The sequence below is a fragment of the Macaca mulatta genome, chromosome 3 (assembly GCF_049350105.2).
Source record: "Macaca mulatta isolate MMU2019108-1 chromosome 3, T2T-MMU8v2.0, whole genome shotgun sequence".
Lineage (NCBI taxonomy): Eukaryota > Metazoa > Chordata > Mammalia > Primates > Cercopithecidae > Macaca > Macaca mulatta.
In genome coordinates this window covers 166065497-166209675 of record NC_133408.1, presented here as the reverse complement: position 1 = coordinate 166209675, position 144179 = coordinate 166065497, and positions in this window count along the sequence as shown.

Here is a 144179-nt window from a genome sequence, read left to right as displayed (position 1 = left end):
TGTAAGTTAATGAAGATGAGGCACCCATGAAACTGGAGCAGAAAGTCATAGAAGAAGAATTACTGAGATAAAATACAAGGGGAGGATCTTTTAAAAAATCAACTAAATGATATCTCATTGTAGTTTTGATTTACATTTCTCTGTTGATTAATGGTATAAAAAAGTAGAAAGAATGAATAAGACCAAGTATTTGATAGCATAACAGAGTGACTATTGTCAATAATAACTTAATTGTACATTTAAAAATAACTTCAAGAGTGTAATTGGGAGGCTGAGGCAGGAGAATTGCTTGAACCTGGGAGGCAGAGGTTGCAGTGAGCCGAGATTGCACCATTGCACTCCAGCCTGGGCAACAGGGCGAGACTCTGTCTCAAAAAAAAAGGAATTGAATTCAAAAAATAAATGCTTGAGGGGATGGATACCCCATTCTCCATGATATGCTTAGTACACATTGCATGCTATATCAAAATACTTCATGCACTCCATAAATATATATACCTATACACCTACTGTGTATATATTTACCATATATTGTATTTTGTGCACCCACAAAAATCCAAACTAAAAAAAAAAATTAAAAATCAACAAAATAAGATGCAAAGGTGACATAAATGAGATAAAAAAGGGAATGATGAGAAAAAAGTGAAAAAGATCTAAAAAAACATGATGAAAAAATTGAAATCCTCATTGGCATGTATAAGCAACAGAGTTGATGTTATACAGAAATCAAAAATAGAACAAAGAAAATAATGAGGACAAGTTTTGTTTTGGAGGAAGGAGAATAGGAACCCAACTAAAAACAATACATTTTCTTGAGGAAGAGAACCAAAGATTCGGAATGAAAACAATGAAGTTATAATTAGAAAAAGCCTAATGTAAATCACAAAAAGAAAAATGGAGGCAGAAAGCCTGGGAAATAAACTGTAGTCATTTTTCTTCTGCTCTCCTGTCTCCTACTGGTGCCTCCCTTAGGTCGAATCCAGCTTGAAACCAGAGGACAAGAAAGCCATTTATGGTTCATATAAGCCGGGTCAGTTTACCAGGACCCAGGGCACTAGGAAAACAAAAACAAAAACAAAAACAAAAAAATCAAAAGGTAACTTCAGAAGCAAGGAAAAAAAAATCTGAATTATTGTGATGAAGAGAAAATCTTGCAAATAACATATTTAGGTAAATAAAATATTTAACCATAAGGATTGGAATATTGGTTTCATATGTACCTTAGAACTGCCTTTTTAAGAAGTTCTTTACTTGAAGATTAATGCGTGAGCTTCAGGCAATTCTTGAATTATAAAAGCCCATGTAAAATATTGTTACTATTTTGAATAGAATACTTGTTTTCTATGTAAAGGCCCTTTTACTGAATTCTTAAAGATGTTTAAAACCAAAAGAGTTCAGAAAGAGAGATCAGTCTAAATTTGTGATGAAAAGATTATGAGCAAAGAATTATATATTCTTTTCAGTTGCTTTTATGTAAGATAGAAATAGAGGACAATCCTGGCCATAAAGTATTTTAGAAATATATGGCTTCAGTGACCTTGGAAAAACTCACTTCAGCCAACAAAACAAAACCAAGATTAAAAGCACAAGCATAAGAATACCGTGAGATAGAAAGCAGGTAGAGAATATTGAAACTGATTAAACGTAAGGTTAAAATAATTTGTCCAATTATGGTTATAAAAATGGGACCATTAAAAATAAGTGTAAAATATGATGTAATTTAATAGCAATTATTTGTGTGCAAGTGACCAGTCTACTGTAAGAACACTACATTTGTGTTGGCAGAGGGAGAAAAATGGGGTGGTAGAAAGTAGGGGATAAAAATAAAGGGTTCTAATTTTATAGTCTTATGTAGAGAATAAGCAAAAGATGACTTATTATTGATTAACTTGAGAAGTATATAACGAATCATATTTTTGAGAAACTTAAAGGAAATCATTTGAATATTTCAGGTGCATGAATTACAAATCACTGTAGAATCGAAACATAGTTCATATAGTGAAAGAGAAAAAAATAGGTGAGAGAAATATAACCAACCACATAAGTTATGGAAACATCTGCATTAAAGTAACATGTCCCAAATTTTAAAAAATTCAACTATAGGCTGCTCTTAAGAAACACAATCTAGGAAAATTAGAGGTTGGAAATTAAAGAATACACAAAAATTAATTAGGAACCTACAAATCAAATGCATAGGCAATGACCTAATTTATGAAAAAATAGAATTCAAGGGAAAATGCATTTAAAAAAAAACAAAGAGTTTTATTTTACATTGAAAAGAGAAATAATTCATTTAATGAATTTTTGTGTGCTAAAAATCAAATTGTATAGCTCAAATATGAATACAGAAAATTTACAAAACAGAATTGTGGAAGAGAATAATTACTATGTTCTTAGCCTTTGAGAGATGTTAAATAAAAAAAGGATATAGAAATTGTAATGCTTTCCTAAAGTGGAAAAAGAGATATCAAGCATTTTCATAAAAATATAAAATTTTGCTGAATTATATTTATAGTAATAGGGACAGAGCTATATCATCTAAAACATAAGATGGAAAAACTGAATTTAAAGATATCATACGTGAATTTTCAAATTATATAGGGATCGGTGGACGGGAGGTGTAGGGAGGAAGGACTTGTAATTTGATTGTAAATTTTATCTGGAAGAATAATAAATATTGGATGTAAAAATAGAAATGTGTTATATATTATGTATTTCAAGTGTATTAACATTGGCATCATATTGAAGTGTTATAATCTTAAAAATTATATGGTTCTGGTGTTATAATCAGTAAAGAGATCAGCACTAACCCCGATATTTTTTTTTGTAATAATAATTATTTTATATATTTTTATTTTTGCAACAATAACTTTTTAAAATTATAAAATTAATGTCAATAACAGCAGTCAAATATCTGAAAAAATATGCATGTCGCTACCTTGAATAGAAATTTGCCTCATTTTCTATTCAATAATTTGTCATTTTTCTTAATGACTAAACGATTTCCCAATCTCCCTTGCAATTCGGCATCACAACGTGACGGTTGTGGCCAGTGGCATACAAGCTGAAATAATATGCTCAAATTTATTTTGAGTGTATATAAAGGGAACCGGCATGCCGTTCTCCTATTTTCCTCTTAATAACTGGCTGAAAAATAGATGTAATGACTGGAGCTGAATCTGCCAACTCTGGTCAAGAAGTGAAAGGGGATGGCAGAGAAAAAAAAGAAACAAACGGAAGAAACTTGGCATTGTAATGATTATGAACTCACCATCTTTCCTGTGTTTATCTCTCTAGTAACACATAAGAGACATAAACTGCTATCTTGGTCTTTGTTAAGTCACCATTTGTAGATTTTCTCTCACTGAAAGATACAGATACAGATACAGCTGTATTTGTTTACATAGATTTTTACTGTAATCAGAATGTGAGCCGAAGTTTTACACGATAATAGAAGGCATTGAAGTTTTAATACATTTTAAAATATTTTAGATATTTTTAATAATATAACAAATACTCAAGACCACCAGACTTTGAGAATAAAATATTTTAAATATTTTTGAATTTCTCGATACACTCCTTGCTGATGGTCTCCTTTTCCTCTTCCGTCTGATATAACCACAGTCTCCAAGGGAAATAACTATTCTACATTTGGTGTTCACCATTCCCGTATTCATCTTTCACTACAAAGGTTGACATATGTTATTTTACATTTTTAAAATGTCATATATAAGGTATCATGTTATAGGTATTTTTCTGCAGGTTGCTTTCTCTCTAATTACCATTATTTGTGAGATTAATTCATGATGATACATTTTCAGTGTGATACCGTACTCTATTAGAGACAGTATTGTAATTCATGTATCTATTTTCTCTTTGATGGTCATTTGAGTTTTTCCTCTTATTTTCCTATTAAAAATCAATGCTGCTAGAGCAATCTTATATGTCTTTTTGTGGACAGGTGACAGTTTCATTAGTATATATCTGGTGGTAGAATTTCCGTGTCATGGTGCATGTTCACATTTGCTAGTTTTTGCCAAATTGCATTGCAAAGTTAAAGATTCTACAAATGTGTATCAATACTGTGCATTGTTAAATTTTAAAACATGCTGATCTATTAAGTATAAAATGATATTTCTTTTTGCTTTGATTTGTGTTTAATTTTTAGTACAAGTATGGCTACGTGTTTTATGTGTTTTTAAGCTATTTAGGTGTTCACATCTGTGAGTTTCCTGTTGGCAACTTTGCTCAATTGTCTATTCAATTATTCATCATTTTCTTAATGAATTTTTGGATAGGAACGCAGTCTTTAAAAATATCTTTAGTTAATTTTAACTAACTGAATCTCCATAAGAAAAACTTTTACTTCTATATCAGTTATATTTATTGTTATATATATATATCTGTGTCCCCAAGTCGTAGTTTCAAGTATAAAACCTTGAGAAAGCGATGGACTTTTCTTATTTTGCCTCCGTATTCTGTCTTTCATAATTGGAACATCCACCAGCTGACAATCTGAAGGGGATAGTATTAATACAACAAGCAGAACTTTTTGCACTCCTTTTTATTTTTCTCTTGTGGCTGGTTGTAATGCAAGATTCACTACAGGCTCTTGTGGGATTGCTAACATAAAAATACAGGGAGATCTTAGCAGCAAGAACAGATCAATGAGGCATCCGCTGCTATTCCTGCCCTGTATTGGTGACCACATTCTAGCACTCTGCCTTAGCTCACTCCCCACTGGGTGCTCCTCTACAGGCCCCTGGGGTGTTCCTAGGCCACATGTATTATTCAGCAAATATTAGGGTTCACAGTCTCTGACTGTAAAAAAAAAAAAAAAATCAATCTACACCGATCTTCATTTTATATTCTGTAAAGAGACTTGGTTGTATCCTTTAAACATGTAGGTTTTGTATGATAATATTTAAATGATTCAAAATTCAAAAGGTGGCCGGGCGCGGTGGCTCAAGCCTGTAATCCCAGCACTTTGGGAGGCCGAGTCGGGCGGATCACAAGGTCAGGAGATCGAGACCATCCTGGCTAACACGGCGAAACCCCGTCTCTACTAAAAACACAAAAAATTAGCCGGGCGAGGTGGCGGCGCCTGTGGTCCCAGCTACTCGGGAGGCTGAGGCAGGAGAATGGCGGGAACCCGGGAGGCGGAGCTTGCAGTGAGCTGAGATCTGGCCACTGCACTCCAGCCTGGGCGACAGAGCAAGACTCCGTCTCAAAAAAAAAAAAAAAAAAAAAAAAATTCAAAAGGTACACAAAATGAAAAGGGAAAAAAGCAAAAGTCTCTCTTTCACTTCTAGGTCATCCCTCTTTCACTCGGACAGCCAACATTAACAATACCACATGTAAGTATATCTTTTATAGATGTATATGTATATAATATCATTTTAAAAGCATCATTACCATTCTATTCACATAGTTCTGTATTGTGGTAGACAGAATAATGGCCCCTGAAAACATCCATGCCTTGATGTCTAAAACCTGTGAATATGTCAATCTACATGGAAAGAGGGACTTCACAGATGTGAATAAAGTTCTTTAAATACTTAAAGGCAGAGAACACAGTGGTGATTAGAGAAAGGAGTGACTGAAGAAGGATAAGAGACTGGTGTGATGTCACTGGCTTTGAAGATGAAGAAAATGAGCCATGAGCCGAAGAATGCGGGTGTCCTCTAGAAGCTGGAAAAGGCAAGGAAGCAGATTCTCTCCTAGGTCTCCAGAAATAAATGCAACCCTGAAAACACTTGGAGTTACCCCGATGGGACATGTCTCAAACATCTGACTTACAGAACTGTAAGATAATCAATTTGTGTTATTTTTAAGCCTGTAAGTTTGTGTTCATTTGTTAGAGCAGGAACACTAGAAAACTGACTAATACATGCACCTTGCTGTCTTTAATTTTTTAAAAATAAAGTCATTCCATATCAGTATATAAGGGGCTTATTCAGGCTTTTAATTTTTTTTAATTTTTGCATCTGTATAGTAATTAATTATATCTGTAGTAAATATACACATACACCTGTGTAGTAAAATTGATACACATCTGTACAGTAAAATTTCATTTTATTATTAAACCACGGTCACATTTGCTATGGTCTGAATGTCTGCTGCCCCGGCCCACCCCTGGCAAATTACTGTGATGAAACTTAATCCCCAATGTGATGGTAATTGGAGGCAGGGCCTTTGGGAAGTGATTTATGAATGGGATTAGTGTCCTACCAAAGATTCTGGAGAGATCCTTGTGTTTTTGTTTTTGTTTTCTTGTAGGAAAAACAGTGTATTTTCTTGCCACATCTAGAACAGCTCAATACTCTTCTAATTCATCTCCTTCCATTTATTTGTCTTTTCAAATCTTCTGGACTAATATTTAAATCAAAGGAGAATCCTTGATTCTGGAGAGATCTTTTGTTGCAACCTCTTCCATTGGGTGAGGTTGCAGCAAAAAGACAACCGTCTATGAACCAGGAAGCAGGACCTCACCAGGTATTGAATCTTCCAGGGTTTTAATTCTGGACTTCCTAGCCTCCAGAATAGTACAAATATAAATGCCTGTTGTTGATAAGTTTATGGTATTCTCTTATAGAAGCCTGAATGGACTAAGGCACCACTTATCGAAGACTAGTGAAGTCTTTTCTCCTGCTATTTTAAATAGGAGTACAATGAATAGCCTTGCACAAGTAACAGTTTTAAAGCATATAATATTAAACATAGGTGAAATCTCAGAACTGGAACTAAGCATTCAATGGGAATGTGCACTTTGCATTTAAATTGATATTTTCAATAAAATGATAATTTTCAAATTAGACTTCATAGAGGTTGTTTCAATTTATATTCTGTGTCTGAAAGTGCTGTTTCTTCATGCCTTGGATTATGAAGTATTATATTGCATATTATCTTTGTGTACTTGATGGCAAATGAAAGGAATTCTACTTTGAACATATCTCTATTTACATGTTTTAAAAATTATTTGTGGCCAGGCGCGGTGGTTCACACCTGTAAACCCAGCACTTTGGGAGGCTGAGGATGGCAGATCATGAAGTCAGGAGATGGAGACCATCCTGGCTAACATGGTGAAATCCCGCCTCTACTAAAAATACAAAAATAAGCTGGGCGTGGTAGTCCCAGCTGCTCGGGAGGCTGAAGCAGGAAAATCACATGAACCAGGGAGATGGAGGTGGCAGTGAGCAGAGATCCTGCCACTGCATTCCAGCCTGGTGACAGAACAAGTCTCCGTCAAAAACAAAAAAAAAGTTATTTGTATTTCTTATTCTATGAATTTTCCTCCTTTTTTCTTCCTTTCTTTCTTCCAATGAGTTGTCCAAGTTTGTTTCTACTGGGTTGACAGACATTTCTCTTATTGATATATCAATGCTTTGTATCTCCTGGAGAAATAAAGTCCTTTCCTTTGGCTTTGCTTTTTGGAATCTGTGTGTGTGTGTGTGTATGTATGTATATATGTATATGTGTATATATATATCTGCATCAAATATATATATTCAAATATTTTTTCTCGACTTGAGAATTTTATTTCATTTTTAAAAAATCTTTCCCAATATAATGTTTTATACCACTATAGGTTATTTAGTATTTTTATGGTTTCAACATTTACATCTTTATCCCATTTTCTTCTGCTAAAGTGATGAAAAAACTTTACCTTTACTTTTTCCCAGAAGCCCACCTAGTTGTTCTAACATCATTTATTGACTCTCCATCTACTTAATAAGTTCATTTAAAATAATTTCCTTTAAAACCAAAGTTTTCTAATTGTTTAACAATGAACATATTGCATCTATCTAAACTATTTTAGCTTCAGTTTACATTAATTATATTAATATTTATTAAGCTCTTATAAAAGATAAAATATTTTCTGTATTTTACGAAATGATTGATAATCTAGTTTAATATAATTCAGTGGAAGATTCAGCAGACCCCAGCTGGACTGACTGTCCAGTATGCTGCCTTTTTGCCAGTGCCCACACCTGTCCTAACAAGCTTTTCTTTTGGGAAATCATTTGTCTTCCCCCAGTTCTAGTCATGGTCTGATTGTACTGATAATCATGGTATCTTCTCACCCCAGACACTGAGCTTAAAATATGATTTACCTAGGTCTTGTCTTGGAGAATAATTCATCCTCCTGGCAAGCCATATGTAAGTTTGTTACTGTTTGTGTGTGTGTTTATTTATTTAAGCTTTGCTAGAGGAAAAGAACTTTTTCCCACACTGGTCAAGATACAGAGAAAATGTGATAGTGGAAGCTGCCAGAGAGCCTTGTTTTTAGTTGGCTGAAAAATGTAGTCTGAGGGAAGAAAGTTGACTGATAGACAAAAAATGAGGCAAGTAAATGTCCTGGATAATTTTGAATCTGTAGTTTAAATAACTATGGTCCAGATTCTTGTTCTAACCAAACATTTTTTTTTTTTTTTTTTTTTTGTGATCGACATTAGTATCTTTCCAGATCTGAGTACACAGCTACCTTTTTATTGACTTAATTTTAATTAACTTGAATGATTAACATGTATAATTATGACTAAAGCAAGAACACTGTTTTGAATAGCACATTTTCTCCTAGAAATTGTATTTAAATATTAATAGTTTTATTATTAATAATAATGTACCTAGTCCATGTTCAGTGCTTTAATTTTAATATATCATGCATAATAACTATGTATATTTTGCTAGATCCCTAGTGTGAGGGATCTGGTTCCATTTTGAAGGTATATATTCTTTAGACTTTAGATTAGATAGAAATCTGGGAAAATCATGATCTAGTAAATAAAACAGTAAACTGACACCAAGTTACTTTCTAAATCCCAGTATTTAACATTCAGCTGCCAGGTGATTATGAGTATTTTATAAATTAAATAGAATAACACGTGAAGCACACAGTGCTTTTCTTGGTATGTGACAGGACATCAAAAATAATAATTATTTTACATCTTAAATGATAACAGTAGGCTTATTATCTTGATCTCAAAAAGTCCCAGTCATAGCCTACCATCTTTCAATGTCTCATCAAGTCTAAGTATTGTTTGCTTGGAATGGAACTGGGCAATAATGGGGAAATAAAACATTTTGTTGGATTTTTAATCAGTATTTCCCAGATATTCAACTAGGATACTACCGCCTGATACTACTAACACATGATACATCCCTGATATTACTGCCCTGGCTCAAGCTCTTGCCACATCTAGAACAGTACAGCTCAATACTCCTCTAATTCATCTCCTTGCATATATTTGCCTTTTCAAATCTTCTAGGTTAATATTTAAAACAAAACTATAAACAATTTACTACTTTTTGATGATTTCGAAATTCTAATAGTAAAAAGTACAATCTATTTAGTATAGTGTCAATGAAATGAAAAATCTCAAAATATTTTCTGTTATATTATATGCCTTACTTTGCCTATTACTTGTATCTTCAACTGGTGCCTGCTATAAATTGTATAGTGTTGTCAGGCATTAAGAACCTTTTAATGAATTATTAGGTCTTAGAATGTTCTCTATTATATATTTTTAAAGTTACTATAATAAACAGACATGATGAGAATTAAGAGTTCCTATTTCAGGTAAATTGAATACAATGGGAGTTGTCAGAAAAACATGAAGAATAATTGAGTTATTATAAAACCAAAGAGTTAGAAGATTTATAAATTAAACTCTCTGAAGCAGCTCTCCGACTGAACAGCTGATTTTTCTAAACTGTGAACTCCAAGGGTTAAACATTATGAGCATAAAGTAATCACAAGAATGTCTCACAAACAGGCTTAAGGCTAACAGCATCTTTAGTAAATATGCTGTTTTCAACTTCAGTAGCAAGTTGATACTCAAGTTGATACCCGATTCTTGCAATAGAAAACAGAAAACATTACCATGAACTCATAAAACATGTGAACTACTAGCATGAGTCTTATATTTAGGAATCACTTATTTATGAAATTAAACATTTCTATCCTTGGACATGTATTTAATTGTAAATTATAACTCTGAAGCAGTTTTGTCTCTATAAATTGTATTTGTTTTAGCTAACCAAAGAATTAAAATCGGAAAAACCCCCAAACAGTTGTAAACCTAGATCCCAGAAATTTGAGGCTCTATTAATACCTTAAATTAAATGTCCATAGACTCACTGTTATGGACTGAAATGTGGTCCATAACAAACTCATATGTTAAAGCCCTAACCTCTAATGTGACTCTATTTGGAGACAGGGCCTGTGAGGAGCTGATAAAAGTTAAATGAAGTCATAAGAATGGGGCCCTGATTTGATAGTAGCAGTTCCCTTCTAAGAAAATATACCAAAACACTTGTTCTCCCTATCATGTGAGGACACAGTGAGAAGGTGATGTTTACAAGCCAAGAAAATCCTTGCCAGAAACCAAATTGGCTTGCACCTTGATTTAGCCTCTAGAACTGTGAGAAAATAAATTTCCATTGTTTAAATCACCTATTCTTGAACTCTGTAGTAGAGGGAAGCGATCTTAAAGAAAATGCTGATATTGGAGTTATATATATAATAATATATCCCAGAGGTGTCCACTCCTTTATGTCCCTTCAATGGTTCTTTTACTACCTAATTTAGCCCTATTAAAGTATAGGTTCAAAAACTCCAAGCTGTTCTCTAGGTCTTATGAGTCTTCTTGCCCAGAACTGCTTTGACTAGGTGTTCAGAGACTGAGCTGTGGTCAGGAAATTATGTTGGCTCTTGTGATTGAATGACCTGGGAGTGAGGCTGATGTTACTCAGTGACCCATCCCCAGTCCATCTTCTAGCTCCTGGGCATTCACTCACATAGGACCCTAATAGTGCCCCCCATCCCACTCCACTGAATTCAGTTCTTCCTGGGGCTCCTGCCAGACTCTGAGCTTTCACAGGTACTGAACTCAAACATGAAACTCTGGGACCTAGTATCTTTCTTCTACATTTTGATTTTTTTCCCTCACTTAATTGGGGTTGATCATTCATCCACAAAACCTTGATCAATTATCATAAAGAGGCCTTAGCTCTTAGAACACAAACACAGAATCGTCCAGTTTTGAGGAGAAAGATTTGCCTTCCATCCTGGATGGCAGTGAGCACTATTTTGTTACTTCCTAATACATTTCTCACTTCCAGAAATGGACAGAAAAGTTTCTCTCTAAGTCACAAAAAAACAAAATGCAAGATGAATCATCAGCAATGCAAAAGATGGCTACACTTACTTGTTTGAAGGCCTTTTTCACTCACTAGAGTACCCCTCCCTAAAAACGAGGCTGATTAGTTAACTTTGCATTATAGGACCTAGTAGAAGTACAGAGAAAAGACTCTGTAAATGTTTGTTTAATGAATGAATAAATACATAAACAGCCCCTGGCTGGAATTGTTTTCTCCAGGAAAAACTACTAGAGACTACCCAGTCCCTTTTGCTTATCCTATTTTTTAATACCATTTCTTCATTATCAGCAGTCCAGTCCAAGAGATTTCCATTCCATGGATTTCCCTGTGAAGATTCAAGACCTTCTTCTGGCTAGTCCCTTCTCCATGGCTCAGGCATTGGCAGCTATCCAGGACCACGTTATTCAAGCCATCCAGGGCCACTTTAATTAACAGCCATGGTTTCAGGAAGGAAGTAGCAGACCAGTCAAGGTTAGCAGAATATGCCACCCCCAAATATGTCACTTTCCATACAGATTATTTTGAGCTAAAAGCACTAGAAAAACAGCAGATGTAAGGAAAACATTCTGACCTTTTTTTTTTTTTTTTTCTTAAAAGCAGGAAATGAAATTCTCGTGTGAAAGATGTCCTTTCTATACCAAAGGAAAGTAACATTTTTATCGTCAAGGACAAGAAGTTGAGACTGAGGGAATTCTTTACAAACAGACCCTGTTAAAAGAATTCTCATCTTTCTTTATCCTTTTCACATAGCCTACTTTCCCACAATTGCCTCTACCTTCTATGTAAACATTTAGGTTTTGCCACATCTTTGGGTCTTCATTTTCTTTCAAGGGCTCCCACGTCACATAAAAGTTGTATAAATTTGTATGGTGTTTTCCCGTTAATCTATGTTATATAAATTTAATTCTCAGGCCCAGAAAACTACCGGAAGGTAACGGACATACAGTTTTGCCTGCCCCATACTAACATTTCCTGATCTCCCAGGACTTTATCCAAGAAAAAAACCTAATATCTTTTTTTTTTTTTTTTTTGAAGAAAACATGAGTTTTCTAAATTATTTTGTGTGTTTTCTTTTGCTCTGCTCTGTTTATTCCCTTCCTGGATAGAGTAAATAAAACTTTGCCCCAACCCTTTGGTCCTGCCCACTCCTCAGTGGGAAGGGAAATGCGTTTCTTAATTAACACTCATTAGGCACTGAATAATGATAATACAAGTAGAACCCTAACCAAAGGTCCCACATGTATCCTATGTAAATATGCATGGCCTGGAGTGCTGCCTTCATCATCATTTGTGAATGGCAGCATTGGAGAGATGAAACTTGGATCACTCCCTTAGACCTGAGGATTGTAGCCGCACAGGCAGCTCTATAAAGTGCAACTGTTCTGGTCCTAAATATATCTGTGGTGTTGCCTGGGCTGTGTGTTTTGGAAAAATTCTCATGTGATTCTGATGTACATGCCTGGTTGTCTTACTCCTAAGTACTAATCATTCCCAATCAAACAGTCCTGACTTCAAGCAATAGCTTTGTCACCTCCAAGTTTTCTATCCACAAGAAAGTCCTATAACCTTTATGACCTCATTAATAAAGTATAGAAAACATTGCCTCTTTCTCAAAATGTTTGTGAATATCAAATGATATAATGTATCTACAGTGCATAGAACATGAGCATGCAATAAATGAAATTATTATTATAAAACTGAGCAGTGTGATCCTGTTCCCACTAAGTAGATGAAAATGTGTCTATTCATTATGGTAGTAAACAGCAGTAGATATCTTTTAGAGAAAGGTAGAGCTGATGTTACTTTGAAATATTTTATTCTGGAAAAGCTCATTTGGTCAAAAGACAGTCTTAGAACAAAATACAATAAAATATAGGCTAAGTCCATGGAAAGAGCTATCACAGGACCCAATGAAATTCAATTTAATTCCTTACCTAAGTTTATAAATAAGTGCTGTAGTTGCTTTTCTCCATTTAAAGTGCTTTCAGCCAAGACAAACAACTCAAATCCTTTTATTTTCCCTTAGTCACCCTTAAATGAACACCTTAGTTATTTCTGACATCTCTAATCCAACTTGGAGTCTTCCATACTTTCTATAGCTGCTATTTATTTTCTCCAGAGTCTAATAGTTCCTGTTCTTCTAAAAGATAAATTCAGAAGCCTCTTGCAGATTTCACGCTTGTGGTAGCTTCAGGTCAGGGAATTTACCTCAAAACGCATCATACACATTACCAAGCAGCAGACTTGAGTTCCTTCATTCATGAAAAGGATATGAAGCTGGAAAGAAAACTTGCCTCACTCTTTTCCAACTAAGAGATGAAGCAACAATTGTGGAATCCATACCTGGTGATTAATTGCAAATTTTTGAACTACAACAACAGAGGGCTACATTTCACAGTATGACATAGGAAACACTATAGAGACAATAACTTTAGAGGATTTCAGACTAACAAATCACTTAATGTCACAAGCCAGGAAAGCCTATATTCCCATCCCTTTGTTGCAGCTCACGGTAGAAGCAAGTTGTCCAAAGACGGCATTCACTGATGAGAACTGTAGCCTACAAAGAGATTCTTCTCCTAACAGGTGGCTGTACTAAATATTCTCTTTCTTTTTGAAGAGTCATGATTGTTTTTTAGTATAATATATCATCAGTTAATTGGTAATATGTTTAAAACAGAGATAGAGTGACAAATCTACAACTGATAAAGTTTATAATTTAGATATGCTTTTCACACAATGGTAGGTAGAAATTGATACTTGTGTGAATTTTGGAAAGTTTTGGAAAGATACTTGTGTGAATTTTGGAAAGATAACTTATCGGAGCTATCTTACTGTAGATTAAATATTATATGAACACTATGGAGCATGCCTCAATGAGAAGAAAATGAAAACATAGTCCTTTAGTCATTTTGGTTTCAGATTTTAATAATTCTCAATGAATGAGAAATTCAACAGATGCACTATAACAAGATGTGCTAGTTTCTAGAAATGAGCTGCATTAGTTTTATTATGTGCACGTGTGTAGGTGGCACATATACATTCATGCATAATTCTTTATCACATTTCATAGTGTGAGTTCAGATATTCCCAATTAAATGTTGCTACTTTAAAATGTCCCCCTGTTCCACCAATAATTTCCTGAAGTATTGGTTGTATTCTAAAAATGGAAAGAATTTATATTTCAATTTTTAAATAACTCAAATGCCTACCTTGAACACCCAAATTATATGTTGTCTATGGCAACATCGTTTTTAACCATTTAATATTTCTGCTTTTTAAAAAATTATTATTAAAATCAAAGTAATGCATCTCATGAACACTAATTAAAGTTTTAAATTTATTTAATTTTTAAACTAATGCTTGAGTTCCTACTATAAGTCAGGCATTTTTCCAGATACTGGGAAATTAAATGATAAACAAACAAAAACATGAAATATCATATTCTGATTGAGCTTATATTGTAGTTGGGGCTCAGATACTCAGGTTATCAGATCTTAAAAGAAAAGCAAAATGAAGAAAGAAGGACTTTAGGGGATGGGAACAGGGGATGATAGTTGCAATTTTAAATAGTATGGTCAAGGAAGACTGAGAAATGTGACATTTCAACAAATATATGAAGGAGGTAAGAGATGAGCTAGGAGAGTATCTAGAGTGAGCATTCTTGGAGGTGCTGAGAAAATGTAATAAAAGGGCGCTCAGGAAGGAGTGCTTCTGGCATGTTTTAAAAATGGGAAGTAGGGCAGTAGGTTGGAGTTAAGGGGAAATAGGAGAGTTGGGGAGAATGTAGGACACAAGCCCAGAAGAGGGAGTGCTGTGGGAGGGAGGAGGGGCAATCCTGCATAGCCTCCTCAGGACTTGTCAGGACATCAGCTGTTACTGTGAGTGAGCTGGGGAATCAATGGAGGAACTGAGGGCTACAACTTATGTTTTAAATGGGCTCTGGTTTCTTCAGTTCACTTCTTCACAGGGTGAGCAGTGAAGAGGAGAGGCTAGTTAGGAAGCTATTGTAATAATTTGGATGACAGTGTCCTCCCATGACATGACCCATAGTACTAAAAAACCCAAATATTTCCTTTCTCATTCCCTAATTCTTCTTCCCTGAAAGGACTTACCTCTACACTTCTGGTGCCTTCTTCTAGAGAGTCTCAATGATACTTCATTTCTTAATTTATAACGGTTAGACATTATCCAGTCACTTCCTGTCTTGGCAGAGGAAGATTCAGATCTCTCACACCACAACTTTTTATGCAGGGATTCTCAAATATTCATGATCAGAGACCTTTTCTCTGAAATAATTTTTTATTTTCCTCAGTAAAGATTTCTTCAATATTCTACATGCAGAGCCTGTTTCTGGCTTTCAATGTTGTGGGAGCAGGTGTGATAAAGGAGGAAAAGCTCCCACAATTCAGCATGCAATCCCAAATTTGAACATCCCTATTTTATCCCTGAGCTGTACCCTGTGAGCCTGACATCCCTGACTATGGAGTGCTCCCGTTTAATTACTCTAGAAAATAAACCATACACCTGTGATCATGTTGTTTGTCTGGAGAGCGAATGCAGGGAGTCAGCTCCCTCATGTATAGCATTAGTGTGGGTCAATTTTCTTGGGGCTCTGAAGGGCAAACTGGCTCACTTCTTGTCAATATCACTGCAGGGATTTTTAAATGCTAACTTTCTTCACTTTGTTGAGTCCATCAGTACCCTTATAACCATTTATGTCTTCCTAATTTCATATCCTTCCCTTCTCATTCTCCTTTTACATGTAAACATTGCTGCCATTTAAATGGAGTTCTGAAAAAAAAGGAGATAAAGTGGTATAGAAAATTGTGATGCTGAAGTTTAGTATCAATTTGGTTGGGCTGTGATGCTGAGGGATTCGTTCACACATTATTCTGGATGTTTCTGTGAAGGTGTTTGTTGGATGAGATTAACATTTACATCAGTGGACTTGAGTAAAGCAGATCACTCTATAATGTGATGGGTCTTATCCAATCAGTTAAAATCCTTAACAGAACACAGACCACCTCCCATGAGCAAGATGGAATTCTGCCAGCACATTGCCTTCAAAGTCACTCTCAACTTTTCCCTGGGACTCCAGCCTGCTGGCCTACCCTGCAAATGTTGGATTTACCAAGTCCCCACAGTGATGTCAGCCAATTGCTTAAACTCTCCCTCTGTGTTTCTCCCTCTCTGTACTACCTTGCCCCCCACACATACACATATACAAACTTCCTGATGGTCTGATTTCTCTGTAAAACTCTGACTAATACATCAATCCACCATTTAAAAATATATGTCAGGGAGTATCTTTTTACCCCACTCATTCACTTCCTTTACAGATGTTTCTGTACTTCTTTCTTATAAAGACCAGCTTCAGCTACTTTTAATGATATATATCTGAACAAAGGTAAACCCTAAATGATCATTTAAGTAGATGTTTTAATACTTGGAATTGGGCAGTTAGAGAAGCAATTTCTCATCCTAATGTGTCCTGAATAAGGCTTATTTCTGCTTATTTTACCATACATGACAACTACATTTCACATTCCAGGCTACTGGGCACTTGAAAGCCAATGCTTTATAATTCTCTTCCTATTGGAAATGTAGAAACAGTACTAGGCAGTAATTGAATTAATTATATTTTTATTTAAAAGACCAAACCCACAAGTACATTTGGTCTGGAACTTAATTTGCTTGCAGATTTTTCTCTCAAAAAACCAATTCTCTCTCTATTTCTATAATTTGATTTCTTTCAAAAATGGCCATAATATATGATGATGAATTAGTAAATGACTTCTAACAAAATTAACTTTTGCTTGCTTGTGGATCAGACCTGCTTTGTCATCTTCTCATTAAGATACTTAAACCCGTGGAGAAAAGTTACACTTCTTAAGGTTAAAGGATGTATTTATTTCACAATATAACTGTTCAGTATTTAGGCTAAGCTACAATGAGTAAGGCCATGAAAAACCTACTGGCATAACTGGGAAGACACACTTGGTTACAATACAGTATGATATGAAATATAAGAGGGATAAGCATAACAGTCTATGAAAGTAAAAAGATGAGAGCAACTTATTAACAGAGAACCTGGGAAACAGATAATGTTTTAGAGAAGAGGGAAAATCTAAACTCCTCTGAATGATGAATGGCTTCCTACGCTGAGAACCAGAGGAGGACATTCTGGTGCATGCCATGTATAAAGGTATGGAGCAATTCATTTCATGGAGGGATCAAGAAAATGCTAAGAATCATTTTGGAATTTAAAACAGAGTTAATGAAAGTCAAGATTTTGTTGGGAGGGAAGCTGACAAAGAATATCTTGAAAACTTCAACATTCCCATGTTTGACCCTAGTAGTGGATGCTGTTGTTGCCCTGCCCACATAGCCTGAGCTATTCACTGAAAAGTGGCCAGTTACCAGCACCTGCATTCTTTGTTGGAGAGCCTTCTTTGAATTCTGAAGTCCATTTTGCTATGAATACATCAATCTAAAAAGGGGAATTATTGCTCCCTGTGAGCATCCCTTAACCATTGCTCTCAGGAGCTGGTATTTACATACTCCAGCTTCCTTGCTTATTTAGTGGGACAACAGTGAATATATTCTAAACTTGTTCCTATACCCGTGTAGCTAGTTTAAGCTCCAATTTCCCTTAGTCAGATCATCAAGATGAGATGCCAGCACTGTTGATGGCAAGTAGGTATGCTGTAGTATCACAATTATTAAGAGGTTCACTCATGCCTCTTTTATATATATTTGCATTGAGATAGATATAGAAGATAAAGGTAGAAGGAAATACATTGCTTATATAATACCTCTAGTATTTGAGACATCAATGATAATGGTAAGGTTTGTGTAGGCAGTTGGTTGTTGTTAAGTGTCATTGAAACATGGAAAGAAAAATAAGTGAGAGACTCAGGTCAGTCAACTACTAATTCAAGGAACAGTACAAACACCAGAAGTTCCTTGGGTAGCATTTACCATGATCTTTATCTTTTTAATCGTAGGACAGAATGCATTGAAATCTAGGTTTCAGGTAGCATTTTGGAAGTAGTGGATTTGCAAAGTCCTTGTTAGTCTTCTGTGCTAAATTCAGGGCCTTAAGACCTGGGATGGGGACCTTAGATAGATGTGATTCAGAACAGGCTGTAGTCTTAAGTTTAGTTGAGAAGATCCTTTACTATGTTCCCTGGTAGAAGCATATCCGTCTCTGAATCTCTAAGCTGGTAAAAACAAAAGTTGTGAGAAAGGAAATCACAAATGTCCTAAGAGAATCACAAGGAATAATAACGAGAAGATTTCCTCTTACTTCCACGCTTTGGTTCCAGACCTATGTCTTCTACTTATCAGGGACACAACACCTCATAATCACCATAGTTCTTGACTGATTGCATGCAATCCCCAAGCTAGTACCTCAACAGTGCCTTTAAGGAGACATTCCAATGTTCTACTAGGCTGGAAGCTTCTGGAAGTTGGGAAATATGGTCGAACCAGTGGATTATCTGATCATGTGATCATTGTTACATCTAACTTCCCAGCAATAAAGTAGGTACCTTGGTCCAAGGGAACAATTATGTAAGGTCAGATATAATTGAGATAGTCATGAATCAGACAGTCTGTGAGTCATTCGATAGTAATGATGACTGAGGCCCTAAATGTAGAGGAGGTAAATGCCTTGCATCACTCAGATCCACTTTTGATCCATGTTACATTTAATCTAGCCTGTCAGTGGTTCTTTAAGTTGGTAGTCACTCAAGGAAAATAAAGAGAAAGAAAAAGAGAAAGAAAGAAACAAAGAAACAAAGAAACTAACTTACAAAAAGAACTTTAGTAGGGTAAGATATTATACCTTCAGCTTATATGATTATTTGATTATACCAAAAACAGTTCCACAGGAAAAATATGTTTATCATCTTCCTTCTCTATCAATCATTGTTAAGGCTCACTAGTTCTCCACTACTCCTCAGGTCTCTATTCTTGAGAAATCAGAGCTCTTGGTGAGCTGTTGCTACAATTGGCCAGTTATGTTTACCACTAGATATGATGGCACCAAGGGGCTCCACAGTGGATCAATCCCTGACTTCTCTAATCCATATGACCTTTTTTATGTAGCAGCAAGTCTATCACCTGATGAGAATCAGTCAGTTACCACTGCCAATAATTATTTGCTTCTTCTGCTGGTCTGTAAGCATGGTGGGCCCACATGTTAGGAATGATTGCTGTCTCTTTAAGATGAATTGGCATATTACTGCACTTTTCCATTGTGGTATAATTTTATAGTTTAAGAGATTTTATTTATTTTCAACTATTTAATAAGTGCCCCGCTGTCACCCGTATGTGCAAACTACAATTCAGTGTCACTGAAGATTAAGATACACCAGAAAAAAGCTGGCAGGAGATAATTCTGGCAATATAATTAGAGACCAATTTGTGAAGAAGTTTAAAGTTCATACAGTAGACAATGGGATGCTATTAAAGGATGTTTAAGCAACGAAGAGTTAGTCCAGGTGTATGATTTTGAAAACTAATTAAAATGGCTTGGAGGGTTGAGGTTGAAGGAAGACAAAATGGTCAGTAGGATCTCAGTGATCCAGCTGAAGACCTGAAGAAAGGCAATATCAACTAGAAAGAGTGTGTTGAAACAGATTGGAGGAATATGTTCCAGAAACAGATGTTCAACTTTGCTAACTAGTCAGGTGTGGGGGCTGAGAAAGGAGGGAGTCTCCTAATTGAGTTGAGTTTGCTCTGATCTCTCAGCTTTTTCTCATTTCTTAGTTTCTGTTGCCTGTCACTAAAGACTCAGAGGAGGCCCAGGACTCCAAAGGAATGGGGGAAACAAAAAAGAAAGCCAAAATGCCAAAACCCATCACCTCAAACTGGATACATTTAGCACTTTGATTGTAGGGATTATGCCACAAGTGTGTGTGTATCTATCTATCTATCTATCTATCTATCTATCTATCTATCTATCCAAACTCATCATATATATACACGTGTTCAAAGTGTATGCATATGTTCAAACTCATCAAGCTTGCACATACATTAAAAATGTGCAAGGTTTTGTTTGTCAATTATACCTCAATAAAGTTTGTTTTTAAGTGCCAAACTCACACATTTTCTAAGGCTTTAGCTAAAAATGGTATCTTGGCTTTTCAGCACCTTCCCCACATCTCAGGTACTCGGGTATACAAGCTTCAGAGATTGTTGGGAGGGAGGATTTTTGAGGATAACTTGTGAAATGTTTTATAAATCTCTTCTCATATGACTACAAAGAAGAAAGATGTGTTGTGGATGGAGGAAACTAGCTCCTCACTTTATGTCTGCTGAGGGATGCTTCATAGGGACCACTCGTGCAGCTTAATAGGTATCTCTTGAAGATGGTTGACTCGATGAACTTTAAGTCTTAGTCCTATTTTATATATATTAATCCTATATATCAACATGTACATACAAACATATATATGTATGTGTTTATGTTTTATATATAATAGCTTATATATTATATAGCTTATATATTCATATTTACATTTAGTTTATAAATTTTGTTTATATTATAAAATATTATAAAATATGTATAACATTTATATACAGGCAACTTTCATATATATGTATATATATGCCAAGATATATTTCTATATATGAAAGTGGAGAGATAAACTACGACCAACATGATAAAGGAAAACTTGTTGAATTGGGAAGGAGTCCTCTCATTCCACCCCCTGAATTTGTCAGCACAAAGGATTTGAGTGTTTTCTGTGGGCCAGAGAAGGACCACACAAAAGAGAGAGCCAGTGTGAGCCTGGCTTGAGACAGTTGTTATATGTGAGGGGCTTATAAGACTTTTATGCTCAGAAGAAAGGAGGCAGCTGGAGTTAAGTATATGAATTAAGTGTGTGAATTCATCAAAGGAATCAAAATGATTGAAATCAGTCATGAAGAGTCTGGACATAAAATACTTGAGAGCACCAACAATGAAGTGATAATAGAAGAAGGCTTAGGTAGCATTAGAACAACAAAGATCTAACTCTAAGAGTATGTTAACAATGACTCAGCTCCCTCTGGTTTCTGCTCTGTCTTATTTTCTCTTTTAAGGAAGCACAGTTTGAAAGAGTTGCCTGTAGTTGCCACCCTTACTTACTCAACTATTAATCTTTCTCCACCCACTCGGATCAGACTTTCTTTGCACCACTCCACTGAGAGTGCACTAATGAAGACCACTAATGTATGTACTAAAGAAAGCTACCAATAACCTGGGTGGTGCCAAATACAATAGTTACTTTTCTGTTCTCTCTTATTTGAATTTTCATTGGCCTTTGGCACAGGTGTCTACTTCTTTCTTCTCGACTTCAGTGATCCTACAGTGTTATTTCTCCTACCTCACTGGTTGCCCTTCCTCAGACTTCTTTATGGGATCTACTTCCTTAACTGGAAGCATAAATAAGAATTTACCCAGAATCCGCTCTTGTCTCCTTTTCTCCTATCTACTCTTTAACCCTAGGTAATATAGTCTAGTTCCTTGGGTTTAAGTGTCTGTAACATGCTGTAATGCAAATTGCTTCTCTGTTCTCCCCCCCACCACCCATTCCTTCTTTCATTTCTTTATTACTTTCATTCTTTTTTCTACAATTACTGTTTTAGTGCTTATATAGCATCAGGTGCTGAGACATAGACACAAGAGATTTAATTTGAAAAAAAAAGAGATTTGTCAAGAGACAAGAGGAAAGAGAAATTGCCTTTGTGCTAAGTAAATCAGCAGCTGCATCCCTAATGGGTTTCTATAGCTACTCTGTTAGTCAAAAATAACAACAACAACAAAAAAGACCCTGATTGACTTAAACAGAAAAAAAGTTGGTTGGAAGTGTGGAGGATACCTTACAGAACCTACAGGGAGGCCACAGGCTATGATGAGAGCCAAGCGAGGCAGAGCTGTGATTACCCAGACATCAATGATGGCTGGCCGTCACTTCTACAACTGGCATCGTCCCTAGGTAACATCTTATTGCTGAGCTCCGGCCTCTACCACCACAAGCTGGACTATCCACACCACTGCAGGGATCATAACAAAATTCTTTACTAACCCTTTCCTTTGCCTCACTCTCTCAAGAATCAGACAGGGCTTTCCTAGTGGCCATGCTCAGATCACACTGCAGGTAGGGAAAGATATTTCTAACATCTTTTCAGGTTCTGTCTAGGGCAGTCAGGTTGCCTCTTGTCTTGTCTTCCCACAGACATGAGTATGAATGTTCATCATCTTAAACATCAAATAATGAATAGACACAGTTCCAGAGAAGACAGGCTGTATGGAAAAGGTGGAAGTGACTCTGACTCCTTGGGCTTTCATTCATACCTCTGCCTTCAATCAGCATGTGAGTTATATAAATCATTCATCCTCCCCAGGCCATTCATTGTTGACTTCGCTACAAAATGAAGCTGTTGCCTCCACATATTTTCTAGCCCTTTCCAGTGCTAAGATTCTCTAGGCAGCATCATATAGCCAAGAAATTATATCAGTAAACCAAATCATGCCAAAGTTTGCGACATTTTATCACTTATGACTCTTCTTGGAAAGCTCTTAGAGCATAACGTAGATCAGAATATCTTCACTAGGTGTTATAAAGGTAGAAGAATACAAATGAGAAGTAGTAAAGGTGAGACATATATACACTGGCCAGATGAACTGAAGTGAGACTCAGAGACAATACGCCAACACTGTGGTTATGTTTATGCTCCTGAAAAAAAAGGAAAAAAAAATGGCAGGGGAGCCAAGTTTCCCTTTTAAACAGTTCAACAGAAATACAAAAAATATCACAGTAAAAAAGCGGGTTATGTCAACACATACATCAGCTAGAGGTAACAGGCTAAATACAACTAGGTTTCTGTTCCACAGAGATGTCTCCAGAGCTAGAAAGTTCTGTAAAGATGAGCAGAAACTGTAACTGATGCCAGACCTATCTTCTGTGACATTATCTTAGAAGGCCATAGAGCAAAGCATCAGTAACTCTGAAAGTTGAAATACTCTGTAGGTTTTTTGAATAATAAGTGTTAGGAAACTAGAAGAAGACAGCAAAATAGGATTATTCTTAGGTTTTTTATGGTCTAATAAATACACTAGAGAGGAAAATTAAGTTAAACCTGAAAAGTAGAAGAAGATAATTTAAATTTGTATTTGTTCTTGGTACCTGAAAATGTAATCAATCATTTTGGCCAATAGACAAGTAAATTCAAATTGCAAACTTGGATTTATTTGAGATCTTACTGATATTTTCCAAGGTAACAAATACTGCTATCCAGGGGAGCATCTTTTTCTCATGACACCAATTATTTAGGGTAGAGTACTCAGTTTAGGAATCGATAAATAGTAGGAGAGAAAACTGGTTAATGATGTACCAGGAGATAATCTTTTAGAGAAGCACCTACAACCTCAGTTTTCTTACAAATATTTATTTGCATTATAAATTGACAAGACTGCTTTATTTTTATATATAAAAAGTAAAACGTAAAGTTTTCTTCAATTCATAGAGACAGTTATTTCAGGCAGTACAACTTGTGTGGCTTATATTTATCTTTACTCTTTATTTTTTCATGGCTGGGAAATAGCTAATGCATTCCATGCTTTTACTCATTAATGATATTCCATTCCAGTATCAAGAAAGAAAGATACTTTTTGATAAAACAATGTTTGATGATTGGACCAAGGCAATTGAGACCTGGGGAAATACCCTGTTATTCAAGAGGCTTGGGAGGGTAAAAATGAAGAACTCCGTGCTTGCATGGCACTTTGGCCTTTCTGCTGGTGAACCAAAGACAAACACGATCATATGTGTCCTTCAATCATGAAAGTCTCATAGAAAAGAGCAATGTGTGTCCCCAAACCATGAGAAGTACTATGAAGGGGATTTCCCAAAGGGAAGATGCCTTGAGACTGACACGGGTGAGGGACCTATCACAGAGGAAATAGTCAACATGGTTTTTCTAGAGGGGTTACTCCTCCAGGATCATTGGAATTTAATATAGCAATGCCAAGAGAGGGCAATGCTTACCATTTCATAGTTTGTATTGAATGGCTAGTTTCAGGAATCAGCAACTCTTACTATCATATATCTTTCCCACTTCTCTCATACTCTAAGCTCCAATTATGTACAACCACTGACATATCTCCTAACACACCATACACTCTCCCAGCTCTCTATGTGTGCATAGGCCAGTGTTTTACTCTTGAATACCTTCAACTAGTATGTGTTGACCCCTATTGACCTTATGCGATGAGTTTCTCCAGGACCAGGATTAGGTATATCAATAAGACACACTATAGTATCATATGCACTGTAAGTTTTTGGTATTTGTGAAATGAATAAGAAGACAAAAAAGGAAGTGTGGAGCAGGGAGTAAAATCAGGTGCTCTGGAGGCATGCTGCAGAATTTGTATTCCGCTACCTTCCATTCATCGTCTGAACAATACTGAGCAAGTTGTATAACCTTCCAGTGATTCTACTTCCAAGTGTATGATAGGACTTTGGTGAGGATTAAATGTGATAATGCATGAAAGTCTCCTAGAATGGTATCTGACACATACTAACCATAACTATTAGGTGTGCATCACTTAAAAAACTGTTAGATAGATGTTTGTAGCAGAGGCAATAATTATTCTCAAATATTACATTTGCTTACCTGAATTGCCTAGTACAGTTAGGCAGGGGTATATGATACATTCTAACCATCAGGCTATAAGTAATGAGCCACGAGCTGAAGTTTGAGTCTCTATTCTTTATGTTGGCCTGCCACAGAAATGGTACAGGAATATATCGAGACGGAAAAGCCATGAAACGCAGGCAGTCTGGATAAACTTAGTTTTTTCTAACAATTGAGATTTGGGAATTTATTGTTACATCAGCATTACATTATCCTGTTACATTTTCCTGACCAATTCAGAATTACGCTAGAGTTTTAACTGTCCACTTTATATATTTATCTTACCTTTGATGAAAACAAGCAACTAGTGGAGACAGCAAGAGTGGCATTGCTTGCAATGCCTTGAGGAGTAAAATGGGTGTAAAGACAGACTGTGGTGGGAATAGAAGAGGGGAGGTAAGAGAAGGAACAACGTGGTCATGCCATCTTGAGTCAGGTATTGTTGTAATCAGTAAAACATTGTCTAAGCTTTTAAAAAGCCTTATATAATGATCAAAGTGATGATGTCATGCTCTCTTATCTTCGTTGTGCTTTATTTTCCCCTATGAGTAAAATTAAAAACTCAAGAATTTAGAAAAAATAAGAATTATTTACTGTTTTTATAAGGTTATATTAGTAAACACAAACAAATAATTACATTTTATAACTTTCTCTAGAAATAGAGCATTGTGGTCGTAGGTAGGTGTGGATCAATGGTTTCTTTGAAAATCTGATAAAAAATACGAACTTTTTCCTTAGGGAAAAGTGAAGATGCCCACATAAATACAGTTTCAAAGCATCCTGGACCCAGAATTACAAATCTTGGGTTGTTAGTTTCTATATCAAATCCTGATTTGAAACTCAGAAATCCCTTGAAAGAAATTCCCTAATAATCTTCATTTATCAGTTTGGCAACAGTTAGTAACAGTATAAGCACTGTGGGAATATAGGTATGCCATGAACACTTAAGTTAGTGTAAACTGCTTTGGAGTGCAAGTAGTCAATATTCATCAAACTGAAAAATGGCCACACTCTCTGAGCTATCAATTCTATGAATAAGAACTATCCCTATAGATCCACTTGCAAATTTATGTCTCATATATATATTTAAGGATCTTTATTGTAGCCTTGTTGGCAATAGCAAAAATACATGAAAATAATGACCACTGACAAGGCACTGGTAAAAAATTATTTTAGTACATGTACATACAATATTATACTCTTTGACTAGTAAAAAGAATGAAGTTGATGCATATGAACTAACCTGGGAATATAACCTGTTTCTTTAAATCAAGAAACAACTTTGCATATCAAATGGTTAGATAATATTTACTAAGTGGTGTATGTGTCTATACTGTACAGAAAAGAAAACGTGAGCATTATACAATTCATATAGGAAAACCTTAAGAAAGCAAAACTTTAATTTCAAAAACTTAGGTATCTTTAAAATGTTATATATATAATTTCATATATGTATATATGATTTCATATACATATATACACACACACAGATACACACACATTCCTTACAGAGATATCACAAACTTCTTTCTCACAATTTTGGTTCATTGAGGGTAGAACAAGCTCTGAAAATACAACTTATTTATCAAGACCCAGATGATAAAACATCAAATTTAATTAACGTACCATGTGGTATTCCACTAATTGTTTCTACTTGTGTAACATAAATACTTACACGACTTTAACCTTTCAAACACCAACAGACTATATTTGGCAATGTTGGCAGCTTTATTAAGAGAGCTGTTAGTGATGCTAAGAAAGTATGCTCACTTTCAGCTGAGCCTGACAACATTTGATACATAGGCCATGTTGACAGTTGTACCAGCTGGATCATTTTTGGATCCTTACAGTAGACAAATCCATCAAAAAAGTGAACTAGTCAGTGTGTGTATCTACATAGTCACAAGCGTGACTGACATTTTTTTCAGTGATGCTAGGATCATGTCTCTCTGGGGGAAAATACTGATATTTATAGCAGACTTATAAAGAATTGCTGGTCAAAATATCCTAAAACCCATACATATAATTATAGGAAAATCTACAGGAATTTTCTATTTTTACTAAGATAAATTTTTCTCAAAATGCACTTTATTTTATATGTTGATTTCCAATCGTGATTGTGGTGGTACTGATCATTGTATTTTGTTCTGAAATAATTCTAAATTTTTTTAGTGCATAAAATGTTTAGTGCATAAAAAGTGGCATGAGGTTAGTTGGACGGATTTGAGGCACACAGAATTGAACCTCTCAGCATTAACCTCCAGTCTTCCCAGAAGCGCAGTCATTGACACAAGATGGGATGCTGGACTCCTAGTGAGATCCACACACAAGGTTCATATTTACATATTAAGAGTAGGCAAGGCCTCCTCTCTTGGCTCTCACACCACAGTCCCACTTCTGTAAAATTTCTCTACATGGGTTTATTTGCTGGACTGACCTGAGTATAAATCTGACTGGGAAGGGAGGGAAAAACAAACAAAAACAAAACAAAACAAAACTCACTTTATCGTACATGTGAGTGATTTGTTGGACTGCTTACCCGCAATTGAGTTGACAGTTTTCTGTATTTTATCAGTGGCCCAAAAACTCTGAGAGAGAACTTGTCATAGTTAAGTCATTTGTTCTAGGGTTGCCTTAATTAATTCATGAATTAAGCCAATCTTTTCTCTCTCAGTCTATGTTCTAAAGTCTCTTATTTAATAGTATTCATTTCTACCATTTGTTTTAGAAAGTAAGGAATTGTGATATAGGTTATTAATTTAGATGAGAAATATCTCAGAGTTTCTGATAATGTAATGCTTATTTAGAAAAATGTTGTGCATCTCTGTGCTATTTCTCTCCTAGGATAAAGTGGAGCTTCTCAAGAAGTACACAGATAAACAAACCTGTGAACTTCAGACTACCTGTGGTGAGAGCAAAATATGCATTGTGGCTAAATGAAAAGATAACTCTTTGTTTCTGCACCTGGAGTTGTCTATCAATAGGAGTCACCTAGTTGTTGCTAATACATAATTTTAAAATAGGAATACAAATTACTGGGTTAAGTAGGCCTCCTGCAGAAATCAGCAAGTGATACAAGAGAAAAGACTGTTATTAAACAGAAATTTTTAATGCCTATCTAGTGGAGGATAAAATTGACATGACTCAATAATTAAGCCATTTCTGAAGTTCTCTTTCAGTTTCTAAATACAGGGAAAAAAGTCAACTTAATCACAGGCAAATACTCTAAGAAACAGAATTATCTCATGCTAATTCACCTCTCTCACTTAACATCCAGCTACCACCCAGCAGCTGTCAAACATGTAGTTTGAATGATGGGATCTGCTCTAAGCAAAGAATTTGATTATTCCTAAGTCACTCAAAATATATTCATTATACCTGGAAAAAAATATGGAATTTTTCAAATTTAAGCTGTATGGATACTCTAAGCTTTTGAATTGGACAAGAAAGTCTACTATGATGATTTTGGAGCTGAAGTATTTTTGAGGTCTGAGTTCAGATATCACTAAGAGGTAATGACAGATATTATAGTATAAGCCTTTTGCTTAGCCTCTGTATTAGTCCGTTTTCACACTGCTATAAAGATACTACCTGAGACTGGGTAATTTATGAACAAAAGAGGTTTAATTAACTCACAGTTCTGCATGGGTGAGGAGGCCTCAGGAAATTTGCAGTCACGGCAGAAGGGAAACGGGAAGCAAGGCACATATTAACATGGCAACAGGAGAGAAAGAGAGAGTGCAGGAGAAACTGCCATTTTTAAATCATCAGCTCTCAGGAGAACTCCTTCACTATCAACAAAACAGCATGGGGGAAACAATCCCTTGATCCAATCACATCCCACAGGATCCCTCCCTAAATATGTGGAGATTACAACTTGAGATGAGATTTGAGTAGGAACGCAGAGTAAAACTATATCATTCTGCGTTTGGTCCCTCCCAAATCTCATGTCCTTTTCACATTTCAAAACCAATAATGCATATCCAACAGTCCTCCAAAATCTTTTTTTTTTTTTTTTTTTTTTCCTGAGACAAGGTCTCCTTCTGTCACCCTGGCTGGAATGCAGTGGAATAATCTCAGCTCACTGCACCTTCTGTGTATTAGTTCATTTTCACCTTGCTTATAAAGACATACCCGAGACTGGGTAATTTACACAGAAAAAGGGTTTAATGGACTTACAGTTCCCACACAATCATGGGGAAAGCCAAGGAGGAGCAAGTCACGTCTTAAAAGGATGGCAGCAGGCAAAAAGAGAGAACTTGTGCAGGAAAACTCCATCAGCTCTTGTGAGAACCATCAGCTCTTGTGAGACTTATTCACTATCATGAGAACAGCATGGGAAAGACCTGTCCCCGTGATTCAATTCCCTCCCACTGGGTCCCTCCCACAACAAGTGTAAATTCAAGATGAGACTTGGGTGGGACAGAATCAAATCATATTCCACCCTCCCCAGCCCCAAATCTCATGTCCTCACATTTCAAAACCAATCATGCCTTCCCATCAGTCCCCCAAAGTACTAACTCATTTCAGCATGAACTCAAAAGTCCATAGTCCAGAGCGTCATCCAAGACAAGGCAAGTACCTTCTGCCTATGAGCCTGTAAAATCAAAAGCAAGTTAGTTACTCCCTAGATACAATGGAAGTATAGGCATTGGGTAAATGCAGGCATTCCAAATGGGAGAAATTGACCAAAACAAAAGGGCTACAGGTCCCATGCAAGTCCAATATCCAGAGGGGCAATCAAATCTTAAACGTCCAAAATGATCTCTTTTGACTGCCTGTCTTACATTAAGGTCATGCTGATGCAAGAGGTGGGCTCCCACAGCCTGGGCAGCTCCACCTCTGTGGCTTTGCAGGATATAGCTCCTCTGTTCACTGCTTCCACAGGCTAACGAGTGTCTGTGGCTTTTTCAAGCACACGGTGTAAGCTATCAGTGGATCTACCATTTTGGGGTCTGGAAGACGGAGGCCCTCTTCTCAGAGCTCTACTAGGCAGTGACCCAGTATGGACACCGTGTGGGGGCTCTGACCCCACATTTCTCTTCCGCATTGTCCTAGCAGAATTTCTCCATGAGAGCTTCACCCCTGCAGCAAACTCCTGCCTAGGCATCCAGGCATTTCCATACATCCTCTGAAATCCAGACGGAGGTTCCCAAATCCCTATTCTTGACTTCTTGCACTGGCAGGCTCAAAACCATGTAGAAGCTGCCAAGGCTTGAGGCTTGCACCCTCTGAAGGCACAGCTCTATGTTGGCCCCTTTCAGCCATGGCTGGAGCATCTGGGATGCAAGGCACCAAGTCCTCATCTCATGTGTGTCTGTGTTAAGAGAGTCCAACAAACAGGCTTTGTGTGAGAAACGAGGCTATTTCACCTGGGTGCAGGTGGGCGGAGTCCGAAAAGGGAGTCAGCAAAGAGTGATGGATTATCATTAGTTCTTATAGGTTTTGGGATAGGCGGTGGAGTTAGGAGTAATGTTTTGTGGGCAGGAGGTGGATCTCACAAAGTACATTCTCAACGGTGGGGAGAATTACAAAGAACCTTCTTAAGGGTGGGGGAGATTACAAAGTACATTGATCAGTTAGGGTGGGGCGGAAACAAATTACAAGGGTGGAATGTCATCAGTTAAGGCTATTTTCACTTCTTTTGTGGATCTTCAGTTGCTTTAGGTGATCTGGATGTATACATGCAGGTCACAGGGGATATGATGGCTTAGCTTGGGCTCAGAGGCCTGACATTCCTGTCTTCTTATATTAATAAGAAAAGCAAAACAAAATAGTGAAGGGTTGGAGCGGCGATACATTTTGGGGGTGGTATGGAGAGATAATGGGCAATGTTGCTCAGGGCTGCTTCGAGCAGGATTAGGGGCGGTGTGGGAACCTACAGTGGGAGGGATTCAACTGAAGAAAGATTTTGTGGTAAGGGGTAATATTGTGGGGTTGTTAGAAGAAACATTGGTCATATAGAATGATTGCTGATGACCTGGATATGACTTTGTATGAATTGAGAAACTAAATGGAAGACACAGGTCTGAGTAAGAGAAGGAGGAAAACAGGTATTAAAGGATTAAGAATTGGGAGGACCCAGGACATCCAATTAGAGAGTGCCCAAGGGGGTTCAGCATAATTACTTGCTTGGTTGGTGAGTTTTTGGGCTCTATCCTTGACAGAGTCCTCCTTTTAAGTTGGAGGCTGAGCTTGGTGAGGTGTGTTTTTAAAAGACCATTAGTCCGTTCTACCTTTCCTGAAGATTGAGGATGGTAAGGGGTATGAAGGTTTCACTGAATACCAAGAGCTTGAGAAACTGCTTGGGTGATTTGACTAGTAAAGCTCGATCTGTTGTTGGACTGTATAGAGGTAGGAAGGCCAAACCCAGGAATTATGTCTGAGAGAAGGGAAGAAATGATGGTGGTGGTTTTTTCAGACCCTGTGGGAAAGGCCTCTACCTATCCAGTGAAAGTATCTACCCAGACCAAGAGGTATTTTAGTTTCCTGACTTGAGGCATGTGAATAAAGTCAATTCACCCGTCCTGGGTGGGGGCAAATCCCCGAGCTTGATGTGTAGGGAAGGGAGGGGGCCTGAATAATCCCTGAGGAGTAGTTGAATAGCAGATGGAACACTGAGAAGTGATTTCCTTAAGGATAGATTTCCATGATGGAAAGGAAATGAGAGGTTCTAAGAGGCAGGCTAGTGACTTGTAACCTACATGGAAGAGGTTATGAAAAGACGATAGAATAGAATGGGCCCGGAGGCTGGATGGAGACATTTGCCTTGGTCCAAGAACCGTTTGCTTTGTTTGGGAAGAGATTGATAGGTGGAAGTTTCAGTGGGGGAGTAGGTGGGAGTGACCAGATGAGAAGGAGAAAAACTGCTGTAAGGGATAGAAGTTGGAACCCTAGCTCCTTTCTTAGCTACCTTATCAGCATAAGCATTACCTTGAGCCATGGGATCTAATGCTTTTTGATGGCCCTCGCAGTGAATGACTCCAGCTTCCTTTGGAAGTAAAGTGGCCTTGGGGAGAGTTTTTATTAAAGAGGTATTAATGATGGAGGACCCTTGCGTAGTGAGGAAACCTCTTTCAGCCCATATAACAGCATGGTGGTGAAGGATTTGGAAGGCATATTTAGAGTCAGTATAAATATTGATGCGATCTTCCTTTGCAAGAGTGAGGGCTTGAGGAAAGGCAATGAGTTCATCTGGCTGAGAGGGAGTGGAGGGGGGCAGAGTGGTAGCCTCAATGATAGATGTGGAAGATACATAGCCTGCCTTTTTTGGTGAGTGGCAATTAGCCTTGGTGGAACTTCCATCGATAAACCAAGTGTGATCAGGGTGAGGAACAGGAAAGAAGGATATATGGAGAAATGGTGTGAATGTCAGGTGAATCCAAGAGATATATTCATGGGGGTCAGGTGTGGTATCAGGAATAATGTGGGAGGCCGGATTGAAGTCTGGGCCAGGAACAATAGTAACTGTGGGAGACTCAACAAAGAGTGAGTATAGCTGAAGGAGCCAGAGGGCAGAAAACATATGTATTAGGTGTGAGGAAGAAAATAGATTTTGAAACTTAAGGGAAATGTAGAGGGTGAGTTGAGCATAGTTTGTGATTTTGAGGGCCTCTAAAAGTATTAGGGTGGTGGTGGCCATCTCACGGAGACATGATGGCAGCCTAAAACAGTAAGGTCAAGTTGTTTGGACAAAAAAGCTACAGGGCACAGTCTGGGTCCTTGTGTAAGAATTCCGACCACACAGCCCTGCACTTTGGCTGTGTGTAATGAAAAAGGGTTGGGATGAGTGAGGGAAAGCTAGTGTGGGGGCAGCTTCTAGGGCTGTTTTTAAGGAATGTAAAGGAGTGGCAAAAGGATTTAGGATCTATGGGGTCAACTAGGTTTGCTTTTGTGAGTTTATATAATGGTTTAGTCAGTATAGTAAAACTAGGTGTCCAAAGGCAGAAGTACCTAACCATACCTAGGAAGGAAAGGAGTTGTTTTGTAGAGGGGTTTGGGGTTTGGGAGATTAGCCAGACACAATCAGCAGGGAGAGCACGTGTGTTTTCATGAAGAATCATGCCAAGATAGGTAACAGATGAGGAAGAAATTTGCGCTTGACTGAAGTAATGGGGGTTGTCTGTGAAGCCTTGCGGCAGTACGGCCCAGGTAATTTGCTGAACCTGATGGGTGTCAGGGTCAGTCCAAGTGAAAGTGAAGAGATGCTGGGATGAAGGGTGCAAAGGAATAGTAAAGAAAGCATGTTTGAAATCCAGAACAGAATAATGGGTTATGGAGGGGTAGTGGAGGGAGGTATTGAGGTTAGGAGAGTATATGGGTTTGGCACCATGGGATGGATAGGCAAGACAATTTGGTTGATAAGGTGCAGATTCTGAACTAACCTGTAAGGCTTGTCCAGTTTTTGGATGGGTAAAATGGGGGAATTGTAAGGAGAGTTTATAGGCTTTAAAAGGCCATGCTGTAATAGGTGAGTGATAACAGGCTTTAATCCTTTTAAAGTGTGCTGTGGGATGGGATATTGGTGTTGACTGGGGTAAGGGTGATTAGGTTTTAATGGGATGGTAAGGGGTGCATGATCAGTCACCAAGGAGGGAGTAGAGGTTTCATATACTTGTGGTTTAAGGTGGGGAGATACAAGGAGAGGATGTGAAGGAGGCTTTGAACTGGGACAAAAGTTGCAATGCGGTGCGGCTGTAGCCCAGGAATAGTCAGGGAAGCAGATAATTTAGTTAAAATGTCTCAACCTAATAAGGGAGCTGGGCAGGTGGGGATAACTAAAAAGGAGTTCATTAAAGAGTGTTGGCTAAGTTGGCACCAGAGTTGGGGAGTTTTAAAAAGTTTTGAAGCTTGGCCGTCAATACCCACAGCAGTTATGGGGCAAGGGAAACAGGCCCTTGAAAAGAAGATAATGTAGAGTTGGTAGCCTCCATATTGATTAAGAAGGAGATGGACTTACCCTCCACTGTAAGAGTTACCCAAAGCATCTGTGATGGTTCTGATGGCTTCCAAGGCAATTGGGCAGTGCCAGTTTTCAGCTACTAAGCTGAGAAGATCTGGGAAGGAGTCAGTCAGAGAGCCTTGGGCCAGAGTTCCAGGGACTCTGGGAGTGGCTGCCAGGTGAGTTGAACAGTCTGATTTTCAGTGGGGTGCTGCACAGATGGGACATGGCTTAGGAGGAATCCTGGGCTGTGGGCATTCCTTGGCCCAGTGGCCAGATTTCTGGCACTTGTAACAAGCTCCTGAAGGAGGAGGTTCTGGAGGAAACTCTGGCAGATGCGGTTCAGGTGTTTGGAGTTCTTGTGTGCTGGAGATGTGGCTGGGGTTTCTCTCAGAGTGGAGGCAAGGAATTGCAACTCAGAAATACATTGCTACTTGGCTGCCTCTACTCTATTATTGTACACCTTGAAGGTGAGGTTAATTAAGTCCTGTTGTGGGGTTTGAGGGCCAGAGTTTAATTTTTGGAGTTTTATTTAATGTTGGGAGCAGATGGGGTAATAAAAAGCATATTAAGAATAAGGCGGCCTACTGGCCCCTCTGGGTCTAGGGCGCTAAAACATCTAAGGTTGCTGCTAAGCTGGCCATGAACTGGGCTGGGTTTTTGTCTTTACCTTGGGTAGTTTCTTTAAGTTTGTCATAATTAACAGCTTTGTAAGCTGCTTTTTTAGGCCCTTCAACTAGGCAGGAAACCATGTAATCTCACGTAGCTATACCTGGGGAATCTGCCTGATAGTTCCACTGGGGATCTTCTTGGGGAACTGCTCTAATGCCTTCCTGGAGGTCTGGCTCATGAAGCCAGTGGTTACCAGCATGAGACTGGGCTAGAGAAAAAACTCTTTCCCATTCATCTGGGAAGAGGGAAGAAGTTAGGATGGCATCTAAGTCACTCCAGGTTAAATTGTAGGACAGAGTTAGATTTTGGAATTGTTGTGTATATTTAGTGGGATCTGATGAGAAAGAGCCTAAATACTGGCCGATTTGGGAAAGGTCTGATAGAGAAAAAGGCACATGTACCCTGACTATGCCTTCAGCTCCAGCCACGTCTCTAAGAGGAAATTGTTGAGCAGTGGGGGAGAGCTAGTTGCTGAACAAAACTGTAAACCAGACTGAGTAGGGGGAGGGGAGGTAATAGAAGGGTTATAGGGTGGGGGAGCAGAGGCTGAAGAGAGTTGGAGCCTGATTCAGCATGGTGAGGAGCGACCTGAGGGGGAGCAGTCTGGGGAGGAGGTGAGAGATCAGATGAGTCCGTAGAAAAGAAGGATTCAAAGGACTCAGAACTTGGGGTGGAGACTGAAAGAACAAACAGGAGAGTAAGAAGAAAGATTTGGGATGAGTCTCATTGGGAGCAGAGACTAGGGAGGGACCAATGTGTAAAAGAATGCCTGGACGTCAGGCACCTCAGACCATTTGCCCATTTTTTTGACAAAAATTATCTATATCTTGTAGGATAGACAAATTAAAAGTGCCATTCTCTGGCCACTTGGAATTACTGTTGAGTTTGTACTGGGGCCAAGAGGTATTGCAGAAGAAAATAAGATGCTTAGATTTTAGGTCAGGTGAGAGTTGAGGAGGTTTTAAGTTCTTGAGAACACAGGCTAAGGGAGAAGAAGGAGGAGTGGAGGGTGGAAGGTTGCCCTTAGTGAAGGAGGCAAGTTTAAAGAGAAGGGTAGAGACACACGGAGAGGAGTGGGTAGAGACACGGAAAGAAGGGGTGGGGGTTGCTTGCCCCCTGGGAAAGTGGAGAAGGGGTGGGTAGAGACATGGCGAGAAGGGGTGGGGGGTGCTTGTCCCCCTGGAAAGTGGAAAAGGGATACAGACATGGAGAGAAGGGGTGGGGTGAGCAGCCAAAGCAGGCATCCCCACAATTGACTTACCACCAAGGGAATGTAGGTGAATGACCAAGGCAGGCATCCCCACAGAGATCAGACAACAGTGGAATGTGGGTGAATAATCAGGCAGGTGTCCCCGCAATGATTAAACACCAAGGGAAGGCTGCCTTCCTGACTCTGTGACTGGCGCTGGAGGTTTGCGTCCACAGATAAAATGTGTCTCTTTGTCTCTACCAGAAAATGAAAGGAATTGAAATTAAGAGAAGGGAGAGACTGAAGGGTGGTGCCAAGATTGAAAGGAGAAAGAGGTTGAGGGATAGTGAGAGAGGTTGGAGAAGAGAGCAAATAGAGGCTGCTTGCCCGATTTAAAATAGGTGAGATGTTCCTTGGGCTGGTTGATCTGAGGACCCAAGGTAGTAGGTGGATCTCTTCACGGAGTGAGGGTGAGGACAGAGGACTAGTCTCCCAAAGAGAGATGGACCTGGGTCTTCAGCACCAAATGTCTCACATGTGTCCATGTGAAGACAGTCCACCAAACAGGCTTTGTGTGAGCAACAAGGCTGTTTATTTCACCTGGGTGCAGGTGGGTTGAGTCCAAAAGCAGAGTCAGCAAAGTGTGGTGGATTATCATTAGTTCTTATAGGTTTTGGGATAGGTGGTGGAGTTAGGAGCAATATTTGCGGGCAGGGGGTGGATCTCAAAGTACATTCTCAAGGGTAGGGAGAATTACAAAGAACCTTCTTAAGGGTGGGGGAGATTACAAAGTACATTGATCAGTTAGGGTGGGGCAGAAACAAATCACAAGGGTGACATATCATTAGTTAAGGCTATTTTCACTTCTTTTGCAGATCTTCGGTTGCTTCAGGTAATCTGGATGTATACATGCAGGTCACAGGGGATATGATGGCTTAGCTTGGACTCAGAGGCCTGACAGTCCTTAGGCTGTGCATTGCACAGGGACCTTGGGCCCAGCCCATGAAACCACTTTTTCCTTCTAGGCCTCCAGGCCTTTGATCCAAGGGGTTGCCATGAAGACCTCTGACTTGCCCTGGGAGACATTTTCCCTGTTGTGTTGGGGATTAACATTCAGCTACTCATTACTTATGCAAATTTCTGTATAAGTGATTTGAATTTCTCCTCAGAAATTGAAATTTTGTTTTCTATCACATTGTCAGGCTGCAAATTTTCCAAACGTTTATGCCATGTTTCCTTTTTAAAACTGAATGCCTTTAACAGCACCCAAGTCACCTCTTAAATGTTTGGCTGCTTAGAAATTCCTTCTGCCAGATATCCTAAATAATCTCTCTCATGATCAAAGCTCCACAAATCTCTAGGGCAGGCACAAAATGCTGCCAGTATCTTTGCTACAATATAACAAGAGTCACCTTTTCTCCAGGTCCCAACAAGATCCTTATCTCCATCTCAGACCACCTACCCTGGATTTTATTGACCATATTATTATCAACATTTTGGTCAAAGCCATTCAACAAGTCTCTAGGGAGTTCCAAACCTCCTACATTTTTCTTTCTTTGACAAATCCCTACAAACTGTTCCAAACTCTGCCTGTTATCCAGTTCCAAAGTTACTTCCATATATTCAGGTTTTTTTTTTTTTTTCAGCAGCACCCCACTCTAGTGGTACCAACTTACTGCATTAGTCTGTTTTCATGCTGCTGATAAGGACATACTCAAGACTGGGTAATTTATGCAGCAAAAAGGTTTTAATGGACTTGCAGTTCCATGTGGCTAGGAAGCCTCCCAATCATGGCAGAAGGCAAGGAGGAGTTAGTAACATCTTACACGGATGGCAGCAGGCAAAAAGAGAGAGCTTGTACAGGGAAACTCTCCCTTATAGAACCATTAGCTCTTGTGAGATTTATTCACAATCATGACAACAGCACAGGAAAGACCTGCCCCCATGATTCAATTACCTCCCACCAGGTGTCTCTCACATCATGTGAGAATTCAAGATGAGATGTGGGTGGAGACATAGCCAAATCATATCACTTCACCTCCTAGGTTAAAGTGATTCTCATGCCTCAGCCAATTGAATAGCTGGGACTATAGGCGTGTGCTGCCATGCTTAGCTGATTTTTGTAATTTTAGTAGAGATGGGGTTTTGCCATATTGGCCAGTGTGGTCTCAAACTCCTGGCCTCATGTGATCAGCAGCCCTTGGCTTCCCTATGTGCTGGATTTACAGGCATGAGTCACCACACCCAGTCTCCCAAAGTCTTTACTCATTCTAGAATTAACCCAAAAGCCCAAGCCCAAAGTCTCATCTGAGACAAGGCAAGTCCCTTTCACCTACGAGCCTGTAAAATAAAAAACAAGTTAGTTATTTCCAAGATATAATGGGGGTACAGGCATTGGGTTAATGTTTCTATTCTGAATGGGAGAATTTGGCCAAAATAAATTGGCCACAGGCCCCATGCAAGTCTGAAACCTAGTTGGGCAGTCATTTAATCTTAAAACTCCAAAATCTTCTTTGACTCCATGTCTCACATCCAGGGCATGCTACTGCAAGGGATGGGCTCCCATGACCTTCGGCAGCTTTGTCCATGTGGCTCTGCAAGGTACAGCCCTTGTGGCTGTTTTCTTGGGCTAGTATTGAATGCCTGCAACATTTCCAAGCACACGATGCAAGCTGGCAGTGGATCTACCATTCCGGGGTCTGTAGGAAGGTGGCCCTATTCTCACAGTTTCACTAGGCAGTGTCCCAGTGGGAACTCTGTGTGGGGGCTCCAACCCTACACTTCCCCTCTGAATTGCCCTAATAGAGGTTCTTCATGAGGGTTCTGCCCCTGCAGCAGACTTCTGTCGGGATATCCAGGCATTTCCATACATCCTCTGAAATTTAGGCAGAGGTTCCCAAACCATAACTCTTTTCTTCTGCACACTGAAGGCCTGACAATAATGTAGAAACTGCCAAGGCTTGGGGCTTACACCATCTGAAGTAACAGCCTGAGCTGTACCTTGGCCCCTTTTAGCCACAGCTATAGCTGGAGCTGCTGGGACACAGGGCACCAAGTCCTGAGGCTGCACAGAGCAGAAGGCCCTGGGCCCAGCACATAAAACAATTTTCCGTCCTAGATCTCTGGGGTTGTGATGGGAGGGCTGCTGCAAAGATCTCTGACGTGCCCTGGAGACATTTTCCCCATTGTCTTAGCTATTAACATTTGAGTCCTCTTGCAAATATCTGAAACCAGCTTGAATTCCAATTATTTCCCACAAAATGGGTTTTTCTTTTTTATGAAATGTTCAGGCTGCAGATTTTCCAAATTTTTATGCTCTTCTTCCCTTTTAAACTTAAGTTCCCATTTCAAACAATCTTTTTATGAACACATGTGAATGAATGCTTTCAGATTCAGCCAAGTCACCTCTTGAATGCTTTGCTCTTTAGGATTTTTTTCTGCTAGGTATCATAAGTCATCTCTCTCAAGTTCAGAGTTCCACAGATCTTTAGGCCAGGGGCAAAATACTGCCACTATGTTTGCTAAATCTTAGCATGAGTGACATTTACTCCATTTCCCAAGAAGTATCTCATCTCCATCTGAGACCACTTCAGCCTGGACTTCATTGTCCATATCAGTATCAGTATTTTGGTCAAAACCATTCAAAAAGTCTCTAAGAAGTTCCAGACTTTCCCACATGTTCCTTTCTTCTTCTGAACTCTCCAAACTGTTACAGCGTCTGCCCTAAGGCTTACCCAGTTCCAAAGTCGCTTCCAATTTTCAGGTTATGTTTATGGGAGTATCTCACTTTGCCAGTACCGATTTTCTGTATTAGTCCATGCTCACACTGCTATAAGGATACTACATGAGATTAGGTAATTTATAAAGAAAAGAAGTTTAATTGACTTGCAGTAATTGACTCACAGGTCTGCATGTCTAGGGAGTCCTCAGGAAACTTACAATCATGACTGAGGTGAAGGGGGAAGCAAGGCACCTCTTATACTGCAGCATGGTAGAGATTGAGAGAGAGAGAGAGAGAGAGAGAGAGGGAGAGAGAGGTAGGGAGAGAATGCAGGGAAAACTGCCACTTTTAAACCATCAGCTCTCATGGGAACTCCCTCATTATCATGAGAACAACATGGGGGAAAACCATCCCCATGATCCAATCACCTCCTTCCAGGCCCCTCCCTTGATATGTAGGGATTAAAATTCAAGATGAGATTCGGGTGAGGACACAAAGCCAAACCATAAGAGCCTCATTAGGGAAGGAAACCTGACCATAAGCTAAGTTTGGTGAGATGTCCCAGAATTCAGAAAAGCAGCAAGGAGTTGATATGATATTGATTCCATGATGTAATACAAAGTGAAAGAAGAATAATACCAATAATAATATCAACAAGGATATAATTTTATTCATAAGTGCTACATATTTGGAATTCATTTGTATCATCACATTAATTATGATAACACTCCTAGGAGTCGGATGATATTATTCTTTGTACTATTATTATTTCATCTACTTTATAATTGAGGAAACTGAGGTTTTACACACATTAAGAGAATGGCCTAATATCACTTTGCATTTAAATGGCAGTGACCAGCTTCTTAACCCTGACTACATTTCCCCAAGCTGTCCACCTGCAGAAAGAAATTTTTCAGAGGCAAGAAATTTGATGAACCTGACTGAAAAAATGTGTAATGGGATTGACTACAGAGAGACTAAGCTGTTGAGAACTGTCAGTACTAGAAGTTCTCACTAGAGTGACAAGTTCTCTCTAGTACTAGAGGTTCTCTAATGAGAGCCATTGTTAATAGAAAACCTTCGAAAAGCCTTACTAGAAGATGATGTTAGTTACGAAGCTCCTAAACACTTGCAACTCAAAATATGGTTTCCAGACTAGTTAATCATGTTTGTTATAAATTCAGAATCTCACAGCCCACCCTAGTCCCACTGAAACTGTATTATACCAGATTTTATTAATTTGCATAAAATAACTAGATGATCCACATAGAAAATAAAGTTTGAGAAGCCTGCCAAACATATCACCCATTGAATGTCATCTGAGATGGAAAATTACAGCTTTGTTTTCAGTTTAACAAGATGATGTGGGGTGGGAATTGTTTAGATGAAAGTTTAACCTTTATAGAAATGTAATTACATTGGTATTAAGAAAGGACACTCGAATTTGGCACAAGAAAGTCAGTGCCACTGTCTTTGACAGAAATTTCTAATACTGAACATATACTACATGTGTGGAATTAGTTAACAATCCATGAGGTTCTATCCTGTCTATGAAGAAGCTTCTCAAAGGCACATGATACCACTGTGCCTTTTTAAGACAACTCAGATTCATCTTTAAGCAGTCAACCTAAAGTGTAATCAATGAAAAATGTTGTCATGAAGCAGCCAACATAAAATGTAATCGATGAAATATAATCTGTTCACTTGGGAATTGCAGGTTGAAATGTGGAAAGGATGATGCCATAATAACAAATGTAAACTGAAAGTTGATGGTCTCAATAGAGTCTTGAAAAATGAAAGTTAGAAAGTAAGAATTTGTCATTGTCTTTTTAGCACCATTCAGAGGAGAAAGTGTCTTCACCAGTCACCAAAAATATTCCTCCACTGGACAGCTACATCTATTTACAACAGACAGTGTCTCACCAACGCTCCACTGCTTGATGAATGACTGCTTAAGGCCATTCAACTATTTCTGTTCTAATCCCAAATTCATCAAGCAAACTTTTCTGCTTTTAATTCCCCTCCTTGGGTCAGTTTCCCAACTGGTAAGAAGATGCATTTACCAGATGGTGTATAAATCCAATCCTGGTTATAAATTATTTAAATGGCTTTCTTTTACAAATCTCTTTGGGCAAATTTGGGTGGTGTTAACCCTATCAAGCTGATCTAAAGATTCAAAAATTGCTAAAATGAGACATTAAACCTTAGATGAAGAGTAGCTGTGATTGTGTTCAAAATTCTAAAAGAGTTGGTCTAAAATAATTGATCAACATTAATCATTTAATCTATTCAACTATTTTTTAGTCAGTAATAGTATAGAACTTTGTACTGCTAACAACCATACTAGATCTGTGCAGTCTAAAATAGAGAAAATGTGGTATGAATACTCCAGATAAAACTGTGCCTCCACAACTTTCACCCTGTTCTTAGTAACACTGAGGCAGGAGCTGAGTGCTCCGGGTGTTGTGGAGAAAGCCATTACTCTATTTTTTCTATGCCACAGTAAATAAATTATTTTGCTCTGGGATTAAACAGGGAGTTAAAGAGTTCCTGATTCTCCAAATGGGACAACCTCAACACTGACCTTTATAACATCATTAGAAGATTGAAAGGGGTGTGGCTGTGCATTTTCTCTCATCGCTAGTATTTCTGGGCCTGAAGTGGGATGTTGATATCTTCTTTGCTGTCATCCTGGCTTGTCTGGGACCTAAGGATTTCCTGGGACCTGGGATTTTCCATGCTAAAATCGAGAAAGTCTGAGGCAAACTAGAATGAGTTGATTATCCTACTTCACTGCCACTTTTGAATCATTCTCTTTTCTTTCTTCATATAATCCCCTAGCTTTCTCATCTCATCTAGACTGCCCATAACTCCTTCTTACTGCAGTCAACTGCAGCAGTGCTTTTCAAACTATCTGTGAAGGACCAATCTCCAGCCTCTAATTTGCTTTGAATAAATATACACAAGAAAACATAGATTACAATGAATAGAATGGGTATAAAATGTAAGTAGAATTTTCTATTATTGCATTACATTGACATAAAAATGGTAAAATTGCTATAAAGTGTGTAAATGGCTACTCTCAATTTCTATACTTATCTTACTATGGGTGAGTAAACACTGAGGATCACGTTTTGAGGAACACTTTTTTACATAACCTTGGATTGTTCTCCCTCATATTTTAAAGATTTTACTTCCTGATTCTCATTATTTTCTCCAAAATTGCCCTTGTTATGATTCTTTGTGATTTCCGTATGTGTGTAAGTGATTCTCTCAACAACCTAGCCTCTCAGGTATCTTACCTATAATAATCTTGTTCTTCACTCTTCCTGAGACTCCCAAGTCTGTGGACAGATTCTAAAACTTGTCATTACCGATATCAATAATTACTTTCTTCTCTGATTACCATATCCTTCTTTTTCAGGTTACTCTCTTTACTACCTTAGTTGAAACACACACACACACACACCATATAAATGACCAGGTCAAATTGGACATTAAAAAAACAATAGCTTTTCTATGCAGTAAAGATGCCTTTTAAAACAATAACAGGCCGGGCGCGGTGGCTCAAGCCTGTAATCCCAGCACTTTGGGAGGCCGAGACGGGCAGATCACGAGGTCAGGAGATCGAGACCATCTTGGCTAACACAGTGAAACCCCGTCTCTACTAAAAATACAAGAAAATCAGCCGGGCGAGGTAGCGGGCGCCTGTAGTCCCAGCTACTCGGGAGGCTGAGGCAGGAGAATGGCGTGAACCCGTGGGGGCGGAGCTTGCAGTGAGCCGAGATCGTGCCACTGCACTCCAGCCTGGGGCACAGAGCAAGACTCCGTCTCAAAAAAAAAAAGAAAAAAAAAAAAAAAAAAAAAAAAAACAAAACCAATAACAAAACACAAAACACCTAGAAATAAACCTAACAAGACATTTTCAGGATATGTGTAAACATAATCTAGGATTGTATTGAGACGTAAAAGAAAACTTAAACTAGAATGATATCTTGTTCTTATGTAGAAAAAGCCATATCATTTCATTGAAAATTCAAATGGAAATCACATGTTTAAATCAAAATACCACAGTTTTCCATCCTCCTACCTCTCCTCCTCCATCTTCTACTTCTTTATTTAGATCTTAATAAAGATTTATGTGTATAAATAATGCATAAAAATAAATGAAAAAATAAATAAGATTTTTTTAGTGGTAGAGAATTACTCCCAAGTAATACTCAGCTGTACTAATGAAAATCATGTGATAATGTATAGAGATTGACAAATCAGTGGAAGAGAAAAGAATACAAAAATAGAGTCATTTATATGAGTTATGTAGTACATGATAAGTATAGGTTTTCAAAAATCCATGATGGGAAAATAGATTACTCAATAAATTGGATTTAGATAACCAGCCATGTTTTGAGGGAAAGAAACAGTGGACTCACGTTTATTAACAAAATAAATGCTAAATAGTACAACTATTCTAAATAATTCACTGTCACCAAAAATTTTTAAAACATTAGACTTCAAATTATGTTTGTAATACATATGGCAAATATATAATTTTCTTATGTTTGAATAGATATTAATAATTTATTAACAAAACAATAATTGTATTAAATGGGCAAATAATCTAGAAAGCCAGTTTGCTCTCTGTTACGCACATAAAACATATAAATGACTAACATGTATAAAGGCTTAACTCACTAATTAAAATATGCCAATTAAAACAAAATTTAGCTGCTTTTTTTTAACCCACTACACTTGTAAATATTAAAAAGATTTATAACGTCCTGTATTATTTAAAATTTGGGAAAAATCTGTACTGTCATCTCCCTTTGCTGGAAGCATACACGTGTTTCATGTCAATGTTTGTAGAGAAAGTTTGTAAAATTTCAAAAAAAAATATTCATTTGAATTTAGTGTACAATATGATTTACCCAACATGTACTCATTAAATGTACAAGGAATTTTATTGTAATACAAAGGATATTGCACCAGATGCATAAATTAAAGTAATATATTAAAATTAATATAATTAATTAAATTAAACTAATTTATGCATATGGTGCAATATCATGGAGCTATTAATAAAGAGAAAGTTATAACTGCAAGGTTTGTCATAAGTATATATGCATAATTATATTTTTAAGCAAAAGCAGCAAGTTGGAGATTATTATATATAGTTTGATTACATTAAAAATAGCATATGCACATGTTTTTATATTTGCATATGCATGCAAAGGAGGGCTGGAAAAATACATCACAGACTGCAAACAATAACCTCAGCTGAGATGAGGAATTAAAACCGTAGTGGGTAGAGAAAGGAGATTTTCATTACTTTATTTTGAACACTTAAATATTTTCCTGAAATTTTTATTATGGCCATATATTACTTTTTAATAAAAGCTACTTAAAATATAGCAGTGAATTAAATGCTGTAATGACCTTTAGTCCTAATTGGATTCCTTAGCAATATAAAATTTGGAATAAATTAGATACATTTTCTCTCCAATAAAGTATGGATTTCAGTAGTCAGTTTAGCAAACTTGTTGTGGAGGCATAAACAGTACGAGTAAGACAAATGTTAATATAACACATCTCTATCACTGCACAAGGAGCCCCTCCATATTATTGGCCTACAAACTCAATGACTCAGTTAACTTTGTCAGGAATTTATTTATTCTAGAGATAGTGGTAAGTGATTAACATAACTCTATATCAAATATTTAACAAAATAGGTTAAACAAAATCCTCTGATATTCTGGCTCTGGTTTCCTGCTGCTCAACAAGCAAACTTCTTAAGTTGGCTTGTCAAGAACTTCTACTTGTGTTATAGATTAATAAATTGATATTCTCATTTATACTTCAGGTTTTGCAAACTTGATTAATGTGAGTCTCATCTTCAGCAATTGACTCACTCTGGGAATGTTGACAAAATCAAATTTCTGAGCATATGAAACTAACCCTATACCTTAGACTCAGGTGTCATCTCTAAGGTTCATGTTACTTTTAGAAGAAGCCATTCATTCAAATTAAACAGACTTTTGCTGAACACAAAATCTCTAACTGAAATGCCTCATTTCTATTAAATTACAAGCATTATTCAAAGCTTGATCCAAACCTTACCTCTTACATTAAAACTTCCATCATCATAACTGACCTGCCTCTTTTTAATATTTGTGAAATGATTTTCCTTATACTCTTTGGGCATTTATTTCACATTGATTGTATTTTTTCCATTACATGGTTTATATCTGGTACAAAATTAAGCTTGCTAATATCTTTTTCTACAACCGATGTTACCGTCATCATTCTCGTCATTCTTTATACTCACTGTGGTTAGAATTTAGTGTATTTTTGTTGATTTAAACCTTCTTGGTTTCCCTCTCCTGCTGTAATCACTCCACTGAACTTATTTTATATAACATATTCCTTATTTAAACATATTCGTTATTTAATGTCTAATTTTTATTTTATATAGTTAACTTTCTTTTTTCCTTTTCCTTTTTTTTTTTTTTTTTGTAAGACGAAGTCTCGCTCTGTCGCCCAGGCTGGAGTGCAATGGCGCGATTTCCGCTCACTGCAAGCTCCACCGCCTCCCGGGTTCACGCCATTCTCCTGCCTCAGCCTCCTGAGGAGCTGGGACTACAGGTGCCCGCCACCATGCCTGGCTAATTTTTTTGTATTTTTGGTAGAGACTAGGTTTCACCATGTTTGCCAGGATGGTCTCTATCTCCTGACCTCGTGATCCGCCGGCCTCAGCCTCCCAAAGTGTTGGGATTACAGGCGCAAGCCACCATGTCTGGCCTATAGTTAACTTTCATAAGTTTTTATTTTTCTTTTTGTTTATATACTCTTTGATTCTGGAAACATTTAATAGTCCATGTAAAATAAATGCTTACTGAGTAATTCAAATGAATTATATACCTTTACATAACTATAAGGATTAGTACCATGCTTTTAATAAAGGAGACCCCCTCTATGAGTGTTAAATGAACAGACGTCCATATTAACTTATAGGAGTTCCTCATATAAATTATTTGAATTAAAGTGATCCAGGAATCTTTTAAGATAAGAATTACTATATTTGCTTTAAAGAGAAACAAACAAACAAAAAATCCAAGCCTGATTTGGAGATCAGGTTCACACTAAAGAGTGGTACTAAGCAGATGAATCAAGGAAGCATTTACCTATCAGCAGTGCAATAATTGTTTTATTTATCTGCTGCCTATCTACTTCCGGGGTTAGGGAAACTGTTTTGTGAATTGATGTATTCTTTTTACATATTTGAAAAGCTACACTAACTTTTGTTAATTATCTTCCTTACTGTGACTCAGAAAAAAACAATCTTACCTGAAATGATGGTCAGGACTGGAATAGAGTAAGGAATACCCTATAGAAATAGTACTTCCTATAGACTCTGTCTAGTGTTCTGATTTTATTGGTATTTGGGTCACCTTGCTTTATGGAATTTGATTATCTATGGCCACATATTAATCAGGTTATAAAAGTATAAATGTGATACACTGAACCTGCATAAAGAAAAAAGTCAAAAACAATAGATGCTGGTGAGGCTGCCAAGAAACAGGAATGCTTATACAATGTTGGTGGGAATGTAAATTAGTCCAGTCATTGCGGAAAGCAACCTGGCAATTTCTCAAAGAACAGAAAATAGAGCTACCATTTGACACTGCAATCAAAATACTTAGAACATACCCTCCCAAAAAGGAATCATTCTACCAAAAAGACACATACACTCATATGTTAATCTCTATGCTATTTATAGTAGCAAAGACATGGAATCAACCCAGGTGCCTGTCAATGGTAGATTGGATAAATAAAATGGGGTACATATACATACATATACACAATGGAATACCATGCAGCCATAAAAAAGAATGAAATCAGATGCAACATCAGTGGAACCGGTGGTCACAATCCTAAGCAAATTAATGGAGGAACAGAAAACAAAATATCACATGTTATTACTTATAAGTGGGAGTTAAACATAGTGGACCTGGATATAAATACAGGAAAAATAGATACTGTGGACTACTAGAAAGTAGAGGTGGTAGCTGCATTTAAAAATTACCTATCAGGTACTGTGCTTACTAACTAGGTGGTGGTATCTGTACGCCAAACCTCAGCATCATGCAATATTCCCATGTAACAAATCTGCACATGTACTTTCTGTATCTAAAATCAAAGTTGAAATTTTTTAAAAAAGAGAACATTTCTGTAGAAAGCATAAATTAATTACTTCTAAAATTCTATTTAGGCAATTAGTTCTCAAATTCATTTACCAGTTACCTTTAGGGTATTAATTGTCAGAGAGGATTAATTTGTGCATTTATAAAGTTTACATTTTCTATTTATATTTGTCTCTATAATCATTGTTCATTTCTACCCCTCACTTAGGCTAAAAAATCAACTAGTTTCTCAACAAACTTTCCTCTATTTTGCAAGTTGAAAAACTGGGTACCATCTTATCTTTTTCTTGGACACTTCTGTCATAATCTTTTTCTCAGAAATGATAGCTGAACTCTGAAGTGCTTTCCTGCTGCTGCTGTAATAACTTGTCTTTTTGAATGTCAACATGCTAAGGAATTGAGAGACAGCTGGCTGTTTGCTCTTCGTTGAGAGGAGCGTTGGGTTAACAAATCCTCCAGTATATGAGGTACCAATGCATGTGAGTTATAGTGGTCTCACTTGGCTTCCTGATGACAGTCCCCTATTTAGGACTTTGTAGAAGACAAGGAGTGATAGAAAAAAGGAGGTACAGGGGAAGCAAGAAGATTTTAATAAATAGGCAGTAGGTTTCAGATCAGCATATGCCTTTTGATATGGTTTGGCTCTGTGTCCCTACCCAAATCTCATGTCAAATTATAATCCCCAAGTGTTGAGAGAGGGACCTGGTGGGAGAGGTGATTGGATCATAGGGTTGGTTTTCCCCAGGTTTTTCTCTCGATAGTGAGTTCTCATGAGATCTGATGGTTTAAAAGTGTGTGGCAGTTCCTCTTCCTCCTATCACCATGTAAGATGTGCCTTGCTTCCCCTTTGCCTTCTGCGTGATTGTAAGTTTCCTGAGGCCTCCCCAGCCATGCAGAACTGAGTCAAATAAGTCTCTTTTCTTTATTTTTTATTTTTATTTATTTATTTTTTTTGAGACGGAGTCTCGCTCTGTCGCCCAGGCTGGAGTGCAGTGGCCAGATCTCAGCTCACTGCAAGCTCCGCCTCCCAGGTTCCCACCATTCTCCTGCCTCAGCCTCCCGAGTAGCTAGGACCACAGGCGCCGCCACCTCGCCCGGCTAATTTTTTGTGGTTTTTTTTAGTAGAGACGGGGTTTTGCCGTGTTAGCCAGGATGGTCTCGATCTCCTGACCTTGTGATCTGCCCGTCTCGGCCTCCCAAAGTGCTGGGATTACAGGCTTGAGCCACCGCGCCCGGCCTCTTTTCTTTATAAATTGCCCAGTCTCAAGGCATTCTTTACAGCAGTGTGAGAACAGACTAATACGAAAATTGGTAACAGGGAAATGGGGTACTGCTATAAAGATACCTGAAAATGTGGAAGTGACTTTGGAACTGGCTATTGGGCAGAGGTTAGAACAGTTTGGAGGGCTCAGAAGACAAGAAGACATAGGAAAGTTTGGAACCTACCAGAGACTTGCTGAATGGTTTTGACTAAAGTGCTGATAGTGATATGGACAATGAAGTCCAGGATGAGGTATTCTCAGATGGAGATGAGAAACTTATTGGGAACTGGAGTAAAGATCACCCTTGCTATGCTTTAGCAAAGAGACTGGCAAAATTTTGCCTCTGCCCTAGAGATCTGTGGAATTTTGAACTTGAGAGAGATGATTTACAGTATCTGGCAGAAGAAATTCCTAAGCAATAAGTGTTCAAGAAGTTACTTGGCTGTTCCTAACAGTGTACAGTCATATGGATTCACAAATAGATAGTCTGGAGTTGAAACTTCAGTTTAAAAGGGAAGCAGGGCATAAATGTTTGGAAAATTTGCAGCCTGACCATGTCATAGAAAAAAAAAAAACTCATTTTCTGGGGAGAAATTCAAGCCGCTGGCTGCAGAAATTTGCATAAATAAAGAGAAGCTGAATGTTGATAACCAGACAATAGAGAACATGCCTCAGGAGCATCTCAGGGATCTTTATAGCAGTCCCTCCCATCAGAGACAGGGAGGCCTAGGAGGAAAAAAATGATTTTTTGGCATAGGCCCAGGACCCTGATGCTCTGTGCAGCCTTGGGAACTGGTGTCTTGTGTCCCAGCTGCTCCAGCTCCAGGCATGGCTAAAAGTGGCCAGGGTACAGCTTGAACAATGGCTTCAGATGGTGCAAACCCAAAGCCTTGGTGGCTTCCACGTGGTGTTGGGCCTGTGGTTTCACAGAAGGCAAGAGTATGGGAGCCTGCACCTAGATTTCAGAGGATGTATAGCAATGCCTGAATGTCCAGGTAGAAGTTTGCTGCAGGGGTGGAGCCCTCACAAAGAACTTTGACTAGTGCTGTGCTGAAGGAAATGTGGGGTTGGAGCCCCTACACAGAATCCCACATGGGCAGTGCCTATTGGAGCTGTGAGGAGAGGGCCTCCATCCTCCAGACCCCAGAAAGGTAGATCCACCAAAAACTTGTACCATGTGCCTGGAAAATTTGCAGGCACTCAATATCAGCCTATGAAAGCAGCTGTCAGGGCAGTACCCAGCAGAGCCACAAGGATGGAGCTTCCTAAGGGTGTGGGAGCCCACCCCTTGCATCAGTATTCCCTGGATGTGAGACATGGAGTCAAAGGAGATTTTGGAGCTTTATGACTTAATGACTGCCCTGCAGGGTTTTGGACTTGAATGGGAACTGCATGCAGCCTCTTTGTTTTGTCCAATTTCTTCCATTCAGAATGGGGACATTTACCCAATGCCTGTACCCCCATTGTATCTTGGAAGTAACTAACTTGTTTTTTATTTTACAGGTTCATAAGCAGAAGAAACTTGCCTTGTCTCAGATGAGATTTTGGACTTGGACTTTTGGGTTAAAGTTGAAATGAGTTGAGACCTTGGGTGACTGTTGGGAAAGCATGATTGGTATTGAAATGTGAAAAGGGCATGAGATTTTGCAGAGGCCAGGGGAAGTATGATATGGTTTGGCTCTGTGTCCCCACCCATATCTCATATCAAATTGTAATCTCCTCATGTCTGGGAAGGACCTGCTGAGAGGTGATTGGATCATAGTGGTCATTTCTCCCATGCTATTCTCATGATAGTGAGTGAGTTCTCATGAGATCTGATGGTTAAAAAGCATGTGGCAGGTTCCCTCTTCCTCCTGCCACCACGTAAGATGTGTCTTGCTTCCCCTTTGCCTTTTACCATGATTGTAAGCTTCCTGAGGCCTCCTCACCCATGCAGAACTGTGAGTCAATTAAACTTCTTTTCTTTTTAAATTATCCAGTCTCAGGATATTCTTTATAGCAGTGTGAGAATAAACTAATACACACCACTCAAAGTGGAATCAATGCCCTGTAACAGGATCCTAAACAGCTTTTCACTCCCCTCTCTCTCCTGCCTCAGCACAGATATCAACGTGGTGAACTATATGCACTTTATTCAATGTAGTGTGGAGGAGAGGGGAAAAGTGAATATAAATGGAAAGGAAGGCCCCAAAATGGCACATCTATGATCTTTGGCTTTGATTTAAGTGGTTAGTATGAAAGCCACAGTTATTTAAAAAAAAAAGAAAAAGAAAAGAAAAAGAATTTTGTCCAAATTTGGAGTTGTTAAAGGCTTTTACAGGCTGAGTTAAAAAGGCTTTTGTGAAGAAAAAAAAAATTACAGTGTAAATTTTGAGAAGGGAAATTGGGAAGTGGACAGTTGTATCTGGTTCTGGGGCTACCTCCTAAGAGTGCTGGATATGTACTCTGCAGAAGGGCATCGCATTTAGGAATGTGCCATTTGTATCTTAAATACTTATTAACACATATGAGCATGTAGGTTTCCAGGCTATGTCCACGTAAGAAGAAATGCCTTCCACATAAGCCTGCACTTGCATAGATGACTGTGTACACAAACCATGTTCTGGGCCTCTACTGAAGTTACTTCCTTCACCGCTGAAGCTCTCAAATACTCACATTCTCCACCCTTCTCACCACGAATATAATTGACCCTTACATAATTGTCTGGTTTTGTCACCTTGGGCCAGGGCTAGCAGTAATCTCAGACTTGCATGCTGTGTGCTGCATCTATTGTACCAAAGAGGAGTGTGAGCCAGTGAGAGTTACTACAAAGACCTCAAATGCCTCCATTTACTCTCCAAATATATCTGTGTAAGCTTTGATAACAGTATGAGTTAATGATTCCAACCCTGTCAAATGTGTGGAAGACTAACTGTAAATAAATAACTCAGAATGGTTTCCTTCCATTGTCCCAAATAATTTGATATAATCTATTCAGTAAAGGAATAAAACAGGCCAATAACTTGGCTTCATCAAAATGTCAGAGTTGAAACCCTGGAATTATTTTAAAGTTTTATCTCCTCGGGAGATGGAGCTTGCCTTGAGCGGAGATTGTGCTACTACACTCCAGCCTGGGCAACAGAGCGAGACTCTGTCTCAAAAAAAAAAAAAGGTTTTCTTTCCTCCACCCCTTATTTTCAATCATTTCCATGTCCTGCAAATTCTACCTCCTAACTACTTCTCCAATCTATTCATGCTTCTCCAATCATTTATTTATTAAATCATTTATTTGAGATTTATTTTAAATTCTCAGAATTGTGTACATTATTTCCTATATTTTTATACCAGGTTGTTTTATTCTCTGTTTTTGTTTACCACCAGTCTGTGATATTTTTCAATAAACCCCGTGAAAGGGAGGGAAGTGTGGAGAGAAAGAAGAGGAAGAGGAGGAGAGAAAATGAATGCTTATTTTGTTCACTGTACTTCCATAATGTGTCACATTGCCTTACATGTAGTGGGTGAACAAAGCATGTTTTGAATACACATATGTGTGGAAGAATAAAAGGCTGCATGCATAATTGGAAAGAGGTATTCAGGTTCACTATCCTGCAGGCTGTTGCCATAGAGACTTTACACATGTAAATCTAAGCATGTTACTTTCAATCTTAAACTTGTTTACTCCGTGGCCTTAAATATGAGGCCTACCTGATGTGGGATCTATGAACGTATTTTAACTTAGCTTTCACCATCATTCCACACACCTAGTATCCAGCTCACTCTCAACCATTTGTTTTTGCCCTCCTCTGAAAACATCACTTGATTTCTCATCTCATGAGTTTATACGTAATATCATTTTTGTCCAAAGACACCTATACCAATTAGTTAAACATTCTCCTCATAAAGGAATTTGAACACATTGTTTACCTCTATCATAGGGCTACTGAGTCTATTGTGATTTCTGGTTCAGCATCAACCCCTAATTCAGAAGATGAGTACTTCCAAGGTAAGAACAGAGTTGCTGTATGCTTAGGGGTTTGTAGACTTCCCTTCACTTAGTATATTGTTATATTGCTATTGAATTTAAAAAATAAATGGACCAACACATATAGCACAAAAGGTGCATTGGTGCATTCACGTTCTTGAATGAGGTTTAATTTATGGTAGATATCTATCATTACATTGAAGGTCTTCTCTTTTTCTTTTTCCTGGTATCCGGTTAATTAAATTATAGTTTTCATGTAAGGAAACTGATAGTTTAGACTTGAGAAAATTGAGAATTAATAATTCCATCTTGACTTGTTTATACAAATAAAAATTAAATGTATTTCCAACCAATGTTTGGGATAATATGGCCACACATGTTTCTCAGAAAATAGTACTTACTGCACTCACTTGCATATATTTTAGCTTGCATTTTTTCCTCAAAAAGTACTACCAATAATTACAGATGCATATTCAAACTACAAACCAATAATCTGACTCTACAAGGATATAAACCATTTTGGCAAATCTGGTATTTTATCTGTACAAAATTGGACCAGTTTATTCACTTCTCAGAGTCTCAATTTCCTTGATCGTAAACTAGTGATAGTAACATCTAAGTTACAAGGTCAGTTATGAGGATGATGATGAATTTGATGTCATTTGTTAAACACTTGTTATGTGCCAGTTTCTATGATAAACAATTAGTATGACCTATTTAGTCACTATCATACCTCAATGAATTATTGTCTTCTCTATGTGTGTATAAAAAGATAGTTGCCTAAGATTTTATAGCAAGTAAGTGATAGTGTTAAAGATAGTTGCCTAAGATTTTATAGCAAGTAAGTGATAGTGTTAAAGCACAGACTAATCAGTAGTAGTACTTAATTGTACTACATTATGGTAAAACTTCCATGGCAAATACTTTCATGAAAAATACACCTACTTTCTACACGATTATGTCTACTGGGAAGAAAGTATTGATTTTTAAATAAAATTCCCTCCTGAGAAACTAATAAATATGATTATAATCCATATAAATGGATTATATAACTGCTTTCACTTCTTTCTCCTTGAAGAGGGTTATTATGTGGATTTCTTTCTTATTTTACCATAGGGAGTTAACATTCTATTACTTATTTAGTTCAGGTACCACAAAATGTAATATTGTAAAAGTGCATTGAAATATCATAGGTAGAAAGCACGTAATTAATGTTGTTTCAGCTGTGTTCTACTGAGTGAAAGAATGTGTTTCATAACTAAAAACAATTTTGACTTTTAAAATCTATCCATCGTCTTATATATAGTTATGTTATTCACGAACTTTCCCTGCTTTTGTTATTTCTTAACAAAATTTAAACTGGTCATATTTCCACCCACCACAAAGAAAATGGTTAGATAACATTATGCTGGAATAGGACTAATACCTCCTGAGGGTCTCTTTGAGGTACACAAAATTTATCATTTGCAATTTCTTTTAGTTATGTACGGTTTATGAATCATCATCATCATCATCATTTACTTTGGAAGCATTTTTATTGCTATTTTTTAAATTGTGTGGGCTCCAATTTTGTCATCTACCTACATGTATTCCTGGACAAAAAGCTGTAGAACAATGTGCTGTCTCACGGTGTGCAACAAAGCTTACTCTGAATTCTCTTGTGTCCAGGAGATAGTGTGGTGATGGAGGCAAGGCATTGAATGAGAGAGAAAACAGGAAACAGGAAAAAGTAAAATAAAGTTCTAAAGTATGTCAGAAATGTTAATTCCAAAACCATATACATTATTTCATTACCAAAACACAACACAACCCATCTCTTATTAACTTTTTTAAAAGGTAGAACTATTGAATATTTCATTTTGCTACTTTACTATAAATATTTTAATCAAGCCAAATATACTTGGGAAAAATAAGGGAAACTTAACCATAATTCACTGAAGTAATAAAACGTTGAAATTGTAGTTGAATCCCACTGTCTAATTATCTATAGTCACTTCAGAGTTAACCATACCTGTGTATCAGTCAGAATAGGCTAGATAGTAAACTATTCTTCATACCACACTCATGTAAAACAACAGCAGTTTTGTTTCACTTGTGTAAAGGGCCATGCCTACCGAGGCATTTAGAGACCCAGAACAACAAGGCAACCACCATTTACACTTCAACAGTCTCCATGAAAGACTGTTACATACAGTTATATACAAAATAAATGATGTTATTTTCAGTAATATCCTAATGTTCCCGTTTACCCAAAAAGCATGAGCTAGCACAGACCTACATGTTCTTAGATGGTGTAAATACCAGAAATGTTGGCGAACAGCAATAATGACTGTTTTATTCCAATGTTGCTGTTTACATTTCTAATGCATACATTCATGTATATTAACTCCTTCTCCAAATATACTGCATGTGTCATCTCTTTTGAAATTTTACATAAAGTGCATTTTACTCTATTATTTTTCTTTCCTCAATTTGTTTTACTTTTTTATTATTTCTACATTTATGACATTATGTTACATGTAGCTCAGATTTTTTTTTTCATTGAAGAAGATCACATTTTTATTTGTCCAGTTTTCTGTTCATGGATATTTGAGATATTTTTTCTTCTTTTGATTATTAAAATATCTAAATATTTTTGTACATGAAGCCATATAAAATTATGTAAAATGTTCTATAGAATATAAAATGTATAATAGTGTTTTGGGGTGCTAACAAACACATTATTCATATTTACTAAATAAGACCAAATTATGCTTTAATCTGCTTGGAATTAATTTTTGCATATTTTAGGAAATAATGATTCAATTTTAAAAGTTTAGACGTTAAAATCCATCTAGTAGTTTCTTCTTTCCCCATTAATGCAATGTCACTCCTATCATATATCGTTTACTTATTAATATTATTCTTTTCTTAAGGTTTCTATTTTGTCTAATGTATAGCATATCTTTGTTTTTATCAAATCTACACTATATTCACAAGTATACGTACGTTTTGATATCTGGTTGTACAGTATTAATATTTTGTTTCATTTATTCAAAATTGCTTTGGTGATTGTTGGTCCTATGATACCCTTGGTATCACCTGGATGAGATCTATCATAACAATAGATAATTTGATTCAAAGATTGATAAGGGAGATATAGAAAGAAAAGGGGGAAAGGAAAGATAGGAGTCAGTTCCTCAGCTTTCTCTTTCTGGGCATTTATTTATATATTTATTGAGAAAATATTAATTGAGACTTGGCTGTCAAGTAACAGTTTCTAATAAGGATTCCCAGTTGGAGTTAAATTTGAACCAATATGTGATAAGGAAGCGGGAGTTAATTAGAAAACTAAATGAAGGAGAAATGAGGCATGAGAAAATAGTTCAGGCAAAGAGATTGAAAGAATTTTAGAATTCTGGAGATTTCAAGCTTAACATCTTTATAATTACTTTTTTTGCCTTACGAAGCACATGTCTACTATTTCTTTTAAAGTTTATTGTTTTATTTTATTTTAAGAAATTCAGTAATCACCAATTTTGCTAACCTTGTAATACCAGGAATTTTATAATATACTGAAATTTGTGGCCCACTCATTTGGGATTTACTGACTTGGAGATTCAGTAGCCCTGATTTTTGTTAAGTATCCTTCTACCTTTACTCCTGATTACAAATAACAATTTTTGTCAGTTTACTTCAAAAAGTATTAAAGTTTCAAATATAGTTCATGTAAGCACCTGCCTTTGAATTCTCTGACTAGATTTAAATTTTGGTTGTATTTATTTGTATATTTTCTAATACATTTATATGTATATGTTTTCTCCAATCTAAACCTATATTTAGCTATCTTTACATTAGTTGTCCAGATGCATGCTGGCTTCTATTATGCTAATTTTAACAGGAACTATCTGCTCTTCATTTGAAAACAATATATACACCCAAACCAGGGATTTGTGGCAACCCCTAATCCAATGGAAACTAATTGTGTCAGTGGAGCCTGTAAGATCTGGTGAGTTTATGTCCCATGAGTTGTACTCATGCAGATTTTGGGCTCAGCTTTATATAGTAAGTAAGGCCTTATAATAATTATTCTCAGAATGTCCCAAGTTTGGATTAATAATTATATTGACAGTGCACAGGAGTTTGGAAAGCAATTTAAAGGTGACAATAATATATTTCCATACTAAAATATTAAGGCCTAAATATTTCTATAAAGCAAACCACAGGAAGGCTTTAACAGTGCCCGAGGAAATCTTTAAACTATAATAAAGGACATAGAAGATGGTCTGAATAAATGGAGAGGCATGCAATGATCTTGGATGGTCCAATTAATTTTATAATGATGTCAATGTTTACAAAATTTGTTTTTAGATATTTTGGTAATTTTTTATGTAATTTGATAACCATACTAAAACGTATATAGAAAATGTAAGGCGCCTGCATAGCTCACTAAAAATTAAGGCAGAAGACTTCACTAGATGTTGATGGGGAGATGGTTCACTAAACAGCACTAGTTTTCTACCTAACACTGTAACAGAAGTGGACTTCATATTAAATAGACTTTAGGTTAAACTATGGGTAAGCTTAAATTAACATTGAAATTAATAGAAGAAAAGGTAAACAAATGTATTTGTGACCCATCTCTTTCCCCCTTTGCACTCCTTTTTCTCATTTTGATTCTCTTCTGCTTTCTCTTCTTCCTTCTTAAGCCACTGATTTAGGTCATTTAAAAGGAGAACTAAAACACTTGCTCAATTCAGTTGCAATGTCAATCAATCTTGATTGCATTGTTGATGAGTTGAGTAAGTGTTTTATGGTGACCCTAGAGTAAGAAGAAATATAATATTATTAAATACCAACATATTTGTTTAGTCCTATTACAGTTTTAAAAACTATGATTTCATTTGTTTCTTTTAATTATTGCACATAATTTACATTATACAATAGGTTAAGTGTCTAAATTTAAGTGAAATTAAATCGTCCTATACATATGTGTTTGATTATAAATTAAATAATTTATTCAGGAAAAAAATTGCATCTCATGTCAACATGTAGATTATCTTGTTTATTCCAACAGGGAGCACAGTCTCAAGTTGTTTTTCCAGTAGTAGAAAGATATTTTAGCTCCATAAGAGCCACAAACAGAATGACACGAAACTTGTCCACAAAAGAATATACTTGTGACTATGATCTTATTATTAATTGTGTGGCATGCTCTAAGTTAACAAGGCATAGCCTAAATAATTCAGAATTGTATTCACATATTAGAAATACTCTATTTTTTGCACATCAGAAAAAATAAATAGTCCTGAGCTCTGTTTAGTCACTTTTATGAGGTTTTCACTGCCATTCTTTGTGTCAAGGGAATTCATAGGCTCTTGGCACCAGTTCCGACCTAATCGTCAATGTCCTCTTCACTCTCTAGGAACTTAACTTTGGTTTCTCATTTCCTGTATTTCTTGGTGGCTGAGAGAGCTCAGGACGTTGACTCTGTTTAAAATTCAAATATTTATTGAAATATTTTCTTCATCATATAGCCTAAAACAATGCTGAATGATGGCATGTCTCCATGCGCGTGACAATCCAGCCCAGGCCAGTGCTGAAGCTGTAACCCATAGATGACTCGTTAGTCAGCAACTAATTTTTCAGAGATAAAAGCATTTGCAACTCCATTAGCAACTAAGATGGTATTGCTTAAACTCTGTATTTAAACTACATGTTTTATACTCTTTATATATATAGGAAACATGGAAGAGAGACTAGGAGTTTAAGAAGCATCCTATTAAGAAATTTTGGCCAGGCGCTGTGGCTCACGCCTGTAATCCCAGCACTTTGGGAGGCCGAGGCAGGCAGATCATTGAGGTCAGGAGTTCGAGACCAACCTGGCCAACATGGTGAAACCCCATCTCTACTAAAAATACAAAAATTAACCAGGCATGATGGTGGGTGCCTGTTATCTCAGCGACTCTGGAGGCTGAGACAGGAGAATCGCTTGAACCCGGGAAGGGGAAGTTGGAGTGAGCCGAGACTGCATCACTGCACTCCAGTCTGGGTGAGACGGCTAGACTCCATTGTAGAAGAATAAAAAATAAATAAATAAATAAATAAATAAATAAATAAATAAATATCTAGGCCATGTGTAAGTCATTTAAAGTATCTGGGTCTCAAGTTCCACAGCTATGAATTTAAAGGGCTGGAGTAGGTGACTTTGAAGTTGCCTTCGAGCTCTTAGATTTATGATCTCAAAACCAGGTTTGGGGGGAATCCCTCCAATATCCTTTAAAGACAATTTTTTTTCAAGATTTCTATCAAAGTTTAGATTGAGTTAAAAGAATACAACTTCAAGGAAGGACCTACTGCAATAGTTGCTAAGACGATCAGCTGCATGGCTCCTCAGATAATTAGTCAGTAATATCTTTCCAAGAAGTCAGCCACGATGGCAGAAATACCACCATTAGAGTCACATGTCTTTCAACTGAACTGTATATGCAGAGGTTTTTTTTTTTTATTTAAATTCAAATGTCTATAGAGGTATTACTCTACTGTTAGCTATTAGCAGTTTATTACATCAATTTCAAGTGTTGGGACAACCTAGGCATTTTGAAAAAAGAAAAATAATAAAACAAATATCTAGAATATGGTAGGGCTCCTGGAGGAGATTAGGTATAGCTTCAAAGGAAGGAATCTTAGTTTAAAGGGAAGCTTCTAAAGATCTTAGGGAATCCAGGGGAAAGAGGCACCATGATAAGGGCAGAGATGTGCTAAAACTGGAGGTAGGGGGATACTGAGCATAACTTGCTTTGCAATGGTACCCAGAGTCAACATGCTCCAAAAGTAGGGTTTATAGGTAGAAAGAATAACAAAGTTCATTGTCTAAAAACTTAGGATTTTTTTTTCTAATTCAAGGTTTTACAGAAGGTGTTCTAAATATGCTCTAATCTTTCCTATTATTAAAATGCAGGAAATTTATTAGTGTAAGAATAAGGTTACATTTCTGTTTATTTCATAAAGAAACTTTTTTTTAATTTTTTTTATTGTTTTTAATTAATTAATTAATTAATTTATTATTATACTTTAAGTTGTAGGGTACATGTGCATAACGTGCAGGTTTGTTACATATGTATACTTGTGCCATGTTGGTGTGCTGCACCCATCAACTCATCATTTACATCAGGTATAACTCCCAATGCAATCCCTCCCCCCTCCCCCCTCCCCATGATAGGCCCCTGTGTGTGATGTTCCCCTTCCTGAGTCCAAGTGATCTCATTGTTCAGTTCCCACCTATGAGTGAGAACATGCGGTGTTTGGTTTTCTGTTCTTGTGATAGTTTGCTAAGAATGATGGTTTCCAGCTGCATCCATGTCCCTACAAAGGACGCAAACTCATCCTTTTTGATGGCTGCATAGTATTCCATGGTGTATATGTGCCACATTTTCTTAATCCAATCTGTCACTGATGGACCTTTGGGTTGATTAAAGAAACTATCAAAACTTAACATAATGCCTAAAGAAGCTTCATTTTTTTTTTTTAAAAATATTATTTTTATTTTTGATTGATGAAGCATGACTGTGTACATTTATGGAGGACAATGTGATATTTTGGCATGTGTTTACAATATGGCATGATTAAGGCAAGCCAATTAACATATGAATCACCTTTCTTACCTATCATTTTTATAGCGAGACATTTGAAATTAGCCTTAGGAAAGAAGACACGTGGCAACATGAATGAACCTTGAGACTATTGTGCTAAGTGAAATACACCTGACACAGAAAGGCAAATACTTTGTAATTTTGATGCAGGTGAACCCCAAAATTGGGGCTCAGCTTGGGTGGATGCTTGGCTTTGCTCAGGAAAGAATTCAAGAGTGTTTGTGTCAGGAGTTGATTTCTTCTGGTGGGTTCTTGGTCTTGCTGACTTTAAGAATGACCTAGAAATCTAGCTAGCTTCACCTCTCAAGTTGACAGTGAGAAAGCAAGTTTATTACAGCAACAGTGTGCAGCAAAATGGTTGACCCATAGACATACTAGGACTATCTCAGAGGCAGAGTGGTCCAGAGTAGCACTGTGAATCGATTGCTAGCTACCTATATTTATATCCACTCTTAGTTATAAGCCAATTGAAGGGTAGGTTATTCAAAAACTTTCTGGAAAAGGAGCAGAGAGTTCTAGGAACCATATAGGGTAATTTCCATGTTGTTGCCCTGGCATTTTAAAACTGTCATCGTGCTGGTGAGAGTGTCTTAAGCAAATGCATTATAATTCCTGGTCCTAGTTGGTTTTGGCTGGTTTCTTTGTTACATCTTGTTTACGTCAGCAGGGTCTCAAAAACAAGTCATGCTGATCTCCTACCTCATTCTCTCTTCAGAGATTATATACTCATCCTTAATCATAAGGGGTTGTAAAAGGGTGGAGGTCTATATCCTGTAGCTGCGTCCTGCTGGTTTTATGGGTATAGACCCTGCTTAGCATTGGAGGAGGAAAAAAATCTTTGGATTCCTGATCTAAGGAGCTCAAAGGCATGATGTCTTCATTTTCCAGGTCAGAGGATGAGATAGGTTGAAGCCTTTTGCCAGCATTGTTTTCACATGAGATTCTTGCAATCTAGAAGACACAAACTTTACAAGGAGGTTAAACAAACAAGGGCCAAAGATTAGTAGTAACAAGATAACTAATAAAGGTCATAGGAAGGGTAAAAACCATGAGAGGCTTGGGAGGGCATTTTTATAGTTGACCAGATATAATTGGGGTCAGTTCCCTGGTTATAGCTATGAAACCAGTAGCTTGTTTATATATTATTCATGCATTGGTAGTAAGTTGCTTATCTGTCTGTTTGCCAAACAACAGTTTTAAGTTTTCTAAGGGTTAACTGTCCTCAGATCCTAAACAAATCTATAGTTCTCGTTTGGTTTCTGTACACGCAGAATGGGAGTGTTACATGGGGGCTGACAGAATTGTAACAGTCTGTACTTCAGAAACTTCACTCCCAGGGCCTGTATGCCCCATTGTCTTCGGGTCTCAAAGGATATTGTTTTTCCATGGGTAACTAACGTTGGGTTTCAAAGTAACCTGAACTGCGGGTATATTAACAGCTGTACCAGGAATTTCTATATCCCAAACATAGGCGTCTCCTTGAGAAGTACTATGTGGTGGGAAGGAAGTCTTTTTTTTATCTTTATTAAGGCAAGCACTTTGAGCTAGAAGTAGCGTCCCTTCCTGACCTATTACCTTTTCATTAGGCTCTCCAAATTTAACTGTGGTCTGTAATTGAGAAAGTAAGTCTCTTCCCAGTAAGGAGTAGGGCATTCAGGCATAAGAAATAACTTGTGAAGAAATGTATGGTTTCCCATGGTACAACCAAGAGGGTGGGTGAATCACCTAATTTTTGGCTAGTCATCAATTTTCCTTAATGCTACAACAGTGGGAAGATAGTGGCCCTGAGAAATTAGTCAGAACTGAGAAGGCTGCTTCCATATCTAGTAATGACTCACTATTCTGATCTGCCACATCAACGGTTACCTGAGGTTATGCTATGGAGATGGTAAGGTGTCTAGTGGGAGCCAAGGTGAAATGTGGGCCCTGTCAGTCTTCTGTTCTCTCAGCAATTAAGGGTTTGAATGTGCAAAATTCCCTTTGGAATCTGGGGCAGTCCCTTTCCCAATGGACCTCTTGCTTAAAGAAGGCACAGTGATTATGACCCAGGGGCTGATAAGTCGTGGGCTATTGTCTGGACATCCCAGACACCACTCTCAGGACACTTCCTCAGGCTGGGTAACCTTGAGGTGGCAGGGGCTTAAGGATACCACTAACAATTGTTCTTTTTGGCTATTTCTTTTGGTTTTTCTCCACCCCCTCCATCTTGTTCCTTTTGTTGTAAACACCTACGGTCATGTTTAAGAATCAGCTCATGGGAGTTTGAAGTCCATTCTGCCTTTTGTAACTTCCTCTTAATGTCAGTGGCAGATTGAGTGATCAAATGTATATCCAGGAGAGCTCGTCCTTCCAAGGAGTCTGGGTTTGCATTAGTATGTTGATTTTGGTTCCCAAGCATTAACCAAATGTCCTGAAACAGAGCAGAATTTTCATTCTTCCCCTGAGTTGCTTCTCTAAGCTTGTCATAATTAACTGGCTAAACCACACAGCTTTCCATCATCCCAGTAAACAAATTACAGGTGATTTCTGTATTCAAAATCTTGGGTACCTCTCCTATAATCCTGCTCAAGGTTTAGATCTGGAACTGGATTTCCCCCCACACAATAAATGGCATGGCCTTGGTTATAAATAAAGAGCCACTTCATCTGAATATCCATGAGTAGTACCCAGAATCCTTTGTTTTTCCTATACAGTACAGCAGGTGGACAATAACACTTGCAAGTCATGCAAGTTAAGTCAATGGACATGGTAAACATCTCGCAGTTGTCCCTTAAGTCAGGATCCTAGTAAAAGACCATAAAAACCTATATATGAGGGACTTGACTCCATTTCCCTTCCTTTTTACAGAATAAATACATTTGCAAAATAGTATTATAATGTAAGAAAACATGTTTAGGCAAAATTTCTTCATTTCCCAATTTGTATTGCATCTGAACAGTGTTGCAATAGAAATTGAGTTTCTTTCTCTGTAAGTCGTCTAATTTGAATTTGTTCCGATTGCCCAAAAGGCACCCTAGTGGTGAGTCTTTTGAATTGTTCACCATTGTCACCATGTCTATGTTAGACGCAGGATCTATACTAGACACAGAAATGTTTCTAAGTCTAGTAAGAGCTCAGTTATTTTTCCTTTTAGATTCCCACCTCCCTTTTCCTCAAGAAAAGTCAGGAGGGCAATCATTACTAATTTCTGAAAAGAGGGTGTAAGTACATTTAGCAAGGTATGACAAAAGTGAATTATGAGATATGAGTAGGCAGTGGAGTGATGATTGCATCCATTAGCAAATGTAATATGACAAAATAGGTGTTTGAATCAGCAAAGTATAGAAGGAGAGGTGACAATAGGATGACAGTTTTCCCATATTGTGAATTCCACAAATAGCCAAGAAAGAGGTTGCCGAAAATGGGCAGTGTAACAAAGACAAACAATGCAAACAGGGCACCAAATGCTGAAAAACAAGGAGCATCTGGGCATTGGCCAATGAGGGTCCCCTCTCCAAGTGCTGAAAACCTGGCAGCATCTGCAAGGTGGCCAACAGTGAGCCCTAAAGGCATAAAATCTAACACAGTTATGGTCACAGAACAAAGCAACTCTGGGATCCCGAAGTTAGGACAACGTGGGACCTCTCAAAATAAACAATTGCCCAAATAGTCTAAGCGAAGACCACAAATATGACAACAAAAAAGTGTTAAGAGAGTAAAACAGCCAGTTGTTAGAGACTAAAAATAAAAAAGGTCCAAGAGAAAGGACAACAAGGACGAGTCAGGTATGCTCCTGTCAGGGGCACCCAAACAACAGGGAAAAATGAACTCCCAAGCCAGAGGCTCCATTCTGATTTTCTGGTTCATGCCAAAAAGTCAATATCGAGAGGCAACGAAGGGAACACTCACCCATCCAAGGAAGTGATATGCTGCTGATTGGTCTGAATTTGGGGCCTGGGTGAAGTTTTTCCTCAGGCTTCCTTGGCTTTTTAGTCATCAAGAATAATGATGACTCTGAAAAGAGCCTTTGGCTCATGTACGTTTTACAGCATTAGGAGCCCTATAGAGTTACAGCTTTATAGTGTTACAGCTCCATAGTGTTACAGCTCCACAGCTTCAATGTATCCCGAGCTCTTTATCTCATTTGTCTTGTTCATGTTGTTCATCATTTTGCCCCTTCATAATTGCTAGGAAAATGCAGGCAAACCCCAAAATTGAGACTCAGCTAGGGAGAAGTCTTGGCTTTGCTCAAGAAAGAATTCAAGAGTGAGCTGACAGTGAAAGAAGACAAGTTTATTAGAGCAACAATGTACACCAAAATGGCTGTGCCATAGAAGAGCAGGGCCATCCTACAGGCAGAGTGGTCCAGAGTAGCCCTCATGAATTGCAGCTAGCTATACTTCTTAGACCCATTCTTAATTATATGCTGATTGAAGGTCAGGTTATTCACAAACTTTGTAGGGGGAGGGCAGTGGAGAGTTCCAGGAACTACAAAAGATAACTTCTGGGGTTTTGCCACGGCATTTTTAACATGTCATGGTGCTGGTGGGAGGGTCTTATGCAAATGCATTATAATTCCTAACCCTAGCTGGTTTTGGCTGGTTTCTTTGCTATATCCTGTTTAGATCAGCAGGGTTATGAAAACATGTCCTGCTGTTCTCTTACCTCAATTTCACTAATATGAAGTGTCTAAAATAGTCAGATTCATAGAACAGACAACAGAATGGTGGTTTCCAGGGACTGGGAGAAGGGAAAAGGGGAATTTCTAATCAACAGGGTGGAATGGGGTGTCTAAACTTTTACTTAGGCAAGATGAGTAAGCCCTAGACATTTACTGTGCCCACAGCTAACAATAGTGCGTTGTACTTGATATGGTTTGGCTATGTCCCCATCCAAATCTCGTCTCAAATTGTAATCCAAATTGTAATCCCCACATGTCAGGGGAGGGACCTGGTAGGAGGTGATTGCATCATAAGGACAATTTCCCCCATGCTGCTCTTGTAATAGTGAGTGAGTTCTCATGAGATCTGATACTTTTATAAGTGGCGGTTTCCCCTTTCTCTCTCCTGCTGCCTTGTGAAGACGGTGCCTGCTTTGCCTTCTTCCATGATTGTAAGTTTCCTGAGGCTTCCCCAGCCATGCAGAACTGTGAGCCAATTAAATATTTTTCCTTCATAAATTACTCAGTTTCAGGGAGTTCTTTATAGCATTGTGGACTAATACAAATACACTTAAAAATTTCTTAAGAAGATAGAGTTCATGTTAGATTTTCTTAACATAATAAAAATTTGAAAAATTGGAAGTAAAAAGAAATGCTGTGTACAACAAGAGTATTTTCTTCATAACCCAGCTCAAGAGTCATCAAAGAAAATGTTACTTTGGGCTGTGAAAAGAAGTAGGCTCTAAGGTAGGTGGTGGTGGGGTTGGGGGACAAGTGGTCTGCCATCAGGAGACAGATTATCCTGAGATAAACAGTCCAAGCAGAAGAAGTGCTCTTCTCAAGGAGCTGAATGTAAGACCTGTGTGCTCACCAGGTATAGACAAGGAGGGAGAGCACTGCACAACATTGTGTTTTTGAAATAGCAGTGCTGAAAGAAGAAAGACATTACAAGAAATTTTAAGCAGCTACAACTGGTGGGCAACTTTTTGGAGAGGAAGACGTATTTAAAGAGGAATTTTCAGAAGTTTGCTTGTCACGTATATGCTGCCACTTTGAGAAAATCTACCTCGAAAATTTACATTACTCTTCACAAATCGTTTAGGATTCTGGGGGAGTCAATAAACTCTTGATTCTTCTTTGCAAAAATATAACTTTCTAGGCCAAGAAGGAGTTGGATAGTGCCTTTATTTTGTTCCAAATCATAGAATCACAAACTATATCTTTATCCAGGGCTTCCTTCTTTCCTTGTTTTGATCAGTATTTCCCTAGTAGTATCTAGTCTCTCTGAGATGGGCAAAACAGACATTAACTTTGGGGGAAGTGAGAAGGACTGTTATTCAGTGACTTAAGAAAAGGATCTGACAAAAGCGACATTTTTCTGGGCATAGTGACTCATGCCTATAATCCCAGCACTTTGGGAGGCCAAGGCAGGTAGATCGCTTGAGTCCAGGAGTTCAAGATGAGCCTGGGCTACATGGCAATACTCTGTCTCTACAAAAAATCTAAAAATTAGCCTGGTGTGGTGGCACATGCCTATAGTCCCAACTACTCAGGAGGCTGAGGTGGTAGGGTCACTTGAAACTGAGAGGCAGAAAGTGCAGTGAGCCAAGATGGCTCCACTGTACTCCAACCTGGGTGACAGAGTGAGAGGCCATCTCAAAGTAAAAAATAATGACGTGTTACAGCATAGTGGAAGATATAAAATCTTGTATATAAAAAAAACATGGTCTACTTAATTTGAAATTTTAATTTTTTATTCACTTACCTGTAATCACTGGTTTTGCTTGAGAATATACCAGTTACCATCATTAAATAAGTACATTTGTGTTGTCACAAACTTTGGACCACAATGTGTAGAGTTGTCCACGTGAAGAGCAGCTCAACTACAAATTGGCTGCAGAGTTTGGAGGATCAGCTATTGAGACTTTCAGTTCACAGCTTACAGTTGGAATCACTGTTAGTTTGCCTTTTTTGTGATGCCATGATTTATATGGATTTCACTGCAGGTTAGGAGGCACACCTCAGTAGCACATTTTCTGTCTTCTGAAAAATGACTGCTTATTCCTCTGAGGTGCCTGTGAGGATAACCTGTAACAGAATTATGAGCTCTTTATATGCCCTCTTCTAGAAACTTACCACGGATTTGATAATTATCCATCCAGATGTTTCAAGTTAATTCAGCAACTGAAACAGACAGAAACTTAATTTTGTGTTTACATATGGCATATATTTCATTATACTTGAAACAAAAACAAATGTAACGAATTTTTCAGAACGCCCTTCCAGTTTACATTGTTCTGAGAGAAACAGTCCAGAGTGATATACTGGTATGATCTTTACAAACACACATATAAACATACCTTATTTTATACTTTTATAGTATATGCATGTATGTATGTGTTGTGTGCATGTATACATTCACAAAATCAACCATTTCACTCATTGATTTTTTTTTATTCTACTAGTCTACATAAAGTGTTCACATCTGATAGATGGATGAGAGGACAGCAAGAACCATCTGACCGTGTTGAAGATATAAATTACTGAGAAGATGATTTTTATATTGCCAAGAACATGGAGGAACAGATAAGCCTGTGGTTTTCACTAAGTAGAATATGGCTTAACTCTAATGCTTTACCAAGGCTCCAGAGAATGGAGCAGCTTCATTTTTATAATGAAATTCCTTGAGGACAGTCCTAGCATCCAATCCCCTCTATAGCAGCTCAGAATTGTCTGGTGTTCAGCTAACCCTGGTGAAGTCTCTCTTTCTCCAGTATAGCAAAACGTGAGTATCAGAATTTTTATCCTTCCTTGTTCTTCCTACCCCTTCCAAATTTCCATTTTCCTTTTTAAAAAATTTCTTCTTTAAAACAAAACAAAAAATATGGGATACATGTGCAGAACATACAGGTTTTTACATAGGTATACGTATGCCACAGTGGTTTGCTGCACCTTTTGTCCCATCCTCTAATTTCCCTCTCCTCACTCCCCACCCCATAACAGGCCCTGGTGTGTATTGTTCCCCTCTCTGTGTCCATGTGTTCTCATTGTTCAACTCCCACTTATGAGTGAGAACATGTGGTATTTGATTTTTTGTTCCTGTGTGAGTTTGTTGAGGATGATGGCTTCCAGCTTCATCCATGTCCCTGCAAAGAGCATGATCTCATTCGTTTTTATAGCTGCATAGTATTCCATGATGTATATGTACCACATTTTCTTTATCCAATCTATCATTGATGGGCATTGGGGTTGGTTCCATGTCTTTGCTATTGTAAATAGTGTTGCAATAAACATAAGTGTGCATGTGTCTTTATAGTAGAATGATTTATATTCCTTTGGGTATATGCCGAGTAATGGGATTGCTGGGACAAATGGTATTTCCAGTTCTAGATCCCTGAGGAATCACCACACTGTTTTCTACAGTAGTTGAACTAATTTACATTCCCACCAACAGTATGAAAGCATTCCTATTTCTCCACAGCTCACCAGTATCTATTGTTTCCTGACTTTTTAATAATCACCATTCTGATTGGCATGAGATGGTATCTCATTATGGTTTTGATTTGCATTTCTCTGATGATCAGTGATGTTGAGCATTTATTCACATGTTCATTGGCCGCATAAATGTCTTATTTTGAGAAGTGTCCATTCATATCCTTTATACAATTTTGATGGGGCTGTGTTTTATTTTTTATTTTCTTGTAAATTTGTTTAAGTTCCTTGTAAATTCTGGATATTAGCCCTTTGTCAGATGGGTAGATTGCAAAAATTTTCTCCCATTCTGTAGGTTGCCTGTTCACTCTGATGAGTTTCTTTTGAGGTGCAGAAGTTCTTTAGTTTAATTAGACCCCATTTGTCAAATTTGGCTTTCGTTGCAATTGCTTTTGACATTTTTGTCATGAAGTCTTTGCCCATGTTTGTTACCTGAATGGTATTGCCTAGGTTTTCTTCTAGGGTTTTTATGGTTTGGGGTTTTACATTTAAGTGTTTAATCCATCTTGAGTTAATTTTTGTATAACATGTAAGGAAGGGGTCCAGTTTCAGTTTTCTGCAGATGGCTAGCCAGTTTTCCCAGCACCATTTACTGAATAGGAGATCCTTTCCCCCCTGCTTGTTTTTGCCAGGTTTTTCGAAGATCACATGGTAGTAGATGTGTGGTGTTATTTCTGAGGTCTCTGTTCTGCTCCATTGGTCTATATGTCTGTTTCAGTTACTGTAGCCTTGTGGTATAGTTTGAAGTAGGTAGTGTGATACCTCCAGCTTTGTTTTTTGCTTAGGATTGTCTTGGCTTTATGGGGTCTTCTTTGATTCCATATGAAATTTTAAATATTTCTTTCTAATTCTGTGAAGAATGTCAATAGTAGTTTGATGGGAATAGCATTGGATCTATAAATTACTTTGGACAGTATGGCCATTTTCATGATATTGATTCTCTCTATCCATGAGGATGGATAATGGAATGTTTTTCCATTTATTTGGATCCTCTCTTATTTCCTTGAGAAGTGGTTTATAGTCCTCTTTGAAGAGGTCCTTCACATACCTTGTTAGCTGTATTCCTAGATATTTTATTCTCTTTGTAGTGATTGTACATGGGCGTTCACTCATTATTTGGCTCTCTGTTTGTCTATTGTTGTGTAAAGAAATGCTTTTGATTTTTGCACATTGATTTTGTATCCTGAGACTTTGCTGAAGTTGCTTATCAGTTTAAGGAGTTTGGGGGCTGTGATGATGGAGTTTTCTAAATATAGAATCATGTCATCCACAAGCGGAAACAATTTGACTTTCTTTCTATTTGAGTACTCTTTATTTCTTTCTCTTGCCTGACTGCTCTCACCAAAACTTCCAATACTATGTTGAATAGGAGTGGTGAGAGAGGACATCCTTGTCTTATACTGCTTTTCAAAAGGAATGCTTCCAGCTTTTGCCCATTCAATATGATGTGGGTTTGTCATAAATAGCTCTTATTATTTTGAGATATGTTCCATCCATACCCAGTTTATTGAGAGTTATTGAGAGTTTTTAACCTGAAGGGATGTTGAATTTTATTAATGACCTTTTCTCCATCTATTGAGATAATCATGTAGTTTTTGTCTTTAGTTCTGTTTATGTGATGGATTAAGTTTGTTGATTTGCATATGTTGAACCAGGCTTACATGCCAGGGATGAAATTGACTTGATTGTGGTGGATAAGTTTTTTGATGTGCTGCTGGATTTGGATTGACAGTATTTTGTTGAGGATTTTCGCATCAATGTTCATCAGGGATATAGCCCTGAAGTTTTCTTTTTTGTGTGTGTCTCTTCCTTGTTTTGGTATCAGGATGATGCTGGCCTTGTAAAGTGAGTTAGAGACGAGTCCCTCCTTTTAAATTGTTCGGAACAGTTTCAGAAGGAATGGTACCTGCTCCTCTTTGTATTTCTAGTAGAATTCAACTGTGAATCCATCTTGCCCTGGGCTTTTTTTGATTGGTAGGCTGTTTATTACTGCCTCAATTTTGGAACTTGTTATTGGTCTATTCAGGGATTTGACTACTTCCCGGTTTAGTCTTGGGAGGGTGTATGTGTCCTGGAGTTTATCCATTTCTTCTAGATTTTCTAGTTCATTTGCGTAGAGATGTTTATAGTATTCTCTGATGGTAGTTTGCATTTCTTTGGGATCAGTGATGATATCCCCTTTACTATTTTTTATTGTGTCTATTTGATTCTTCTCTCTTTTCTTCTATATGACTCTAGCTAGTGGTCTATTTTTTAATTAAAAAAAACTAGTTCCTGGATTCACTGATTTTTTGAAAGGTTTTCAGTGTCTCTATCTTCTTCAATTATTCTCTGATCTTAGTTGTTTCTTGTCTTCTGCTGGCTTTTGGGTTAGTTTCTTCTTGCCTCTCTAGCTCTTTCAATTCTGATGTTAGGGTGTCAATTTGAGATCTTTCAAGCTTTCTGATGTCAGTATTTAGTGCTATAAATTTCCCTCTTAACACTTCTTTAGCTGTGTCCCAAGGATACATTGACTGTTTGTTCTTGTTGGTTTCAAAGAACTTCTTGATTTCTGCCTTGATTTCATTATTTACCCAGGAGTCATTCAAGAGCAGGTTGTTCAATTTCCATGTAATTGTGTGGTTTTGAGTGAGTTTCTTAATCGTGAGTTCTCATTTGATTGCACTGTGGTCTGAGAGACTGTTATGATTTCAGTTCTTTTGCATTTGCTGAGGAGTATTTTACTTCTAACTATGTGGTTGATTTAGAATAAGTGCCATGTGGCCCTGAGAACAATGTATATTCTGTTGATTTGGTGTCGAGAGTTCTGTAGATATCTACTAGCTCCACTTGATCCAGAGCTGAGTTCAAGTCCTGAATATCCTTGCTAATTTTCTATCTCATTGTCTGTCTAATACTGAGAGTGGTATGTTAAAGTCTCCCACTAGTATTATGTGGGAGTCAAAGTCTCTTTGTAGATCTCTAATAACTTGTTTTTATGAATCTGGGTGCTCCTGTATTGGATGCATATATATTTAGGATAGTTAGCTCTTCTTACTGAATTGTTCCTTTTACCATTACATAATGCCCTTTTTTGTCTTTTTGGATCTATGTTGGTTTAAAGTCTGTTTTCTCAGAGACTAGGATTGCAACCCCTGCTTTTTTTGCTTTCCATTTGTTTTGTAAATTTTCCTCCATCCTTTTATTTTTAGCCTATGTGTGTCTTTGCACGTGAGATGGATCCCTGAATACAGCGCTCCAATGGGTTTTGACTCTTTATCCAATTTGCCAGTCTGTGTCTTTTAATTGGGGTATTTAACCCATTTACATTTAAGGTTAGTATTGTTATGTGTGAATTTGATTCTGTCATCATGCAGCTATTTCATTATTTTGCACACTAGTCTATAGAGTTTCTTCATAGTGTCATTGGTCCTTATATTTTGGTGAGTTTTTGCATTGGCTGGTACTGGTTTTTCCTCTCCATATTTAATGCTTCTTTCAGGAGCCCTTGCAGGCCAGGCCTGCAGGTAACGAAATCCCTAAGCATGTGCTTGTCTGGAACGGATTTTATTTCTCTTTCACTTATGAAGTTTAGTTTCACTGGATATGAAATTCTGGGTTGAAAATTGTTTTCTTTAACAATGTTGAATATTGTCCCCCAATCTCTTCTGGATCGTAGAGTTTCTGCTGAGAGGTCCACTGTTAGTCTCATGTTCTTCCCTTTGTAGGGGACCTGACCTTTCTCTCTGGTTACCCTTAAAATTTTTTCCTTCATTTAGACCTTAGATAATCTAATGATTATGTGTCTTGGGGTTTACCTTCTTATGGAGTATCTTAATGGTGTTCTCTGTATTTCCTGAATTTGCATATTGACCTGTCTTGCTAGGTTGGGGAAGTTCTCTTGGATAATATCCTGAAGTGTGTTTTCCAGCTTGTATTTCCACTCCCCCTGTCTCCTTTTGGTACTCCAATCGTAGGTTTGGTCTTTTGGTTTTTGGTACTCAATCGTAGGTTTGGTCTTTTTATGAAGTGTCATATTTCTTGGAGCCTTTATTCGTTCGTTTTCATTGTTTATTCTCTATTTTTGTCTGCATGCCTTATTAAGGCAAGGTGCTCTTCAAACTTTGATATCCTTTCTTCTGCTTGGTTGATTCAGCTATAGATACTTGTGTATGCTTTATGAAGTTCTCATGCTGTGTTTTTCAGCTCCACCAGGTCATTTATCTTCCTCTCTAAGTTGTTTATTCTAGTTAGCAATTCCTCTAACCTTTTATCAAGGTTCTTAGCTTCTTTGCATTGGGTTAGAACATTCTCCTTTAGCTCAGTGTAGTTTTTCATTACCCATCTTCTGAAGTCTACTCCTGCCAATTTGTCTATCTGATCCTCCATCTAATTCTGTACCCTTCATGGAGAGACACTGCAATCATTTGGAGGAGAAGAGGCACTCTGGCTTTTTGGGTTTCAGCAATTTTTCATTGATTCTTTCTCATCTTCATAGGTTTGTCTAATTTTGGTCTTTGAGGCTGCTGACCCTTGGATGGGATTTTTGTGGTGGGTTTTTTGTTGTTGTTGTTGATGCTGTTGTTGTTGCTTTCTGCTTGTTTGTTTCTCTTTCAATGGTCAGGTCCCTCTTCTGTGGGCTGCTGCAGTTTTCTGGGGATTCAGTTCAGACCCTATTCATCTGATTTGCTTCTGTGCCTGGAGATGTCACTCAAGGAGGCTAGAAAGCAGCAAAGATGGGTGCCTGCTCCTTCTTCTGGGACCTCTGACCTCAAGGGGCACCAACCTGATGCCAGTAGGGTCACTTCTATATAAGGTGTCTGACAATCCCTGTTGGAGTGTCTCATCCAGTTGGGTGGCACGGGGAGCAGGGCCCATTTAACAAAGCACTTTGTCCCTTGGTGGAGGGGGTGTGCTTCACTGGGAGGAAACCTACTTGTCTGCGCTGCCTGGATTCCTCAGAGCTACCAGGAGGAAAGGCTAAGTCTGCTGATCTGCAGAGACTGCAGCCAACTCTCCCCCGAGGGAGTCAGACCCAGGGGGATCTGGGTTCTGTCTCTGAGTCTCTGAGTGGAGTTGTTGGAGTTCCTGCAGGGAAGCCCCACTTAGTGAGGAGGGATGGGTCAGGGTCAGGCCTAAAGAGGCACTCTGGCTGCAGACTGCCACTGCTGGTGTGTTGGGCTGTGGGTGACAAGTTTTGGGTCCAAGCTGTCCAGCTTCCCTGGCTCCAGCAGGAGAAAAGCACAGCATGGAGCTTTAGAGATGGGTGCTGCCCTTCCCCCACTCAGGGAGCTTAATGTGTTAGGCAGTTATGAGCACCAGTGCTGACTGCTGCCCCTCCCCCAAGAAGTTCAAATGGCTTAGACAGCAGGCAGCCGCAGCCATGGTGCTGGTTTCCCCTTCTCCCAGGAGTTCAGTAGGCTTAAGCAGATTCCAGCTGAGAGGCTGTTAAGAATCAGCACCCTCTGGGGTTGGGACGTTAGACCTCAGTGGCATGAGTTTGAGAGTGGGATCTTCCAATCTGTGGGCTGCACCCCACAGATTGGAAAAAGCACGGTTCTCTGGAAAAAGCACGGTTTCCCCGGCTAGGTAGCACACTCACTCACAGCCTCTCTTGGCTGGGGGAAGGGGGATCCCTCGCCTGCCTGTGTGGCTCTCAGGTGGCCTGCCACATCCCACTGTTCTTCCTTATCTCCGTGGGTCATGCCAACCTCCTAGTCTGTTCTGATGAGACAACTTTTATACCTTGGTTGCCTTGGTTGCAGGTGAAGGATTCAAATGCTTATTGCAGTTTTTTGATGGGAGCCTCCGAATGCCACTGATTCTAGTCGGCCATCTTGGCCCCGCCTCCCCATTTGTCTTATTTTATTTTATTTTTTTCTGAAGTAAAATGGTGAAAAGAGAAACAAATAATAATGGCACATTACAGAATCCACAACACGTCTGCTTGCATTTTTGTTTGATCTTAGTTGACCCTCGAGGTAAAACTGTCTGTCATGGGGGAGACATTGAAAAAATATTTATGACTTTGAAATTTATATCCAAGAAAATATAGCACTTAAAGATTCTCAATCCATGGTAGTTTCCATGCCCACCTCAAACATAATTTGAAAGATAGTGTGAAATGGTAAAATAGTAAGGGTTTTTCTGTATGAAAGACCTGAGGCTGAATCTTCATTGGTTTACCTACTCTCTGTGATACTTTGACAGATTCTCAAAGTATTGCATCTGTTTTAAGGAACTAATAAATTCTGAATACAGAAAAGAGAGGGATAGAATTTAAATATACAGTGTCTTCTCAACAATTGTTTGTTATCTCCCATTAAACACATAGGAGCATGAACTCTAATCTTCATGTTCTTCAAATTAAGGAATGAATTATAATATTTATTGAACATTCCCTAAGTTCCAGGCACTAGACTAAGTGCTTTCACACTTTAATTCATTTAATTCTTATAACAACTTTATTAATTAGGAACTATTATGGTCTTATTTTATGGTCAAGGAAAATGAGGCATGTAGAATTGCAATAATTTGTCTGAGTTTTCACAATCAGCAGTCTCGTTTTCCCATCTTATCTGTGCTGTTATCCTCTAAACTACAAACTTATTCACTAAACCATCCAATCCAAACATTTATTTCAAATCAATATATAAAACTTAAGTAAATATTTGCCTCCCAAAAAATAAGGCAGTTCATTAAAATATTTTAATCCTCTTCGTCATTTGAATGTGTTAAAAGATAAAGTTTAATTCAAGAGACAGATGAAAAATCACAAATTCCAGTGCCAACACTGAAACTGGGTTGATCTTCAGATTACCAAACGTTATCTATTCTATCCAGTTCCCTGCAAAACAGACACTAACATGGGCATCTCTGAATGGGACATGCTTGATTATTGAAGTTAATATCAGTACTCCCAAATTATCTTGATATAAATAAGTGAGACATTTTATTTAGAATGATGCTAAACACATACGTATCTCATTAAGACTTAAAGATACTTAAGAATGGCTGAAAAGAAGGTATAAATATCTTGTTCTTTCTAATAAGACATTTAAGTATATTGAAAAATCATCTAAAGGTAGATGACAATTCAAATATATCAATTCTCTTGCAGTGGAGGGCAGATAATTAATTACTCTAAATGGTTTAGCTTTCACTTTCCTATAGTTGGAGGTGTGTATGTCTCTCTCTCTCTCTTCTCTTTCTTTATCTCTCTCTGTGTGAGTGTGTGTGTGTGTGTGTGTGTGTGTGTATGACTGTTGGAGGTAAGATGGGTGGTTAAAACTCTATAGGCCCACCCAGGTCTGCTAATTCTCTCAAGCTTCTTCAGCCATTGGTTTGAAGGAATTTCTCTGTGACCTAAGGCTGATGAATCCGATGACTGATTATACTTCTGCCTAGTAAGCGACCAGAGGTGAGAGATTTGAGTTCCCCTAAACCCTTATCATCTTACACTCTATAGCTTTCCTGTATTTTTGGCACCAGTATTGTACTTTGGCTCTTCAATCATTGCCTTCACCTCCACATTCAAAACTCTAACTGGAGGGCTTCAAAATGTCACAAAGATAAGAAACATGAATGCATGGAAGAAATAGAGAATCCTCAGTTCTATTTGTATTCACACTAATCCTTCCAATAAGAAGACGTTGACATATATTACTTTCTGGCTGGATAACTACAGCAAAGGGGGAGTTTGGCAAAGAAACAGTTTTTTGTTTTTGTTTTTGTTTTTCTTTCACCAGAAGAATAATGAATTTAAGCTTTTGAGAAATACACTCCTTTTGTGTGTGTAATAAATCCCAATAAATCCCAATTTTAACAGAATATTGGTTTGTTGGTTGATTATCTAATTTACCAAAAAATTCTTAATATACTCTACTTAAAAAGAAATACTATTTTTAAGACAGGGGCTGGTCTTATTTCACTATAGCACATGTATTTCAGTATAGGTAACACTTTCTAGTTTTATTGTCAAGTGGATGCTAAGTAACACTTTCTGTGATGTATATAAAATAGTTTAGACCAGATTATCTCTAAATTGTCTTTGTAGGATTCATGTATCTTTGTGGAACTGGGAAACCAAAAGAAGGAAATTCCGAGGCTGGTCTGATTTTCCCATTGTCTGTCATGGTAATTGTGGCATTTTTTCTTCATTTGATGTGGACATTGATTTTTTCAAGCTTCCAGGAGCCATCCTCAAAACATGTTTTTAATATCTTCGAGGATCTTTGTCAGGATGTAAAATTCTCCACCCTGCAAGAGTATTTACAATTTGATAAACTCTTTCTTGTCCAACTTTCTGTTCTTCTGTCTTTTCTGAATCCAGCACCTTCAGTATTCTGTCCCGTTTATACTCTAATGATCCCCGCCCTTATAAGTTGGTTAGGCCCTGAAACTTCTTCAGTATCTAGTCCCATTCCTCCCTTAGCCGAATCTTCTTATCTCTGGACACTCTATATTGTTTCTCAACCACCTGACACATGTTACCATCAGTGCATTATATTTCATTAGTATTCCTTCTTAGCGTAACGTTAGTAAAAAATGTTAAGTTAGATCACTACCTGGTTCCAAGTTGTGTCTGTTCTTTATCTATCACCACTGATGAGGTCTTCATTGCTAGGCAGGCTACAGGTGATCCAAGTTCAAAATTCTTTCTTAGAATCTCCCTTCTTCAACCACATTCTTTATTACCAACCAATGTAGCTTGGGGTTTTAGGAAAACAGACTCCAAGACATACATTAGCATGCAGGAGATTTATTGACGAGGGTTCTTGGAATCAATACCTACGAGAAATGGAATAGAGCAAGAATAGACAGATTAGAAACTGGGTGGAAGTGCAGTAAAAACAAAGCCTTAGCTAACCCATAGAAACCTTGAAACTGAATTAGCCCTTTAGAATTGACCTGATAGGGCAAGAAGAAGGCTGAATCAACCAGTCTTCTTGCATGAATGCAGCCTGCCTCTAGGAAGAGCATGTTTCTTTTTAGAAGGTGACTGTTTTCAGCAGCAGGAAATTAGCAGAGAGGACTGATTTCTATGATCTATTTGCCAGCAGCTAGAGGGATATGTCCTTTAGTTTTAAAGAGGAATCTGGGTAACACAGTCAGCATTCACTGATCCATACCCTTTGAGTAGGAAATCTACAATTAACCTCTCTAATTTTGATTGTTACGTCTGTAAAGACTTTCCCTCTTTTTATTTCCATATTGCACACTCAATATCATTTTCGCAAACTGCCAGGTTTTCTTTCATTGAATATCACATTTTCCCCATGTTAGTCATACTATGACTTCAGGGACACTTCATAACTTCAAGGACACTTCATGTCTGTATGAGCACGCATATTGAGAACTGATAGCATTGAGCAGTGTGCCAGTTTTATAGTGTTCTCTATAGAAATTACAAGTATAGACACATTTTGGCTACTTGAGAGTTAGAATTGAGGAAGTCCTTTTGCAGTCCCCAATTAAGATATAGAAATCTAGAGTCAAATCTTCTTTTGTGGTCATTTCTTCTATGTTGTTCTCCTGAATTAAGTTACACTATTTAGCAAATAGTGTGCTGATTAAATTTTGTAATCTCTTTTTCTTACACAATTTTGGCTTCTCCTTTTTCCTATTTTGATTCTAGTTTGTGTAATTTTAGTAGTCATCTGTTTTGTGGATGCCGGCATGGTTAAGTATTCTAGTTATATCTACATGGTGCCAAAAGATATTACTAAAAGCATATAGTACAAAAGCTCACAAAGAGAAGATAAAAGATAAACGCTATTGTTTAATCACAGTCTCTCTATTACACTCAATACATGGACACACACACACAAAATTGCTCACATCTAGTATATGCTTATTGATTAAAGATTATCCTAGTAGTTGGGATCTTGGCTTATTTGAACATAGTAACCAATAGTAGATTTTTACTTGTAGATTTATTGATTTATTTTATATTTAAATTTTTAATAATTATGAGTTTATATTAAAACAATTATAATTATTTAATTGTAGTTTTTATTTATTAAATCATTGATCAAAGCCTAGATTACAACAGTAACAATGTTATAATGTTTATTTTGGCAAAAGTAATGAAGGAAGGTCATCTGTCCCCTGATATTAAGAAAATATGTTTCTGACTACCACTTGGGGCTCATCTTTAGAAAACTTTTTTTTTGAGATGGAGTTTCACTCTTTTTGCCCAGCCTGGAGTGCAATGGCGTGATCTTGGCTCACCGCAACCTCCACCTCCTGGGTTCAAGAGATTCTCCTGCCTCAGCCTCCCGAGTAGCTGGGATTACAGGCATGTGCAACCATGCCTGGCTAATTTTGTATTTTTAGTAGAGATGGGGTTTTTCCGTGTTGGTCAGGCTGGTCTTGAACTCCCGACCTCAGGTGATCCACCTGCCTCAGCCTCCCAAAGTGTTGGGATTACAGGCGTGAGCCACTGCACCCGGCCACAAAACTTTTTATTTTGATATATCACATTTATTAAAAGTTATAATATTACTAAGATTTCCCATGGATCGTTTAAGTGAATTTCCCAAATGTTAACATTTTATAATATTTGTAGTATCTTTTCTTTCCCCTACTTTCTCTTTGTTAGGTATAACTATTTTTTTCTGAACTATTTGAGAATAACTTGCAGACATGCTTCCTCTTTACTTCTAAATACTTCAGTGTATCTTCCTATAAACATTCTTTCATATAACCTCGGTGTAATTGTCAAAGGTAGGAAAGTAATATTGATACACCCATAGCAGATGTGCATGTTACATTTTCCTGACTGTCACATAGGTGAGTTCATCTCTGTCTGTCTGAGGTACCTAGAGCATGCTAGTAGTTGAGTGAAGAGGGTACAGTCAGTCAAATAAGGGGTCAGAGCTCTCACTCGGGAGACTTCACAAATCACAGGTGCTTAATACATTTTAGTTAAACCAATGATATTTGTATTGTCACTGATGTTCCACATGGGTTTGTATATGGTATAGAAAATACATAAATATCAATATGAACACTCCTATTTATGTTAAACATTTGAGGTGACATGTATTTGCAATTACATGGATAGAAATAGAAAATGTCAAAAAGACTTTACAGAGATTACCTCAATAGCTTTATTTATAAGAAATAAAATAAAATTCTTTGAAATAATTTTTTTTCTGTTTATTTTGTTAGTTTCCTTATATCAACAGAAATTTCATTTTTGGCCCAACTTACAATGAAGTGAAAATACACATTTTGAGTCTGTGATCTGCATGCAGATGCAAACTTCTCTCAGGTTTTGTGAATATTTTCCAGCTGCTTTGTGATAGGAAGCCAATTATGTACAACATATCATAAAGAGGAAGCAATTACATTCATTTTCTTGGGCACTGAGAAATTTGATAAGGTTGACACTTGGCACATTGAGCTGTGATAACAGTTAATTTTTTTAAAGCATAAAATATAGGCCAGTTGAATTGAATTCAGTTGTTTTTAAATTGTTGGAAATTACATTACCTTAGATGCTTTTAGATGACAAAAGGGAGTGAAAAAATTAATTTAGAAAACCATTCTACATGCGAAATGTGTACTAGGCTCACCCAATTAAAACAAAATATTTCATTCCAAGAATAAAACAATTCCTAGAATCTTACAATAACTTCCGATGGGGCTAGACCTTTGAAAAACTGTGAAGTCTTCTCTTTGGGCCTAATGTTTTTCTGAACTCTTTTTTAAAAGTTAATATTTTGTGTATAACTGACACATAATAATGATATGTATTTCTACAGCGTGATGTTCCATTGCATGTATACACTGTATAATGATCAAATTAGGACAATTACTATATCCATCACTTTCAACATTTATCATTTCTTTGTAATGATAACATTCAAAATCTTCTCTTCTTACTATCTTGAGATATACACTATATTGTTATTTGCTGTAGTCACCCTACTTTACAATAGAACACCAGAATTTATTCTTCCTGTCTAACTGCAACTTTGTACTCATTGATAAACTTCTCTTATTTCCCCTTTACCTCTCCCCTCCCTAGCCTTTGGTAATCACCATTCTACTCTATATTTTGGTGAAATTAACTTTCTTAGATTCTGAATATGAGTGAAATCATGTGATGTTTGCCTTTCTATACCTGGTTTATTTCATTAACATAAGGTGCTCCAGATTCATTCACGTTGCCACAAGTGACAGGACTTCATTTTCTCTTATGGCTGAATAGTATTCCATTGTATTTATGTGTGTGTGTATAGATATTTCACATTTTCTTTATTCATCTGCAGATGGGCATTTAAGTTGATTCCATATCTTGGCTATTGCAAATACTGCTACAATAAACATGGGGGTGCAGATATCTCTTTAATATACTGATTTCATTTCCTTTGGATATATACCCAGTAATGGAATTGCTGGATCACATGGTAGTTCTATTTTTAATTTTTTGAAGAACTTCCATATTGTTTTCCATAGTGGAAGTACTAATTTCCACCAACAGTGCATGGGAGTTCCTACTTTAACATAATAACTCCTTTTCCTTTTTCTGCAAGGCAGACAATACCAACATTTCTTCCCTTCATTAAAATATTTTCCCAGTGAGACCAGAAACATTTATTAATACTTTGAGATTAATGACTCACACTTCTAAGTGCATGAGGTATGTTTCGATCCATTTATTTATTGGGCATCTTTAAGGGACAAATGATATACTTTACAATATATTCACCACACCATGTGTATGTTGAGAGGTCATGCGTTAGGCACAGAAAGGGCTTGAAAATTTGTCACACGTGTGTTAAAATCAGGGGTGCGGTTCAGCCTAAGGGAATAGCAGGATCAATGACATAGAGATGGGAACAGTGTGATGCATTCAGGGAATCGTAAGTGATTCATGTTGGCTGGAAAAAGGCACAATATGTCCTGATCTTTCTGGGATCATCATTGTTTATACTTGTTGACTGTCCTCAGGAGCATAGGTAATAACAGTAGTCACTTTTTCTCCCAATATTTAGGTTTGGACACTATAGTATATGATGACTCTGAGCACAGAAAAAAATGTGAGCAAGATGGATGATGAGGTTAAAGAGCCAGGCAAGGACTGTATTGTGGGTACATAATATGTCAAAGTAAAGTATTTGGACTTATTTGAAGACAGCAGATAGTTTCTCTTTCATTTAAACTGAAACAAAACCAACTAAAAAAAGAAAACCACACATCTCATAGTGAGGTGGTAGGCATTTTATTGTAAGATCATCTCCTAACAATATCAATGCATGCCACATAAATAACCTCTCATTTCAAATGCTGGTTTTCCTATGGTTATTTCTATCTTCACATACAAACAGTAAATAAAACCTTGCAACTTGATTATTGGCTTTCTTATTTTAAATGCTAAAGTGCTTACAATTTTCTTTGAATATCTGTTAAATAAGGAACAATTTCTTGTGTGTTGTTTTCTGGCATATTACATGTGGGAAATACAATGTGTCAGTGGATTGTGAAAGAGCATTAACATTGATTTAAACAGCCATGGAGTATGTATACAATTCATCTTCATAAATATTTAAAATAAAGAGAAAAATTATAACCCAAACATGAAATTCACAAGTCCGCTGTAATCAGGTCTTCTTGGTTGCCTCGGATGAGACTCATCTTGTCTTGGATTTCATGAAGGTTTTGCTGTGAAAAAATATCTCCTTTCCAGTGAATACAGAGAGTTCAGTAGATGCTGTACAAAATGAACAGGACAGCGACTGGATAGCACTGACCATTTTATAATAACAATTCCAGTGATGTCTTACTGACTTGACACTGGCATTTATTAAATACAGTCTGCTGACCCACGACAAGAATTTTGCTGCAACAACAGCAAATTACACCTATGTGTACAGAAAACCAAACACAGTGGGCATATTATAAAACTATAGACATATTTACATGTGATAAAACTTAGAGATCATAATTAGATGAACGGTAGGAGTGATCTGTGTCTTATTTATTTGAGTCTTATACTACTTCGTTTGTTCTCTCAGGCACGCAAGTTTTTAGATTCTTCCATAAAATACATGTTATCATTTGTTTTTTTCACATAAGTTATTTGTAATGAGATAAAGGAGAATGCTATTTTGAGATTATTTCTGTCTATTCCTTCAATAGAAGAAAGGATATGGGTCGGGAGTGGCAGGATAATGGTGGTCCGTAGTGTAATTTGGAGATCTGAGTTTATCCACTGGACGTTTCTTAGAGGTAGGTTAAACTGTACCTTCAAATTTGTTTGTCTGTTATCAAGCTTTATTAGCCTACATTCACCCATGAGCATTCTTTTTTTTTTTTTTTTTTTTTTTGTAGACATTTTATTTGCTATTATTTACTTAGGTCTGCAGTAAAAGTAGCTTGTGTGGCATGAATTTGACAGAATACAAATGGGGTTAAAAATATAAAGACATGAATTTCAATATGTAGGGACAATGTCAACAAGTGCCACAAAATACCACTGCAACTAACACAGATCCGCACTTTATGGTTGGAATTTACTATCCTCACAAATGAACAGACATTACTCCTTCTAAAATGTTCAGATGCGACGATGATTACTTTGTTTCTTCGGGGCAGCCATATTTGAAACCTAATCAATTGCAATTACATATTAAATTATTACAAATGTTAAATACACTAAAGGTAATATTTGAACTATTTGATATTAACTATTTGATGTTAATATTTGAAGTAAATATCAAATATTTACTTTTAGATAGGATCGGGCGTTTACAGAGTGATATGGCTGTAGATCACATTTACTTTTAGATAGTGTATGTTCCTTTTAGATAGTGAAAAACTAATAAAAAACTTAGCAAAGCGATAACACCTCAAAAGCAAAAAAAGTCTAGGCTGAAATAAGAAAAAAAAAAAGCAAATTACTAACAAATATCCAAAACATGGTAAATAATGAAAGAAAGTCAATTGAAAACAATAAAATAATAGTTTTCATTCATGAAGTAAGAAAAACCCAGAAAAATAAAAACAATGATCCTCAATTCCGGTAAAGGTGTAGTGAATTAGGCACTTTTATACATTGCAACAAGCAGTATGAAATAGTACAACTTTCATATAATAATTTAAAAATTTTAAAAATTGGCATATCCTTAATAACTGTAATTATATATCTAATAATCAGTGATCTGAGATGTGTACAAATATAAATATAAAAAGACCACTGTATTATGTAGATATGAAATTTCTTCTCGACAAAAATAAACAATTTAAAAAATCCTCAAAGAGTGGTCTTTTCATTTAATAAGAAGCTTATGCTGACATTAAACATGCTGTTCATAAAAAATTTTCAGTATGAGAAATACTCAGAAAATATACTTAAAATGAAATATAGCAAAGTATAATATAACATATAAAGTACAAACAAAGTACTAACAAATATAAAAGAGGAAATATGTCAAAATTTTGAAATTGTTCATGTTGGTTAAAGAAACAAATTGTTTAAATATTCTACTTCAAATTTGTATTTTTTTTTTAGTTTTTGACAATGGGTGTGCATATTTTTTTCATAACACAAAAAATTGATTAAAATATAAAGTATGATCTTGAAATTGAAATAAAATATGTTGAAATTAATGACTAGAGGAAATAGTTGAGAGGACTGTTGTAGGGAATGGCTGGAATTATTAATAGATGTTCCTGGAAGCCCATAGACTTCTAAAAAGTATATCTAAATTTAGAAAGAAGAAAAATTAATGGTAATTTTATCAGTGCTACTTAACTTTACCCTCTTTGTTTGTTTCTTCTATTTTTCTTTCTTGCAAGACCACATGCTTTCTATGTCATAGGTAATTCAGAATTTGGCATGAGATTTTGAGCTGTAATAAGTGCTTTACATTTTTTGACTTATTGTACTAAACAAAATTGTCTATATTTCTGATTCTCCTTGTAGTTTTGAATTCCTTTAATTTCTGACACCTTCTCAGATATGTTTCAAGACTCTAAGTCATTACTAGATGCTTAGTTTGGTATTTCAGGATAATTTTCATTTTACTCTTTAGAGTCAATATTTTCTGAATTTCATTCAGAACCCATAGGGTGGAATCAACTAAGTTATGGAAGAACATAACTTGAGTTTTTGAACTATACATGGTAGAGTCAAAGATAATGATAAAGACTATTGTTAATAAAAATAAATGTGTAGATTTTGTTGCCAAAAGTGAAAGTCTTAAACAAATAAACGAAAAGCAGGGGTTGCAATCCTAGTCTCTGATAAAACAGACTTTAAACCAACCAAGATCAAAAGAGACAAAGAAGGCCATTACCTAATGATAAAGGGATTAATTCAACAGGAAGAGCTAACTATACTAAAAATATATGCACCCAATAGTGGAGTACCCAGATTCATAAAACAAGTCCTTAGAGACCTACAAAGAGACTTAGACTCCCACGCAATAATAATGGGAGATTTTAACATCCCACTGTCAATAATAGACAGATCAATGAGACAGAAGGTTAACAAGGACTTTCAGGGCTTGAACTGAGCTCTGCACCAAGGGGACCTAATAGATATCTACAGAACTCTCCACCCCAAATCAATAGAATATACATTCTTCTCAGCACTACATCACAATTATTCTAAAATTGGCCACATAATTGGAAGTAAAGCACTCCTCAGCAAAGGCAAAAGAACAGAAATCATAATAAACTGTCTCTCAGACCACAGTGCAATCAAATTAGAAGTCAGGATTAAGAAACTCATTCAAAACCTCACAACTACATGGAAACTGAACAACCTGCTCCTTAATGACTACTGAGGAATTAATGAAATGAAGGTAGAAATAAAGATGTTCTTTGTAAACAATGAGAACAGAGACACAACATATCAGAATTTCTGGGACACGTTTGAAGCAGTGTGTAGAAGGAAATTCATAGCACTAAATGCCCACAAGAGAAATCAGGAATGATCTAAAGTCAACACCCTAACTTCACAATTAAAAGAACTAGAGAAGCAAGAGCAAACAAATTCAAAAGCTAGCAGAAGACAAGGAATAACTAAGATCAAAGCAGAACTGAAGGAGATAGAGATGCAAAAAAAAACCTTCAAAAAAATCAATGAATCCAGGAGCTGGTTTTTTGAAAAGATCAACAAAATTGATAGACTGCCAGCAAGACTAATAAAGAAGAAAAGAGAGGAGAATCAAATAGATGCAATAAAAAATGATAAAGAGGATATCACCACTGATCCCACAGACATACAAACTAACATCAGAGAATACTATAAACATCTCTATGCAAATAAACTAGAAAATCTAGAAGAAATGGATAAATTCCTGGACACACACACTCCCCCAAGGCTAAACCAGGAAGAAGTTGAATCTCTGAATAGACAAATAACAGACTCTGAAATTGAGGCAATAATTAAAAGCCTACCAACCAAAAAAAGTCCAGAAGCAGACAGATTTACAGCCAAATTCTACCACAGGTAAAAAGATGAGCTGATACCATTCCTTTTGAAACTATTCCAATCAATAGAAAAAGAGGGAATCCTCCCTAACTCATTTTATGAGGCCAGCATCATCCTGATACCAAAGCCTGGCAGAGACACAACAAAAAAAGAGAGTTTTAGACCAATATCCCTGATGAACATTGATGCAGAAATCCTCAATAAAATACTGGCAAATCAAATCCAGCAGCACCTCGAAAAGCTTATCCACCATGATCAAGTCAGCTTCATCCCAGGGATGCAAGGTTGGTACAACATACACAAATCAATAAATATAATCCATCACATAAACAGAACCAATGACAAAAACCACATGATTATCTCAATAGATGCAGAAAAGGCCCTTGACAAAATTCAGCAACTCTTCATGCTAAAACTCTCTATAAACTAGGTATTCATGGAACAGATCTCAAAATAATAAGAGCTATTTATGACAAACCCACAGCCAATATCATACTGAATGGGCAAAAACTGGAAACATTCCCTTTGAAAACTGGCACAAGACAAAGATGCCCTCTCTCACCACTCCTTTTCAACATAGTGTTGGAAGTTCTGGCCAGAGTAATCAGTCAAGAGAAAGAAATAAATGACATTCAATTAGGAAAAGAGGAAGTCAAATTGTCCCTGTTTGCAGATGACATGATTGTATATTTAGAAAACCCCATTGTCTCAGCCCAAAATCTCCTTAAGCTGATAAGTAACTTCAGCAAAGTCTCAGGATGCAAAATCAATGTGCAAAAATCACAAGCATTCCTCTACACCAATAACAGACAAACAGAGAGCCAAATAAGCCCTGAAAAGAGCAGTGGTTCCCCCAGTATGGTGATTGAACTCTGAAAGTGGATAGACTGCTTCCTTAAGTGGGTCCCTGACCCCTATATAGCCTAACTGGGAGACACCTTCCAGTAGGGTCCAAGAGACACCTCATACAGGCGGGTGTCCCTCTGGGATACAGCTTCCAGAGGAAGGATCAGGCAGCAATATTTGCTGTTCTGCCATATTAGCTATTCTGCAGCCTCCACTGATGATACCCAAGCAAACAGGGTCTGGAGTGGACCTCCAGCAAACTCCAACAGACCTGTAGCTGAGGGTCCTGACTGTCAGAAGGAAAACTAACAAAGAGAAAGGAATGGCATCAACATCAAAAAAAAAAAGGACATCCACATAAAAATCCCATCTGTAGGTCACCAATATCAAAGACCAACGGTAGATAAAACCACAAAGATGGGGAGAAACCAGAGCAGAAAAGCTGAAAATTCTAACAACCAGAGCACCTCTTCTCATCCAAAGGATTGCAGCTCCTCACCAGCAATGGAACAAAGCTGGATGGAGAATGACTTTGATGAGGAGACAGAAGTAGGCTTCAGAGGGTCAGTAATAACAAACTCCAAGCTAAAGCAGCGTGTTCTAATCCATCACAAGGAAGCTAAAAACCTTCAAAAAAGGTTAGATGAATGGTTAACTAGAATATACAGTGTAGATAAGATCTTAAATGACCTGATGGAACTGAAAATCATGGCACTAGAACTTCGTGAGACATGCACAAGCTTCAATAGCTGATTCAATCAATCGGAAAAAAGGATATCAGTGACTGAAGATCAAATTAGTGAAATAAAACGAGAAGATGAGTTTAGAGAAAACAAAGTGAAAATAAATGAATAAATAAGTGAACAAAGCCTCCAAGAAATATGGGACTATGTGAAAGACCAAATCTACATTTGATTGGTGTCCCTGAAGTGATGGGGAGAATGGTACCAAGTTGGAAACACTCTTCAGGATATTATCCAGGATAACTTCCCCAACCTAGCAAGGCAGACCAACATTCAAATTCAGGAAATACAGAGAACACCAAAAAGATACTCCATGAGAAGAGCAACCCCAAGACACATAATTGTCAGATTCACCAAGTTTAAATGAAGGAAAAAATGTTAATTTCATATCCAGCCAAACTAAGCTTAAGAAGTGAAGGAGAAATAAAATCCTTTACAGACAAGCAAATGCTGAGAGATTTTGTCAGCACCAGGCCTGCCTTACAGAGCTCCTGAAGGAAGCACTAGACATGGAAAGGAACAACCAGTACCAGCCACTGCAAAAACATGCCAAATTGTAAAGACCACCAATACTATGAAGAAAATGCATCAATTAACAGGCAAAATAACCAGCTAATATCATAATGAAAGGATCAAATTCACAGAAAACAATATTAACCTTAAATGTAAATGGGTTAAATGCCCCAATTAAAAGACACAGACTGGCAAATTGGATAGAGTCAAGACCCATCAGTGTGCTGTATTCAGGAGACCCATCTCACGTGCAGAGACACACATAGGCTCAACATAAAGGGATGGAGGAAAATCTACCAAGCAAATAAAAAATATTATTAATTATTTAAAGAAGATAAGGAGTCACAAATGTATTAATACGGGGGGAATATTATGCTGTCTTCTATTAATAGAAAAAGAATATCATGGAAAAATAACTATAAATGACTATACAATTTTTTAGAAAAACACTCTAAGTCTATATAACCTATTCACCATCCTACTGAAACTTGAAAGAGAATCTTTAGTAATACTAGATTTCCCTTGTTCTGATTTCACGTTCATAACAGAATTATGATTCAACCTATTTTGGGGTTTTGTTCAAACTATCATCAGAAAGAGCCATGTGCAGGTGGTAATATCTAAGTTTGCTGGCAAGTTTAATATGCCTTGTTATCAGCTGGATCACAAATCAGTTTTTTGTGAGCCTTATAATCAGCCTCTTGTGACCTCTTCAAGTATGTATATCCTGATACAATCAAGTACAATGTTGTGGTTAAGAGCACAGGCCCTTGAGTCTGATTTTCTGTGTTAATAGTCTATTCACTAGCTAAGTGAGCTTAGGCAAAGTAAGGAACTATTTCTTTATCTGAAAGAGAGAGATAACAATATAATAATATATATTTCAAGAGATCATTGTGAGAATAACATAACAGAAGAAATAAATTAGTACACATAGAATTTGTAGAAAGGTATCTGGCACATTGTAAGTGCTCAGTAAATATGAAACTGCTGCTATTTTATAAATGCTATGTTATCATCTAAATCTGCTTCTGTGTTTACTATAACCAGAAATAAAATAAATAGCTTTGATGGTTCTCTGCTTAAATAGCCTGCTAGTTTTATCAACACATTAATAAGTGAAATTTAGGGTGGAATAAGATCTATACTTTAGTAAAACCATTCTATGTGAGGTCTTGCTCTTCAGACAGTTATTAAAGTAGCTGTCTGGAATTAGGTTTAAAAATCATATATATTGGCATATTCATATTTTATTTTAGCTTTTAATCATTTAGTGATAAGCTTTGTGTTCTATAACCTATGATTTGTTCTTTGGCATTCATATGGTTTGACTGTGTCCCCACCCAAAATCTCATCTTGAATTGTAATATTTATAATTCCCATAATGCCCATGTATCAAGGGAGGGACCAAGGGTGGAAGTGATTGGATCACTGAGGTGGTTTCCCCCAGGCTGTTTTCATGATACTGAATGGGTCTCATGAGATCTGATGGTTCAATAAGCATTCAGCATTTCTCCTGCTTGCACTCACTCTGTACTGCCACCCTGTGAAGAAGTTACCTGTTTCTTTTCCACTTTCTGCCATAATTATAAGTTTACTGAGGCTTCTCCAGCCATACCGAACTGTGAGTGAATTAAATCTCTTTCCTTTATAAATTACCCAGTCTCTGGTATTTCTTCATAGCAGTGTGAGAACAGACTAATAACATGAAATGTTACCAGGAGTGGGGTGCTGCTATAAAGATATCCAAAAAGGTGGAAGCAACTTTGGAACTGGGAAACAGGCAGAGGTTAGAACAGTTTGGAGGGCTCAGAAAAAGAGAGGCAAAGTTTGGGACTTCCTAGAGACTTGTTGAATGGCTTTAACCAAAATGCTCTTAGTGATATGGACAATGAATCCAAGCTGAGGTGCTGTCAGATGGAGATGAGGACCTTGTTGGGAACTAGGGTAAAGGTGACTCTTGCTATGCTTTAACAAAGAGACTGGTGGTATTATGCCACTGCCCTAGAGATCTGTGGAACTTTGAACTTGAGAGAATGATTTAGGGTATCTGGTGGAAGAAATTTCTAAGCCAGAAAATGTTCAAGAGAGGAAGCAGAGCATAAAAGTTTGAAAAATTTGCAGACTGATGATGTGACAGAAAAAAAAAAAAAATTCTAATGAGAAATTCAAGCAGTCTGCAGAACTTTGAATAAGTAACTAGGATCCAAATGTTAATTGACAAAGACAATGGGGAAAAATGTCTCCAGGGCATATCAGAGGTTTTCATCACAGCCCCTCCCATCACAGGCCCAGAGACCTAGGAGCAGAAAATGGTTTCATGGGCTAGGCCCAGGGCTTTTCTGCTTTGTGCAGTCTTGGGACTTGGTGCCCTACATGCCAGCCACAGCTGAAAGGAGAAAACATACCTCCCAGGCCATTATTTCAGAGGTACAGGCCCCACGCCTTGGTAGCTTACACATGGTGTTGGACCTGCCAGTGCGCAGAAGTCATGAACTGAGATTTGGGAACCTCTGCCTAGATTTCAGAGGAGGAATGGAAAGGCCTAGATGTTCAGGGAGAAGTTTGCTGCAGGGGTGGAGCCCTCATGGAGAAACTCTGCTAGAGCAGTGCAAAGGGGACATGTGGGGTCAGAGCTCCCACATGGAGTCCCCTTTGGACCTCTGGGGCACTGCCTAGTGGAGCTATGAGAAGAGGACAACTGTCCTTCAGACCCCAGAATTGTAGTTCCACCAACAGCATATACTGTGCACCTGGAAAAGCTGCAGACACTCAACACCAGCACATTAAAGCAGCAGAAGGGGGGCTGTATCCTGCGAAGTCAAGGCTGTGGGAGCCCACCTATTGGATCAGTGTGACTTGTATGTGAGAGATGAAGTCAAACGAGATTATTTTGGAGGTTTAAGATTTGACTGCCCCACTGGATTTTGGACTTGCATGGAGCCTATAGCTCCTACACTTTGGCCAATTTCTCCCATTTGAAATGGGTATATTTACTAAATATCTGTACTCCCATTGTATGTAGGAAGTTACTAGCTTGCTTTTGAATTTGCAGGCTTGTAGGTGGAAGGGACTTGCCTTATCTCAGGTAAGACTTTGGACTTGGACATTTGGGTTAATGCTGGAATAATTTAAGACTTTAGGGGACTGTTAGAAAGGCTTGATTGTCATGAATGAACTCCTATTCACAATTGCTTCAAAGAGAATAAAATACCTAGGAATCTAACTTACAAGGGATGTGAAGGACCTCTTCAAGGAGAACTACAAACCACTGCTTTATGAAATAAAAGAGGACACAAACAAATGGAAGAACATTCCATGTTCATGGATAGGAAGAATCAATATCTTGAAAATGGCCATACTGCCCAAGTTAATTTATAGATTCAATGCCATCCCCATTAAGCTACCAATGACTTTCTTCACAGAATTGGAAAAAACTATTTCAAAGTTCATATGGAACCAAAAAAGAGCCCACATTGCCAAGACAATCCTAAGTCAAATGAACAAAGCTGGAGGCATCACACTACCTGACGTCAAATTATACTACAAGGCTACAGTAACCAAAACAGATGGTGCTGGTAGCAAAACAGAGATATAGATCAATGGAACAGAACAGAGCCCTCAGAAATAACACCACACATCTACAACCATCCGATCTTTGACAAACCTGACAAAAACAAGAAATGGGGAAAGGATTCCCTATTTAATAAATGGTGCTGGGAAAACTGGCTAGCCATATGTAGAAAGCTGAAACTGGATCCCTTCCTTACTCCTCATACAAAAATTGATTCAAGATGGATTAGAGACTTAAATGTTAGACCTAAAACCATAAAAACCCTAGAAGAAACCCTAGGCAATACCATTCAGGACATAGGCAAGGGCAAGGACTTCATCTCTAAAACACCAAAAGCAATGGCAACAAAAGCTGAAATTGACAAATGGGATCTAATTAAACTAAAGAGCTTCTGCACAGCAAAAGAAACCACCATCAGAGGGAACAGGCAACCTACAGAATGGGAGAAAATTTTTGCAAGCTACTCATCTGACAAAGGGCTAATATCCAGAACCTACAAAGAACTCAAACAAATTTACAAGAAAAAAACAAACAACCCCATCAAAAAGTGGGCAAAGGATAGGAACAGGCACTTCTCAAAAGAAGACATTCATACAGCCAACAGACACATGAAAAAATGCTCATCATCACCTGCCGTCAGAGAAATGAAAATCAGAACCACAATGAGATACCGTATCACACCAGTTAGAATGGCAATCATTAAAAAGTCAGGAAACAACAGGTGCTGGAGAGGATGTGGAGAAATAAGAACACTTTACACTGTTGGTGGGACAGTAAACTAATTCAACCATTGTGGAAAACAGTGTGGTGATTCCTCAAGGATCTAGAACTAGAAATACCATTTGACCTAGTCATCCCATCACTGGGTATACATCCAAAGGATTATAAATCATGCTGCTCTAAAGTCACACGCACACGTATGTTTACTGCAGTACTATTCACAATAGCAAAGACTTGGAATCAACCCAAATGTCCATCAATGAAGACTGGATTAAGAAAATATGGCACATATGCACTGTGGAATACTATGCAGCCATAAAAAAGGATGACTTCGTGTCCTTTGTAGGGACGTGGATGCAGCTGGAAACCGTCATTCTCAGCAAACTGTTGCAAGAACAGAAAACCAAACACCACATGTTCTCACTCATAGGTGGGAATTAAACAATGAGAACACTTGGACACAGGAAGGGAAACATCACACACTGGGGCCTATTGTGCGGTAGGGGGAGTGGGTGGAGGAATAGCATTAGGCGATATACCTAATGCAAATGACGAGTTAATGGGTGTAGCACACCAATATGGCACATGTATATATATGTAACAAACCTGCACTTTGTGCACATGTACCCTAGAACATAAAGTATAATTAAAAAAAAAAAAGAAAGAAAGGCTTGATTGTGTTTTGAAATATGAGGACATGAGATTTGGGAGGGGCCAGGTGTCGAATGATATGGTTTGGCTGTGTCCCCACCCAGAATCTCATCTGGAATTGTAATCCCCATAATTCCCATAATCTCCATATGTCAAGGTTGGGACCAAGGGTGGAAGTGGTTGGATCATGGGGGTAGTTTCCCCATGCTGTTCTTGTGATAGTGAATGAGTCTCATGAGATCTGATCATTTAATGAGAATCTGGCATTTCCCCTGCTTTCACTCACCATCCTGCCACCCTGTGGAGAACGTGCCTGTTTCTCCTTTGCCTCCTGCATTGATTGTAAGTTTCCTGAGGTCTCCCCACCAATGCCAAACTGTGAGTCAATTAAACCACTTTCCTTTATAAATTACCCAGTCTCTGGTATTTCTTCATAGCAGTGTGTGAACAGACTAATACAGGTATCCTTTCTCTATGTTATACACACACACACACACACACACACACACACACACACATATATATATATATATGTGTGTGTGTGTGTGTATATATATATATGTATTTCTTACAATTTGAATAATAATAAAGTAGAATCAGCATAAATATGTTCACTGTATCACAATCTCAGGCTGCTTTCATAAGACTGGCACTTGCTGACTATTTGATCATAATAAAACTCTGAAAATTTGCTTTGATTTATGTCATTTAAGAGAGATTTTATATTTATTTCAAGCTTTAAATAACAGTATTTATCTCAGCAAATGCCCCCAAATTACATTTCAGTGCTTTACAAATTAAATCATTTGTACCAATAAGTGGAAATTTAAGTCAAAATTGTTTCTCTTTCAGTATTTTGGTGTCCTAATTATTCATATATTTGTGCTCTAAAAACACTGAAGAAAGTTGTAGGGTTAAGCCCTTTGCAGTGTGAGCAACGCAGCATCTCAGAGAAGGTTTGTCACAGTCACAATCCCAAGATACCCCTTCCATTCCACACTGCTGCCTAAATAGACAGTTATCTCTTTTCCTCATATTTCCTGATAATTGCATTGAAATATCACTCACTTATAGTGTAAGGTTGTGAAGAAAAAAGATAATTGCATGGTGAGGTAATGGACTAGAATTGGGGTTTCCAATATTAACCTTAGAAGAAAATTAGTTCTATGTTGCTTCATATGCAATGAAATAGTTAATAAGCAAAACCTGTGATCGACATTTCAAAAACTTAAAGATTTATCAATTTTGTCTCTTAAACAGAGAATTGGACTCTTAAAGTATCAATTTTTTAATTCACTTATTCAACATGTATTTGTTTTAATTCTAGGCAGAGAGTGCAGCAGTTGCAAGGATTAATTGTAAACTTGTGAAACTGATACAGTTTGGCTCTGTGTCCCCACCCAAATCTTATCTGAAATTGTAGTCCCCATAATCCCCACTTATTGAGGGCAGGACATGATGGGAAGTGATTTGATCATGGGGGTAGTTTCTCCCATGCTATTCTCATGATAGGGAATTAATTCTTATGAGATCTGATGATTTTATAAGGAGCTGTTCCCCTTTCACTTGTTCACTCTCACTCTCTAGGCTGCCTCCATGTAAGACGTGCCTTTGCTTCTCTCTCCCCTTCCACCATAATTGTAAGTTTTCTGAGACTTCCCTAACCATGCAGAACTGTGAGTCATTTAAATATCTTTGTTTTATAAATTGCCCAGTCTGGGTATGTCTTTATAGCAGTGTGAGAACAGGCTAAGACAGAAACCAAAGATATGAACAGAGGCCCCATCATCAAGGGGCATTTGGGGGCAGGTTAAGAGGCAAAACATGGAGAAGCTACTAACCATAAAGGAGAAGAGCAATTTAACCAGACAAGAAGGAATGAAAACAAAATTTAATTATGGTTTTAATGCAAATTTTCACTATGTTAGTTACATGGCTATTAGTTGGGTGTTTAACTATTAGTTAGATGTTTTCAAACTAGGGTTAATTATAAAGTTTGTATCTTATGTAAAAGGTTAAATGACACATCACCCTATTTGAAACCTGAGAACTGGAATGCATGCATCAATGTCAACATTTATTTCTTTTTTCATTTGCTCTTATTAATAAATAAGAACAAGCTCTTGTTAGATGCCTTACACTGTACTAGGTGGTGTGAATAGATCAGGGAAAGTAAACACAAAGGTGACTGCCCCTCTAAATCTTCCTGGCTCACTATCTTCACTGTGGTGAAAGCAAGAGCTGGGAAGCTGGAGATCCATGTCTTTTTGCATCATACTCTGGTGATTACTCTCCCACTTTTACCTACATATCATTTTCTTGCAGAAATCCTATGTGGGTAAAACCAATAGTAAAAATAAAAGTGAATCTAATTTTTAGGGACAGCAAACAACTCCATAGAATTATTTTTTGTTACTACAATTTGTTACTCAATATTATTTATACATTTAACATTTCTTTCCTACCAATTGGTTGCTAGGTTAATGGTTAGATATAAAAATATTAAATATAGCACACTTTTGTAGTCCAAGCTACTCAGGAGGCTGAGACAGGAGAATCATTTGAGTCCAGGAGTTCAGAGCTGTAGTGTGCAATGATCATGCCTGTGAAAAGCCAGTACACTCTAGCCTGGGCAACATTGTGAGATCCTTTCTCTAGAAAAACAAATAAATAAAAATGAACTTGATTTGCTCTCATGGAGTTCACTTAATACATTGATTCATGTATGAAATGATATGTATGTATAATTGAAAAATATTTTGATTAGGTAGTTACAACACTAAGAAGGAGGAAATTCTAATTTACCCTGATACTTTGTTTGTCTCGCACATGTTGTTATTCAACAACTGGCCACTCAGTGTGCTGGACTCTCAGTTCCTGAGCACATTCTAGATTCTGAAAAAAAATTATCGAATACTTTTGATGCCTAAAAGTGATAAAAATTGTCCAAAGAGCTACCAATGCAAAATTTATAAAGCATTGTCAACTCTTTCATAATAATACTAATCAATATCATCATCAGTTTGTGACAAAAACCAGCACTTATAGATCCATTTCTAAAGACCAGGCATTTATTTTTATTGTTTTACTTACATTTCCTTGTATAAATTCACAAACCCAACTGAGACGAAGAAAGTCTTTAAATATGTTTTGACTTTATTTTAATTGTCTCCAACCTAAGATTTTAAGATAGTTTATTATTAATATTATTGCTGTTGCTATCATTATTTCCAGATGGTGCATTTTCACATGTTTATTAATTTCCTTTGCTCTATAATAAAACTATTAATTTCTGGTTTCCTTATGTAATGATCACATAATGTCATTTATACTATTTCTACTTTGGTAAATTAATTGATGATGTACTTATACTTTAATACAAGGTTGATTTTTGTGAATGTTTTAGAACAGCTGAACATAAAGGTTAGAAATTTTTGTCGGTTATACCTTTACTAGGGAACCAAGAAATGTAGCAGGACGAGCAGCAGACGAAACTCCTCAGACACTGAGTTACAGAAGGAAGGGGTTTATTCGACCGGGAGCTCGGCTCTTGAGACAGAAGTCTTGCCGATGCCCCCAGCCGAATAAACCCCTTCCTTCTGTAACTCGGTGTCTGAAGAGTTTTGTCTGCTGCTGGTCCTGCTACATTTCTTAAATTTTATAAGCCATTTCCTAATGTGATTTGTTCTGAGTTTAAACCGTGGTATTGTACCAAGAAGTGATATTTGAATATTTGCTCTTGTCCCCTGTATATGTTCATTAGACATATCCTTTGAATTTTAACCTTTTGATTAATTTAGATTCAGATTTTTTTTTTTTTTTTTTTTTTTAATTTTGAGACAAAGTCCTTCTCTGTCACCCAGGATGGACTGCAGTGGTGCGATCTCGGCTCACTGCAACCTCCATTTCCTGGGTTCAAGCTATTCTCCTGCCTCAGACTCCCCAGTAGCTGGGATTAAAGACGTGTGCCACCACACTCAGCTAATTTGGATTTGGATATTTTTTGGGAGACAAACTCTAATGCCCTGAAGGCTCATCTCTGGTCACCTTTAGTTAGCTGAGCAAGAAGCTGGATCAGTAAATTTAAATTTAATCTGAGATAGAGTCGTACACACACACACACACACACACACACACACACACACACACACACACACACGTTGTGTTTAAGAAACAAAATACATTTTTCCTTTTCTTTCCTGCACTTTTGGTGTCATATCCAAAAATCTCTGTCAACACCTATATCAAAGACATTATTTATTATGTTTCCTTTTAGGAGTTCTATGGCTTCAGATTTTTACATTTATGTCTTTAACCCATTACAAGCTCAGTTTTTGTGTATGGTACACAATAAAAATCCAATTTCACTCTTTTATATCTGAACCTCAAGTTTTCTCAACACAATTTATTGAAGAGACTGTCTTTTTAAATTGTCTGTTATTGGTGCCTTTCTCAAAAATCACTTGACTGTATGTATATGTGTGGGTATAATTCTGGCATCTCTGTTTTGCTCCATTGATCTATGTGACTTTGTGACAGGATTATACTGTTTTAAATTACTGTTGCTTTGCAATATACTTTGGAATCAGAAAGTGTGTGGCTTCCAGTTTTTTCTTCTTTCTCTAGACCACCTTGCCTGTCCTGGGTCTTCTGTGGTTCCACATAAATTTTAGCTTTTTTTTTTTTTATATTTCTGTACAAAATATGATTGGATTTTTTATGGGGTAACATTGAATCTGTAGATTGTTTTTGATGGTATGAACATTTTGTCTTCCGATCCATGAACACAGGATGCCTTTTCATTTTATTTGTGTCTCATTTAATTTCTTTCATCAGTGTTTTATAGTTTTCAGTGTACAGGTCTTTCACCTTCTTGGTTAAGTTTATTCCTACATATTTGATTTTTTGGGATGCTATTGAAATTTCGTTTTTGGATAGTTCATAACAGAAACACAGCTGATTTTTATTTGTTAATTTTGTACCCCGCAATTCATTTATTAGTTCTAATTGTTTTGGGTGGCATTTCAGGAAATTTTATAGCTAAAGTTATATGATCAGTACACAGAAGATTTAGCTTCTTTCTTTCAAATTGGGATGCCTTTCCTTTCTTTTTCTTGCTAACTTCTCTGGCCAGGGACTTTACTACTATGTTGTCTAAAATAAATAGTAGTGAAGACCCTTGTATTATTCCAGATCTTAGGAGAAATATTTTTCACCATTGATTATAGTATTAGCTATGGGCTTATTTTATTCATTGTTTATTACATTAGGATACATTCTTTCTATTCCTGACTTGTTGAGAATTTTTCTCATAAAAGGATGTTGAATTTTGTTAAATGTTTTTTTCTGCATCTGTTGAGATGCTCATGTGATTTGTATCTTGCATTCTCATAAGGTGGTGTATCATTTTTATTGATTTGTATATGTTGAAACATCCTTGCATCCCAGGAATAAAACCCAATTGATCATGGTGTATCATCCTCTTATCATGCTGTTGAACTTGATTTGCTAGTATTTTGTTGAAGATTTTTGCATCTATGTTAATTAGGAATATTGGCCTGCAATTTTCTTTTATTGTACTGTCCTTATCTGGCTTTGGTATGAGGGTAATGCTGGCTTCATAAAATTAGTTTGGAAGTGTTCCCCCTCTTTAGATTTTGAAAAACTGAGAAGGATTGGCATTAATTCTTCTTTAAATATTTGGTAAAATTCATCTGTGAGGCCATCTGGTCCTGGACTTTTCTTTGTTGGGAGGTTTTTTGATTACTGCTTTGATCTCTTTAGTTATTATTGTTCTGGTTCAGATTTTCTATTTTTTTTCATAATTTAGTCTTGGTTAGTTGTATTTAAAACATTCATTATTGGGGAAGTTATTGATGTTTTCCTGGATTATCCAATTTGTTGGAATATAATTTTCATAGTAGTCTCTTTTTCTTGTATTTCTATTGAAAAAATTATAGCATCTCCTCTTACAATGTAAGTTTATTCTTTTTTATTAGTAAAGCTAAAGACTTGTCAGTTGTGTGTTTCTTTTTTAAAAACGGTTTTTTAAAAAATCTTTTCAATTGTGCTTCTAGTCTCTATTTCTGCTTTAATCTTTATTACTTTCTCTTTCTGTTAACTGCAGGCTTAGTTTGTTCTTTTTCTAGTTTCTTGAGATATAAAGATAGACTGTTTTTTTGAGATTTTCCTTTTTAATGTAGGCATTTATCATTACGTATTTCTCTTTTATGCTACTTTCGCTGCTTCCCATTAGTTTTGGTATGTTATGTTTTCACTTTTATTTGTCTCAAAATACATTTTTACTTCCCACTTGAGTTCTTGAACCTATTGGTTGTTCAGGAGGGTGTTGTTTAATTTCCACTTATTTGTGAATTTTCCAAGAATCCTCCTGTTATTGATTTCCAGTATTATACCATTGTGGTAAAAAAAGATACTCCATATGATTTCTATCTTCTTAAATTTCTTAGGAGTTGCTTTGTGGCCTAACACATGATCTATCCTGGAAAGTGTTCCAGATGTGCTTCAGGAAAATGTGTATTCTGCTGCTGTTTGATGTAAGGCTCTGTAATGTCTGTTAGGTGCTTTTGGTCTATAGTACTTAAATTCTCTGTTTTTTTTAATTGATTTTCGTTATGAATGATTTATCTACTGGTGAAAGTAGAATATTATAGGTCCCTACTACTATCGTATTGCTGCCTATCTCTCACTTCAGTTTCATTAATATTTTTGTATGTACTCAGATGTTCCAGTATTGTAAGCATATATATTTGCAATTAATATATCCTCTTGCAACAATTACCACTTTATCATTATAAAGAGATATTCTTTGTCTCTTGTTACAGTTTTTGATTTCAAGTTTATTTTGTCTGAGATAAGTGTTCCCACCATTGCTCTGTTTTGGTTACTGTTTGAATAAAACATCACTTTCCATGCCTTCCCTTTCAGTCTATGTGTATACTTTAAGCTAAGGTGAATGTCATAGGCAACATATTGTTGAATCTTGTTTATTATTTCATTCATCCATTCTGTGTTTTTTAATAACAATTTAATGCACTTACATTTAATTATTCATATGTAAGGATGTACAATTGCCACTTTGTTTTCTGACTGCTTTGTAGCTATCCCTCTCCCCTCAACGCTTTTTTTTTCTGGCTGTCTTCTTTTGAGATTATTGATATTTTGTAGTAATACACTTTAATTCTTTTTTTTCTTTATCTTTTCTGTATCTGCTTGAAGTTTTCTTTGTAATTACCATGAGGCTTACGTAGAGCATTTTATAGTTAACAACAGTTTATTTTAAGCTGATAACTGTTAAACTTCAATCACATACAAAAGTTTGACAATTTTACTCCTCCCCATATTTTACACTGTTGCTCTCACACCATATATCTATCATACTGTGTATCCATCAACAAATTATTGCAGCCACAGTTATTATTAATACTCTTGTCTTTTAATTTTTATGCTAGAGTTAAAATTGATTTATGCAACACTGTTACACTATTATTCTAAATTTGAGTATATGCTTATGTTTAACAATGATTTTTATAATTTCATGTGTTTTCATGTTGTTACTTAGCATCTTTTGTTTTAAGGCAGGTCTAGTGGAAATGAATTCCCTTAGCTTTTGTTTACAGGGAATTTTTTTTTTTTTTTTTTGAGACAGGGTCTTGCTGTGTTGCCCAGGCTGGACTGCAGTGGTGCAATTTTGGGTCACTGCAATCTTCACCTCCTGGGTTCAAGCAATTCTCCTGCCTCAGCCTCCCAAGTAGCTGGGCTTACAGGCCTTTGCTACCATGCCTAGCTAATTTTTGTATTTTTAGTAGAGCTGGGGTTTCACCATGTTGGCCAGTCTGATCTCCAACTCATGGCCTCAAGTGATCCACCTACCTCGGCCTCCCAAAGTGCTTGGATTACAGGTGTGAACCAACATGCCTGGCCAGGAACATTTTTATCTCTGTTCATTTCTGAAGAACAGGTTTGCCAATTATATGGTTCTTGGTTGGCAGGTTTATTTTTCCCACACTTTGATTATATCATCCCACACCATCCTGGACTGTGGAGTTTCTACTGAGAAAGCCATTGATAGCCTTGAGTGGGTGGGTGGTTTCCTTTGTATATGACAAATCAATTTTTTTTACTGCTTTCAAAATTTTCTCTTTGTCTTTGACTTTTAATATATTGTGTCTCAGGGTAATCTTTGGTTTATCTTACTTGAGACTCTTGGAACATCATAATTCTGGGCGTCTATATTCATCCCAAGATTTAGGAAATATCGAGTTATTATTTCTTTACATAAACTGCCTATTCCTTTCTCTCTCTCTCTCTCTCTCTCTCTCTCTCCTCTCATCTTCTCTCTCTCTCTCTTATTCTCGGGCTTTCATAATATGCATATTCATTCATTTGATTATGTTCCATTGGTCTCATCTACACCCTTCACTCTTTTTTATCTTTTGATTGTTACTCTTTCTCTAACTGGTGAATTTAAGCGAATTTCAGAGACCTATCTTTGAGTTTGGTAATTGTTTTTCTAAATCATCCAGTCTGTTGTTGAAACCCTTAATTAAATTTTTCCGTTCTGCCATATTCTTAAGCTCTAGGATTTCTGTTTTATTCTTAAAAAAGAGTTTATATTTCTTTATTAAATTTTCATTTTGTCTAATCACATTTTTGCCCGTTTTTAACTGGGTTGTTTTATTGCCATTGAGTTCATTGTATATTTTGAATATTAGCCCCTTAACAGATGTATAAGTATACAAATATTTTTTCCCATTCTGTGGGCTTTGTCTTCACTCTGCTGTTTCCTTTGTTGTGTAGAAGTATTTTAGTTTGATGTAATCCTATTTGTCTATTTTTACTTTTGTTTCTTGTGCTTTTGAGGTCATATTCAAAAAATCGTTGCCTAGATCAATGTCATGGAGATCTCTCCTGATTTTTTTTCTAGTTGTTTCATAATTTGGGGTCATGAATTTACATCTTTAACCCACTTTGAGTTTATTTTTGTATATGGTGAGGGATAGAAGCCTGGTTTTATTCTTCTGCATGTGGCTATCCAGGTTTGCAATACTATTTACTAAGACAGTCTTCTTTCTTACAAGGGATAAGCTTAAAGGACAGAAGACTATTTAAGGGTTTTTTTTGGGTAATTTAGAATAGAAAATGTTAGTATAGACTAAAACAATTAGAAGAAAATTTAAAAATATGTATGAGATCTTATTATGATAGTTTATTGATTACTTAAACATGGGGAAGAAATGAGTAGAAAAGAGGATGCTGAGATAATTCCTAGGTTTTCATTTTGAATATTTGAGTTAAGTAGTATCTGGTAGAGCTAGTTTGAATAGAGATGATTAATGTCGTTTAAGTGAGAAAGTGTCTGAGGTACCTAGGAACCAATTATAGATATTTAGGAAATAATTACAAGTACAGGTCTGGAGAGATAACTGGTAGGTGTGAGAGTGATATTATAAGTACAGATGTCACTTTGAAGATGTTCGACTGCTATTGTGAAGAATAATAAAGCATTAATATACCTGGAGGGGAACAAAAGTTGAAATAATGTATTCATTCTTAGCTATAAAATATGGGGGGGGATAATTTAATATGTATAAATGATAAGAGATCCCCAACTCCACTACTGAGTATATATCCAAAGGAAATGAAATCAGTATTTCAAAGAAGTATCTGCAGTTCCATATTTATTGCAGCACTATTCACAACAGCCCAGATATGAAATCAACTTAAATACACATCAATGAATGAATGATAAAGAAAATGTGGTATAAATATACAATGGGATATTATTTAATAATAAAAAAGGAAAGAAAAAATCCTGTCATTTGTGACAATGTGGATGAATCTGGAGAACATTATATTAAGTATAATAAAACAAGCCAGGCATAGAGAGACAAATACCACATTATCTCATTCACATGTGGAATCAAAAAAAGTTGATCTCAGAAAAGTAGAGAGTACACAGGACAGCCTCTAGGATCTTGGTCAATAGAGCTGGCACTAGACAATGGTTTGCTTTGGAGTCTGAAGTTGTGTCAACAGATGGTGGGCCTGGTAGCAGGTGAGTGGGTTTGTACAGCTCCCACTAGGTCCTTGGGAAAGCTCCTTCTAGGTTAGTGGACAGGGTCCTGAGGGAACAGGACCATGGCTGAGAGGGATTGGAACTGAGTCATTGGGCTGCTTCATCATCCAGCCAGGATCAAAATCTGCAGGCCTCCCTCTGGGAGAAGAGACAGGCAGGCCTTCTGGCAGGTTCACAGGTAGGGGAAACAGGACTTCCCCCAGACAATGGCTGAATAGGGCTGGTGGTGGGTCAGAGGGCTGCTTCTGTGCGCAGAGGTCTGTGGGCCTATGTGTGGAGTTATGAATGAGTGCATCTCCGTTAAGGTCTCTGGATGAGCAGGGCTGCGTCCAGGCTGCAGCTGAGAAGGACTGAACCAGAGTCACATGCTGCTTCATGATCTATGGCCAGAACAGAGTTTGGTGGACCTGTTACCCAAGACATGGGCAGGTGTAGCTTCTCCAAGGTCTCTGGAGGTTGCTGGTGGCAGAGCATGGAAAATGAGGGCTATATTTGATTTCACATAGGGACAGAACTGTTTTTGTGTCTGCAGCCAAGGCCATTATCAGCAAGTCTGCCATTGGACACAGGCCCACCTTCTCAAATTGACCTTCCTCATTCTTGGACTCAGCTAGGTTTTGCACCCTCCTACCGAGATCCCACAGCTCCCACAAGGCACTTTGATTTGGTGGCTGACTGCCAAATTATTATTGTGAGAGTATACAAGTGGAGGACCTCTTATTATACCATCTTGCTGACATCACTTCGATACTGTTTCTTGCTTTTGATTCTCCCCACCTTTCTTCTTACCTTTCTTCTTCATCTTTCTTTCACTATAAGATGATTCTTATTTTGCATTGTTTTGTGCCATGTGCTCTTTCAGAAAATTTCTTTTTTTGTGTGTGAACTTTATAGAGTAACATGATAGTGTATATATTTTTAAGAGTATGTATTAATTCTCCACTCCAGGTAATGACATAAGTATACTTCTATTGCCTTCTACCTTGTTTTCTCCCTTTCCTGAGGCTAATTTATTATAATTCTTAGGTTGTTATACTTTTAGTTCACTAGTGGCTTCCTTTAGAGATAAAATATATGTCCATATTTCTAATGCTCAATTTGCTAATTTTAAATATATTTGCCTCTCCCTTCCTATACCTCATACTTCTCACCTTTTCTATATTTTCAAAATATAAATTATAAAACATTATAAATTTATAATTTATAAAATTGTATTTTGTTATATAAGAAAAATTTTCATTGATATTTAAACTTAACCCTATATTTAAATATATTCAATGTTTACTGCCAGTTCTCTGTCACTGATTTCTTTATTCATGTCACAAATCTCTATTTCTTTGTCACAGATTTGTTTATTCATGTCTTCCATGGATGATTTGTCCCCTTGGTCTTTTCAAGGAGGACTTATGATCACTATATTTTATAGCCGTTTTATAAAATTATTTAAAATTACATAGTAATTTTACATATATATGGGGGTCCAGTGAGATTTGTATACCTGTATACAATGTGTAATGATCACATTGGGGTAATTAGAATATCCATAATCTCAAATAGTTAGTTCTTTATAAGAAACATTCAAAATCTTCTCTTTTAGTTATTAAAAATACAGAATAAATAATTGTTAACTACAGTCACCCAACAGTGCTATAGAATATCAACATTTATTCCTTTTATCTAGTTGTAATTCTATATCCATTAACCTAATTCTTATCCCCTCCTCCCTGCTAGCCTTATCAGCCTCCAGTTACCACTATTCTACTCTTCACTTCTATGAGATTACTTATTTAGCTTCCACATATAATTAAAAACAAAAAATGCAAAAATCGTCAACAAAATACTAGCAAACTGAATCCATCCGTACATCAAGAAAATAATACACTCACACTATGTGCGATTTGTCTCAAGGGGCAAGGAGGATTCATTGATAAATATGCTACATCATCACATCTACAGAATAAATAAAAAAATATGATCATCTCAAAGATGCAGAAAAAGCTTTTGATAAAATTAAACTTTCCTTTCTGTAAAAACTTTAAACAAATTAGGTATAGAAATATGTACCTCAACATAATAAAGGCCATATGTTACAAACCTGCAGGTAGTGTCGTACTGAACAAGAAATAACTTGAAAAGACAAGGATGCTCAATTTTACTACTCTTATTCAAGACAGTACTGGAAGTTCTTGCCAGAGCAATTAGACAGAAGAAAGACAAAGAATGCATCCAACTTGGGAAGAAGGAAGTCATATTGCCCCTCTGCAGACATCATCTTTTTAGCTATTGAAAATCCTAGATCCCACAAAATACTCTTAGAACTGATGAATACATTCAGTAAAATCATAGGGTACAAAATCAACACATAAAAATCAGCATTTCTTTTGACTAATAACAGGAACTACCTGAAAAAGATATCAATAAAGCAATCCCATTTACAACAGTCACACAAAATAATTGCTAGGAATACTTTTAATTAAAGAGGTGAAATATCTCTACAATGAAAATTATAAAGCTCTAATTTAAAAAACGAAAAGAACACGAAACATTGAAATATATTCCCGGTTCATAGATTGGAAGAATTAACATTATAAAATGACTATACTACCAAAAGCAATCTGCAGATTCAATGTAATCCCTGTCAAAACACCAGTGACGTTCTTCACAAAAATAAAAATGTCTGAAATTTGTACATAACTATGAAAGACCTCAAATAGACACAATTCTGAGCAAAAAGAACAAAGCTAGAGGCATCACACTACTTGATCTCAAAATGTACTCTAACACAAAAAGCACAAAGCTATAGTAAGCAAAGAGCATGGTATTGGTATAAAAACAAACACACAGACCACTGGAAAAAAATAAAGAACCCAGAAATAAGTCCATATATTTATAGCAAACTGATTTTCAATTAAGGTGCCCAACATACACTGGGGAAAGGATACTTTTTTCAATAAGTAGTGTTGGGGAAACTAGTCTCATGCCGAAGAACAAAACTAGACCCTTATGTCTCACCGTATACAAAAATCATTGTATCTTGAATGAATAAATGTATTGTCTATTGCCTTTTCTCTTATTCTGGATAAGAAATTCTGAGGGACTCATACTTTCTTTCCATGAGGATTTTGTAATAATTACCCTAATATTTTCTATATAAACAAAAGTCTGATTATTTTATTTAAGTACTTTGTCTAAATGTTCAAATATTTTTTAAAAATCTTTAAAACCCTATAGTTTATTAATTTATACCTCAGTTTGATTTCTCTCTGTCACTTTTTCTTTGGACATATTGCATTCTTTTAATCTCCTAGCTCTAAGCTCAAGAAACTTTCATCTAATTGAATCTTTAAATATTTTCTTTCACTTTTTTAGTTTTCTTTTGTGGAGACACCTTTTATATGTGAGTTAGCTGTCACCTGTTGGCTCTAGTTATTGCTATTAATCTATTCTTTTTAGTTTTTGTATTATTTTTCATTTCATTTTCTCTGAGGCTTGTTCTCTGTGGCCTTATTGTATAGTTTAAAAGTGCTTGTTTTCCAATGCATTGCTTCTTTTTTTTTTTTTTTTTTTTTTTTTTGAGGCGGAGTCTCGCTCTGTCACCCAGGCTGGAGTGCAGTGGCCAGATCTCAGCTCACTGCAAGCTCCGCCTCTCAGGTTTACACCATTCTCCTGCCTCAGCCTCTCAAGTAGCTGGGACTACAGGCGCCCGCCACCTCGCCCGGCTAGTTATATAGTATTAATTACTGTGATGATTTTTTCTTCTTTCTCTGTTTCTTGAACTCCACCAGTGTATGTTTTCACATTCTGTTTTCTTCTTACTTTTTTCTTGAGCTTTGTAGCTTCGTGTTGTAATCTTATTTTATAGTCACCCTTCCTCCTTTAAGGAGATATATTTTTTAAAAATTAGCGATTTTATTGGGAATAAATTAACATATGTTCAAAATACTATGTTAAGTTTTAAATATTTCAAGTTTAATAATTTCTAAAATATTGAATATATTTATGTATGTATATTTAGAATAAGTTTCTCTTATATTTAAGAAACAAGGATGATGTCATGTTTATTATTTTCTTAAAAAAGCTTTCATAAGAGATTGTTTTTCCATAATATAGAAAATTCTCAGAATATTTAACTCATTGAAGGTGTCTGATTTCTATCTCTGCTTTGCTAGTGACTTTCTGTGGAAAGTCCATTGCTTCAACTACATTGTCAAGGACATAATTATTAATTTCTATCAAACAATATCAGTTTTAATATTTGCATAAATTAAATAGTTGTATAAATTGAAATCATTTTTCGAGTGGCTAGAGCCTGGCATCTTTACCCTGAAAACTTAACATATGTAACTTTAAGGATTTGGAATATAGATATTTTCAAATTTAAAATGGTGTTGGGAGCAGACAAGTTTATGGCATTGCCTTTATAGCTGTATTATTCTGGTCCAGTTAACTTGAATTGCAAGCCTAAAGAATAGTTTCTTCTTTCTCACTCATGTGGAGCTACTTTGGGCGTTATAATCTTGTCTAACAAACGATTCACTATCCCTCAAACTGCTAATGTGGTAAAGCAAACATAGGTAATTTGTTACCTGTTAGCTGGTCTGAATAAATTTCAAGGTAGATTTGAAACCTAGAACTGGCTACAGAGATCTTTAGGGACTGTTAAAAATTAGTGAAAATACCAGAATAGAGAAAAAAGCAAGAAAACTACTAGAAAAAACAAAACAACAACAAAAAAAAACTCTTGTATGACCAAAGGTGTCACCTCCTGCAAAGGGGATTCTGGGATTGAGAAGAGGCTTAGAGGCAAAATGTACAAACATCTAATGGATCACAAAAACGTTTCTGTACTGATATTGTAATAGTCAGCCCATTTAAAAATTTACATTGTTTTATACAAAGATAATCAGTGAAAGTTGAAAGATCTTTTTATGATTCTTGTTAAGTCTTCCTATGGATTTTTTAGTTTTAGGGATTTTTTTTATTTTCAGAGTCAATCCATTTACTTTATTACTGTCTTTGAATGAAAAGTCCAGATGAATATAACAGACCATTCTCAGCAGAAAAGAAGAGTGGGAGGGGTTATGACAGGTAGAAGCAGTCTTAAGAAAAATTCCTTGTTTTGCCCATTAGAATCAAGTCAAATCCCCATAAAAGGTGCAAGGATTGATAAAGATAGAAAGAACAGGATATGCTAATGGATCTCCTTCCCTATGGAAAAGAAACACCTGAAATGAGAAATATTTGTTTTGCTGTCAATATACAGCACATGCAGAAAATTTAGAAAAATTTTGGAATTCAGGGCTAAGAATTGAGTATCTGGGGACATTCTCACTTATGGATGTGAGAAGGAAAGCAAGCCTGCAGAAGATATACAGAATATCGTTTATGGTCTCAGAAAAATAACCAAGATTATTTAAGTACCAGTAAAAGAACATATAAATCGAGAGATAATATTTCAAGACTGGGAGTTGCTAAATACAGAACAGTGTCACTCATTTGAAGTCATCTAGCTTATTATAATTATTTGTTTGGCTTAAGCTAGTGAAAGACCAAAATATCACCCTACCCCTACCAATTCTCTACCAGTCATATAAATTAGAGAATATAGAATCTGCAGTAAGACTTCAAAATTGACAAATATGTTAGCTTTTCTTTGGAGTGGTAATGTTATGTGCAACTTATCATATAATTAGTTTCTACGTTGAAAAAATTTACTATTTGAGTTTATTTGGTTGGTGCATATTCTAAGAGATCAAATAATGTAAAATTGACCTGTAATATGTTTCTTATCATATGGATTTCAAGATGTGCTTTTTTTTTTTTTCTGTGACGGAGTCTCTCTCTGTCACCCGGGTTGGAGTGTGCAGTGGTGCCATCTGGGCTCACTGCAAACTCCGCCTCCCGGGTTCACGCCATTCTCCTGCCTCAGTCTCCCGAGTAGCTGGGACTACAGGTGCCCGCCACCACGCCCGGCTAATTTGTGTGTGTGTGTGTTTAGTGGAGACGGGGTTTCACCATGTTAACCAGGATGGTCTCGATCTCCTGACCTCGTGATCTACGCACCTTGGCCTCCCAAAGTGCTAGGATTACAGGCGTGAGCCACTGCGCCTGGCCGTTAAGATGTGCTTCTTAATTGAGTAATGGCATAATTCCCTTTTGACCACAGTTATTTGCCTGGGCAGTAGACAGTGTAGTGGCAGACAGAATTTTGGAAAAAACACAACCAGGTGACCACAGTGGAGATGCAACTTAACATAGTCAGCCCAAGTGGGTTTTTAGAAATGAGACCAATAATTGGGTAAGTGCAGAACGTTCACTTCATGCTAAGTGTGTGTTCACTTACGCTGTTCCTCAGACTGAGTATTCCTACTCCTAAAAAAGGCATAGCTTTATGGATTTCACATGATGCTCAAAGGAGACAAACTAGTTCTCACTCACTTCAGTAGATCACATACTTTGAATGTGGCATAGTGACTTTAACTTACTTGATTTTACCCTGAAGAAAGAAGGACATGTTAAGAAATGATTATTGAGCAGTCAGTTTGTGCGTTAATGCTGTTAATATCATGATTTTGCTTGCAGCAATCCTGGCAACAGTTGATATGGTTTGAGTCTCAGTTACACCTGAGAAAAGAGATGAGACAGATATGACAGCATCTGCTTATCTCTCTTTTGCCACAAAGGCCACATTTCAACTCTCTTTCTCTCTCTCTCTCTCTTTTTTTTTTTTTTTTTTTTTTGTTTGAGACGGAGTCTTGCTCTGTCACCTAGGCTGGAGTGCAGTGGCGCAATCTCGGCTCACTAGCAAGCTCCACCTCCCAAGTTCACGCCATTCTCCTGCCTCGGCCTCCCCAGCAGCTGAGACTACAGGTGCTGGCCGCCACGCCGGCTAATTTTTTTTTTTTGTATTTTCAGGAGAGACAGGGTTTCACCGTGTTAGCCAGGATGGTCTCCTCGATCTTCTGAACTCGTGATCCGCCCTCCTCGGCCTCCCAAAGTGCTGGGATTACGTTCTGCAGAACATGAAGCAAAAAAATTATTTGGTTGGAAAAAATAAATGATACTAAAAACTAACTCTGGACTCATCTGTCTCATTTTTCTTCACGCAGATACTAATATCTGTAAGACATGGATAAAGAAAAAATTTCATACATACTTAGATCGTATTAGTTGGTACCAAGCACAGTCTGAACATAAAAATACCTGTGTTATATAGAAGAAGCTCCCTTGTGTAAGCAGCCAGCATGCTGAGTGAAATAGCACACTGGTATCTCTCTGTGACCTGGCAATGCTATAGATTCAAGTGTTGCCCTAAAGACATGTAAGCAGGAATAAATGCTGCATCAAATATGATGCAAACATGTAAATGCTGCATTAAATTGTTCAGCTATTATTGACTTGCATACTTATAAACTGAAGAGATGAATCCAAAAACATCTCTAAAATAATTCTGTAACATCTGCAAAACTGTAAAATATGCCCCAGCTTTGAGGCATGCAAAATTTATTTTAAGTTTTTATTTTCATCCTTCTGTATGCTCTTTTTCTGCTCCCTACTCTTTCTGCCTGATGGGTCTTCTGAAGTTGGCCATAAATGCTCAGCCTTCAGGGATAATCCCCAAAGAATGCTACTCTACTATACTCTTGTCTTGCCTTCTCTTCTACCAAAATCAATAAGCAAGTCTCTAAGATCCTGCCAAATATTTAGTAGATGGCTGAAATAAGCAGATGGCTGAAAAATGACTTAAAACTTACCTTTTCAGATAACATGTATATGTCATACAAAGGGCTCCCATTTTTTAAATGGGAGTTGTATATGTGAGTAGTATCTGGATTGCAATTTGGCTGGTAGAATCAGTTGGGGAGGGGTTTGTATGTGCCACTTTCTCCAAGCACTTCAAATCAACACCAGATTGGAAGCTATTGATTTTGCTTTCATGCACTGAGGGCCTTGTTCCTTGGTGACCATTTAGATTTGATTAAGCCCATCCAAAAAGCATTTCTGTTATCAAATCTTAATCTTGCCAAAGAAAGGTATGCAAATGGAAACCAAGTTTGCTTCTTTAAAAGAAATCTTAACGTATTCTTATTGAAGTTGAAGTTCTGTTTTCTCTCCGAGATTTACTGGTGATATCAAATAGTTCTCAAGAAGTACAAGAACTGAGTGGGCTAGTTGATCACCTATTATGGGTTCATTAACTGAAAACAGATTTTTTAGGAGGTCATATTAACACGTAAATGGTTTGGGAATCTCATTCTATCCTAGAATGGAATGATAGGAATCTACCAGCAGACATCAAAAGAATGAACTCTAAAGTTGGGTCCAGAAATAGGCACGTTACCAAAGCACGAGTTGTAAACATTGGAGTCGGGGAAGTTGGTTTCAACAAGAAGTGAAACTGAGGCTAGTCTTATTCCAGGTAAATTGAGGTCATATCAGTCTGGGAAAATCATGATCAGACCCTGGGAAAATTTCGTACAATGCAGGATCTGGAAAGTACACCAGAGCCAGGATGATGGACTTAATATGAGTGTTTGATTTAGTAGTTAGACATTTTTCCCCTCAGGTACAAAGATCCAGGCTTTATCACCACTGGTATCTTCACTATTTATTTATTATTTATTTATTTATTTAGAGATGGACTCTTGCTTTGCCACCCATATTGGAGAGCAATGGTGCAGTCTCTACCCTCTGCAACCTCTGCCTCCCGGGTTCAAGAGATTCTCCTAACTCAGCCTCCCAAGTAGCTGAGATTACAGGTGCCTACTACCACACCCGGCTAATTTTTGTATTTTTAGTAGAGACAGCGTTTCACAATGTTGGTCAGCTGGTCTCGAGCTCCTGACCTCTGGTGATCTACCTGCCTCCGGCTCCCTTCACTATGTAAAGAATCATTGTCTTCCACGTAGGCAGTGGCCACAATAAACCTGAGATGGTTTAAGGCAAAATCCTTGAAAAAAACTGAAGCTAGGAAAGACCCTTTTTATGATGAAAACTTGATGTCATTGTTGAATGCACATGCTTTCCAAAATCTAGAAAAGGGTTATTCCTGGTACCTGAGGTTAATTACCCTGGGTACAGCCAGGTGTTATGATTCTCTAAGCAAAAGTTGAATTACCTAAAGGAAAGAAAATTATGCATAATAGAGAGAAGATTTAAATTCAAGTTTTGTTACATAACTATCTGCATTAAATAAACTCAACATGATCACTGCAGGACTGTTTTCTTACTTTATTTTCTCATTTTCAAATTTTATTTTATTATTTCATTTCATTTATTATCTGATTAAAAATAGTACATAGTTATAGCATAAATGTGACATTTTGATTCAATCATACAATGTGTAATGATCAAATCAGGGTAACTGGGATCCACCACCTCAGACATTTATCATTTCTTTGTGTTGAGCACACTTCAAATCTTCTCTTTTAGCTATTTTGAAATATGCAATAAATTATTAAAAACTATAGTCACCCTACTCTGCTGTCAAACACTAGAACTTATACTATCTATCTAACTGTATTTTTGTTCCCATTAACCTATGTCTCTTCATTCCCCCCACTTCTTTTATCCTTTCTAGCCTCTGTTAACCACCATAACATTCTCTGCGTTCAAAAGATTAGCTATTTAGCTCCCTATTATGAGTGAACATACACAATATTTATCTTTCTGAGCTTGGATTATTTCGTTAACATACTGACCTCCACTTCAATCGATATTGCTGCAAATGACATGATTTTATTCTTTTTATGGCTGAATAATATGTGTACATACCACATTTTCTTTATCCATTCACCTACTGATGGACCCTTAGATTGTATCCATATATTTGCTATTGTGAATAGTGCTGTGATAAACAAGGGAGTGCAGATGTCTCTTTAATGTATCAGTTTCCTTTCTTTTGGATATATACGCAATATTGGGATTGCTATCTGGTTTTAGGCCAGTTAGTTGTGATGTTGTTTTGTTCCTGTTGATTTGTACTGTATTTTGAATTCAGGTAGCATGATACCTCCGGTTTTGTTCGTTTTGCTCAGAATTGCTTCGGCTATTTTTGGTCTTTTATGATTCCTTAACCATTTTAGGATTGTTTTTTCTGCTTCTGTGAAGAATGCTAGTATTTTGAGAGAGATTGTGTTGAATATATAGATTTCTTTGGGTAGTATGGACATTTTAACAATATTAATTCTTCCGATACATAAACATGGGACATTTTTCCATTTCTTGTATACCTTCTTCAATTTCTTTCATTGTTTCATAGTTTTTCTTACAGAATTTTTTCTTTAATTCCTTGGATTAGATTTATTTCTAGGTATTTTTATAATTGTAAATGGGATTGATTTCTTGATTTCCTTTCTAATTGTTCAGTGTTGGATATGACACTGATTTTTGAATGTTGATTTACATCCTGCAACTTATCTGAATTTTTAATCAGTTCTAAGAGTTTTTTAATATAGTTTTTAGGTTTTTCTGAATATAATATCATATTGTCTGCTAATAGGGACAACTTGAATTTTTCATTTCCCACTTGGAAGGCCTTTATTTCTTTCTCTTCCCTAACTGCTTTTGCTAGGACTTCCAGTAGTATGCTTTTAGAATTCTCTTTTTGTCTGTGAGTTTTGACAGCTTCACTGTAATGTGCTTTAGAGAGGATTTTTTGGACTTGGATCTGTTTGGAGATCGTTTCATTTTCTGTATTTGGATGTTTGTATTTTCCTAAGACTTGTGAAGTTTTTAGCTATTACTTTATTAAATAGGTTTTCTATGACTTTTAAGAAAATCTCTTCTTCTGGAAATCCCAAAATTCAATATCTATTCACTTAATTGTGTCTCATATGTCACACAGATTTTCTTCATTCTTTTTTTAAATCTGTCTTTCTTTTTTATTTGAATAGGTTATTTCAAATGACGTGTATTGAAATTCAGAAATCTTTTCTTCTTCTTGGTCCTGTTTATTGTTTATGATCTTGATGATGTTCTTCTGTTTCATTCATTAACTCCTTCAATTCTGGGGTTTCTATTTGGTTCTTTTTTACAATATCTGTCTCTATTAAATTTCTCTTTGATTATAAATAGTTTTTATGATTTCTTTGTATTGTTTATTTGTGTGCTTTTGCACCTCACTGATTTTCTTTAATGTCTTCATTTTGAATTATTTTTCAGGCATTTCATAGATTTTTTTCTTCTTTGGAGTCTGTTACTGAAGAATTATTTTATTCCTTTGGAAGTGTCATGTTTCTTTGTTTCTCATATTTCTTATGTGTTTTCATTTACATCCATACATTTTTTGTAACAGTCATTTCTTTGAATTTTATCGAGTAGCTTCCATAAAGAAACAGATTTTTACTGTAGATTTTTTTTCATAATGCCACTTGGATAAGGTTCTTTGGCTTTGGAACTTTGACTAGTGGGCACTGTAGTGCAGTTTCTGTATGATTTATTTGGCTATAATCAATGTCAGTGGTGTCCGCATGCCTGCATGCTCCTAATGGCTTAGGCTGTGGTTGTTTGTAGAGGCTGTAGTAAGGCTTTGCTCGGGACATGGGTGCCAGGGAGCATGTTTCTCAAGACCCATATATTGTGTATCCAGGCACTGGTGTTAGTAGTATGTCCTGGGCAGGCCAGTCTTTGGGAGCTGGACTTGGTGTGCATACACTGTGGTAGCAGTGGCAGACTCGACAAGCTAGTGCTCAGGTCCCTGGGTGATGAATGTGGATCATGGAAGACCAGTTTTCAGGCCCCTGACATGGCACATGGGTGCCAGTGGTGTCAGTGGTAGGTTGAGCAGGCCAGTCCTAAGGCCCATCTTAGGTACATGGACGCTGGTAGTGTTTGTTGTGGGGTAGGTATTTTTTTTGTTTTATTTTATGCTTAATTATATCTGTGCCATCAACCAGAGTTGTCTAAAAAAGAGGTTAAAGAAAAAAAAGACAAGGAATTCATTAAATTAAATAAGTTAACATAGAATTTTAAATAAAAAATGCCTATTCATATCAAGCATTAAATATAACTTAGTGAAATTGATTGGTTGTAACAAAAAGGGGCCAAAAGGAGGAAAATAGATGGGTATTTGATAAATTTGGAGGTGCATGACCCTCTAAGAAGGGTGACTACCACTCAAGTATAGCCTATTGTTGCCAAGTGGGCATATATTTAGAAAATACTTTGATTTTTCAAATCAGACTAGAAATCACAATTTTATGTGAAATTATTTATTTTCTATTTTTATTTTATTTTATTGTATTTATTTATTTATTGATACAAAGCCTCCCTCTGTCATCAAGGCTGGAGTGCAGTGGCACCATCTCAGCTCACTGCAACCTCCACTTACCTGGTTCAAGTGATTCTCGCACCTCAGCCTCCTGAGTAGCTGGAATTACAGGTGTGCATCATCACACCCTCAGCTAATTTTTGTATTTTTAGTAGAGATGGGGTTTGCCATCTTGGCCAGGCTGGTCTCAAATTCCTGGCTTCAAGTGATCCGCCTCCCTCGGCCTCTCAAAGTGCTGGGATTACAGGCGTGAGCCACTGGGCCTGGCCAGAAATTATTCCATTTTTAAACGTGATAATTAGATAAACTAAAAAATACACACATGTAGATATAGTGACTACACCCTCAAAACATACATACACACATACGTATACATATACACACAAACAAACAGGCACACACATACATCTTCACATACACACACATACCATCTGGGAAAATAGGGCCCAATTTCTGCTAGTTTGTGGCACCCTGTGTTGAAAGTTCCCATACTTCCTTTGTAAAAATGTTGGTTGAAATTAAGGCTGTGGTTGTTTGTAACACCACAGGTATCTCAGGTGTAAAATGATTGCAGTAGAGCTTCTTGAATCTCGTGTTCTCTATTCTCCTTATTATGTTCCCAATGGCTTATTATTCTTTGTGATGGTGCTTGTTTTTTCAACATTTTCTCAGCATGGTCATACTACAAAGTTACAAGATACAACTTTTGGCACTATCTTTCCCTGTTACTTTATGTTTCCTGGTTTGCTTATTTTTTCATATTTATGAAAAAGTCATATTTTCTTTTGATTTTTAAAATTTGTAGTTTTATGATTTGTTTAGAAAACAGTTGGATCTTGATGTTTTACAATTTTTACATTCTTATACATAGATATTGTTCAGTGCAGTTTTTATACGCACATGCAGCTAATAAAAGAGGAGTCAATAAAACAGGATTTCTCTGGTCACCTCATAGTGGGCAAAGTTTCTCTATCATGCATGCTAATCATTCCACTAGAATGAGGAAGGCTGTGTGAGTCTTGGAGTCATGATGGCTAATCAAGAGAACCCAATGGGAACTGGTAGGTAGGATAGGAAATATAGGCCTAAGATTCTCAAGTATGGACTCCAAGCTCATAATTTCAATTCAGAGAGGAAAAAGTTACGCATTTTTTCACATCACATCTCCACCTAAGGATATCAATTGTTCAAGTCAACAAATATTTACTTAGTTTCTACACTGGGTCAGTGCTGTAGGTACTGGAGGCAAAGCAAGAAGAAAACATATAAACTCTCTCCCTTAAGAGAACTTTAATTTTAATCAAAAAGGACTGACAGTAAATTCATAAACAAAATTAGATGTGATATGTTAGGTGTTGATAAGTGCTATGAAGAAAGTTAAAATAGTCTCAAGGTGATAAAGGAAAACTGGAGAGGAGTGGAATTGCAGTTTTATAGGGTCATTAAGAAAAGCACTTCTGCTAGGGTGATATTTAAGTGGAAACCTGTGGGAAGTAAGGGAGTGAGTCAGGCAGATATATAGAAGGATGCAGCAGGTAGAGGTCAGCTAGTGTAAATGGCCTGAAGCATTAAATGTTGCAAGGACGACTATGTAGCTGGGGCCTGAATGAAAGAATTGGAAGGAAATTAGCTTAGGGAGGTAGCAAAGCATATTTAAACTTGTATAGCCTTGGGAGCACTGATTTTATTTCTCTTGGTGAAATAGAAAGCCATTGAAGAACTTTGAGTAGAGGAGTTTTCAAAGAATAAATCTGACTGCTCTGTGAGGACTAAATGGAAGAGGAACCAAGATAGTGACTGTCATATTGGTATGGGTGGGATAAGAAGTGGTGCTATAGAAACATTAAGTCAATGGATAATGACAACTTGAATCAGAGTAGTAACAGTGTAGATGTTATCAGAGTAATAATAGTGTAGATGTTGGGAAGTGATCAAATTCATACATAACAACTCACCAATAAAATGTATTAAAGTATAACATACAGGAACACACACAAATCAAAGTGAACACACCCATGTAACCAGCAACTGTATAAAGAAATAATATACTGCTAGCACTGCAGAATTCCTCTTACGCGCTCTTGCAGTCACAATCTCCCCAGCACAGCATAAACCACCATCCTGAATTCTAACATCATAGATCAGTTTACAAAAAAAATGTTGTATGAATGGAAACTACATTATATATTATTTTGTGAAGTTTATTTTGCTTACCATAGTTGTCTTGTTTCCAATTTAAGGCTGTTGAAGTAGTGCTTATATGAACTTCTAAATGTGTTTGTGTATGTGAATGTGTGTACATGTTTTGACAAATGTACATATTTTGGGAAATATATACCATAGGGTGGAATCACTGCATCGTAGGCTGTGTCTGTGTTCATGGATAACAATGAGCACTTTTTCAAATGATGTTGCAAACTCTCCTCAGAAGTGTATGAGAGTTCCAATTGCTAAACATCCTTGCCAGTACTTTGATATTTTATTTTATTTTATTTTTTGTCATTTTAGCCTTTCTGGTGGGTGTTTTATGGTATTTCATTGTGGATTTGGAGCACCTTTTCATTTGTTGTATTTCAATATTATATTTGTTAAATGTTCATATATTTTGTACATTTTTGGGTGGCAGTTGTCTGTCTTTTTAATTGGTTTGTGCTATTCTGGATACAATTATTTTGCAATACATATGTATATCAAACAAATTTTCCATCCAGTAGCCTCATGATTTGTTCTCTCAATGGAGGGAAGTTCTTAATATTAATGTATCTCAATTATTAGGGATTTTATGTTTAACATATTAAATATTTACCTATAGCAAAGTCATAAAGATTTTCATTTTTTTCTTTTAAAAGTAAATATGTATGATTTTTAAATTTTTTATGCTTAAATTTAAAATATATAAGGTAAATAATAAATTAACTTTTTTCATATAGACAAACAATTTCTCAAGTACTATTTATTAAAAGGAGCATCCTTTACTTATTGTGTTATATGTTAACTTTGTCAGAAATGTATGCAGATCTGTTCTGGGCTCTGTATTTCTTCTGGCATATATGTCTACCCTTGGAAACAAATCAACAAAATTAAAGTCGGTTTTAAGAAAAGATAAACAATGATAAACTACTACTTAGACTATCCAAGAAAAAAAGAGGAAAAAAACCCAGATGAATAAAATCAGAAATGAAAAAGTAGACATACCAGAGAAACAAAAAAGATCGTGATAACCTATTTTAAAAAACTGTATGCTAACAAATTGGAAAACCTAGAGGAAACAAATAAACTCCTAAACACACACAACCTCCCAAGAATAAACCAGGAAGAAATAGAAATCCTGAGTACTCCAACACAAAGTAATATGATAGAAGCAGTAATAAGATGTCTCCCAGCAAAAGAAAGCCCAGGATCAAACGGTTTTACTACTAAATTCTACCAAACTTATAAAGAACTACTAACTTTATTTTTTCTCAAACTATTCTAAAAAATTGAAGAGACTGTAACCCTTCCTAACTCATTCTATGAGGCCATTGTTACTCTGATACTAAAACTAGACATGGACACAACAAAAAAGAAAGCTACAGGCTGAAATTCCGGAAAAAACAAGTTGAAAACACCCTCAACAAAATACCAGAAAACTTAATTCAAGAACACATCAAGGCCTGGTGCAGTGGCTCATGCCTATAATCCCAGCACTTTGGGAGGCTGAGATGGGTAGATCATGAGGTCTGGAGTTTGAGACCATCCTGTCCGACATGGTGAAACCCTGTCTCTACTAAAAATATAAAAATGAACGGGGTGTGGTGGCATGTGCCTGTAGTTCCAGCTACTCAGGAGGCTGAGGCAGGAGAATCACTTGAACCCAGGAGGTGGAGGTTGCAGTGAGCCCAGATCATGCCCCTGCACTCCAGTCTAGTGACAGAGTGAGACTCCATCTCAAAAAACAAAACAAAACAAAACAAACTGCATCAAAAGATAACACACCATGATCAAGTGGGACTTATTCTTGGGATGCAAGGATGGCTCAACATACACAAATCAATAATAATGATACATTGCATCACCAGGATGCAGGACAAAAAAACATATGATCATCTCAATAGATGCAGAAAACCAATTGGATACAATTCAACCTCCCTTCCTGATAAAAACACTCAACAAGTTAGCCATAGGAAAAAAAAAAAAACAAAAAACATACCTCAACATCATAAAAGATATATATTACAAACTAACAGCTGATGTACTGAGTGAGGTCTGAATGCCTTTTCTGTAAGAACTGCAACAAGACAAGAATGCCGACTTTCACTGCTGTTAGTCAACATAGTACTGGAAGTCCTACCCAGAGTAACTGGGTAAGCAAAATAAATAAAAACGGAAGTCAAATTGTCCCTTTTTGTTGGTGACACGATCTCATATACAGAAAAATCTAAAGACTTCACCAAAAATCTCAGAACTATGTATAAATGTTAGTAAAGTTTCAAGATTCAAAATCAGTATACAAAAACTAATAGTATTCCTATACACCAATTTTAAAAACTAGCTGAAAAAGACATCAAAAAAGGAATCCCATTTACAGTCAGTATAAGAAAATAAAACATGGGAATAAGTTAAGCAATAAAGTGACTGTCCTCTATAATGAAAGCTACAAAATACTGATTAAAGAATTTTAAGAGGATACAAAAAATGGAAAGACATACCATGCATGTGGATTGGAACAACTAATAATATTAAAATATCCATACTACCTTAAGTTATTTACATATTTAATGTAATCCCTATGAAAATACCAATGGCATTCTTCATTTTCTTAGGGAGAAAACACCTTAAAATTCATGTGGAAGTACAAAGGCCCAAGTCACCAAGGAATCTGAGGGAAAAGAACAAAGCTGGAGGTGTCACACCATCTGACTTGAAAATATACTATAAAGCTATAGTAACCAAAACAGTATGGTATTGCTATGAAAATAGACACATAGACCAATGAAACAGAATAGAGAGCCAAGAAAGAAATCCATGTATTTATAGCCAGCTGATATTGTCAAAAATACTAAGAACTACCATAGAGGAAGGACACCCTCTTTAACAGATGGTTCTGGGAAAAGTGATTAACTGTATGCTGAAGAATGATGCTGAACCCCTATCTCATACCATATACAAATATCAACTTAAAGTTGACTAAAGACTAACACGTAAGACTCAAAACTATAAAACTACTAAGTAATAATATGGAAAATGCATCAGCACATTAGTGTAGGAAAAGATATTATGGCTATGGATTTAAAAGCACAAACAACAAAACAAAAATAGACAAGGCTTAAACTAAAAGATTCTGCACAGCAAAGAAAACAATCTAGACAGTAAAGAGACAACCTTTGAAATGAGAGAAAATATTTGCAAACTATTTATCCAACAAGGGACCAATATCCGGAATAAACAAAGCACTCACACGACTCAACAGCAACAAAACAAATACTCACAAAACAAACGCTCCCACTAAAAAGTGGTCAAAGCATCTGAACAGGTATTTCTCAAAAGAAAACAAATGGCCAGACGGTATAAAAAAAAGGCCCCACCTTACTAATAACCAAGAATATGCAAACTAAAACCACAACAAGATCACATCCTCTCATCCCAATTAGAATGCCTATTATCAAAAAGACTAAAATAACAAATACTTACAAGTCTGCAGAGAAAAGGGAACTCTCATACACTATTGGTGGTAATGTAAATTAGTCCAGCCATTATGGAAAACAAATAGAGGTTTGCTAAAAAAATTGAAAGTAGAACTATCATGCAATCCAGCAACAACACTACTAGGTATTTATCCAAAGAAAAGGAAATTAGCATATCATTGGGAACCCTGCACCCCCATGTTTATTGCAGCACTATCCACAATAGCAAGAGATATGAAATCAACCTAAATGTACATCAATGGATGAATGGGTAAAGAAAATGTGGTGTATATATACACAATGAAATGCTATTCAAAAGTTTGTAAAAAAAAATGAACTTCTGTAATTGAAGGCAACAAGGATGGAATTGGAGGTCTTTATGTTAAGTGAAATAAACCAAGCAGAAAAAGATAAATATTACATGTTCTTAGGCATATGTGGAAGCCACAGAAGTTGATCTCGTTGAGGTAGAGAGTAGAATGACTACCAGAAGCTGGAAAGGGCTGGTGAGGGAGAAGGGATCATTAATAGAGATTGGTCAATGGGTGCAAATACAGTTAGATAGAAGGAATATGTTTTAGTGTTTGATAGCACAGTAGAGTGACTATAGTTGCAAATCATTTATTTTGTATTTCCAAATAGCTAGAGGAGAAGATTGAAAATGTTCCCAACACAATCAAAAGACTAAAGATTTATGTGATAGATATCCTAAGCACCCCAATTTGATCATTACACACTGTATGAATGTTTCAAAATATCATATATACTCTAAAAATATATATTATTATTATATATCTATAAAAAATAAGGGAGAGCAATATAATCTTTACATTCCTGATATTAGCAATATTGTTTTCTGTGCTTTTATTGATTTATTTCACTTATTTATTTTACCTATGGAGTAAATTGTTAACCTTTAAAATTTACTAAATTTTGTATTAATTTCTCTACTATGTATTTATCACTATTTTATTTCTACTGTAAAAGTATTTTATTTATTAATTTTTTAGTCTCTTAAAATCAGAACAACTAATTAATATTCAGTCTTACTTTCCTGATGGTGTATGCTTAAGACCATACATTTTCCTCTGTAACGTGTTAGCTGTTTTGATATGCATGTCTTCATTGTCATTCATTTCATAATGTCTTCTACTTTCAGTGTTTGTTTTTGGCCCTTGCACAATAGAGTTTATTGCTTCATTTTCAGGTAGTTATGGATTTTTAAAAATGTACTTTTGTTAGGTATGTCTACCTTAATTCATTTGTTAATGGTCAGATAATATAATCTTAATGATTCAGTCCAGTGAATATTATTGAAGCTTACTTTCTAAACTACAATATGAGCAATATTGGTAAATGTCCCATTTGCACTTGAAAACTATATGTAGTCTTTAATTTATGAGTGCAATGCTTTATGTGTGTCAACTGTGTCACGTGTATTAGTTAAGTTATTTATACCTACTTGATTAGCAGTATTGATATTTTGTATAATTTTTGTCAGCTATTCATAATAGTCTGTAGAAGTTTCCCACTATAATTATGTGTTTATTTATTATTGTATTTCTTAAGAGTATGAAATTGAGTATATGCAGATTTAAAATTGTTATAGCTTCCACAAGGACACATAGAGGGGATCAGCCTATTGAAGGATGGAGGGTAGGATGAGGGAGAGGATCAGGAAAAATAACTAATGGGTACTAGCCTTAATACTTGGAAGATGAAATAACATGTACAACAAACCCCTATGACACAAGTTTACCTATATAACAAAACTGCACATGTACCCCTGAACTTAAAATAAAAGTTAAAAAAGATAAAATTGTTATAGCTTCCTAGAGAACTGTCATTTCATGTCTATAGTAATTTGTTGACCAAATCAATTTTTAAAATATTACAGGGCCGGATGTGGTGGCTCATGTCTGTAATCCCAGTGCTTTGGGATGCTGAGGGGGAAGGATCACTTAAGGACAGAAGTCTGAGACCAGCTTGGCCAATATGGCAAGAACCAGCCTCTACCAAAAAAACAAATATATATATGTATAGCCAAGTAGTGGCAAGTGGCACATGCCTTTCATCTTAGCTACTTGGGAGACTTAGGCAGGAGTATCACTTGAGCCTAAGAGTTTGAGGCAGCAGTGAGCTATGATCATGCCACTGCACTCCACTCTGGGCAGCAGTGTGAGATCCTGTCTCTTAGAAATAAAACTAAATAGTTGTATCTGTCTTCTTTTGGTTACATTTTGCATAACCTTTTCCCCTTCAAAATTTTTCATTCTTTTACTTTCAACATATCTGGTTCCATGTATTTCAGTTGTTTTCCTTATAAGCAGTATAAGATTGAAACTTTCTGTACATTTTTTTTTTCTGTCAGCTATTGAGATAGTTGACATTTTTTCTATCAGCTATTGAGCACTATTTTAGTGCTTCTCTTCAATCTTGTGTTGGCAGTTCTATTAGTGTGATAGGCAAGAAAATAAAACAAGGTACATAACATTTGGAAACAGGTACCATTTGGGAAGAAGTACCATTTGCATAGATTGTCTTTACTGGCATAAAACATTATTATGAACATAGAAAACTAAAATATACATACAAAGATAGTATAAAACAAATAAGTGAATTTAACATGATCACAAGATACAAGGCGAACAAAAACAATTAATTGTTTTTCTAAATGTGGAAAAATAAAACTGGGAATTGAAGGTTAAACAGTATCAACAAGCATAAACTAGTTAACACAAATTTAACTATACCCATGAAAATCTGTTCATTCAAAACTACTTATTCTAGCTGGGAAAAAATTTTAAAAATTATAAAAGTATATCAGATTCATGAGTAGGAAGATTGATATCTTTCAGATGGATAATATTTCTAAATTGATTCATGGATTCCATAAAATGCCAGCCAAAATCGCAGCAAATTTTTTTTGGAGAGTTGACAAACCAATTCTAAATTTATATGGAAACCTTAAAAGCTTAGAAAACTAAAACAATTTTGAGGAAAAAACAAAAAGTTAGAAAACTTACATTATTTTTTCCAGACTAATTATGATGTTACAGCAATCAAGACAGCATAGTATTGGCTAAGGAAATACATGTAGATGAACAAAAAATAATAGAGAGTGCACTAATATAACCACACATATATGGTCATTGATTTTCAAAAGGTGCTAAAGCAATTCATTGGAGAAAGGATCATCTTCAAAACAGGGTTCTAGAACAACTATATATTCACTTTTTAAAAAATTCCTTTACTTACTTGACATCATATGTAAAAATTAACACAAAACTGATCATTGGCCTAAACCTAAAGATAGAAACTGTAACACTTTTGGAAGGAAAGACGGAAGAAAATCTCCCTAACCTTGGATAGATTAAGATTTCTTAAATAAACACAAAAAATCATAAAAGAAACTATACATTAAAAGTTGTATAAATTTTATTTGGTAAATATGGAAATCTGTTATTTGAAAGTCACGTTTAATTAAACGAAAAGAAAACCAGACCATAGGCTGGAAGAAAATACTTGTGCAATACATATACTTTATTTATATGCCGTAGATGTAAAGAATAAGTAAAGAACATTTATAACTGTATAAGAAACCAAGATATTCAATAAAATTTTTCAACATATATTTCATAGAGGGTATAGAAACAGCCAATAAAGCCCTAGAAAGGATGCTTCTTTTTTCATCAGGGAAACACAAAATAAAACCAGAAGAAATACCACTACACAGGAGTCTCAAATAGTACCATCAAGTTTTAAAGTTTTAAAGTACCATTAAAGTTAAACTTATCACATAATCTTGAAATTCCATTAAATTATTTACCAAAGATTTATGAAAACATATGTTAATTTAAAAACTTATGTGCAAATATTTACAGTAGTTTTATTCATAAAAGCCCCACACTGAGAACTATCCAACTGTCAATCATCAAGTCAATGATTAACACATTGTGGTATGTCAATACATGATAATACTATTAAGTTTAAAGTATTTCTCAAAATATCCAGAATGAAGGAAGCCAGACATGATGCAATACAGTGTATGATTCCATTTATATAAAATTTTAGAAAAACTTAATTTAATCTATAGTGATGTAAAATAGATTAGTGTTCTCAGGGACTGATGTTGGGGTGAAGAATATTGCCATGTTTTTTCATTTTCACACTGCTATAAAGATACTACCTGGGACTGGGTAATTTACAAGGAAAAGAGGTTTAATTGACTCACAGTTCTACATGGCTGGGGAGGCCTCAGAAAACTTAAAATCATGATGGAAGATGAAGGGGAAGTGAAATACATCTTACATGGTGGCAGGTGAGAGAGAGTGAAGGGAGAAGTACCACATTCTTAAACCATTAGATCTTGTGAGAACTCACTCACTGCCATGAGAATAGCATGAGGGAAACTGCTCCCATGATTCAATCACCTCCCACCACGTCCCTCCCTTGACATGTGTGGATTACAATTGGAGATGATATTTGGGTGGGGACACAGAGTCAAACCATATCACCTGCAAAGTTTTGGGTTTTGGGTTGACGTAAATGCTTTATAACCTAATTGTGGTACAATTACAAAGGTGTGTACGTTTGTTAAAATTCATCAAACTATGCACTTAAAATGCATAGTTATAATGTGCATTTATGGTTATAATACAAGGCAAAAAGTTTGATTTAAAAAACAATGAACACACACACACACTTATATCTATATCACATTATAATAATCACAATGTATAAACAGAAGTAAACACAAAAACCATATGATCATTTCAGTAGATGCAGAACAAAAATTCAATAAAATTCTACATCCCCTTATAATGAAAACCCTCAATAAACTAGGCACTGAAGGAACATACCTAAAAATAATGAAAGTCATATATTACAATCTCACAGTCAAAATCATACTGAATGGGGAAAAGTTTAAAGCATTTCTCCTAAGAACTGAAACAAGACAAGGATGTCTACTCTGATCACTCCTATTCAGCATAACACTGCAAGTCCTAGCCAGAGCAATCAGGCAAGAGAAAGAAATAAAAGGCATACAAAATGTGAAAGAGTAAGTCAAATTATCTCAGTTCACTGATAACATGACTATATACCTAGAAAGCACTAAGCACTTCTCCCAAAGACTCCTAGACTTGATATACATGTTCAGTAAAGTTTCAAGATACAAAAGCAATGTACAAAAATCAGCAGCGTTTCTACACATCCATAACATTCAAACTGCAAACCAAATCAAGAACTCAATCCCATTTACAATAGCCACACAGTATTAGTCCATTCTCATGCTGCTAATAAAGACATACCCATGATGGGGTAATTTATAAAGGAAAGAGGTTTAATTGACTCACAGTTCAGCTGGCTGGGGAGACCTTAGGAAAGTTATAATAATGGCAGAAGCGGAAGCAAGCATGTCTTTTTCACATGATGGCAGCAAAGAGAAGTGCAGAGCAAAGTGGAGGAAAGGCCCCTTATAAAGCCATCAGATCTCCTGAGAACTCAATCACTATCACAAGAACAGCAGGAGATAATCACCCCTATGATCCAATTACCTCTTGCTGAGTCCCTCCCATGACACATAGGGATTATGGGAACTACAATTCAAGATGAGATTTGGGTGGGGACACAGCCAAACCATGTCACACAGACATAGAAAATCTGGAGTACATTTAATCAAGGAGGTGAAAGATCTCTACAAGGAGACCTACAGAACAATGATGAAAGAAATTGTAAATAACACAAACAAAACATTCTATGCTCATGGATTGGAAGAATCAATATTGTTAAAATGACCGTATTGCTCAAAGCAATCTACAGATTCATCACAATTCCTGTCAAATTATCAATTTCACTTTTCACAGAATTAGAAAAAAAAATCCTAATGTTCATATATAAATAAACAAAAAGTGCAAACAGCCAAAGCAATCCTAAGCAAGAAGAACACATTTGAAAGAATCACATTGCTTAACTTCAGGTTGTACTTCAAGGCTATAATGTTTTGGAGCCTTAAAATCAAGAAAAAAATCATTGTTTATGCAATGATCTAATTATATTGTTTATTTCTTATTTCCAATTAGATGAATGCCTTAGTACAAATTATTTTTACATAATGCAATTGGTTTAAACATTTGAGAATTTTTCTTATATTATTTGGAAAGGCATACATTGCTCAATTTTGGAAGTTTCTTAATGCACAGGCCACTAGGATAGTGTTTTAAAAATTACATTTTTACATATATCAAATGATATCTATGTGATTTTTAAGATGCTAATATTCATTAAAATAATTTATTCATTTCTTGTTATGACTGAATCATACGAGTCTTATATTACAAAGAATCCATGTGTCTGTTCCATAAAAATTTGAAAGTGACTACCTGCCTATTTGTTAATCACCTAATGTAACATTTTGGTCATTGGACATGTTTTGTTTTCTATATGTCCAGTGTGATACCTACCAATTACATGTGGCTATTAAGCATTGAAATGGGGCTGAAGAACTGAATATTTCATTGTGTTTACTTTTGAGTAATTGAAATTTAAATAGCTACATGTGGCTGTTAGTTATCACAATGGACAAATAGATCTAATGCCTGGTATGGAGGCGATTGGACACTTTGCATATATACAACTCTATTATCTAACATTATGGGGGCCATTCTATCTATGTCTTCTTATATCCATATCTAGGAGGAAATACCTGATTTAGTCACATTCTGAGCACTTACTAGACCAACTTTACAGTGGTAGAGTTATTATTTATTAAATGATACTGTATTTGAGTATGGTCACCTCAGAGTCTTTCTGCACACTGATATGGCTTATTGAGAAAGCTGAGCCTAAATCTGTCTCACTGGGCAGAGTATGAATGAACATATTTCCTAACAACTTTTCTCACACAAGTTGTTAGGTGATTGGGAGTTTTTGGTATCTGGTTAGTATTAAGATATAAATTTGAGAAATGTTAGAAGCCCATTGGCTACTATAGCTCAGCCATTTGTTCCACTTCATATCTTCAGAGTTCACTATTGGGAATAATGAGCATTGGCTATTAATGAACAGTTCATTGTTTCCTATTTTATATTGCCTTAATGCATACAGAAGATTTTCTACTTAGTAGTAGTTTTGATTGTGAAACTTTTTTTTTGAGTTTTACATCACTAAAGAAGAGTTTACATATCTTGTTCCTGAATATTTGAAAATGAGGCAGTCATGCTCTTTTAGTATTTGTACCTTGCCTTTCAGAATGGTTCCTCCTATGGAATGTTTCATCATGTATGATGTAACATTCATCATGTTCTCAAAACACTTTCATTTTTTCTGTTCTCTCTTCTTCATTTTTTGTTGTGGGAAGTCAGGAGGGACCGGCTGGAGCCACGGCAGAGGAACATAAATTGTGAAGATTTCATTTTAATATGGACATTTATCAGTTCCCAAATAATACTTTTGTAATTTCTTATGCCTGTCTTTAACCTCTTAATCCTGTTATCTTCATAAGCTGAGGATGTACGTCACCTCAGGACAACTGTGATAATTGTGTTAGCTGTACACATTGATTGTAAAACATATGTGTTTGAACAATATGAAATCAGTGCACCTTGAAAAAGAACAGAATAACAGTGATTTTTAGGGAACAAGGGAAGACAACCATAAGGTCTGACTGCCTGTGGAGTTGGGCAAAAAGAGCCATATTTTTCTTCTTGCAGAGAGCCTATAAATGGACATGCAAGTAGCAGAGATAACACTAAATTCTTTTCCTAGTGAGGAATATTAATATTAACACCCTGGGAAAGGAATGCGTTCCTGGGGGCAGGTCTATAAATGGCCACTCTGGGAGTATCTGTCTTGTGCAGTTGAGATAAGGACTGAGATACACCCTGGTCTCTTGCAGAACCCTCAGGCTTACTAGGGTGGGGGAAACTCTGCCCTGGTAAATTTGTGGTCAGACCGGTTCTCTGCTCTTGAACCCTGTTTTCTCTTGTTTAAGATGTTTATCAAGACAATACATGCACCGCTGAACATAGACCCTTATCAGTGGTTCTGCTTTTTCCCTTTATCCTGTTCCCTCAGAAGTATATGATCTTTGTTAGACCCTTATTAGTAGTTCTGCTTTTTGCCCTTTGAAGCATGTGATCTTCATACCTACTCTCTGTTCTTACACCCCTTTTGAAACCCTTAATAAAAACTTGCTGGTCTGAGACTCAGGCAGTCATCCTGGTCCTACCGATATGTGATGTCACCCCTGGTGGCCCAGCTGTAAAATTCCTCTCTTTGTACTGTCTCTATTTTGCAGCCAACCGACACTTGTGGAAAATAGAAATAACCTATGTTGACATATTGGGTGTGGGTTCCCCCAATAATTTCTATCATCATTATATCCTCTCTACTTTTGCTGTTATTGGAAAGAGTTAATGGTGCTATGCAGCAATAGAGTCTCAGCACATCCACCGTAAACAGGGAAGAGACCGCTTAGATTGACTAGTCTACTGGTGTTCAAACCAGGGTATCCATCTCATACTGTACAAAAGAAAGGGATGTCTCTCCAGGCATTAAAAATAACTGTAGAGGCACTTAAGTAAGTATCGGTTTTGAAAAAGTGAGTAAGTCTAATGTGTACTAATCATTGTTCAAATAAAGCACTTATACTTCATTTATTCACACAAAGTTAAAGCAAACAAGCTGACTACTAACAGATGATAAAAATAAAGTCTGATGAACGAGGTCCTGGTGATATTTGGGATGCAACTCAAAAGTTCAGAGAATTTACTTGCAAAGCTCTTTCCATACTCATCCACTTATTATGCAAACAAGATTTCCCAGATCTCACATCTGAGGGTTAACATTAGGGAGGGATGGTATAGCTGCTGAACAGTTTTCATATTCTAACAATGAATTATATTAATTAATGACACATTGATTGACTATAAAAGAAAGCCCAGTTATCTTAATTTTAAGAAAATTTTAGTTTTTACTTTATAATTATTATAAAATGTAATATAATTATATTTTTTACTAACAATGTGCTAGTCATTATTGACTCCAATTCCAGATAAATTTTTTAAAACCTCAGGATGTTATGTTCTTGAACATTTTTAAAAATTCAATAGCATGCTTTTTTTATAGCGAATTAAGAAATAATATATATTACAGAAATCTCCCTTGGAGTTAGGTAGCATGGGGGCCTGAGAAGTTCATCAATGAAGCTATCCAGAATAAAAATATATTGCATTAACACAATGCATTAGTATTATATCAGTTCTGTGAAGAAAGTGGAATATAAATGAATTAAAGGAGGAAAAAATAATGCAAAATTTATGACCATTAGGAAAAACCTTGGAGAAACACACACACACACACACACACACAGAGAGAGAGAGAGAGAGAGAATTCACAGAGGAAAATTATATATATTCAAGGAGTAAAATATAATATTTTGATATACATAATACATTGTGAAGTGATTACCACAATTAAGGTAATTAATCTATCTATCACCTCACATAGTTACGTGTGTGTGTGTGTGTGTGTGTGTGTGTGTGTGTGTGTGTGTGAATATTTAAGATCTGTTCTCTTAGGAAATTTCAAGTATATAGTACATTATTATTAACTACAGTCACCATGATGCACATTAGGTTTCCAGAGTTTATCTTGTGTCTCCAAATTTGTGTTCTTTGACCAACATCTGTCCATTTCCTCTACTCTCCAACCTCTGGTAACCACCTTTCTACTCTGTTTCTATAGGCTCCACATTTTTAGATTCCACATGTAAATGAGATCACGTAACATTTCTCTTTCTGTGTCTAGCTTGTTTCACTTAGCATAACATCCTCCAGATTCATGTATATCGTTAAGCATTTGATGGTGGGTATTAATTCTCTGTGGTAGACAGGGGCCATTGAACACATTTATTTGTTATTCTAAAGAAATTCCATTTTTACAACTACTTAAGCATGTAATAGAAATTTAGGACTCAAAGTTAAAATTCATTTGTGTATGCATGGGTTTAAAAATCACGTTAAAAAGATATATGAACAAAGTTTTTCAAGATCAATGACCTAGAACAAAATGGCGAGCAAAACCTCAAGCTTCATTTATGGGGTTTGCAAGTTGAGTTTATGTGTGGAGATTTGGTAATTCTATTGGCACTTTACCTGGAGGATGACAGACAAAGTGATCTGAGTAACCTGTTCCTAAAACCATTACGATTTTCATGTATGTATGTATGTATGTATATATGTATGTAAGTATGCATGTATGTATTTAGATGTTCTTCCTCTGTCACCCAGGCTGGTGTGCAGTGGTGTGATCATAGCTCACTGTAGCCTGGAACTCCTAGGCTAAAGTGATCCTCCCACCTCAGCCCACCAGTAGTTAGGACTACAGGTTCACACAACCATGTCAGCTAATTTTTAATTTTTTTTGTAGAGATGCAGTCTCTCTACGTTCCTAGGCTGGTCTCAAACTGCTGGCCTCAACTGATACTCCTGCCTTGGCCTCCCAAAGTGCTGGGATTATAGGTGAGCTACCATGCCCAGCCAAACCATTAACATTTTATACTGATTTTAACTATGTAACTGTGGCAATGACTGATCGATGAAAAGGAATATATAGAGACAAAAAGGTTATCAGAATCACACGGCAATTCAGCCCTGAGTCACAACACTGAAACATAAAAGGAAAGCGCTGTTATATAATGGCACTTAGTACAGTGCTTCATGCAATCTGGGCAAGCAACAAATGTTTTTAAAATAATAAGTAATCCTGGACTGCTGATACAAAATTTGACAATTCTTAAGGTACATAAAAAAGAATCCCTTTCTTATATACTATAAGACACAGATACAATAATGTGTATGTCTGTTCACAAATGTAGACGTCTTTGGACACGCTCTTTTCAATTTACAAAGACCCTCCTTGGAATTTTATTTTTTATTTTTGAAAATAATAGCATATAGATGACTCTTCTTTCTCAGTTGTGAAACCCTCTTTCTGTCATTTCCATTCCTACCTTGCTGGAGAAACTTGTTATGAGTAATATTTTGCCTTGAGGTTTTCCTAAAAGTTTAATATTATAATAATAAGGACATTTCATTTCCTTGTATCAAACTATTATTTTAATAATACTTATCTGCCTTGGATAAATTGCCTTTTCAAATTTAGCTTTAGAAAATATTTAAAGACTGATAATTAATTAACTCTATTAATTTGTATACATTTGGAATGAATAATTTTACTAGTTTAATAATTTATTTTGTTGTATTATTCCCTAATTCTTAGTGAATACAATTTTCACTAGATATTGTTTTAAAATACTACAAGAAATAATTGATATCCATTTTACCAGGAATTTGGATGAGAAGGAGCTCTCACTATGTAACAATTTATTTTTCTATATCCTCCAAGAGAATTCCAAGCATTCCCACGTGGTTAACGCCATCTGTTGTAACTACCAAGATGCTATGGGCTGCTTCTTCCTCAGTCTTTATTTACAATCCAAAACGAACATTTGTAATGTGTAAAATTTACAAACAGAAACATGAACTTCCACACAGAATGTGCAGAAATGGAAATTTCTTTTACTTTTCTGCACAGCTGCCTGTTGTGTGGTATTCTGGAGCTTGAGGAATTTGGGGTTTTAGGTCCTTTTGCAAATCAGCTATAAGAGGATAATGAAACTCATCATAATAAACCTGAATTATTAGTATTGTTGATTCAACAAAGACAAATTATGTTTTGTTCGGTATAGGCTTAATGTCAAAGGTATTTACCTGAATTCTAAAGCTTGGAAATTCAATTATCTGCAAAATAGATATAGCTACTATTAATCAGAATGTCTGATTAAGCAGAACTGTGATGAGCCACCCAAAGATCACAGCTGATGAAGAGAATTAGGCAAAAATGTGTATAAAAATATTCACAGATGGTTTCTATTTGTGTATCTGTGAGTCTGAAGATCCAGGTCTCACAGTGAAAGCCACATTCTCACATACAAGTTTGCATTTATTACTATATTTATCACTCTATTTACACAACAAATGTATGTTCTAGCTGCAGTCAGTTCCATAGTTCTCAGGCAATTACTGGAATTCATGTTCTGCCTTTGGATATCATGCAATATTCTCTTCATTTTACTTCTGTAGTTTCTTCTGCCTCAAAGTAGAGGAAGTGGGCAGGGGCAGGGAGTCAGGAGTTCATAAACATGCATCTTTGCCACCGCTTTGTCAACAACTAGCTCTATAACTTTAATCAAGTGACTTTACTCAGTCTTATGTCAATTTTCTCATATAACAGTGTGTTGGAGAAGATCACTGTGAGGTTTAACAAAAAACAAAAACAAAAACAAAAACAAAGAAGAAGAAGAAATATTTGTATCCTTAAAAACCTTACCAAAAAAAATCCTACACTAGACCCTTGTATGCAAGGCAGATAACAGGAGATTGTTCTGGGTTGAGATCAGAAGACTATAGCCCTGTCCTCCCAGCAGTGCATAGAGTACATCTGAGAAGCCCTAAAAACATACTGTCAAAATATCTGGACTCAATTTTCTCCAAGATTCCTTCCATTCTCCATAAACTGTGATTTAGAATAAAATGCAGATCAGTTATTGAAGACTTGGAAAGAAGAGCAGTTGAAGTTAATAATGAAAATTGCATTTTATATCACCTGTAGATTTCTTTTACTCATATCCTGACATTACCTCTTGGAACGCACAATTAAGAGTTACCTTATTTCTATTACTACTGCTTCTGGAATCACTTGTGTTATGCCAAATTTTCTTTATTTATGAGTGAAAAGAACTTCTATATATCACTGAACAATGCATTCTATTTTCTCATTCATTAAGTGAAGGAACTGGCTTAACTGGTCTCAAGATTTTTTTCAAAAGACTAATATTCAGTACTTCTCTAAATCTATAATAAAGTTGACCAAATTTAAATATAGATTACTGCACCAAGAAAGTTTCAATGTAAATGAATTTAATTTAATCTATATTTAAATTAGATTTAATTACAATAAATTTTAGAGAAAACTTTGCTATTTCTATAATCAATAATTTACCTATTCTTGTCCATTCTTTCTTCTTTTCCACCTACCTTTTACTCCTATTTTACCACACTAGACTACCAAAAGCTTAGCTATTTCATTAACCTCCACACTCTAGATTAATCTTCCCACTTATACAACCTATCTGCTCAGGCCAGGCAATTCTTCTTAAAGTAGTCCCACTCTGAAATCTCAGAGGCCCTCTTAAATCACCCCTGTGGTTTATTGCAAAAGTGAGCAGAATTCTTTCCCTCTCTCTGTCCATGCTTTTTGTGATGTAACTTTGAAGCAATTCTCATCATGAGACTGGAGTCTATTTTCTGACCCTTTGATTCTGGGCTGAATTTGTGAAATGCATGTTTTTGTTCAACATAGCAGATATAATGATGCAGATCTAAGCCTGTAAGATGGCTTTTTTGTTTGTTTCTGCTCTCTCCTGGTACTTTGCCACCTCCATGTAATCAAACCTGAACTAGACTGGTAAATAATAAGATACACATGGTTCTGTGACCTTCAACTGCCCAGCTGACAGTGGGCCAATATGTGAGAAAGAGGTGATCCTAGACCAGGGAGGCTCCAGTCTACCTACTGGTACATCACAGATGCAAGAGTGACTCAAGGCAAGATCAGCCAATCCTGGTCCAGTTAAACAGAACTGCTTAACTGACTCACAGATAGAAAATAACTGTTTTCCAAGAAATACACGGAATTCTCTAATTTTAAGGGGATTAGTTTCCAGAGCCTCCACTTCCATGAGTGACTCTTTCTAGAACTGTCATGCCTAAGGATAAATGATTCTGTGATCCAAGTTTCATGCTAGTATTTCTCTCTCACTTCTTCCTCACAAGATCCCACTTCAAAATACTGGTTTTGGGAACCATCCACACTACATTATTGCACCAAATAGTTTTAAGAAGTATGGAAGCAAAAATGTTTGACAACCATCACGTTATTGCCAAGCACATTTTCTAACCTGCAAACTTTGTCACTTTTCTCGCTAGTTTAAAACACTCCAGCAGCTTCTCATTATTCATAGGATAAGAGTCAAAATCTTCGGCTGGGTGTGGTGGCTCATTCTGGTAATCTCAGCACTTTGGGAGGCCTAGGCAGGCATATTGCTTCAGTTCAGGGGTTCGAGACCAGCCTGGATGACATGGTGAAATCCCATCTCTACAAAATATACAAAATACAAAAATCAGCCGACCATGGTGGTGCGTACCTGTAGTCCCAGCAATTCTGGGAGCTGAGTTGGGAGGTTATCTTAAGCCTAGGGCTGCACTCCAGCAAGACCCTATCTAGGGAAAAAAAAAAGTCGTAGTCCTTTACATGGTGCTCAAGACACACCAAAAACTAGACCTAATTTCCCAATGTTATTTCCTTTAACAAAACTGTTTTAGTTTCGTTGTATCACTTTTAAGACTTTGGGGAGTTGGATTGCTCTGTCTCCTGCCTTCGCTTTGAAAGCCTTCTCCTTACACCTTCCTCTCTGTTTTTCCAAAGCCCACTCTTCCTTACCATTGTTGAAAGCCCAGCTTCCTCCTCCATGAATGCCCGTCTGCATCATCCAGCACCTCTCAGGCAGAAATCATCTTCCTTTTTTTTTTTGTTTTTTTGTTTTTTGGTTTTTTTTTTTTTTTTTTGAGACGGAGTCTCGCTCTGACGCCCAGGCTGGAGTGCAGTGGCCGGATCTCAACTGCAAGCTCCGCCTTCCGGGTTTAGGCCATTCTCCTGCCTCAGCCTCCCGAGTAGCTGGGACTACAGGCGCCCGCCACCTCGCTCGGCTAGTTTTTTTGTGTATTTTTTGGTAGAGACGGGGTTTCACCGTGTTAGCCAGGATGGTCTGGATCTCCTGACCTCGTGATCCGCCAGTTTCGGCCTCCCAAAGTGCTGGGATTACAGGCTTGAGCCACCGCGCCCGGCCAAATCATCTTACTTTTTAAAAATTTTCTTTTTAAAAATTTTCAGAAGACTTTATTTTAATCTATTTCAAACTCTTTTTGCTCATTTTATTTTTATGCTTATGTTTACATCCCGTAATTGTGATTTTCTAGTAGAGTAAATAGTTTACTCATCTTGTTACCTCCTTAGTGGCTTCTTAAAGGAGACTTAAGTATTTGTTGAATGACAAATCAATGAATAAGTAATAAACATTTTACCTAGTGAGAAGAAGAAACAAGGGTTAGAGATTTTTTAAGAGCTGGGGTGGGAAAGATCTTAGGCCATTTGTGTTTGCTAATTGGGTTTACTCAAAGGAAAAGTAACTATCTAGTATCTTCATGGCAGGGGATGATTTTCCAGCTTGGACTAAAGATACCGTACTGATGTTAGCCTCCTAAAGAGGTTATATTTCTATCTTCCCACCAAGCCTGAGAAATAGGGCCCTATCTTCCTTGTTGATTACATTTCAAAGGATGGCTTCCAGGTTCATGAGAAAGACAGTCTTAGGTTGTAAATCTGGCAGAGGGTTTTAAAAATATTTATATTTCTAAATGGCAAAATTAGAAATAACAAGTTTTCTAAGGTAAATACCTAAGGAAATGGTGTGGTCAAAGACCTAGAGGCAAAAAGAAGCCTTCTTAAAGTTTGGCCAAGCTTAAAAAAAAACCCTAAGGCCATCTTGGTCAGTATGAAAAGATACTTTGAAGTACAATGTCTATTAAAGTATTTAAAAGGGTTTTAAAGGTAATTCTTATATTTAACTATCTTTACAAAAGTCTAAGAATTTTAAATGTCATCTGTTCCAACCTTTATCCCAAGTTAGGAATTCCCTCTTGGTTGACTCTGAGAGGTAATTATTCACAAAATTATTTATCAATTACACTGACAAAGTCATTATCTCACAAAGTAGTTATTCTAATTCTACATAATTCTATGTTTTTAATATAAACCCTCAGTATCACTTTCTAACTGTAATACAAAGGCACCTGACTAGCACCTTTTAGGTTAACTATTCCATACATTATGCAAAAATAATATAGTTAAGTAATCGGTACTTCTGTTTTTAGAATAAAACTGGTATATCACCAGCTACCAGTTCTCTTAATTTGAGAGCATGTGTGTAGAACTTATTTTCATCAGAAAATAGTCTGGTGATGCACGTTTTAAAGGCATGTGAAGCAACTTTCATAAAACTTTGGCCATGCTTAAAAAATATGATTAATTCTTTTTCTTTCTCTAAGTGGTGAATAACATATGAAACTCAGACAATTAACATAGAAGTGTCAAAATAATTGACAGAAATGTTGCTTTATCATAGTTATCAGTACAGAACCCTGCTGGTTTTTGTTACTTTCCAGTGAATTTCCTTCATATAATTTTAGCAGCAAACAAAGGTATCTAGGGAAATGTGTGAGGCTATCAAAATATATTGCTGTTCTAATGTGCCTGAAACCTCTGTTTTAAATGCAGTTAGTTAAATTTGCCTACTTATGAAGCATTTTCTCCTTACCTCTGTTCCTTTGCAAAGACTACAGTAATTGTTATAAATATTAAGGTGCCATCATTTCCCTCTGTATCTATTAGCTGGAATCCATAAGTACAGATAACTGCAAGCTCATGCATACTGGATTTACCTTGACCACACTAGGTAGCACATTGAATTCCAATGACACACACTTTGGTAGAGTTAATAACTAATGCAGGATGGAGTTCTATGTTCAACATGTACAACGAAAATCACAAATAGGAAAGAAAGTGACCTTTGAAAACCCCCTAAATCTTCCAGGATTGAAAGATCCTGCCATTTCTTTATTTGAACACCAGATAAATTTCTTTGTGTTAAGAAATCATTTTAAGAAAAAATACTTTAAATATACAAATCATATGCTTAGCATACAGTATTGACATAACTGACAGAATATGAGAATTATGTTTGGCAGTTCATGAGCTCTCAGGAAGAATTATTGGAATAATAGTCCTCATTCATGAAATTAGAATTTTCTCTTAGTCTTTCTTTCAGCCTCTCTCTCTCTCTCTCACACACACACACACGACACACACACACACACACACACACACACACACACACACACAAACACAGAGCCACTGGAATTCAATTTTTCTAAGCTATGGGAAGTTAACCCAAGATAATTCCCTGTCCTTGTGTTAAACTGTGCTGGAACCAAGGAAAAATAATTTATCTGCTAGCCCCAGGAAATACCTGCTTCTAGAAGATAAGACTATGAACCAACTAAACGGATTACTTATCAAGGCTAACAGCTTCTTGATCAAAACTTGCTTCAAGACCCTTGGCTCTATACACCCACCAATCCAAAGTTATAACATCTGAAATGCTACCAAGTTCTGTTTTATTTCTAGTCTTGCAAGACTCCTAGAAAATCACTTGGTTCAGACCCTAAAACCCACAAGTACCTTTTCTTAATTTTCCACGTTGAGACTACTAAAGTTTGTCAAGTTGTGTTTGCTGCCCCTACTGCAGTAAATCTAATAAACACAACTTTGATCAACAAATTTTTTTGATGTTCTTTTTGGGACTCAACAGTTGAGAGCTAAATGTCTCTATGATGTATTTTTACTATACAAGTCTACTTAAAATTCCAACCTCTCTCATTTCCCAACTATTTGTACCCTAAGCGTGTAGAATGTCTTCTCCTAAACTCTCAACAATCAGCATTCATACAAATTAGCTTCTGATTTTTTTATCAATTAACTCCAATATCATTTGAAATTTGCCCTGAGCCCTCAAACACTTTGATGAGGCCCAGACTCCCAGCTACCTGTCCTCTGCACTCCTTCACTTCCCCCTAGAGAGTCAAGCCTTGTTCCATGATTTGATGATGGTGCTGATCAGTTATACTTTATCCTACCCCGGGTGGTGGACCTGTAAGTGGCCTGCTAAGAACCAGGCTGCACAGCAGGAGGTGAGTGGTGGGAGAGCCAGAATTACCACCTAAGTTCCACCTCCTGTCAGAGAAGTGGCAGCATAGGATTCTCACAGGAGTGAAACTCTATTGTGAACTGCACATGTGAAGGATCTAGGTTGTGAGCTCATTACGAGAATCAAATGACTGATGATCTGAGATGGAACAGTTTCAAACCCACCAACCACCTTTGGTTCATGGAAAAATTGTCTTCCAGGAAACTGGTCCCTAGTACCAAAAAGGTTGGAGACTGCTGCCTTATAATACACATTACTTAGAAATCCCAGTTCTTGTCTATCTGCTAGACAAGATCTAAAAATTTCAGACCATTTCTCCTGCCTTTCAGGGGCAATTTTATGGCCTGTACTCTTAACCCCTCAACCCATGAATCTCTGATAATTTCTGTTTGCCAATATCTTAACTACAGAATAACTGATTTTGACCATTATTATTACATGATTATTACAAATAGAGTTTATTTATATAAATAAAGTTATTATAAATACAACTTATAAGCATGTGTGAATCAATAACTTGATTCCTACTATATAAAATTTAGAACTACAGAAATTCTCTAAACCTAAATTTTCTCCATTATAACAGAAAAAAATAGTACAATGGATTAAATGATATCAGTGAATATAATTTACAAGCATAAAGTTTCAGAGATACAGTATTTAGTCAGCAGTCTATCAATTGACTAGCATGCTTTGTTTACCATAAAACACAAAAAAAATATATAACCTTTTAAATTGGATGAAAGAACTACTTTGTTAACTTGAGCTGCATTCTTTATTGAAGATAGAATGTAAGAACATTATACTCACATATACTAAAATGACAATATCATCTTGAGTGTTCTAGAACCAGTTATTCAAATTTTTCTGTCTTTTGGGACCCTCACTTCTCATTCCTGGCTCTTGCTGCTGACCTCCTGGCTGTGGTGTGCTCATTAGCATCAGAGTCTGAGCCTGAACAAAGGATGTGAGCTGAGATAAAACTCTATTCTATATGTGACTTCTTGTTAGCAGCCCTGTAAAGTATTTGTCAGAGGAAAGACTCTACTTTTGCATTTCTTCTCTCCTCATTCAGAGAAGGGCCAAGAAAGGCACAGGCTATAAATCCTTAACTTTATGGTCTGTGAACTCTGTGAACTATGACATCAAATGGCTTCAAAGGGATAGCTGCGCCAAAATGTATTATAACTAACATCATTAAGTTCTTCCACTTGGGGATATAATTTTGACTGTTGATCTTTGCAATTTACATGCACATGATACCATGTTTACATTACATATAAACATAAATATGTATGTGCATATTTTAAAGAGATTGATATTTAAGGTTAACGGTACTAATAGTATATGTATATTTTTGTGTAAGCATGTAAAGAGTAGATAGCGATACTTTAAAGTTAGTGAGGTTTAAAAAGAAAATGAAACAGAAATATGTGTAGGCTTTCTAGTCTGGACTGACTTGACCCTGACTTTCAAATTTAAATGGACAAAGTATATAAAATGGAAAAATCCCCAGATATGGTAGGTGCCTTCTAAAAAAGTTTTAAAATTCTTCATCTTTAAGTGACTAAAACAGGATTTTCAGTAAATAAGTTTTGATTCAGCTATTACTATCAAATGAAGCACCTTGGGAGGTTTAAATAGCTGGAGGCATTATTCAGAGACAGAACTTCTCACTGTTCCCTCAGGGCACACATTGTTAGCAATCAGAAGCAGTTAACAAGCTCTCTGCTGTGTTCTCCCTGGTTGCAGCTCTGGAAACTTATGAGTAGTTCTTCAAGAAACACTTGATTAGAATTCCTCACAGTAGTCCAGCTTAGAGGACACAAAGGGCAAATCCAGCTGTGACCATGGCTGTATATAATAAAAAGTTTGGTGATTAAAAGAAAACCCTCCTATCACTGAAGCTAATCCCACGAAAACACAGTGACTCGTTAATAAACTCTGAAATCTTCCTTTACTTTTTTTTTTTTTTTTTTTTGGTAACTTGAAAGAAAAAATAATAATATGCTTACTGAAAAAGAAACCTCTATATTATTTTATTTATTTTTGATAATTCTATAGTGTGTGGTTACAACAATCAACACTAAATATGCAAATTTATGAGCAGTGCTTCAAAACTAGTAAGTTTATTTTAGTAATTCAACAAGGAGAAATATATTCACATTTTTCTGTCAGATTGCTGAGGGTCACTTGGACAGTTCTGTGGGGTCAGAAGTTACCTCAGGGCCATGGCAGCTTGAATGTAAGTGGTTCTACATTTCCGGGATCAATCAGGGGTGAACCCTTGTGCAAGCTTCCCTCACCTGCCCTTCTATTTTCTGAGAAGCTGCCAAAATCATTGCACTATATAATACTCTATGGAAGAAATCCAAATCATGCTTTCAGAGATAAAGAAAGGAATTAAATTAAAAGACAACATTAAGAAAATAAATAGGCAAGCCACACAATGAAATAAAAAAAATTCACATGACATTTACCTGGCAAAGGATTTGTATCTGATCTATATAATGAACTCCTACAGATAACAATAGAAAGGCAAACTGTTCAATAAAAATGGGCATTAAGATTTATACAGACATTTCAAAGAACAGATATGCCAAAACCAGTAGGCACGTTCAAAGTTGTTCATCATTATTAGTTATTAGGGAAGGTAAATTAAAAATACACAAAAATGGCTACAGTTAAAGACTGTCAATAGTAAATATTGACAAAAACACAAAGCAGTTAGAACACTCAAATGCTGCTAGGAGTGAAAATTGGTACACAATTTAAAAAGCTAGCAATTTCTGTAAATGAAACATGCTTTTATAATATAAGCACCCTTACATATTCACCTAATTATATTTCTACATAGTTATCCAAAAGAAATAATATATGTCCTCAAAAATCTTGTATAAGAATGCTCACCATAGCTTTATTTATAGTAGCCAGAAATTGGATACAGCACAAAGAATCATCAATTAAAAAATCAATAAATAACTTATGGTATATCCATACAATAAAATAATAGCATTGAAAAGGAATGGGTTCCTGATGCACACAAAAACATGGAGGAATCTCAATAACAGCATGTTGAGTGAAAAAAATGGAATATTAATATACACATTAATATGGTTATATCTAAAAAAACATTATTCCAAGTGAAGTCTGAAAATTGTTGCCTGTGGAAGGGGGTACATTTCCCAGAAAGGGGCATGAGAGAAATCTCTAGAGTAATGGAAGTGTTCTATATTATGTGTTGAAAATTGGTATATAATTTTTAAAAATGTACTAACACTTAAGGTTTGTCTATTTTGCCAAAAATAGACAAACGAAAAGAAAAAAAAGATACAGGAAAGGAAACATAAAATTACAGAAAAATCTAAACAACAGTAAGAAAGAAACATTTTTGACACACCTATTCTATGAATTAAGCATAAAGACGCACTTCCAAACGTGCAAAACACATTCATGTACACAATATTATCCACTGTGGAATTATTTGTAATTCCAGAATATAAAAAACAACCTAAATGCCTAGACATAAAAAAAATAGTTGATTGAACTATTTTACTGCAATTCAACATAGTACCGTGGCAGATGTTTTTTGTTTTTTGTTTTTTGTTGTTGTTGTTGTTGTTGTTGTTGCCAGAATCCAGAAACAGCAGCTGTTTTAAAAACTGATGAGTGACTTCCAGTGTGTGTGTATATGTGTGTGTGTGCATACATATGCTTATTTTTGAAAAAGAAGACAAGATGATGAATAAACAAAAAATTAACAAAGTTTGTTATCTCTAGAATGGGCCTGAAGAAGAACAGGGGAATGTACACACAATTCACTCTGAGTGTGTGTATATGTATGTATCTGAAGGGTTTTGTCTTCTCAAGCCATGTAAAGGCTTTGCCTAGTTTAAAAATAAATGTAACCAACAGGATGGTAACAACTATAAATTTAAAACTAACAAAAAATTAATGAAACTAACTGTATATCCAAATGATACAACATGTAGAACAAAATAAACTACTCTAAGCAGTTACACAGTATAAGTTCAGTCCAAAGACAGAAAAAAAAAAAAGAAAAATGTGTTGAACATTACTTTGTATATTCTAAAGCTATTGTGTGTGTATATGTGGGTGTGAGTAGTATAGAATCTAGCAAATGAGTAAACATGTTGCTGCTCTTTGGAGTCAGGGTTCATGCTGTCAGAGAAAGTGGGTTACAACAAAAGAAAGAAATGGGGAAAGGAGAGGCAGAGTCTTGTTGTATTAGACTAAAATTTGAGGCATCAGGATGAACTAGTGAACCTGCAAGTGAACTATATATAAATAACTATATATTCAGAACCACAAAGTGAATACACCTGGTTTCCAAATCTTGGTTCCTAAGTACTATGCCCTGTTAAAGCCATTCCCTTGCGTGATGATTCTAGGGTTGGCAAACGGGAAATGGATGGATCTGGGAGATCTTTTTTTTTTCAGAAAGTAAGGTAGTAGTCTCTATCAGTCTGATTTCACACTGCTATAAAAAACTGCCTGAGAATGGATAATTTATAAAGAAAAGAGGTGTAATTGACTCACAGTTCTGTGTGACAGGGAAGGCCTCAGGAAACTTACAATCATAGCGCAAGAGGAAGTAGGCATATCTTATATGGTGGCAGGTGACAGAGAGTGAGCAAGAGCAGGAAAAATGCCTTATAAAACCATCAGATCTTGTGAGCACTCACTCATTATAATGAGAACAGCATGGGGGAAACTGTCCCCATGATCCAATCACCTCCCTCCCTTGACATGTGGGGGTTACAAGTCTCTCACTCGACACATGGGGATTACAATTCAAGATGAAGTTTGGGTGAGGACATAGAGCAAACCAAATCATACTTGTAAAATATTGGTAAATAATTTCAAAGGTACACAGGAGCCAGACTTCAGGAAGTTCACACTGGTTAAGTTAAATATATTTATATGTTAAAATATATTTATATGTTAAAGATATATATACAAGTTAAAAATATATATGTAACTTTGTCAATTTAATATATTGAATTTAAAAAATTCATGAATCAGGTGTTACTAAGAAAATATTATATACGTACACTTAAATGGGGGAAGGACAAAAGCTCTTCTTTGCAGCAACATGAAAAGTGAAAAGTGTAGAATAAGTAGTAGAGTGAGAAAAGC